The sequence below is a fragment of the Macrotis lagotis genome, chromosome X (genome assembly GCF_037893015.1).
Source record: "Macrotis lagotis isolate mMagLag1 chromosome X, bilby.v1.9.chrom.fasta, whole genome shotgun sequence".
NCBI classification, from domain to species: domain Eukaryota; kingdom Metazoa; phylum Chordata; class Mammalia; order Peramelemorphia; family Peramelidae; genus Macrotis; species Macrotis lagotis.
Genome location: NC_133666.1, coordinates 396,073,837 through 396,218,015, shown reverse-complemented (window position 1 = coordinate 396,218,015; position 144,179 = coordinate 396,073,837). Strand labels below are relative to the sequence as shown.

Below are 144,179 nucleotides of genomic sequence, written 5' to 3'. Positions count from 1 at the left end.
TAGATATACCACTAAAAAAATAGGATACTGATGGAAATTAGTTCTTTGTTTACTGTTTTTGAATGTAGGTTAGTGGCTCTTATTTGGTTTTCCGTGATTTGTGGGAAATTGTTAAGTGCCTTAAATGAGTCATGGTTTTGTTTTTATTTATATTTTGTATTATATAGTTTTATTTTTATTTAAAATGTAACTGAAATTATAATTAGTGTTACTTTATTAATCAATTATTTTGTAATTATTTTTTTCTTTTGCAAGGCATTGGGGTTGAGTGACTTGCAAGGTCACCCACCCAACTAGGTTTTTATTAACTGTCTGAAGCTGGATTTGAACTCAGCTCCTCCTGATTCCAGGCTCAATGTTCTATCCACTTTTGCCACCTAGCTGCCCCAATAATCAACTATTTTTTAAACTTTATTGTAACATTAGCCAAGAAAAAATTGTTAATGAGTACACATTAAATTATTCATGAGAATAATTTTTCATTTTAACCTTTTATAGAATGTCAGATTAAAAAATAAATTATTTAGGACTAAAGTTAGGTTATATGGTCAGATACTATAGTTCTAAGATATAATGAGCAATATTTTTATAGTTAACAGTAGATTGAATAACAAATAATAAAATTTGAGTAACTTAAATGCATAATACATAGTAGATTCTTTTCTGAGAAAGTGAAGACAGCTGTGAAGTAATCCATCAGATTTTTTTAATGTTATTTTTGTGATGATAAAATAATTGTAAATGCATTTTGATTTATCTTTAAGTCAAAATACCGGACTTAAAATATACATTATAGTATCCTATTTTCAATTCCAGAACTTTTATTTTTAAGTTAAGTACTTTTGAAAACTGCTTTTAGCGTTCTCTAGAGTACTTAAAAAAATATCCTAGAGAGCATGGTGTTCTGAAAAGGTTAACTTGTTTCATAGTTCAATTTAATTTCTTTTAAAAATTGGGGTTAGGTTAGTACCTGAAATATGTGACATGGAGAATATAGAAGTCCTTGGTATTTCTATTTTAAAAGATAATCTTAGGTTAATATAAATTGAAGAAAATTATGTTTAGAGAAATCTATTTCCATTTGTATGTAAAAGTGATTTTTCAACATTCATTTTTTTTTGTTTTTTTCTTTATTAAAGATTTTATTTATTTTGTGTTTTACAATTTTCCCCCCAATCTTCCTTCTCTCCTCACATACACAGAAGGCAGTCTGTTATTCTTTACATTGTTTCCATGGTATACATTGATCCAAATTGAGTGTGATGAGAGAGAAATCATATCCTTAAGGAGGAAACAAAGTATAAGAGATAGCAAGATGAGACAATAAGATACCAGTTTTTTTTTCTAAATCCAAATTGAGTGTGATGAGAGAGAAATGATATCCTTAAGGAGGAAACAAAGTATAAGAGATAGCAAGATGAGACAATAAGATACCAGTTTTTTTTTTCTAAATTTAAGGTAATAGTCCCTGGTCTTTGTTCAAATTCCATGGTTCTTTATCTGGATACAGATGGTATTCTCCATTGCAGAAAGTCCCAAATTGTCCCTGATTGTTGCACTGATGGAATGAGCAAGTCCATCAAGGTTGATCATCACTTTGTGTTGCTGTTAGGTTGTACAGTTTTTCTGGTTCTGCTTGTCTCACTCAGCATTAGTTCATGCAAATCCCTCCGGGCTTCCCTGAATTCCCGTCCCTCCTGGTTTCTAATAGAACAATAGTGTTCCATGACATACATATACCACAGTTTGCTAAGCCATTCCCCAATTGGAGGACATTTACTGGATTTCCAATTCTTTGCCATCACAAGCAGGGCCTCTGTGAATATTTTTGTACAAGTGATGTTTTTACCCTTTTTCTTCATCTTTTCAGGGTATAGACCTAGTGGTATTGCTTGATCAAAGGGTATGCACATTTTTGTTGCCCTTTGGGCAAAGTTCCAAATTTCTCTCCAGAAATGTTGTATGATCAACATTCATTTTTGTAGTTCCCTCCCCTTTTATCTTTCCCTACCCCTGGTCAGCAAGCACTACATGTACAATCATGTTACACATATTTTGATATTAGTTACTATGTGAAAGAAGAGTCATGGGAAAAACCATGAGAAAGAAAAAGCAAAAAACAAATTTTAAAAGGTGAAAATATGCTTTAATCTGTATTCAAATTCAGTGTTTCTTTCTTTGGATAGTGGATGGTATTTTCCATTGCAGGTCTTTTAGAATTGTCTTTTCTTGTATTGCTGAGACGAGTTAAGTCTAACATTGTACAGTGTTGCTGTTAAGGTGTACAATGCTCTCCTGGTTCTGTTTACTTCACTCAACATCAGTTAATGTAAGTCTTGCCAGGTTTTTCTGACTGCTCATCATTTTTTATAACACAACAGAATTCCATTATGTTAAATCCACAACTTGTTCAACTGCTCTCCAATGGATGGGCATTTCCTCATTTTCCATTTTTTTTTTGCCACTACAAAAATGCTACTATTAATATTCTTGTACATGGTGATCTTTTTTTAGTTTTGTGATCTCTTTGGAATTTAGATGTAGCAATGGTATTGTTTGATCAGAGTATGCACAGTTTGAATGTTCTTTGGGCATAATTTCAAATTGCTCTCCAGAATGGTTGGACCTGTTCACAACTCCATCAACAATTCAGTGGTGTCCCAGTTTTCCCATGTTACCTCCAATATTTATCATTTCCCTTTTCTGTCACATTAGCCAATCTGATAGTTATGAGGTGATACCTCAGAATTGTTTTAATTTGCTTTTCTCTAATATCGACCCAGAGCGTTTTTTCAAATGACTGGATAATTTAATTTCTTCATCTGAAAACTGCCTGTTAATATTCTTTGACCATTTATCAATTCAGTGAATAACTTATATCCTTATAAATTTGACTCAGTTCTCTCTATATTTTAGAAAAGAGACTTTTATTAGAAACACTGGCTGTAAAAATTGTTTCCCAGCTTTCTAATTTCCTTTTAATTTTCTTTGTGTTGGTTTTATTTGTGCAAAACCTTTTCAATTTAATGTAATTGAAATTATTCATTTTGTATTTCATAATGTTTTTCTTTTCTTTGGTTATAAATTTTTCTCTCCATAGATCTGACAGATAAATGATTCCTTTGCCCTTCTCACTGGCTTCATGATATCATCCTTTATGCCTAAACCTTATACCCACTTTGACCTTACCTTTGTATATTTTAAGATGTTAGTCCATACCTAGTTTCTGCCATACTGTTTTCCAGTTTTCTTAGCAGTTTTTCTCAAATGGTGAGCTCTTAGCCAAGAAGCTGAAGTCTTTGTGTTTAATCAACACTAGAGTAGTGCAGTTATTTACTAAACTTGTCTTGTGAACCTAACCTATTCCACTGAGCCTCCCCTCTTTTTTAGCTATGAAATATGAAATACTTTTGATAGTTGCTGTTTTATAATATAGTTTTAGAGCTGTTATGATTAGGCCACTTTCCTTTGCATTTGTTTTTCATTTGATCTTTTGGTCTTCCAGATAAATTTTATTATTTTATTTTATTTTCTAGCTCTATAAAATAATTTTTTGGGTACTTTGATTTGTATGGCACTGAATAAGTAGATTAATTTAGATAAAATTGTCATTATATTTAATTGCCCTACCATTGAGCAACTGACATTTTTCCTGATTTTTTAGATCTGATTTTATTTGTATGAATAACGTTTTGTAATTATATTTATTCAGTACCTGGATTTGTCTTGGCAGGTAAACTCCTCAGATATTTGATGTTGTCTATAATTGTTTAGTCCTTGATTCTTATGAATTTTTCATATTTGTTCTGAATGATTAAATCACTGTAATTTGATATTATACATTGCAAGGAACATTAACTTATATATAGGGTTTAGAATTTTAAAAAGAGGAAGAAAAGATTTTCACAGAGCTCCATTAATTTAAATACATATTGTCTAACTCTTTAGTAATAAATAAGATTTAGGCATAAATGATTTAATTTGTGAGCTAAGAAAAATTGAAAATTATTCATTGATCTTTTTTCTTTTAGAAAACGGAAGTGTAGTGCAAATTGGGGAATTGTTACCATGTAAAATCTGTGGAAGAACCTTCTTTCCAGTTGCCTTAGTGAGTACATTGATTATTTGTCTCTGCATTTACTAGTCAGCAATGTGTTGTAATCCACATTGTTAAAGGGAATATCTGTGTTGATAAGATCATGAATTCACTGAAGTATTATACCATCTTTATATGGAACTGCCTCCATTGTGTGATTTGATGGGTTGTTGGAAAGGACTACTTAATACCAATTAGCCTTATTTCTTCCATCTTCTATTACGGCTTCATACCTTTTGTGTCTTGAGTAATATTCAGGAGTTCCCTATTAAAGTGAAAATGTTAAGCGATGAATAAATATTTCTTAAAGCAGTTAGTTGAGAACTAGTAGAGACCAAGATTCTATAAGAGCAGTATAGAATTCTAGTGTAAGAAGAATGGAGTGAGCATGGTAGGTAACTTGAGAGAGAAGAAAGGGGAGAAGAGCCTTTTCACGAAAGGGAGAAGAAAATAACAATAAAATTCAACTATTTTACAATGAAATAATTTTTTATTTTCTTAATTTATTCATTTATTTAAGGCAGTGGGGTTTATAGTGATTTGCCAGTTCACTCAGCTAGGCAATTAGAAAGTGTCTGAGGCCGGATTTGAACTCGAGTCCTTCTGACTCCAGGGCTGGTGCTCTATCCACTGTACCACTTAGCTGCCCCCTAATGAAATCATTTTGAGAAAATATTGCTGGTATTGATCAGTTTCATTTCTTTTGAAATCCTTTCTCTGCTCTCTTTGTTTTTTGCAATTACAAAAATTAAGTATTCTGTTTCAGACTTAAATAACTTTGAGAAGTGGTTTTATTATTCTGGCCATCTTTACAAGGATGAAAACAAAAGACCTATTTTATTAAATTATGCCATTTAAAACTCTGAAGTAAGTGTTATCTTAAAGTCCTGTTTTAGGAGCTAATCACTCAGTAAGCTGTCCTATTTAGCATTTTAAATAGTTTCCAAAGTAAAGTGAATTTTGGTAAAACTACTTTAAAAAAACATTCTCTCTTGGACTTGGAAGAAAAACATTAAAATTAGGAGAAATATAAACAAGGACAAATATCTGCCAGAAAACTTTGGTTGTGATGGTCGAGGTAATGTTTATTTTATTTCGTGTAGTTCTTCCCAGGGTTCTCTTTCTCATCCTAAACATTTAATAGAATAGTAAAGATAACTGGAATAGCAGCAGTTTTGAAAAATGGAGGGGGGGGTGATGTTTTCAGCAGTAGTAGATTACTGAAATCGTGGAAGAAGGAGTAGAGTTGAGTATGGCTCTGATAATTTTTCAGTGCAGGTAGTCATCCCTTTAAAGTTGTATTGACACTTAGCCTTTTTCTGCCTTACTTTTTTGAAGCAAGGAAGAACAACAATGAACCTGAGTCATGCAGCTAGTCAGTTGACATTTCGAGCTGAACTACAGATATTTTGCCCTAACAAAAACAAAACCCAAGAGAGGCATGATTACTCACTATCTTAAAATATTTCAAGCTTTCTTATTTGGAAGAGGGGCAACTTGATTTAAATGGAAAGGACACTGAATTTGAAGTCAGACTGAGTTCTTATCTTCTATTTGCTGCCTGTTGAATTTGTCATTTTGGAAAATTCAAGCCATTAAGCTAGCTAATTTCTAAGTTCTTCAAAATCATATGATCCTTTGACTTATTTATTTGATCCCAGAGGGGGGAGACCCAATGAATAGAAATTAGGTTGAACAGGTTTTTCCTAGTAGTGAGAACGATCTAAACATAATGTGGACTTGACCATTTGTCAGTGATTTTGTATATATTCATGCTACAGATAGAGTTTAAAATCTTACCCTGAAATTCTCTAATTCTGAAAAGATTAGAACACTTCATTATTTCAACCCGTTATGTCCAAATTACCATGCTAGACCTTTGATAGCCCTTTTTTGATTATAGACAACTAAACTGGCTAAAAGAAGTCTATACTTTTTCTTTTTGCAGGTCTCAGTAAGAATGTAATAATTATTTTTATTCCGACTTTAATTTTATTCATTGAATATCTTTGAAAACATAGGACTAAGAATTTGAGCAGAAAGAATTACAGTGGAAGGTGTCAAAGCAATTTATATTAGTGGTACATGCAATAGGGTGAATGTAAGGACAAATATCAATTGCAAAAAATACTGTGATCTGTGGGAACTTAATATGTTAAGAACATAGGAGATTAAATGAGAAAAATGCAATGTATTTGTTTTTTATTAGTAGTAATAAGAATGATTAAATAGGGGGTTATATATTAAAATATATTCATGCATTATTGTTCATTACTATCTTATTTTAACACTCTGCTTTCGTGGTTACTATAAATACACTCACTTTGAGATTTTATATTTGAGAGTTTATATTTTTCCCTATTGAAAAGGAAATCAAGCATTGTATTCTTTTCTTTAACAGAAAAAACATGGACCAATTTGTCAGAAAACTGCTACTAAAAAACGAAAGACCTTTGATTCAAGCAGGCAAAGGGCTGAAGGAACTGATATTCCAACAGTAAAACCACTTAAACCTCGGGTAAATATGTAAGGTTTGGAATAATACTTGCACAGAAAGAGTGTACTTCCCAAAGTGTGTATCCAGGACTACACTGGTCATGTAAATTTTTATATGAACATATATGGGATTTCTAAATACAGTGTTTGGTGAATGATTTTTAATGGAAAACCATATTTTAGATTTATCTCTGAAAAGTATACCTATTGTTCTGTCTTGGGAAGAAGTGAAATTTCCTCCAAAACTTTTTACTTTTCTAGTGTAGTTACATTCATTTTATCTTGGGAAGAATTAAATGGCAAATAATGAAACTGCCTTTTTTCTGGGATGTGAAAAATATGCTCTGAGTTTATACTAGATATTTTGAGTTAAGATTACAGAGTGAATAGAAACTGACTAACTCAGTTCCCACATGTACGCCATGAAAAAGATATATGAAGAGTTGACTAGCCTAATAGTAATGAAGAAAAAAAGAAAGATGCTACAGTCAGTGCATTCATCTAACTTAAAGCTGGCAAGAGGAGACATCCAGAATTTTGAAGGCATTAAATATGAGCTCTAACAAAAGGAACAGTGTTGGCACTAATTCAGGTGAAGTGTATGGAGGCTTTCTGACTTCCAAAAACTTTGGAGTGTTCTAGCCAGGAAGCTTCTGCTTCTACACCCTAGACACAAAGATCTCAGTGAGAAGACTTCAGGGTAGGTTAGCTAGCAAAATTGCTATCAAATGGTCAGTAATAAGTTTATATACTCTAGAGTAGTGATGTCCGTCCAACCTTTTATTTCTTATGTGCTGCCTCACCCAACAAAAATCTATCGAGGAATACTCATTCATGTTTAAAATGCAATCCACACCACCAACAAACACTACTGTAGATTCAACAATGCATTATATGCAGCACTATAAAAAATACAGCACCTCAACATACGCGCGTGGAAGTTGTTTGAATTGAAGTGGGTGGGCTGCAGGTTGGATATACCTGCTCTAGAGGCTTGAAAAGTTTGTGGCAAATTGATATGAGTCAGCTCTGATGGCCTTAAAGAGGTCAGTGTTTTGTAGCCAGGTGACAAAGCAAGCATAGGGCCTGCTCTAGTACTTTGTGCACAGTAGACACCAGCAGAAGGGAAGGCCAGTGGCAGGAACCCAGACATTACTGATATTGAGCCTAGTCCCTTTCCAAATATGCAGGAAAAATCATTAAAAAAATCCAAATTTGGAAAGTAAAGCTGTAAATATGAATAAACTAAAGAAGATACTGATGATAAAGGCATTTTGTGGCTACAAGGAAATTCAGCAAGCAAGTCTAGAAGAGAGAAACTCAATAATCTCTATGAACAGAACCTGGAGAAAGGAATGTCATGGCCTGAAGGTCTATTAAAATTTTTCAGAGCTTTTTTAAAAGCTCTGAAGGATATTTAAATGAACTAAGACACTAAAAGAAAGAACTGAAAGGAGGATAAATGGTTAAAATGGACCAAACAGATATCATTGACTCTATCAGATAATTGGAAATATGGGAATGAAATCAAAGAAAATGGGGCAAATCCTCTCAAAAACAACAGACTGAGAAATTAGGTAAAAAAATAATCTAAGAAGCATTGTCTTCAAAGATAACCAACATCTAAAAAAAAAGCCTAGTCACCATATTTTAATAAATCAGAATGAAAATTTCCCAGGCATATTAGAACCAAATAGTAATGTAAAAATGAGAATAATCCACTTATTACGTCCTGAAAGAAACCCATAAAAAAGGGTTTAAGAAAAAAATATTTTAAGAAAGCAGAAAGAACTCAACACACTGAAGATTCACAATCAGGATCACATAACTTGACAGCTACCACTGTAATGAAAAGGATGACTTGGAAAAGAATATTACAAAAGTCTTACCAAAAATTAAATCAGAAAAACTGCTTCAACAAGGGAAGAATGAACAAGAGAAGAATAACATAAGGACTTACAAGAATTTCTGATGAAAAGACCAGAACTGAATATAATCTTTGAGATGTAAAACACAGGAGCAAAAAGAGAAACCTAGTAAGGTAAATATATTCTTGCACCTGGAAGGGACTATATGATGGGTATGTATTACCTTTTAATAGATGGAAACGAAACAAGTTTCCCATCAGAACCCTTATTGATTCAGGAATTATAGAAAGAATAATAGAAACAAAACCTGGGTTGAGTTTGTCCTATTTCTATGATCTTAAATTTAAAAGAATAGATAAGAAAGAAAAGGGAAGATAAAAGGAATATGTGAGTGAGAGAGGATTGGGAAGGAAGTTTGGAACTTAATATTATAAATAATTGAAATACTCCAGAAAACCCATTTAAACTTGGAAGTAAGAATGGGAAAAGTGTACAACACTGAACCCTTTATCTGAAGAGAAGGGTTGAACACACCCAGAAAAGTTTTTGTAGAAAATGCCCATTTCCACTTGGGAAACAGTTGAGAACAGGGAGAAGGGATTTGGTACTTAGGTTGTTGTCCAGTTGTTTCTGAGTCTGTGACAGCACTTCAGTACTGTTCATGGATTTTTCTTGGTAAAGATACTGACTTTGTTGCAATTTCCATCTCCAGTGAATTAAAGCACAGAGGTTAAGTGCTTTACCTAAAGTCACACAGTTAATTTTCTAAAGCTGAATTTGAACTTAGGTTTTCTTGACTCGAGCCTCTGCACTGTCTTTAATGTCTAGCTGCCTCAGTTACTTAAGTGGAGAAATCAGTGACAGGTAAAACAAAGTCTAATTTTGGTTGATTGATTGCAAAGTCAGGATTAAAAAAATGACAAACCTTGTGATTGGTATCTGCTCAAGGAGAAGAGAAAGGGGAAAAGTGCAGTGGTTGAGTATTGGTTATTGTTGAGAATATTCTTATCCCCTTTTTGGTGAAGAATGGAATGAAAGATGATATGTGGAGAGGTTAAAAGTAAGGCAAAATAGAGGGACATAAAACAATTTTAAATTATCATTCTTGATGTCAGTTGACGTGAATCATAAAACCATAAAGAAGAAATAACTCATGGAAAGTAGAATATAGTAATAATATATGGCTAACTGAAAACATTTTAGACATGTTCATGGAAAACTAAAAAGCTGGAGTGGTACAGTGCTTCAATTTAACTCAGGTAGTAATCATTGTTAAAGCATATTAAAAATATTTATGATTAAAAGAAAGAGATAAACAAGGAAACTTATATTTAACATCACCATAAACAAAAAATTAATATCAATACTTAATGCATATCTATTGAATGACAGCATTTAAATAACTAAAGAAAAAGTCTAAAGAGAGTATTACTTAATAAAGTATAAGAATTGGGAACTTCCATATACTTCTTTCAAACTTAGATATAACTTTCATACTAAACAAGAAAGCAGTTGAATAGACCTTTAGAAAAATTACATAGGATAGAAATGTGATTTCTGAATGGGAATAAAATGAAGTATACATGTTTCTTATCTATGAATGGTATCTTTACCAAAATTAATCATAAATTAGGGTATTAAAAATCTTGCTAACAAATGCAGAGAGGCAGATATATTAAATACATTCTTTAATGATCACAATCAAGTTAAGATATTAACAAGCCATATTAAATAAAAGACCTTTTGGTAAAAAAGATTAAAATTGATTTGAATTAAATAATTGAATATTATAAAATTGATGATTCACAGAAGTCATTACAGAAACAAGAGATAATGTCATCAAAGAAATACCCATAATGAGATAGCATAGGGTAAACTTGAGATGTAAGCCTTTTGGAAAATTTATTTTTAAACATTTTTATCATAAAAGGCAAAGAACAGATGAATAGATTAGACATTTAAAAAACTAGAGAATCAATAGTGAAACAGTACAGAAAATTTCAAAATCCAAAGGCATTAGGAAAGATAAAAACAAATGTATTATTGTTTTGGTAAAAGGATTTTGATTAAGAAACACTGATTAAGTAACATTTGATTAAGTAACATTTTTGAAAAGAAGAAAGCCAAATTGTTAGAGTAAAAATAAGTAATTCACTTATTAAAGAAAAATATTCTCAAAAATGATTTATGCTAACAAAATGGACAATGTAGATGAAATGGATGAATGTTAATAAAATTTTTGAAAAAAATACCCAGATGACAACTATGAAAGAGGAATTTCACATAGCCTAATTTCACAAGAAATTTAACAAGCTATGAGCTCTCAAAGAAGAAAATCCTGACTAGATATACTTATTGTTGCATTTTATACAACAGATTGTCCTGAGAGTAAACTATGCAAAAATGAAATTTTAAGATTTTTATGACTCCAAAGAGACCATTATATCTGATATGAAAAGCTTAATTTTGTTCAGTAATGGATAATTACTTGTTTAACTACTTTATCTAGAATTTTCAACACTAGATTGAATACAAATGCTGTAAGAACTATCCTTGGTCTTGTTGGAATAGGGTATCTTAATCTTTTTTTGTATTGTGAATTCTTTTGGCTGTCTGGTGAACCCCATAGTTTCCTTTCAGAAAGTATTTAAATGCATGAAATAAATTGTATAAAATTATAAAGGAAAAAGATTCTATTGAAACAGTTGTCCAAATACTTTACAAATCAAGTTCGTGACCTCATATTAAGAAACCTAGATTTGGAATTTCTCTTTCACAAATAATTCTTGACCTTGACTTTAGATAGATACTATTAACCATATTAAGAAAAAGAGTTATCATTTTTGTGCATTTTAGCCTTTTTAATAGAAATCTTTATAAGTCCATCACAAAAGCTACTTCCATAGTTTTCCACTGTTTCCATTGCTGATCGCAACTCTCTCCATTCATACCTCCCCACTACCATAATACTATATTTTCTTTCTCCTTTCACTCTGTCCCTCTTAAATGTGCTGTCGGGTAGCTGAGTGATGCAGCAGACCAATCAAGGCCCCAAGCCCACATACCTCCCCTTAGGCCCAGCAACCACCTGGACCCGTGGTCATGGACAGGTCATCCAATTCCAGCCCTTTGCAAGAAGTAAAAAAGAAAATGTGTTATATGTAACCACTTTCCCCCATGGTCCACCCTCTCCTCCATCGCTCACATTCCCCCCCTTCTCCGTCCTCCTCTCCTTTTTACTCTAGATGTCTATACCCCATTGAGTACATATGCTGTTTCCTCTGCGAGACACCTCTGATGAGAGTAAAGGTTCCCTCATTCCCCCTCGCCTTCCCCCCCTTTCATATCATTGCAATAGCTCATTGCAATAATAAAAAAATCTTATTATATGAAATATCTTAGCCATTCCACCTCTCCTTTCTCTTACTCCCATTACATTTCCCTTTTAGCCATTGACTCCATTTATACATTATGTCTTCAAATTCAGCTCTCTTCTGTGCATCTACAAAAGCTCCTTCTACCTGCTCTATTAAATGAGAAGGTTCATATGAGTATTATTAGTATCATTTTTTTATACAGGAATACATGCAGTTCATCATCTTTAAGTCCCTCATGTTTTACCCTTCTCCTCCACTCTCTATGCTTCACCGAGTCCTGTATTTGAAGATCAAAACTTTCTGTTCAGCTCTGGTTGTTTTAACAGGAACAATTGAAATTCCCCTGGTTCATTGAAAGTCCATCTTTTCCCCGGAAGAGGATGTTCAGTTTTGCTGGGTAGTTGATTCTCAGTTGCATGCCGAGATCTTTTGCCTTCTGGAATATTATATTCCAGGCCCTATGAGCCCTTATTGTAGTTGCTGATAAGTCCTGTGTGATCCTGACTGTAGCTCCACAATATTTGAATTATGTCCTTCTGGCTGCTTGTAATATTTCCTGTTTGACTTGAGAGTTCTAGAACTTGGCTATAATATTCCTGGGGTTTTTTTTGGATCTCTTTCCAGGGGAGATTGGTGGATTCTCTCCATTTCTATTTTGCCCTCTGCTTCTAGGATATCTGGGCAATTTTCCTGTAGGAACTCTTTAAAAATGAGGTCAAGGCTCTTTTCCTGATCATGACTTTTAGGTATCCCAATAATTTTTAAATTATCTTTCCTGAATTTTTTTTCCAGATCAGTTGTTTTTTCAGTGAGATGTTTCACATTTTCTTCTAATTTTTCATTCTTTTGGTGTTAAAGTATTTTGTCTTGACTTCTTGCAAAGGTCAACAGCTTCCTTTAGCTCCATTCTACATCTGAAGGATTTGTTTTCCTCAGAGAGCTTTCTTATCTCCTTTTCTATCTGGCCAATTCTGCTTTTTTAAAACATTCTTCTCAATAACTTTTAGAACTGTTTTATCCATTTGACTTATACTGGTTTATAACATGTTAGTTTCTTCAGCATTTTTTTGGATCTCCTTGGCTAAACTGCTGACTTCTTTTTCATGTTTTTCCTGCATATCATTTCTTTTCCTAATTTTTCTTCTATCTGCCTTACTTGATTTTCAAAATCTTTTTTGAGCTCTATCATAGCCTTAGCCCTCTTTCTGTTTTTCTTGGGGTCTTTTAGATGCAGGAGTTTTTACTTCTTCATCTTCAGATTGAGTATTTTGATCCTTCTTGGGATCATAGACAATGTATTTCTCAATGGTCTTCCTCTTTTTTTCTCTATTTACTCCTTTCCCCAGTCTGTGCCAGGTTTTGGGGTGCTTCCTGAGCTTAGTATTATTGGGATGCCTCCCCCCCCCCCCCCACACACACACATGGATCTCAGTGTGTGAGGCTCTGTCTTCCTTCCTGGTCTGTGAATGAGCACAAACATACCCCTCTGCTATGGGGCTGAGGTGGGGGAGGCCCTGCTGTTCTATGGGGAGGCCTAGACTGCAATCAGGATCTGAATGTGGTCAGAGCCCCAGACTTCTGTTCCAGGTACAGAGGATAGACCTCAGAAATCTCTCTCCACTCCCTTACTTTTGGTAGGCTGAGCACTCAAGGCTTAGTTGCCTGGGGGCTCCTGCTTACTGGGTCAGCCCGTTTTCTTTTCCTGGATCTGGGCTGCCAGGGCCTCCTCTGCTTGCTGAGTGCCCTGAGGGCTGGGCTTCATGCGCTAGCTCACTCTGGCAGAGGTCCCCCTCTGATGTACAAGTTGTGCCTGGGGCTCCCCAGGGTGTAGGTCAGGAAACTGCCCCCACTACCATGAGCCACGCTCCTAGGCACCCTGGGGCTGTCTGCATGAGGCTGAAATTCCTTCACTTTGGCGGGCTGCCCCTCTAACCCCATGGAGTGGAGCCTTTCTGCTATTTTCCAGGTTACCTTGTCTCACTGGATCCCTCTGTGGGTTCTGTCTCCCGAAAATTTAGAGTAATACTTTTAGGATTTTTGAAATATTATAGCCAAGAGCACCTAAGAGACTCTTCCTGTTGCCATCTTGGTTCTGCCCCATTGTAATTTTCTGTTTTGTTTCTCCCTGATTTAAATATCAAGATCATATTTGTGTCATAGAAGATATCTGTGCCACTTTATCTGCCCCTTGATTAGATCAGATAAACTGAAATGTTGGAGTACTTGATTTATATATGAAAAGTCACATTGATTAGAAGCAAATGAATTTTTTTTTTATTTGGAGTCAGGGGAAGAGTGCATAACCAGACATGAGAAAGAGCATAACAGAGATAAAATGGACAGTTTTGATTATATAAAATTGAGAATGTTTTGCACAAGCACAATGAATGCAGTAAAAATTAGAAGAGAAATAGTTAACTAAGGAAAAATCTTTGTTCAGCTTAGACACTTAATAATTTCCTAGCTGTGTGACTTTGGGCAAGTCATTTAACCCCACTGCCTTGCAAAAGCCAAGAAAAAAAATAAACCACTTATTAAAAAAAACAATATTTCTTAATATTATCCATTATAGTAAAAGAGCAATTCTCAATGGAAGAAAGCATGAGAAGAAAATTAAATCACTAATAATTAGAGAAATGCATATTAATCAACTGACTTACACCATATAGACAGAGAAAATTGACATATTATCAGAGGAGTTATAGGAAGTCAGTTACATTTTTTCAGTTTTGTTGGAGATGTGAAGTGATCCAATCTTTCTCTAAAAATATTTGGATTTTGAACTTGGAAATTACTAAATTGTGCCTGCCTTCTTACTTTGCTATTTTAATACTGGGCATGTATCCATGGAGATCACAGAAAGAGAGAAAAGACCCACGTGTAAAAAAATTAATTAAACCAACTTTATTTGTTGTAGCAGAGAACTCAAAATTAAGAGTGTGTCCATCATTTGTTATATAAATGTAATGGAATACTGTTTTGCCATAAAGAATAATAAAAGGGATAGTTTCAAGCAAATTTGAGGAGTTATATAGACTTACACAGAATGAAGTGAGTAGAATCAAAACTATGTGTACAATAACATTGTAAAGAAAAACAACTTTTTATGAATTAAGAAATCTGATCCGTGCAATAACCAGCCATTATTCCAGAGAACAGATGATAAAGCATGCTTCCCACTTCTGATAGAAGCATGTGTAGGAAGAGGAGTATATAATACCCAGTTTTCTACCACTTTCTAGTTAAACTTTTTCTAAATATTTCTTGATCTGGAGGCAAATTAAAATACCATTAAGTATATAGTCTTCTGTCCAGAAATACTAAGCCAGCAGTTTCACCTTTTAGAGTAAATTGATTCCTTAAAACCCATGAAAGTGAAATACAGTTGCTTATGTACAGGTGCCCTCTTCAACTGAGAAAGCATTAAATGATTCGTTAAAGCAACATCGTTAAATAGTATGGAATGAATTTAGGAGCAGAATGTGACTTGAGCAAAAGTCTATGTTTTAAAAAAAATTTTTATTAGTTTACAAGGTTGTTTATTGAAATGATCCAAACTTTTTCAAAGACCTTGCCTTTTAATTTTGAAAAAAGTTCAAAACCAAATACAATGACATTAGCTGTCTCTCTATGTATATGAATATATATGTTTGTAAAAACACATGTAATATTTTATTCTAGTTATTGAACTTTCAGGGAAATAATATTTTTAACTTTCTCAATTACAGTCTTATTAGATATATAAAATACAGTAATTGTGCCTTATATTCTTTTATGAATGTAGGATTGTATAGAAGGTTACCATAATTTCAGATATATATTCAGAATGTTTCACAAATCTTAACATATTGAGTTTTAAATGATTAGAATGAGCTTAAAACTCTTGAGACTTTTTTGGACGCTTGCTATATAATGCTCTCCTTAAAGTTCCCCCCTCCCCCATAACCTATGAAAACCTTTGAATTAGACAGTGTTTAAAGTAAAATGAAATTACCACCTATTTTCATTTTATTGTGCAAAAATTAATTTTGTTATTATTTTTTGAAAAATTTCTTTCTAGCCAGAACCTCCAAAGAAGCAGTCTAACTGGAGAAGAAAACATGAAGAATTCATTGCCACCATAAGGGCAGCTAAAGGACTTGATCAGGCACTTAAAGAGGGTGGCAAACTTCCACCACCACCTCCACCTTCTTATGATCCTGGTATATAATATCGATGAGATATATGTTAATCTGAGGATGTTATTGAAAGATATCTATATACACATCTTATTGTTATTATATTGTTAATATGATAGTTTTGGACTAATAAATCAGAATTTTTAGTTCAAAGGAAACAACCTGAGTTTATTAGCATAGCACCGATTTAGCATGTAATAGGGAAAAAAATTACAATTTTGTTATTTTTAGCATTTTGATTTTCACTTTTCATATAATCTCATTTTGAAATTGCTTCAAACTTTTAAAGTTAAGAACTTCAGATTCTTTAACTTTGAGTTTGAAATTATTTTATTTAAAATGTGATTTTTTTTATATGTCTATGTCCCCATGTCTATTGAAAGATATCTATATACGTGTTTTATTGTTATTATGTTGTTTAATATGATGTTATGAACTAATAAATCAAAATTTTTAGCTCAAAGGAAACAGCCTGAGTTTATAGCATAGCAGTGATTCAGCATGTAATAGGAAAAAAATTACAATTTTGTAATTTTTAGCATTTTCATTTTCACTTTTCATATAGTAGATCTCATTTTGAAATTGCTTCAGATTTTTAAAGATAACTGCAGATTCTTTAACTGTGGGTTTGAAGTTATTTTATTTAAAATGTGATTTTTTAAAATACATGTTTATGTCCCATTGTTTCAATACTTCCTAATGCAGGAAAAGCATATTTCATATTAATTTTACTTATGAACTTAACATTAGGGAAAAATTACATTTGTGATGAGAATTTATTAGTATAATACTTTAATTTGAAGTATTAATAGCCCACTATTTATTTTCCATAATGAAACAGATGAGTAACTTGTGTTCTTTAATCACATTTCAGGCTATACGGTTTCTTGGCAAAAACTACATGCTAAATGTTGTGATGCTTTACAATTTACAGAAAAATGCCATTAAAGTGAGGTTTCTCTTTTGTTTGCTTGGAGCAGGCATCTTGACACAGCAAGTTTGCCATTGAAGTTTTGACTCATGTCTGCATGGTGCTTTACCTTCTTTCTAATAGCTTTTTTCCTGATAGCTTCTCTTTTCAGAGAATCTAGATTGAAGAAGTTTGCCCACAAAATCATGCTACTCAGTAGCTCTCTGAATTTTGCTGTGTTTTCAGGCTTGTGCTTGCTGTGTGTTCGAATGAGTATGGCTATGTCCATGGTACCCATGAGAATGTTGAACAGGATTTCAGGGTTCCATTTGGGATTAAAAAGTTAAATTACCATAGAAGTCCATCCAAGAGAACAGGAGCAAAGGCCAGGAGGTGTTGCTAGGGAACTCAGCCTAGGGTTTGAAAGCACAGAGCAAAATGCTGGATGTGGGAGCACGAATGTCCAGTGAGTGGTCATTGTTCACTTCATGAACAGTAGTGTTGGTTCTTAAGTGTGTGTGCCACTTCCAACTACTATTTCTCAAATATATGAAAGTTCTGTAGCAGTGGCAACTCTGGTGATGTTAGTGTTCCTTCTATCTAGAGTGTCAGGATTAAGAAATTTTGTGCAGCAGAAGGTATGGTTAGGTTAGGTGGGAAATGTGGTTGAAGTTATTAATTAGTTTTCATTTTATGTTTGATCCACAACCCTCCTAACCCACTAGGTACTGTATCTGCCCAACTTTTGGGAATTAGACTGTAAATTTTTCTTTATCACTTGATAGTGGTAGGTCTATTTTCAGAATTGAGAAAATGTTGACAACCTGTGTCCTTTGGGCCCATGACTCCTTAAGGCCTGAATTGATGATCTTCATGAGGTCAGGAAAGTTTTGGTCAAAAGACTACAAGACTCACTTTTAGAAAGGGTTTATTATTTCTTTGTTTTATTTTCAGTAATGTTATTCAGTGTGAAAGTTGATAGCCATACCTCATCCCTGCCTACATGGGTCTGCAGAGAATTGGAATTATGGTCAGTAATCTAAAAAGTAATGTGATATGGAAAGAGTACTGGGTATGGAGCCAGGATACACTGGGCTCAGAATTCTACCTCTGAAATTAGGTTTCTTATCTTGGGAAGTCACTTAAGCTCTTTGAGCTTCAGTTTCCTCATCTATAAATGGCAATGATACTTGAAATTTTTAACTTATAAGCTTGCACTGGAGCTCAAAAGAGATAATTTACACAAATTTTTCCAAATCTTTAATATGCTTTATAAATGATAGCTATTATTTATTGGCTGTCACTTAGCTTCTTCAGAAACTATTTGGCTATAGGGATAGTGTTGTGCAAAGAATTAAGGAGGGACTCTGTAGTTTGAGATTTATTACATATTTTTGAAAGGAAGCATACATTTAATTATTAAAATACAGTCAACAATAGAAAAAGGTGGATGAGTTTTCTTTGGTGGTTGGCAATCTGGTGTCATTATAGAATGATGTACTCAGTTTGTCCCTCAGGTTGAGGATTGTAGGCTGTAGAAAGCTACAGTTTGACTTACAGGGATAAGGAGGAAAGTGAGGAGAATGGACTCACCAGAAGTTTAAAATGAATGGTTAACTTTGGTCAGAAATACAATGAGAGGGAGATTATGAAATTGAAACCTTTTTTATAAGATGAGCATGATGCTGTCACTTGATAATTGTGAATATAGGAAGGAAGGAAAGGTAAGTACAAGGTTAAGTACATTTTTGTTAGTATCCACCAAGTCTAATTGTGCCCTGACCTTATGTTTATGAAGTTTATGAAGGAGCTCCATTGTATTAAAGTTTTATTTTATTAGCTTTGTTGTATTAACATTATCAGCACATTAGTCTTTCTTACTGGGAATTTCAGCCCTATGTAATGGTAACAAAGTGTGTTGTTGTGTTATACCTAGGTAAAAGTAAAGTTTAGCAATATAGAGGGTCTTCAACACCCTCACATGACCTATGTCTAATCCATCATAACAGAAAGTTTAATGTTATATAATTATACTCTAGTCAGTCCTTTCTACCCTATGGAACATTTTAATATTTAAATGTGGAGGACTACCTACAGAGTTGAAAATTCCTTCTGAAGGAGTCAAATGGGCCTGAGTCAGAAAGATCTAGGAAAATGTGTTCCATTGCTAATTGTGCTGACAAATGAGTTTCATGATTTCTGACTGAAAATCTTACGGAAAAAGGAATTGTCCCTCCCCAAAATCTTTGAACTAGGCTTTTGTAGCAGACCCATCATAAGGTACAACCTCCTCAGAATATGGCAGATTTAGAAGCTGAGTACCCATTAGATTTTTTACTCTTTGAGTTTTATTACTGATGAATTGTTCAAGATCATAGTAATTAGTGTTTTGCTGACTTAGTACTAGGTCCCTTTCAACAGAATAAGAAGGGTTTGCCTAGATTATGAGCAATTTATTTTCCTTGACTTTTTAGTCAAATTTTAGGGGACTCCTCAGTATATGGAATAAAGACAGTCTCTGTGGCTATTTTGGAGAACATCTTTTAGAACCTCATAGAGTCTTCAGAAAACTTTCATTATAATAATTGTGAAGTTAAATGGCAATGACTTCACTTCTGTTATATTAGGTATGCCTGTGGGTGCCATCTCTGACTGGTGGCCTATAACATAACTCCCATTTTATCTAGCACAACTTGAAATTTTTTTCTTATTAGAATATTGATCATGTAGTTGTCATTCACATGTAACATAGTCATAGATGAGCAAGATGAACAGAATAGATGCTTTCTGAAAACCTTGTCAAGGCCTTGAAAATAAAGAAATTATGCATTAAAATAAAGATATGAGATGTTAGGAAAAAATGCCTATTTTTTCAGGATGAGAGTGTTTGATGATAGAAACTTAAATGTAGTTGCTGCCTTTAAGAAATTCTAAAACATGAAGAATGTTGCTTTAGAGATTTTGCTGTTTTAGAGTTGAGAAGTGGCAACATCCCCTTCCTTGAATTTGTCTGAGATAGAATCTACAGACCTTTGTGATCCATCAGTTCTATTATTCCAAGTTTGAACTTGACTTTTGGACTAGAACAATTAGCTCAGGGTCCTTTTAAGATATGAAAAAAACAGGTTTAGAAAAATTTGTTTTCAAATTGCCACAGTCATGTCACCTGTTAGGCACCAGTCTGCATGAACAGGGAATCATAAATTTAGCTTTTACCTAATGAATAGTAACATTGTGGGATTGGATTTTGAGAAATATTCAGATCTGCTTAAAAACAAAACCATCTGTGCTTTCTGGTGAATTTCTTCAGGGGCTCTTCAGGTGAGCTGAATGCTGGGAAAAGTCTTTAAATGATGTTTAAGTCTAGACATTTTGAAGTTTAATAAAATGGCCATACAAGCTGGCATATATCAGGTCAAGCTGAAGCATAGTGTTCAGTTTTTTAACTAGATGTTACATTTTGTGGCATTTTCCCAGGAAGCAGTGAAGACTTCTTTTTTTAACAGTTCATCAATCAGTTCTGTAGGTGTTGTGAACTAGTTTTCCTGTGTTACTGGGAGGTGGGACTTCAGCTTTACTGACCAGACATCCTGAGTTCAGGTGGCAGGGGTTAGCTAAAAGCTAGCTAATGCTATCTATATATTTATCTGGGGGACTGGTAAGAAATAAGGAGGACTGAGAAAGAGATTGTCAGTAAAAGCACTTACTTCCTCAAGCCTGAACCCTAATTAGGAACAAGTGAAAACAGGATGAGGAGAAAAAAAAAAGTAAGGTTCATCTATAGTAAGTGTTTGCTTAAAAGAATTTAATTTGTACATGGATTGTACTTCTGAGAAAGTCACCTGAGATGTTTTGTAGGACTTGGATGGCTCAGAACCATTAGTGTGGCTAGGTGGTGCAGTGGATAGAGCACTGGCCCTGAAGTCAGGAGTACATGAGTTCAAATCCGGCCTCAGTCCCTTAATAATTACCTAGCTGTGTGGCCTTGGGCAAGCCACTTAACCCTATTGCCTTGCAAAAAACAAAAAAACCCTAAAAAAAGTGATTAGAATTGTCAGAAAAAACCTGGGTTCAAATCTTGCTTAGCCAGTGATAAGCAAAGATGACCTCAGACAAGTTCGTTGAATTTACTTCCTCATCTAAAAGATGCATAATAGTAATATTTGAACTTCCACTTTCATAATAGTACCATGAGAATCAAAGGAGATAATATATAGAAAGCACTTTAAAGTTATTACCTGATAAATAGATGTAAAGTATTAATATTTTTATCACCCATACCATGTCAGAGGTAGGGATCTATTTTTATAGGAAGAACTGTCACAACTTGAGAACTGTTGAATCAGGTAGCCTGTTCAGCAGAAGGAAGATACTTTTAGAATATGAATTCTCCTCTTTAAAGGAGGTATTCCATACTACAAAGGAAACTTGCTGTAGTTAACATCTATAGATTTTTGAAACAATAACTGTGCCGATCAATTTCTATGCCAGTTCAGCATCAGGTAACTAATTTAGGTATCATTTCTTTACCCATAAATACCATTTATTTTTGAGGATTTTTGTCCCTTTTTCTATTTATTTCTCTCTATCCCCTTTCCCACTTAGCTGGGGGATGGTCAGCATAGAGTAAAGCTAGAATTCAGCAGCTGTCTGATCCAAGGTCTTCCTTAACATTGCTTTTCTATTGGTTTGTCAGTTAAAAGATAAAATTATGAGGTGGTTGGCAATTTTATAACTTAGCAGATTTCCTACTCACCTCTAGTATCTTATTTACAATTTGTGTGTTTTGAATAAATGATATCTATGTCTGTATAATATGATTGCATATGTTATATATAAAATTGCCACTTAAGACTCATTTCACATATAATTGATTTATTTTTGTATTTTTATCTTTTAGATTACATTCAATGTCCATATTGCCAGAGAAGATTCAATGAAAATGCAGCTGACAGACATATTAATTTCTGTAAGGAACAAGCTGCTCGTATTAGTAACAAAGGCAAATTTTCTTCTGATACCAAAGGAAAGTCAGCCTCTCGAACACAGGTAAAATGATATGTGATAAATCTTTTCTGGGGATAGGTGGGAAAGACTGCATAGAGGTAATTAATAAGTGTCTGAGGTCGGATTTGAACTCAGGTCTTCCTGACTCCAGGGCCAGTGCTCTATCCACTGTGCCACCTAGCTGCCCCGATCTCTTTTTAAAAAAGGAAACTCATAGTTTGATACTTTTAAGAATTCTTAGGCACCCTAAAATCACTGTATTTAGGTAAGGCTATTTATTCATGGGATCTTGGGATTCTGAGATCCATTAACTTTGGAAACAGTATTTATTCAATAAAAGATCATCATGATGGTTCATTGATATACTCTGATTGTATATTAGCTTTTAAAGTACAAGAAGAATCTATTATTGCTTGCCTCTGTTCTGTCTATATAACTTGGTATCTAGATTCTGAAATAATTTACTATTGTATGGGAAAGTTTCTGGTGAAGTCCTCTCAGGGTTAAGAAATCTTTTTGACAAAAAAAAAAAAAACCTTGGTATTCCAAAAGAGACTCAGAGCCACCTGCTTTATGATAAAACTATTTTTGCAAACTGAGAGGATAATCTGACCATAAACATTACTCCATTTTAGTTTGAGATAATTGTGAAGGTCTTAAATTACTTCACTATCTGGTGGGAAAAATATAAAAACGTTTCACCTTTTCTTTGTGTCTTTTCTTGGGGTAAATTTCAGTGGATAGATTTACCCTCAAAACTCTAGCCAATAGACTGAAGGGGAGGAGAATTAGGGAGAAGGGAGGGGGAAACTATATATATTCTTGCTTGACTGTCCTTTTGGGAGTAGCTCTAAGAAAAATTTGTGCTGATTATCACAGAAAGTTTCTAATTTATTTTATTTTCTTTATTTTAGTACAAGCCTCTTGCCCTTAAAAAGACAAATTCTCCAGGAACAATTCCTTCAGCATCCTCACGTTTACCACAGCCAAGTAATGTCAGCAAGTCTGTTGTAGGTATGAAGTACCATAAATTTCACAGGTATTTTCCAAATAAGTTACCAGAATAAGACATGAAGGTAGTATGATTTTACAGTGAAGTAAAATAAGTAAGACATGTTTGACTGAAGAATTGCTGATATTTTTAATTAATTTATTTATTTAGTTTTTGTAAGGCAGTGGGGTTAAGTGGCTTGCCCAAGGCCACACAGCTTGGTAATTATTAAGTGTCTGAGGCCAGACTTGAACTTGGGTACTCCTGGTCCAGAGCCAGTGCTCTATCCACTGCGGCACCTAGCTGCCCCCCAATTACTGAGATTTTAAGAAAAGTAATGTATTTGTTATATTAAGAAAATTTTCAATAATGTTATTTTTCAGGTTTCCCAACCACAATAATTTTTTGTTGTTTTTCTAATTGCTATTTGACTCCTTGACTCAGAGCAAAATTTATAGGAAATTGGTACGTGGGAAATTTGTACAAATATGAATTTGATTTCTATGAGGTCCAGCAAGCAGACATATAAACAAAGCATACACACACACACACACACACACACACAGACAATAAGGTGTTACAGACAGATTTGACCACACAGCCAGCATTACTCCTCTGAGAAGAAGGGAGACATGTATGTATGTTGGTAAAGATCTCAGTGGGCGGGGTTACATACTCAGAATGCAGCCTGAATAGGAAAGTTTTATACCTTGTAAATGAGCTTGGTTGAGACTAGTTGATGCCAAATGTGAGAGGGAATATTCCTAGAGGTAGCATTCCTAATCAAAATCAAATATGATGGGGAAATTCTCTGGAACATTTGACAATACCAGACTTGAGTGAGAGTTTCTTCATTTGGACCAGAAATTTGGTGAGGGTTTGAGTTAGTAATGGGTTCCCTGGAATAGATGTTGGTACCACAGCTGCTATATAGTCCACTCCGAGTCCTATCCAAATGGGAACCCTGATAGTTTATATATTTGATATAGGACCAGAATGAATCAGGACAGTGGAAAGGTATAAGTCTGTTTGTTATTGATTCCATGGTTATGGTCATTAGGACAACTTAACCTCTGTGACTCCATGTTTTAGAGCACTATCATAATGCTTTTTGGCTCTTAATACTGCTGTTATTGATATGTTACCTTTTGTTCAGACCAACAAAAACCACTCCCAACTGTTCCCTGATCTTTTGATTGTGATACTATCTGTAAAGGTCTTCTGTAGCTCAGAGTTTAAGGCACTTAGGTTATCTTGAAAGGACTTTTTCACTATCGTATATAGCTATGTGATAACAATTATATAGTATGTTAATAGGCATTTGTAACTGCTTCTCTCTTTTCAGTTGAATAAAGACTAACAAAAATTGTCATGAGATTGTGGAATTACTATTTTCTTGCAGTTTTTAATTTTCTCTATAAATCGCAGTTGTGCTTTTATTCAGGAATTATTACCCAGACAGTCTTTAAAGAAATGCAAAAGTCTTTCTTACAATGCTAGTAAAGACTAATGTTCATTCTTTTTATTGAAAGCTGCACCTTCAAGTAAAGGGTCTTCTGTCAGTGTCTCTTTTGGAAGCAAACTTCAGAATTTATCTCCCTCTCATAAAGGGGTTGCAGCTCCACATGCAGGGTAAGTTTTTGTTCAGGTTAATTTCATTGCTGCTACATTAGAATTATTTTGTTTAAAATCTTAGGTAAGATTTTAGTTTATAAGATTCCTTATTTTCATTGGGTTTTAGATAAAATGGTGTGGGGTTAAAATTTTTCTTTCATTGCCCTTAATTTATTTTAGAAAGATAAAGTTAATATCATGGAAATTTCATCCATAACTGTAGCTTAGAAAAGCAAATAGGTTTTTTCCCTTCCCTTAAGAAAAAAAAGTTTAGAAAACTTTTAAACATGACCTGTTCTTATGGCCCTTTTTCACATCTCAAAAATTAAGAGTTTGTTATGTGGTACTTTCAAATGATAATTCCTGCCTAGGACTTGTACAAATATTGGATCATCACAATACTCTTTAAGGTTTGCAAAGTCATTTACATTCATTATTACATTTGAGCCTGATATTGGTTAAATTTATAATATGTCAGCAAAAATTTATCAAACTATAAGTGGCAAAAGAGGGGGATTATATTTTATGCCCTACTTCAAAACATGTGTGGAGTTGATATTCTAGAGAGGTACCTTTTATTCAAATATAGAGAATTACTGTCTACAAACTGCATATGTATACATAAATAACTACATATGTTTATATACATAACTACAAGTATACATGCTACATGTATGTATACATATATAACTACATACTGCAGATGTAGTTAGTCAGCAAGTTATTGCTGCTTTCTGAACTATATCTTACCTTCCCTATCTTTGATTTTGTTGCATATTAGCATTGAAATTATTTTCTCATTGAGTACATTGATATATGTTTAAATATAGATGATACACTATATCATTTCTCACTATATTTTAGTGCCATTATAAATTTAATAATAATAATTTTGTGGGGCAAGGCAGTGGGGGGTTAAGTGACTTGCCCAAGGTCACACAGCTAGGCAATTATTAAGTGTCTGAGGTCAGATTTGGATAGCTTCTGAACTAATTTTTAAAAGTAGGTGACAGTAGCATTTGCCTGTTTCTATTAGTTGGTATGTATAGAGTTTATTTTACTGACCATCCCTACTGCAAATTATTTGAAGAATTACTGGTGTACTTGCACTGACATACTCCTCTTTGTGCTTGGAGGATATGAATTAGCTATAGAGAGGTGTTTGCTTTGATGTTTGAAGGATCTGTGAAATTCAGTACTGTGAGAATTGCAGTGGAAAATATTTTCCTCATTACAAAAAATGATTATTTCTAATCCTTATAGTAGGTTGAAATGTAGCACTCTAAAAAATGAACTTAAGCATGGTTTTTAAGAGGAGAAAAATTGCAAACATTTGAATTGGGTAATGTGGTTTGCCTAACTAACTGTATTGTAAGAATCCTAAGATTCCAGGCCTACTTTTCTGTCTACTGCATCACCAGTTGGGCCACAAAAGCACATAGTACTTTTCATGGTGAAACAAATTTCACCTTTCATTTCTTCTGTCATATCTCCTAAGTGTTATGTACTTAAGTCCTTTTTGTATAAATATGAAAAATATTTTTTCAAGATATTTCTTTTTAAACAAAATGAATACTGTATCACTTAGTTTCTGCAATTATAAGAAAGTCAAATATCAAAGATTCTAGTCATTTGTTGTGGGATAGTCATTTATTGTGACATAGAACATTCTACTTGAGTAATTTCAAAAACATTTATTTTTTGTATGATAAAAGAGAAGAAGGTTTCTGTAGACTTTGTTTACATTTTCTGTAAATAGAAAGATACATTTACCAAGCTTTTACATATACATATTTATATATGACAATATAAACCTTTGTGGACCACTTTGGCTTCTTTAGTTAACCTGAAGAATCTCAAAGACTTAGATACTTAGTTATCTAGCTGGGAGGTCAGGTCAGAGACAACTTTTGTACTTGAAAACTGCTGAGTTAGGGCCTAAGCAGCTAATGAATTGAGACCCAGAAGTGGAGATGATATATACAAATCTATAAAGATACAGAGAACCAGAACGAAGACAGCTCTGCTATCTGCAGAGGGAAGGAAAGGGACTATTTATGTAGTGCATCCTGTGAGCCAGACACTGTCCTGAACACTTTACCATTATTTTCTCATCTGATCCTCACAACAACCTTGCAAGATAGATGCTATTATTATCTTCATCACTGTTTTATAGTTGAGAAAACAGACAGAAGTGACTTGCCCAGAGTTTTAGAGCTAGTACATGCCTGAGACCAGATTTGAGTTTAGGTCTTCCCAATTCCAGGCCTACTTTTCTGTCCATTGCACTATATGCTGGGCCACAAAAGGACATAATCCTTTTTATGGTGAAACAAATTTCATCTTTCATTTCTTCTACTAAGTGTTATGTACCTAAAGTCTTTTTTGTATAAATTTAAAAAACAATATTTTTCAGGCTCTTTAGTAAATAAGATTAAATGAATTGTTTTTGCAGGGAGCTAATTTCTCTATCCATGGATTGATTAAAGGCACTAAGAATTCCTATTAGAAATATTTCACCTTGTGAAAAAGTTTTATTGAATCTTTTCCTTATGAATGTTTTGTCAGTCTGAAAAAAAAGAAAAAATCACTTGCTTCTCTTAGATATAGATAGATCTGATTTTAGTAAATACTTGCTAACTTGAATAATAGATAGTAGATGAAATGTAAGTCTGCTATAAAGCATATTTCTATTAAGTGAATCCAATCTTCCTTTTGAATATTATTATTAATGATTTTTAAAAAATCTCTAGTCATGCTGCTTTAAAATGTACTTCTTTAGAGGAATTCTATATTTTGGGGGGGGGGTTGCTAGGCAATGGGGTTAAGTGGCTTGCCCAAGGCCACACAGCTAGGTAATTATTAAGTGTCTGAGACCGGATTTGAACCCAGGTACTCCTGACTCCAGGGCTGGTGCTTTATCCACTGCACCAGCTAGCCACCCCCGAGGAATTCTATATTAATGTTGTTTTTTATATTATTTCCATCTGTATAGTAGCTTCATAGAATAATAATAAAGTAACATTTTAGATAAATTCTCAACATTTGTTGATCCACCAAGTAACATATTTAATATTGTTTTAGTTTCTGGTGCTGTGGGAAGCACAAAGGAAACTATATATATAGATTTTTGTTCTTACGAAATAAAATAAAAATTTTAAAATTAGAGTTTATCATTTTGACTTTCAGAGACAGAAAATTAGTTTTGTGTTTTTATAATTTTGAGCAATTAAATTTCTCTTTATCAGACTTAAAAAAAACTCAGGGACTTAACTGACTTGAAACCTAATGTCCAATATATTGTAAAGGTACTTTCTACTGAGATTGACTTGTAGAGAAGTTGGAAGCTGCTAAAGTGATATTCTTGCAGCTTTGCAATTTTATTGTAAATATTTTTTATTTACATTACATAATCATGTGTTTGTTTTTCCCAATTGGATGTAAACTCCTTGATGTGAGGAAAATTTTATTCCTTCATCTCTGGCACGTAGCACAGTGCCTGTTTCATAGAAGATACTTAACACATGGTTATTGATTAATCACAGAATCACAAAATTTAAGAGAAGGGACCTTAGTAGCTTTCTAGTCTAATCTGTTTTTCCGAAGAAATCATCATTATAGCATACCTTTCAAGAGAATTTCTAGTTTTTGATTGAAGATTTCCAAGGAGGGCAAGTCACTACTTCTTAAGGCAACCTTCACTTTTTGAACAATTCTGATTAAGTTTTTCCTGATATCAAGTCTAAATTTGTCTCTACTTATTTATTATTCTTTGCTCGCTCTTTTGACCCCCTTAGAGTTCCTCTTCTATATGATAGCTATTCATATACTGTTATGTCAAGTCAAAGAGCATTTGTTGTTTATTATATGCCAGGCACTGGGAATACCAAGAAAGGCAAAACAAAAGTCAAAGAACTTATACTATAATGAGGGAAATCAACATGGAAACAAGTCAGTGTATTTAAAATATATATAGAGTAGATGGAAGACATTCTTAGAGGGGAAAGCATTTGGAGCTATGGGAAACCAGGAAAGACCTTTTGGAGTTAATGGGATTTGAGTTAAGTTTTGAAGGAAGTTAGGGAAGTAAAGATGCACAAGTGAGGTTGTAGAATTTTCTAGGACATGAGAGATAATTTCTGCAAAAGCACAGAAATAAGAGAGGGAATATATTGTTAGGAATTCTAATGGCCATGTTGTTGGAATGTAGAAGTTAGTGGAGAAAAATAAAATGTGAGAAGACTGGAAAGGAAGAGACCAGGATATAAAGAGCTTTGAAAATGGCAAGCAAAGAAATCCATACTTCATCCTGGAGTTAATAAGACATTGGAGCATATTGTATAGAAGTAGGAAAGCCTGGGAGTGATATGGTCAGAGCTACATTTTAGAAAAATAATTTAAGTAGCTAAGTGGAGATTAAATCAGAGGAAGGAAAGACAAGAGGTAATGGGGTAATGAATCTGGCAGAGAAGAAACACACACACACAAAGGGTAGAAGTGAAAATATCTGGCAGTGGATTGGATATTTATTGTGAGTGAGAGTAAGAAGTCATCAAGGTTATAAATCAGGGTGAGTTAAGATAGTGGTAAATAATAAAATGTGTAATAAAATTAAATAATGAAATGAAAATAATGCAGATCAGAAGAGGAAAGGTTTTAGGAGGAGAGATAATTGAGTTTTATTTTGTATATGTTGAGTTTGAGATGACTATGAGACTTGAAATTTCAAACTACAAGTAGGTGTTGCAGGAATAAAACTTTGACAGCTAAGGAGAATTGAAATACTGATCTGGAAAATATTTTCATAGAGCTGATGAGATCAACAAGATAGTATAGAGCAGAAACATAGAATAGATCTCTTTAGCAATCTGGGGAAGTCTAGAATACTATTATGAAATGCAAAAAATGAAATACATAGGATTACCAAAAAGAAACCAATTAGATTTGAATAGTCATACAATTTTTTTTTGAAAGAAAATACAGGGGCAGCTATGTGGCACAGTGGATAGAGCACCAGTCCTGGAATCAGGAGGACCCGAGTTCAAATCCTGATCCAGACACTTTAAAATAATTACCTGGCTGTATGACCTTGGGCAAGTTATTTAACCCCACTGCCCTGCAAAAAAACAAACAAAAAAGCTCCCAAAACACCAAACAAAAAAAAGTACAGCAATTCCAGGACAAAAACTAGAATGAAAAGAAAAGAAGACCATGATCTGGATGAAGATCCAGGGAAAAAAGGGATTAAGAAGGAGTGGCCAAAAAGATAGGACTATCAGAGAATAGTCTCAGGAAAACCTAAGTGATGAGAATGTCCAGGAGAAGTTAATCAGTAGTATCAAATGTTAGAGATGCAGAAGAGATCTCTGAACATTCCCATTAAGAATCCTTGTGGTATTGATGCTGAACAAATAGCAGCTTGTTACCTCTCATCATCCCACTAGCAGCCAGATGTTGAGGCGGTTGAAATGTTGGGCCTGGAATCAGAGCTGGCCTCAAACACTTGGTAGCCCTGGAGTTCCTTTATCTTTGTTGGCCCATTTCATCAGCTGTCAAATGGGAATGATGTAGCACTTCCCTCCCAGGGGTCTTGGGAGGATCAAATAATATGATATTTGCAAAGTGCAGTCTCAATGCCTAACACATAGTATGTGCTCAATAAATGTCTACCTCCCTCCTATCATTATCTTACTTGTGTCTTTTCTTCCACTCTGTAAGAATAGGATGATCTGCTTTAGTCAAAAGTTCCAGTTATTTTTCTTCTGTCATTTCCATTGTAAAGATCATTCTCCTTTGAAGAGAAAATGAATTAAATATAGCAATAACTGGATTATAATAGAACTTTTATACTTTATAAGGTTCTTTGCATGTGCTATCTCATTTGATCACAACAATATAGGAAAGTAGGTGCAATTTTCACCCCCAATTTATTAATGAAGAAACTGAGTCACAGAGAAGAATTCTTGACCTCCCCTGTCAGTTATGCCATTTACCTATTTCTCCTTTTGAAACTTGCTTTCCAAAAATCTAGGATGCATGTCACATTTTGTTTAGGTTCCCTTTCCTTTAACACAAACTCTAGGATGAAATAGTTTCTTCTGTTGAGTTTACAGTTAATTTCTGTTCAGCAACATCTTCTCCATTAGTGTGAATTAAGTAAAGAATAGAAATTCTCCTTGTTTTTTTTGAATAATAAAATTGTCATTAAGGAAATTGTGTATTTAATAGCTGCTTTCTTCTTGCCAGAAAGGTCCAGCAAATGTCTGAATAATTGAACTCTCCCATTACTATGCTACCATTCCAGGCTTATGATACTATTTCCTAGACTTTTATTTGGTTGCTTTTTCTGATCCGATGTTCCATAGTGTAGTCTAGAGGCAAAATCATTTCTGTTCTACTCTCTTTCAGAAAAACCTGAGAAGATTTGATGCATATTGAAGAGAATAAAATGGGGAGAACAAGTTATATAATAATTTACATAGCGATATTATAAAGATAGTGAACTTCAAAAAACTTAGTAACTCTGAGCAATGCAGTGATCAAGCACTCAAAATACTTTTCGTCAATATTCCTCATTCAATTTCTTGGATTTTTTTTTTTAGTTTTTTTTGAAAGGCAATGGGGTTAAGTGGCTTGCCCAAGGTCACACAGCCAGGTAATTATTTTAAAGTGTCTAGGGCAGGATTTGAATTCAGGTCTTCCTGACTCCAGGGCTGGTGCTCTATCCACTGTACCACCTAGCCTCCCCTAACTTCTTGGATTTTTTTCATACTTCCTTAATTAATTTTTATCTTCTGCTTTTCTTTCCTTCAGTGAACAAAAATAAGGAGAAATAGTGTTCAGTTGTCTTCAGTTTATTGCTCAAGACTTCATTTTTTAAGTTCCCTCTGGAAATACCATTTTTTCCCCTGTGGATCACCATAAGTTGGCAGCAATTATTCTTGCAAGAACCAGAAGTTTCTTCCTCCTTAGAAAATACAGTTCAACAATCTTAAGACAGAGCCTTAAACTTGCTTTTAAGTAATAATTATTCTGTTCCTCCTCTTTGAAACATGCCTATTCATCATCAACAAATTGATAAGGGTTATGTCCTGTTATTACCCTCAAGACCTTTTATCATTCATTGAACCCAAACTCTTCTATTTCCTTTTAGGAATCTTTCTTTCTAACAGCCTAGAGGATAGAGAAGCATATTTTTAAATTTCTTCATCTCCTCCAAGGGAGATATTAACTTGCATTTAGAACAGAGATACCAATCAGTAGGCTGTGGCAGAAGTAGAAATATGCTTTTGGTTAGTCCTTTGATTGAAGAAAGAATTATAAGAAAAAATTCCTGGTTTTATCCAGATTTTGCATATTCTTATGGTAAGACAAGAAATATACCAAAGAATTTCACAAGATCTTTATAGATATACTGAAGGGCAAGATGATTAGCCTACCACCAAAGTGACTATTTTGTTGAGTACCTTATAAACCATTTTTATTGCCTATAACCTAATTGTTTGAGATTAATTTATATCGGATTCTTGATCCCTATCAGCTTCTGTGACTAGATTGAGGCCTCTTTAAATTGATAGAAAGCTATGAAAACCATTGGTATAGACATGCCCTTAATAAAATGACTTTAAATGTTGCAATTTCACATTTTCAGTAATACCTTTAAAGTTTATAATAGAGATAATTTTACAATTAAAATTTATTTAACTTTCAATAAAAAATAATTTTTTCAAAAATATGAATTCATTAATGCTCATAGTTATTATATAAATATTTTTGCTACTCAGAAAGGGGATGTTATTCATCTATGTTTTATCAGAATTATTATCCAAGATCCCATGGATCTTATTTTAATCAGTAGTATTTCTATAATTTCCTTTTCCTAAGTCACTGATGCTTTTAAGGTAAGGAGTAAAAGAAAGCAATAGAGTTGAAAATATGAATGGATAAGATTGTATAACCTCTCTTAGCAGAAATTATTTATTACTTCAAATATACTAGAGGTTAAAGATACTCTTAAAGATCCTTTTGGATCCTGACTGTCATTTACTATGTTAATTATTCTTCTCAGGTTAGTATGGTTTTTAAAGTTGATGATTGTATCCTCAATAACTTTAAAGCCATTAATGAAAATGTTGAATGCTTCCTGGGCCAAGCACAAATCATGCAGATTTCTACTTCTCATGAAGAATTTGAGTCCTTAATTTGCAATTTAAGTCTGACCATTCAGTCATTTCCAAATCTATCTGATTGTATTGTGTATAATCTGATTACTTCATTAAGGGTAACCTGGCACTCTTATTACTATGTCCTTATTGAGCTTCCTTATCAACTCCTTTGCCATTTTTGTTTCATTGTTTCCTAATGTTATTCTTTTAAATAGCAATAACAAAAGCAGAATAAGACACTGAGCAGTTTTCCTTTCTCTCTTATCAATTGCCATCATCCCCTTCAGGCACAGACTAGGACCCTTTTCCTTCTTAGATTCTCTTTTGTAAGGAGACAAAGGCAAAATGAAAAAAATTCCTTTATAGTCTTGACTCTCCTACCATCCTAAGCTCATAATAAATGCCTGACAGTATTTTGTAGGAAGGATTGTGTTACACTCTTATGATTCATTCATATTTTGTTATCACATTTGGTTTTGTCTTCAGTTCTTATTTTTTTTAAAAATACTCCTTATGAACTTAATCATCACTAAATATGAGCAATATGTTACAAACATTACAATAAAATCAAATATTTCAGTATACAAAGAACAAAGAAGAGGATTGGATGTGAGATCTTGTACTTCTCTTTTAAATTTATTATTTAAATTTAACATGTAATAAAAAGTTTCTCCTGAAAGTCTTTTTTTTGTTTTCTGTGTATTTTAAGGGTTTTGTTGACTTTTCTTCAGACCACTCTCAATTTCTCCTTCTCATAGTAAGTGATTCTCTTGTGTTTTCAGAATTTTAGTCTTAGAAATTTCCTGTCTCATCTGGGTTGAATTGCCTTATACATAATTTTAGAATATGATTTTGAAATTGATTGTTCAAAGTCTGGACAGCATTTCAAATTATCCAGTTTTCCTCTATCTTAGAAGAGGGAGTGATCACTTTCCCACAATAAGCCTATCATTTCTGCCCCAGCAACCATTTTATTATTATTTTTTAAAAAATATTTATTTTCCAGTGACATGCAAGGATAGTTTTCAGTATTGATCATTTTACAGCTTTTGAGTTCCACAGTTTTTGCTGTCCTCCCATTGCCTTCCCCCTCCCCATGGCAGCAAACAATTTGATATAGGTTGTGCATGTACATTTTAAATATATTTCTATATTAGTCATGTTGTAGAAAAAAATTAGAAGTAAGGGGGGGAAAGCCATGAGAAAAAAGAAAAACCATAAAAAGTTTTAAAAAGTGAACATAGTATGCTTTGTTCTGGATTATCTTTAATCAATTGGTGAGGAAAATTACTTCCATCATAATTCTCCACAATGTTGCTGTTAATGTGTATAATGTTCTCTTAGTTCTACTCATTTTAATCAGCATCATTTAGTTAGTGTCTTTAACATTCATATAGCATAACTTGTTCAGCCATTCCCCAATTGAAGGGTATTACAAGGAGTATTTCATAAAATTTCACAACTACATCTGTTAATTAACCTCAGCTTTACAATGCCTGTCCTCTTTGTTTATGCCTTTTAATTAGATCTATTTTTGGTTTTGCTAAGACTACTAATTCTTTATTTCCCACCATCCTGTCTCCCCCTCCTCCTTTTTTCTTCTCTTCTTTTTCCTTATCCCTCCTCACTGATGTTTTGCTTCTAACTGTATTTCTCAATCTACTTTCCTTTTTACCTGTCTCCCTTTCCCTTTTATTTTGCTTTTTTTTAAACGTTTGCTTTAACTTTTTCCTTTGCTTTAACTTTCCCCTTCTCTTTTATCAACCTCACTTTCTCCTTTCCTCCCCCTTCCCCTCCAACTTCCCTGTAGGGTAGGGTATTTTCTAAACCTATATGGTAATGCTTATTATTCCTTCTTGGAATATGAGCACTCAATGCTCATATATTCCTTTCTTTCCCTTTACTATATAGGTCCTTTGTCCTCATTATGTGGTGGTTATCCTCTAATGACTTCTCCCTCTGTAATTCTCTTTTTCTTGTCTTAATTGTTTATACTTATCTTGTAAACTATCTAAGTATACTCCTTTTATCTGTCTTGATAAAGTACAGTTCTCAAGAGTTGATTGATTTATAAGCTTTATCACATTATAGTCCCAATATAAATGCAACCCTCAAGAACTAAGAGTTCAATTTATATCCATACACACTTTTCAAGTACCCTCCCTTCCACCAATCCAATAGGAATGCAACCTTCAAGAGCTAAAAATTTGATCACAAAACTTTTATAAAACAGAAATGGGCAAGCTAATGATTCCTTTCAGGTGAGGTCACTAAATTATTACTTATGCTTAAATGCTTTACTTACAGGAGAACTCACAAAGTAGAAGTAATCATAAACTTAATGTAAAAACAAAATTAGCAATAAAACTTAAAATATGGTAAGCATGGAAAGACTTACATGAATTGATAGAAAATGAAGTAAGTAAAGCCAAGAAAATAATAGACATGACTACATCAGTGTAAAGTTTATACCCCACACCCTCTGTTTAAATAAGCTCCTTGCAGCTGTCCTAAGAGAAATACAGTTATCCAAAGTTAAAACAAATCTTCCATTCAGTTCTGGTCTTTTTATCTGGTAAGTTTGAAAGTCCTCTATTTTGTTGAAAATTCATCTTTTCCCTTGAGAGGACATGCTGAATTTTGCAGATTAGTTGATTCTTAGTTGTAATTCAAACTCCTTTGGCCTCTGTATCCAGGCCCTATGATCCTTTAATGTTGAAGCTGATAAGTCCTGCTTAATCCTGATTGTGGTTCCTGGTATTTAAATTGCTTCTTCATGACAGCTTGCATTATTTTCTTCTTTGGCTTAGAATTTTGAAATTTGGCTACAGTGTTGTTTGGAGTTTTTATTTTGGAATCTCTTTCTGGGGGTGTTCAGATTCTTTCCAGGACTATTTTATCTTTAGAGCACTTTTCCATGATAACTTTCTGCATATGGATATCATCCAGGCTCTTTTTTCTGATTATGACTTTCAGGCAGACCAAAAAAATCATAGACCAATAATATTGTTCTTGGATCTATTTTCCAGGTCGGTTTTTTTTCCTGAGAGATACTTATGTATTGTTTTTGTCAGTCTTTTGGTTTTGTTTAGTGAAATTTTGCTGTCTCACAGAATCATTCCTTTCCATTTTTCCTATTCTAGTTTTTAAGATTTTATTTTCTTTGGCCTTTTTTGTTTCTATTTCCGGTTGGTGAATTTTATTTTCCATTTGGTCCATTTTACTTTATTGTTTTCTTTAGCTAATTTTTCCTAATAATCCTGCATGAAATTTCTTTTCTCCATTTTTCTTTTTCCTCTCTTCTTTGGTTTTTAAAATCTTTTTTGAGCTCTTCCAAGAGGTCTTTTGGAATTGGATGAAACCAATTCATCAACCAACCCCTTAGAGGCTTCTCATGTAGGCATTTTGTCACTGCTTTCCTCTTCTAAGATAGTGTTTTTTCATCCCCTCATAATAGTAGCTGTCAATGGTTAGCACTTTTTTTTTTGTTTGATCATTTTGTCAGTTGAACTCTGTTTCTGTGGTATATATAGTCCCAAGCTTTTCAAATTTTTTTTTTATCTGGGGGCTAGTGTTCTAGGGTTCTGGTCTTTGGCTTCTGCTCTGCCATTTCTGGTATTCTGTTTGCTTCTTGTGCTATAGTCCAACCACTGCATTAGCTTCCTAAGTCTTGAAACCTTACTTCCCAAACTGTAGTTAGAATCCTTACTGCTGGCATTGTTATTCCAGCAGAACCTTAGCTATGCTGTGTCCAAAAGCATCTCACTGGCTTCCCAACTCTCCCACCTACACTGGGCTTTTTATCAAACATTTTCCTGAAATTGCTCCAAGATATCTTGCTGAAAAGTTGTTTCACTGGTTTTGTTTTGGTTGGGTTCTGTCACTTTAGGATCTGTTAAAAAGGCTTTAGTCAAACTTGTTTTGAGAAGCAGCTGTTTTATTCTTGTTGAAATTAGATCCTAATCAACTTGGGTATGATTAACTGAGGAATTTTTCAAAAATAAATTTTTGGGGCAGCTAGGTGGCTAAGTGGATAGAGCACTGGCCTTGGAATCAGGAGCACCTGAGTTCAAATCTGGCTTCAGAAACTTAATTCCCTAGCTGTGTGGCCTTGGGCAAGCCACTTAACCCCATTTGCCTTGCAAACCTAAAAATAACTAACTAAATAAATTTTTACAGTTATCTTTTGTTTTTATATCAACCAAAATTTTCCTCCTGCATCTCTCTCAAAGAGCCGTCCCTTATAACAATTGTTTTCTTACCAAGACTAAGGAAAGAAAGAAAATCAACAAATCAGTCAGTAAATTGAAAAAATAAGGTATATTCAGTATTTTGTACTTGATAATACCTTATCTCTTCTAAGGAATAGAGGGTGGTATCTTCTCAAAGCTCCTCTTTGTGGCCAAGCTTATTCTTTGTAATTTCTCAATGTCCATTTTTAATTATTTTGTTGTTCTTTCCTTTTACATTGCTGTAGTCATGTATATTATTTTCTTGTCTCCTCTTCATTTATATCAGTTCTTGTCTTTCCATTTTTACCATATTTTAAGTTTTTTCTGTTGAACTTTATTTTTACAGTATGCTAATGGTTACTTCATCATGAAAGTTCTCTTGTAACAAAGCATTTAAATAAAACTAATAATATAGTGACCTCATCTGAAAGTATGTATCATTCCCACCTGTTTATTTTTTAAATGAACAGATCTATTTCTTCTCCGCCCTAAAAGAAAATAAATTTCCTGTAGCAGATATGTATAGTATAGTATGTCAGATATGTGTGTATATAGATGTATGTATATGTACATACATATGTATACAAACATTCTATTTATTTTCTTAAATTCATCATCTCTCTGTAATGGAGAACATATTTTATCATTGATAGCCTAGAATCATTCTTACAGCTTTCAGAATTGTTTGTTTTTACAGTGTTACTATTACTGTATAAATTGTTCTATTGATTCTGCTCTTTAATTCTTTTTTTAAATTTTTATTTATTTGTCAGTGGGGTTAAGTGACTTACCCAAGGTCATACATTAGGTGATATTAAGTGTCTGAGGCTGAATTTGAACTCAGGTTCTCCTGACTCCAGAGCTGGTGCTCTATTTACTGCACCACCTAGCTGCTCCCTCATTAATTCTTTGTTAGTTTATATAAGTTCTTAAAATTGTTCATTACTATAATATTGATGTTATCAAATTTATTGTTCTGGTTCTGCTTTGCTTTGTTATCAGTTAGTATGATCTGCATATCTTTTTTGAAATGATCTATTTCCTCATTTCTTAAAGTACAATAGTACTCCATTGCATTTATAATACTGTCACTTGTTCACACATTCTTCAATCGTTGAATATCTCCTTAGTTTCAAGTTTTTTGCACCACAAAATGCTACTATAAATATTTTTGTGCACAGAAGACCTTTTATTCTTTCTTTGACCTCTTTTGAGTATTGGTCAAGCAATGTTATAGTTCCATCAGAGAGTATTATCACAGTTAGTAAAATGTTTGTATATAATCGCAATTGCATTCAAGAATGGTGTACTTACTAATTCACATTTCCACTAACTATGAATTAGAGTGCTTATTTTCCTACAGTCCCTTTAACATTGATTTTCCCACTTTTGTCATCACTGTCTGCTGGCTGTAAACTGAATCTTGAGGGATGTTTTGATTTGCATTTATTTTATTAGTGATTTGGAGCATTCTTTCATTTGATTTTTTTTTTTTTGGCAAGGCAATGGGGTTAAGTGGCTTGCCCAAGGCCATACAGTTAGGTAATGATTAAGTGTCTGAAGCCAGATTTGAACTCAGGTACTCCTGACTCCAGGGTTGGTGCTGTTACCACACTGCACCACCTAGCCACCCCTTTCATTTGATTTTTAATTGTTTGCATTTTAAAAAATAATTATTCATATCTTCTAATCGCTTCTTGATTGAAATGGTTTTTAATCATACATACACATCCACCCACTCTCCATACCCCCATCACATATATATTTACTCATCTGTATATATATATATATCTTGAGTATCAAACCCTCATCTGAGAAATATTATGTGGAGATTTCCCTCCCTCCCATTTGACTTTTCCCTTCTAATCCTAATCCTAATAAAATTAGGAATTTCAAAAGTTTTTTTAATTGTTTCAAACATTCTCTATTTTAAAAAATATTTCTGTGCATATGGCCTCTTACTATTAGATTTTATTAATTCACTTTTTTGGGTTTGGTTCTTGCAAGGCAATGGGGTTAAGTAACCTGCTCATGGTCACACAGCTAAGTAATTATTAAGTGTCTGAGTTTAGATTTAAACTCAGGTCCTCTTGATTTCAGGGCTAGTGCTCTATCTACTGCATCACCTAGCTGTCCCTAAATCACTTACTAAAATGCATAAGGTATTTTGTTTTTTGTCAGCGTCCTCTCATTCCTCAACCATTGAACATTGTAGTTCCTCCATGTTGTAGATTGTTGTTTTGGATTAAACAAAAATTCCATTACCTTTGACTCAACTTTTTCACAAGGAGCCTTTCCAGTCTAGTTCTCAGGTAAAAATTAATAGTCTAATTATAGACTTGTATGAAAAACCTTTGTTGCTTGGTAGGACCTTATGAAAACTTGCATTTTGCTGCCATAGAATTGAAAACTTAGTCATTTCTATACCTTAACAAGATATTGGAAGATGACTTTGCTGGAGGTTTATTCTTCTGAGGAAAACAACTTTTTTGTGTTGTCATGCCCCCAAATATCCTTATAGTATATTTAAATTTAAGTAAAGAATGAAAACTATTCTTGGAATTTTATAATGTATTTATTATGTACTTATGTAATATTACTAAATTTCTCTCATACCTTATTGTGAGTAAAAATTCTGGTAGGTAACAACAAATCAGAAAAGGCTTTGAATACAGTCCCAATGATATGCTCCATTTCTGTCTTCCAAGGATCATTCTAAGTTTGAAAAGAACTTGTCACCAGGATTATTCAAGATGATGAAATCTTTGTACATAGCATCTTCTAAGGCTTGAACTGGATGTAAATTTAGTTGGTGGAGGAATTATTCAATTGAAATATAAAAAATACTACTTGAAAATTAAGTACAAATTAAAGGAAAAAAATTCTTCACCTGCTTCCAGATTTTCTATGTGTAGCTCATCTATTTTTTGTTTCTGTTTGTACTTCATAGTAAAAGTAAATTAATCTCCTTCTTAAAGGCTAACGAATGTGGAGAAATAATAGTTAACAGCCATTTTATCCAAGAGTGAAGGGAAAGAGTCTTTCCCTTATAAATGTGACTCTCTTATGCTTAGTAGCTAGACCTTAATGTCAAGAAACCAGATACTAAGTCATACACCACCTGTACACAGGGAAAGTTAACATCAGATATGCAGACTCTGAGATTGACATTCATCTGACAGGACATAAGATAGATTCTTACTTATCCACATTTTAGGGAAAAATTTTGTGAAAACCCAAAGGAACATTTTAATTTCTGAGAACAATTTTTTATTTCTTATTTCCCAAGTCCCCAGATTTTTCACCTTGCATATTTTGATAATTGGACTTATGGGTCGGTTATATTTTGATAATGGGTGACTTTTCAGATTGGAACTTTATAATATTAATTTCTCATTTTTCTTTATTTCTCATCCTTAGAACTTACTAAAGTATTTATTAAAAATAAATCCTTTTAAGCAGCATTCAGAATTGGCTAAGACTTTATAAATTCATCTTATAAATATCTAAAGATAGTCTCTATGGTATTATTAAACTTTAAAAATTTAAAGTAGCTTTTATAATTTAAGACTTTTTCTTTATAGGTAAATAATTTTTTTTTGTTTTGACAGTGAAAAGATAATGGCAGTTGCTGTTACATGTAATTAAAATGCTTCTGTTGAAAAGAGATGAAAATTACTCTTAAATTGGTGTAGTTTTTTCTGTTATCCTCTGGGTGGTGTCTCTTCATTCGTTTAAAAAAAATTCCATAAAAAAATTCCATAATAAACACTTTAGTTTTTTCAGGTGATTGAAAATTTAATGCACTTGCATGTAGGTCTTTGATTTAGTTTCTTCACTATACATTTAAAGAAACTGATCTTATTCTTAGTCTCTGTTGACTATCAGAATTAAATATTCTTCTCCATTGCCTCATTTTTTTTCCCTCTTTGTAAGAGTAGTTTCCATAAGAGACATTCCACAAGTCCCTGATACTTAAGAGAAATTGTATGGAACCAGAGTCATTTGCATTCTTTCTAGTTAATTACTTAGCTAATAAAGGAGTCAAATTGTAGACCCTCAGTGATAAGGTTTTTGTCTTTATATGCATTTATCAGAAAATACAAATAAATCATTTAACAAGGTGATGAATATTATGATAAAAAAAAGTACTTAGAAAACAGAATGAAAAGTGACCAGAAATTTGACAGTTTATTAGTCCCAGTTTCCACTTAGCTTCACTAATTTGCTTTATGTCTTAAGGCAACTGTTTTTGTCGTCCCCCCCCACTGCTATGTTTATCCTATCTTAATATATTCTTTCAAAGTGATTACAAAGTAGTTTTTGATATGTTTTAAGGATAACATTGTGACCTTGTGCCAGTCTTCTGCATTGTCATGTGGGGAATCTATAGTATTTATGAATCCAATAGTGATTCTTGGGTAAATTCTGTGAATGTCTGCAGTATATACATAAGTGCTTAAATTAATTTATTCCTTGGAAAGCTCTTAGTATAATTAGGACAGTGGGAGAAAAAGAAAAGAAAGAACTATAATGAGAAAGATTACTGTCTAATTTTGTATAATATTGAATTACTAAAATAGCAAACATTAGCAATCTCCTTATGGGTACCCCTTTATATATTTTAGTAGTAAGATGGACAAATTAGGCCCACCACTTCGAACTGGAAGAAATGTGCAAAGGTTGTATGAAAGTGATAGAAAATCAGACAGTGCCATCAAAAGAAATGAGTTATTACCCATGAACAAGTAAGTATTTGTGACTCAGTTTGGTTAATCTCTTTAGGATATTTCCTTAAAGAATTGAAATATTAGGCTACCCTGTAACTTTTTAAATATAGAAAGCATACTTATTTTAAGAAATTATATTTATGACAATTCTAAAAGACTTTTGAAATAACTTCCATATCCAAAGAAAGTATTTTGGATTCTGAATGCAGACAAAAAACATATTATTTTCACTTTTTAAAATTTGTTTTATGTTTTTTTTCCTTTTTGTTCTGATTCTTCTTTCACAATATGACTAATATGGAAATATGTTTATCATAATTGTACATGTATAACCTATATCAGATTACTCACTGTCAAGGGGAGGAGGGAGTGAGAAAAATAGGGAACTCAAAATATTAGAAAATGTAATTGTTGAAAATTATCTTTTATTGGAAATTTAATTGGAAAGTAATAATATTAAAAAAGAAATCATATTTGCTTCTGTTGAAATTTTTAATAGAAAAGTTTCTATTGTATTTTTTCATTATCCCAAATTAAGCTTTTTCAGTTAACATCTTTTAATTTGATAAATTTGATTTTAAAAGCATTTGTAAAAATGAACTTTTTATTTCTCCATATCTTTGATAAAGCCAGTGTGAAAACCAAGCAAAGAAGGTATACCCATGCCAACTCTGCTTCTGGTGATGTTAGGAAAATTTGTTATATCTGGAAGAATTGGAGACGGGGGCAAATTGAACATCTTTCACATAAGCCTCTAGGATCATAGTTTACTGTTTAAAGATCCCAGTATACCCTAAACCAAATATTTTTAACTTAGACATAATAATAATGATAATAATATTCATACTGGATCACATTTATATTGTGCTTTAAGGTTTATAAAATATTCCTCACAAAAACCCTATTGAGGTAGCAGAAATGAAGTAATTTGCAAACCTTAAAGAGCTATGAAAAAGTAAGGACTAGAATGATGATATAGTGGAAAGAGCTTTAGATTGGTAGTTGAATGGCTTTTGTCTGGATTCCAGCCTGATCACTCCTTGCATTAACTCTAGACAAGTTTGGCCCTCAGTTTCCTCATTTTTAAGATTGAGGGTTAGTAAAGTTCCTTCCAGCTTTGCTTTCCAACCTAGAATTTGACCCTTAATATTTTTGTGTCTTTCCATCAGTCTTGTAACTGAACTATGTTGGAATTGTCTACCATAATTAAAATGTTTGTTCTTTGAGGGCTGGGCTTATTTTTTTCCTATTTGTATCCAGTGTTTTTATTATAGCACATGTCACAAAAAAGTTCATAATAAATGCCATTTGATTCATTCATTTTAAACTTAAAGAGTAGATTGTACAAATGTTAACTCCATTTTCAAATGAGAAAGCTGAAGCTTTAAGAGACCAAACCTGAATCTGTGTGACTTGGCCACATAGCTAGTATTTTCAGAGACCTCCTGTGTGTCCTTCTCTAAAAGGAAACAATTAGTTAATTGCAATTCCTGGCAGAGAAATCTATTTGTTTTTCTAATTCTTAATCCAAAGCCTTTTCTGCTACATTATGCAGGTACCACTGATGAAAGTATAATTGTTCATTTAATCAGAGACATAATTAATAAAATTTGAAAAGTTGTCATCTTTTAAAAAATAGCGTAAGATAGCTTACAATAGTTATGTGCATTATGCCACTTTTCTTATAATCACCTCTTATTATTAAGTGGCTGATATCAAGAATGAATGGTTATTATTGAAATGGTAGAATTTTAGCCTCATGAATGAGCCTATCTTCATTCATTTTTTGAGTCTTTCTAAAGCATATTGTAGATGGAGAATAGTGACTGTGACATTGACTAAGAAGAAAAATTTATTTCCAGTGCCATTTTGGGGTCAAGATACTTCGTGTACTAAATCAGAAAAAATTGGAATACATATAAATTTTTCTTTAGTCTGAAAATGTACAACATGTTTATAGACACTTTACTCTCTTATTGAACCTGTGTAACATGTAACTATTATTAATGATTGAACTACAATAATTGACTGTTTGTTCCTAGCCTATAAATGTGATATGAGCAAGTAAAAGGGACTAAGTTTTTACAATGCCTAAGAGGACTTTTGGAAAGACTCCACTGTTCAATGTCGTTGAATTTGTCTTTTTGTGCTTTTTTTTTTTCTATTAGACATCTCTGATATAATTTAGAAGAATAATTTCTAAATAGGGCTTTGCAGTAATTTGGCAGTAGATTTCAAAATATGTCAAATTGAAGTGAGATAGAAGAACGTTAATCTCATGGTTGAACTCTTTCCATTTGTAACTTATTTGGGTGCTGTGGATGGTTTTTAGGGGTGTCTGTGTTACAGTGACAGTTTGAAGCAGATATTGTCATAACCTCTAGATCCAATGATGAACATCTTCATTTCTCTTGTTGGGCTTTAGAAATGACAGTTTGAAAGGGGTATTTTCCCAATGTAATCTCTAATATAAGTCATTGATTTGGCAATTAAAGTCTTTTAAGGGTAGGTTTTTCCCTCTTCCACCTCTGCTATATAATTAATTGTGAAGGAGCCATTAATCTTAATGAATATTTTAACAATAATAATTATCTTAGCTATCCTGATGAATTAAGTATGTATTTATTCTTTTGTTAGACATACATCTATGTAATAGGTAAAACAGTAATCTATAATTAGGTAACCTGGAATGCATGTCTACCTAAACAAAGCAGTGGATAGAAGGACATTCACCAAATTCCCTTAATAGCTATCCTTAGGAACATGAGATTTAATAAATCAAAGGTCTTAACTGGTTTCCAATTTCTTTATTCACAGTGATAATAAAATGAATTATGTTATTATTTTTTGAACCAGACCTGTGTTTCATAGGTAACTCCCAAGTGTGGAAGCTCCTCCCACATATACAGATCAGTACCTTATCTGCATTTAAATCTAAGAGTTGTCTGGGATACTGAAAAAGTTAAGTTGATGTGCTCTTAGTCACAAAGTTAGAATGTTGGGCAGTGTGATATAGTGGAAATAAAATTAATTTAGGAATCAGTGAACCTGCCCCTGAAATTAACTGTGTGACCTTGGGCCTAAGTCACTTAACTTTCTTGGACGTTAGTTTTTCAGTTCTTAAATAAGTATTCAACTTGATGATTGCTGAGGTCTTTGCAGCTGTAAGATCTATAATCATGTATGTCTCAGAGGCATGTCTTGGACCTAGATCTTCTTGACTCTGAGGTCAGCCCTTTACCTACCATACCACACTGCCTCTCTTACATGTAATATATAAGTAAATTATATAGCAAATTACTTTACAAGTATAAGTCAAGTAAATAAGAATTTATGAATAAGCATTTATTAAGCTGTTACTGCATGCCAAATCTTGTACTAAGAGATGGGCATAGAAATAACAAGAAAAAAGAGAGCCCTTTCTCTCGAGCTTTTATTTTAATAAGAGGCACCAACATATGAAAGGAAGATGAAGGAAGAAGAGGGATGAAGATGGAGAGAGAGGTACTAACCAGGGGCATGGTAAAGAAAGAAGTCTGGTGTATCTGGTGTCAAACTTGACTAATCCAGGTCTTTCCTTAAAATGGAAATTTTGGGAGGAATCAGGAAGGGATCAAGGGGGCAGAGGGATCTTTTGTAGTGACAACTGGGGGGAATGGTGACTAAATGTTAGTTTATGCAAGTAAGATTTTTTTTTTATATAGGTGAGTTATTTTCACATTCATGGCTATTAAAGCATTTTACATATAGAGAGGAAGTGCAAATAGTTTTTCCATTCTACAGCTGAGGAAGCAGACCCAGAGTGGTTCAATGAGCCAGAGGCAAACTAATATATTGATGAAACCAGGGTTCAAACTGTGGGCTTATAAATTCAAACATAATGTTTAAAGTTTCTAGGAAAATGAATATATTTTAATTTCACATGAAACATTTTATACATTTTAAAAGATATTGGTGTCTTCAAAATAATTATTGTGAAGTATAGCATTAATTTCAACAGTAATTTCAGCTTCTTTAAGTAGTCTCATGAACATTGTTTTGTTTTTTTGTGACTGAACTTTATTTTACTTAAATTCATAAACATAGTTTTCTTAATAATTATATTTTTACATTTGTAGTCAATCTGCTAATCAGTTTTATCTTTTTTTAATCTATCCAATTCTCCCTTTTAGAGGTAGCACAAAAGCACGGACTTCAACACCACCTAGTTTGGCAAAAAATTCTATACCAGGTGTATTAACAAATAAGAGAAAAACCTATAATGCTGATAGTTACACAAACAGGTATGTTCTATACAGTTCTGTTACTAGAAATTTTAAAATGTATTTTTCAGAATATCATATGGAAGAACATAATTGTTTTTAATAATCAACTTGTTCTTTTTATTGCTAGGTTATTTTATTCAATTTTTTGAATATATAGTAGAATTAGATTTGGCATAAATAGTTTTGCTTTCCATTGCCAGCAGCTGAAAAATTTTAAAATGTAGCTTTCCATGTTATGCAGTTGGTTCCATTGAAATATTTTTGCATTTGAATTTTCTTACAGTATTATGTTCTAAGAACTACAGTTTAATTGCTGCAAATAATGGAATTTCTTAGTCTTAAAATTTAATATATACTTGAAATAAGGAAAATAACAGTCTAGGTAGAAAGAAAACTTTAATCAGGCTTAGTGGATTTTGGCTATAGAACAATGTAGTCCTAGTGTTTTTTTTTTTAATATTCTTTTTTACTTTACTCATTCTAAATGTATTCTTCATCTCAACTATGATCTCCAGTTCCTATACTCTTTAAGACTATATCATTCTAGCTTTTTCCAATCTCAAAATTATAGTTGACTAGTTCAATACTACACTGTCTTATACTTTTGACCACATACTCCTTTGTTCTATTACCACTCAAACTTTATCAGATTCCTACCCTAAAGCACTCCTACCCTCTGCCTCCACTGCTACATACCTGCTGTAAATGGAGGAGGAGAAAATCATTCAACTGTGCTGAGTCTCTTAAAAATTTGTTAACTTATCTCAACTGGACCTTCACTGCATTAAGACAATCTTTTTTTGTCTTCCATAATTAAATTAACTCTATAGTCCTTACCACAGCAGTTTCTACAAATATTTTCTTTTCTCAAGTCTTCCAACATCCTCTCCTCATATTTTTTTCAACTGAAGACTTCATCTTGCCAAGAAAATCTAGACTATTAACCAACTGTGAACCCTTTTTCTCATCTTCATATCTTATAACTCTTGACATTATTTGCCATCCTCTCCTCACTTCCCCTATGTAATCTTCAATCTCTATTTGCTCTTTCTTTTCTGTCTAGAAATTTGCTCAGATCTCCTCCATTCTTCAACAAAAGCCTTTCCTTGACCCTCCTAGATAGCTATCATTATTTAAATCTTCTCATTTCTTAACCAAATTCTTTCACCAAAAAAAGCTTGGTGTACTTACTTGCTTCTGACTTCATTACTCAACTGAAACAGCTCTGCAAAGTTACCAGTGATCTCTTAACAGCCAGATCTGACAACCTTCTCTTAATCTTCATCTTTTTTTTTATTTTTTAATTATATAAGACAATGGGGTTAAGTGACTTGCAACAAGGTCACGCAGTTAGGCAATTATTAAGTGTCTGAGGCTGGATTTGAATTCAGGTCCTCCTGACTCCAGGACTGGTGTTCTATCTACTGTGCCACCTAGTACCCAATCTTCATCTTTCTTGATCTCTCTGATGCCTTGGACACTGTTGATAACCACCCCTCCTCAGTTGCTTTACCCCCCTAGATTTGGGTTTGTCTCAAGATTCTGTCCTAGACACTCTACTCTTTTCTCATTTGTCTCTCTACTCTTTCACTTGGTAAATTCACTAGCTCCCATGTGTTTAATTATTATCTATTCAGCTATATCTATCTATCTATCTATCTATCTATCTATCTATCTATCTATCTATCTATAGGTGACTCCCAGATATATATTTTTAGCTCTATTATGTCTGTTGAGTTAGTCTTATATCACTAATTTCTATTTTTTTAGGGTTTTTTTTTTTTTTGCAAGGCAAATGGGGTTAAGTGGCTTGCCCAAGGCCACACAGGTAGGTAATTATTAAGTGTCTGAGCCCGGATTTGAACCCAGGTACTCCTGACTCCAGGGCCGGTGCGTTATCCACTACACCACTTAGCTGCCCCTATATCACTAAGTTCTTATAGATATCTCAAACTCAACATAAACAAACAGAACTCATTATCTCTAAAGGTGTCCCTCTTCCTTACAGTTCTGTTTCTATTGAGGGTACCATTACTCTTCCCTTCTGAATTCCCAAGTTTGCAACCTCACTCTTCTTCATCATCCTACAAATCCACTAAGTTGCAAGATCATATCATTTATATTTCCTCAGCATCTTACATCCTTCTTTCCCTTCATTCATATAGCTGTCATCACCATAATTCATATCCTAACCACCACATGATACTGGAGTTTTACAGTGTCCTAATTAGTCTTCCTACTCCAAGTCTCTCCTCTTCTCATTGCATCCTCAGTGTATTTGCCAGAGCGATTTTCCTAAAGCACAGGTTTTTCACCCCATATATCCTCTAGATTCATACATTAACTTCTTTGGTTGCATTTAAATTTCTTCACAGCTGGCCCCTTCCTAACCTTTAAGCATTATACTCCTCTGTGTACTCTGTGGTCCAGTCAACCTGACCTTCCCACTGCTCTCATGTGGAATCTGTAACCTCTGTCCATTCTTTTAGATGGGGCTGCCCTCTATGAATGGATTATATGTCTCTGCCTTTTGGAATCCTTGCTTTTTGCCAAGACATTGTGTGAAACATTGCCTGTGCAGGAGACCTTTCCCTAATATCTGTTACTTTGTATCTATTTCATGTACTCTATATGTAAATGTTATCTTTTGTCTTTGTACACCAAGTGCCCAGCACACAAGTGTGTGGCCTTTTGGTAGTTAATAATTCATCTTTGCTACATTGCTACATTGCTGGTCTGTTTCTGAGCTTTTCATCAGTAATTATATATGCACACCTGGACAAATAGAAACTAGCTTAAAGTTTTATGAATGTCAGCTATTATTGTTACTATACAACATCCAACATTGCCTGTAGATCATGTTTGCATTGCATCAGTTCCTAGGATTTAGAACTGGAAAGGGACCTTAGGGAACATCTAATCTTAATAGCCTCTCCACCCACAAATACCCCCCTCCAAAAAAAGCCCTATATAGGAGGGACTAAAGACCTTGGGAGAAAGAATTAGTTTCCAGAGTTAAGCAAGTAATCAGTATCAGAGTTAGTATGCATATTTAGGTCCTCTGACTCCAATCTAGTGTTTTTCCCAGTAGTCGCAAGACCTTTTTTTAGTCATATAGAATGCAGGAAGGAAATCAGAAGTTATAACAAGTTCCTAATTTTATGTATGTGTGTGTATGTACATAAAGATACCATTAAAAGTAAAAGGTATTCCATGAACCATCTTGTTACAACTTTGTTCTCAGTAATAGCCTTTATAACATTTTTTGAAAATGGTCATCTAGCCAACGACTTTTTATTGACTGATGATTCATCACTAGTATCGATATCTGCTAGATGTCTAATTTTTTAAGTAGTTATACTTTAATGGTAAAGCCATGACCATTTTTTAGTTGCAAAGGCAATTGAGTTTAAGTTATAATATGCTTTCAACTCCACTTCATCTGTTTCATGCAACTGATTTCTGTTCCCTTCCAATTTGGTATGTTAAATGTATGTCATGCTAACACATGTTTAGTGACTTGTAGATTGATCTGTGAACATTCTAGGTATTTAATATGTATTCAATTATATTTTCATAGCACAGTGTCTTAAAATTGTATTAATATTTTAATGATAAAAGAGTTAACAGATTTAATTCCTGTTGAATTTGAACTAAATTATATGAACTTAAAAGAAACTTTTGAAAGCCTGAGCAATAGGCTCCATATAATTCATTTTGCTTTTTAATAAAAAGATGCTACTTGAATATTACTGATATAGACTTTGTATTTCTAATGTCCTTCACTTCAGATCTGACGTAGATTATTCATCTATCAATGGAGGAGGCTTTAAAGGCAATGAAGGAAATTCAACTGGACATTTACCAAAATTCTGCCATGAATGTGGAACCAGATATCCAGTAGAATGGGCAAAATTCTGCTGTGAATGTGGCATTCGAAGGATGGTTTTGTGAATATGTACCAAAAAAAGTAAAAGAAAGATCTAAGCCTAAAATTTGGTAGATACTGCTTCTGGAAAACTTCGAGCACTTCCTCCAGTTATTTCATGCTACAAATATGCAAACATAGTAATTTTTTGAGTGCAATCTTTTTTGACTGCATAATTTATATATTTAGATATATAATGTATATATTCTGTGTAAATAATAAACATCAGGTACCCACAAATGTGTCATTTAGGAAAATATTCTTTTATATTTTCAAGTGAACATATGTTAATTTATGGATAGTAATTTTCATTTTGTTTTTTAAAAGCAAATTATCCCAACATAGTCTAAACTTAATTCTGAAATTTTGGAAGTATATTTGAAATACCTCTTTGAGAGGTCATAATATCATAGATTGAGAGCTAGTAGGTACTTCCATAGCCATCAGGTTCAGTTTTTTTATTTTACATATGAAAATCAAGGCCCAGGAATGTTATGACTTGCCTGAAGTAGTGTCAGGTATAGTGGATAGTTTTCCTGTAATTTTGTACTTAAAGAAAATATCTTTGGCTATAATCTTATCAGATCATATTCCTTTTTTGCCATTGTAATTAATTTAATATAATGTATTAAAACAGATGCTTAAAAACCTATGTTGCCCATTTTTCTAAAACATGATTTAAAACATGTTTATGCATTCTTTGAAAATGGAAATGAAATTTCTTTTTGAGATGCTTATTTGCATCTATAAGAATAAATCAAATTGAAAATACAGAATTTTGCAACTCTTTTTAAATTAAGAATTTTAATTCCCTAAGAGTCCATGAAAGTACTTAATGTCATCTTTCTCCTTGATTCCAGTTGTGTCCTCAGTTCGTGTTTGCTTATTCTGCCTTTTTTGTCTTCATTCTTGAGAAGAAATTTTAATTCAAAATTTCATTTTTAAGGGGGATTAGAAAATGTAAATATTTGTAGAATATCCTTTCATTAATAATATAAAATCAAAACTTGTCTTAAATTTCCAGTAAATGTCTGCTATTTTGGTTTTTCATATAAAAACATTTCACAGATTTTACAGGAATCCAGTTTGTCTGATGGTGCATTTCAGAATCTTTCAATCAAGAAGCAGTTAAGGTCTTTGTCAAGAGTTATACTGAGTACTAGTGATTCTGAGAAAATACAAAAACAGGCCCTGTCCCCAAGGAGCTTACATTCTAATAGGAGAAGCAGCATATATAAGTCAGAACATAAGATAAATGAAGAATTGATTTAAAGAATGGATTATAGAAAGCTATGAATTATAACTGGTAGATAGTAATTCAGTCACCCTTATGTATAGTTATCCTTTGTTATATATGTGAAACACACACCCAGTTTTTCCTAATTTTCCTGTGGAGTTCAGGTTTGTAGTACTAATCTACAATGTGAATTAGTAATTAACCATAAAAATTAGGCTATAATTTAATGTATATCTGAGATCTATTATGGAAGTTTTTTTTAACTTGCTATTTTAGTTGTATGTCAGGAATACATATTAGTGATTTAATTGTGCCTTTCCCATAATTTAGCTATCCATAGTTATTGTTTGTAAATCATTTTCACCAATAACATATGGTAGATATTAGGTTTCTAAGATTTATTGTTGAAAGTGGTATAGTTTGTGCTGCCACTTTTAGCATTCTTACAGTATTTTTAAATCATTCAAATTTAGGAAAATTAAGTTATATTTTAAAATAAATAAGGCTACTTATAAACAAAACTTTCGTGTACATGATATTAGATTTTGGCTATTGTAGAATTACTCTATTCTGGGAAATTAAAATGGACATTTATAATGATCTTGGGGTTTGCTATCTCTAAAATGTAGTTATGCTTGACTTGTATGATTTTTGCTCAGCATTAAAGATTTATAAAGGGTGAGGGGGAAGAGGAACTGTCGTTCTATTCACCAATAATCCCTTCCTGATTTTTCTTACCTGTTTTTATTAATGAATAGGGCTACTTGCATATAAATGTTGGCATACATTAAAATGTATTAGAGAACTCTCCTAAAAATGATTATTACCTAGTAATTAAATTAGAATTTAAGATGCACTCTTTAGAATCTAATTTTGATCAGTTTTGTTCTGTTCTTAATAAAGGTGTTTTAATCAAAATTAAGAAAAAACAAGAGGCAGCTTGGTATAGGGAAAGGAAGTACTTGGAATCAGGAAACCTAAGTTCAAATCCCACCTCAGATAATTGGGCAAGTCATTTAACCTCTCTTAGCCTTAGTTTATTAATATGGAAAAATAGAGATTATAAGGCTTGCACTTTCTACCTCACAGGACTGTTGTGAGGAAAGCATCATGCAAACAGTAAAGTGCTATATAAATGTAAGTTATCAAAGTTTGAGCATTATGTTTTTCTTGGTTTCCTTTTATATTGGAACCACAGGATTTTTTTCTATATAAGAAGCAGAGCTAAGTGGGTTAAATCAGATTGGCATATGTGTTTATTAATAATGAATTTTATAGTAACAAATTAATGTCTTAATGTTATGCATGGGGAAATGATTTGATAAGGAATTGTTTGTTTCTGGAGTCCAAAGAGATTATTATGAACTGTGAGGAGATAAAAATATATTTATGAATTATGAAATGTTCCATGGCAGTGTATTTAAATTCATTCTATAATTTCCATAATTGTATACATTATATTACTCTCACTTTGATTTATTGTGCAATACTATACTTCCGTTTTTAAGAAATTATCCTACAGCTATGCACCATTTATTTTACTTTTATTTATTTTTGTAATATATTTCCATGCTGTAGTATAGATATTGAATTTAAAATTAAATTGCAAATGTAAAAATCCTTTGTGTAGTCTTCTAAAATTTATTAGTTTAAGATTAAGATAATTATTGTCTATTGTCCACTATAACTTTTTATAAATAACGTATGATGTGTTTGTTTGACCTCCTACAATAAAGATATGAAAACTATACATAGAATTCTTTTTTTTAAACTTTCATAAATATGTATGCTAGCATAGTGCTTTGCAGAGAAAAATGTTTTTAAGAATGCATTTTTACAAAAAGGTGATATTTTTAGCCAGTTTTTAATCATCATAGACTTTTGAAGTTGAAACTGTATTTTATTATCACAAAGATTGCCACAATTTTAATGAATGGATTGACACATAAAGCACAGCAACATTCTGTGTTTTGGAATATAATAACATGGCAAATGTATGTCTAGATAAAACAATAAACATTGCTTGAATAGGGGAAATTTTTAATTTGTAATAATATTAATCTAGCAAAGACTAAAAATTTTGTCACAACAATCTGAATTCTAGTAGGAGCTGAAAATGTTGGAAAGGGGAAAAAATATAGTAAAGGATGAAAGACTAAGGAACTTAAAAACTGCTTTAGGCAGCAAATTTTTTTTTATGCCTCATCTACTTCTCTTTTACTGTGTTAGTTTCCCCAGCTTAATTAAAACTATACAGTATGATGTAGTGGAAAGGGTGTTGGTCTTGGATTCGTTAGAAACATGGGCTCATATACAGACTAACATGCACAAGGCAACCTTTTTCTATATCCAGTTTTTTCATATGTTAAAAGGGAACCTAATCTCTTTAAGAGTATTTGTATAGATGTATGTCTATGATGCATATAAAGTGCCAATATAATCATATTTTCATTGAAGTCATACTTTTAAGTCCTTACTTCATATGGAGGGGACTCTGATTTCTTTGATAACCATGCTAGGCTGCAAGTTCTGGGTAGTTATATTAAGAAAGTTGGGAGGCAGTACCATTTTCTCTGGTCTGGCCACATTCATTTGTAGGTCATCCAACTTCAACCTGTCATTTGACTTGTATCTATAGCAAACTGTTGATAGGTTGTGATAATTTATTTCTCTTTAATAGAATTGCAACCTTCCTTTTCAATAGTAATTTTTATTTATCTATAATTATGAAAAATTGGCTACATGAAATTTACTGATCAATGGAAAAAAGGAATGAACAAATATATACTTGCAACTTTTTGCCTGTAACCAATGTCAACCTCCTGATAAGCCAAGCAACCTCAAATGCTTAATATTACAATTAAGTCTTTTTCCTGAACCTGAGTTCTTGTACCATTCATTTCACTCCAGATAGACTCAAAGTCTAAGAGAATCTGTCTTAATATTTCTTCTCAAGATTAATCTTCATTTTGTCAATAATTACAGGAATATACAAAATACAATATAATCATTTCCTTATAGAGTCTTCATAGACTTTTTTTATAATTGTTGCAACATAGCCAAGAGTTTCAACAAAGAAGTTTCTCTTCACCTCATTCCTCTATGCATTCTCAATAGTTTCTTCAGAATTTTAAGGATAATCACAGAGTGTACTCCTTGACATCACAGAGAGATTTGAACATCAAGCTATTTTCTTAATTTTGTTTTTAACTGCCAGCACAAACAACTTTTTTTCTCAATATTCTATTGCTTCTTTTTTTCCTCAGAAACATTAATGGTTTCTGTGGCTTCTTTAGGAGATGCTATGTCAAAGTGGCAATACATAGAATTGATTTGTTTGCTCTCTGAGAACCGAGTAATTGCCATATCCTCCCAAGACAAGATAGAGTACATGACTATTGAAGGATGACTGTTGAAGGATAGCTGAGTTTGGAGATAATGATCAAGTGCTGATTTTTTTTTTCTTTAACTCCAGCAACTATAGGAAACCATCTCTATTTGATGTGGAAGAATTGTATGAATAGAAAATTACAGCAATGAAATCCATTGAAAAGAATCCATAAAATTATGCTAAGGCTTAACCATAATTATCAAAAACATTTCAAATAGATTTCAATATGTAAATACAAGTTTTTTCATTGGTCCTAAAACTATTAAAGTTATTCACTTCACTACACCGAGTAACAGTGATTCTGAGTATTAGGAGTGCTTAATATGAAATTTTATTCATTTCTGATAAAGGCCAGTCTTTTAGACCTTGGGATGGACTGTATTTTACAAGGTTAAAGTATTTTTAAAAACCTTTTTAGATGCAATTAAAAAATATATTTGTTTTAAGGATGTCAACAACCCTACTCACCACATAAACTCCAGAAGCTATTTGTCTTATTTGAACATGTGATGGGAATTCTTAGAAGGTGAATTCCTTAAAGGTTGGGATCATATTTTATTAATAGTTGAATTTCCCAAGGGGATCTAACAATGCTTGGATAGGGTAGGTTTCAAATGTACCGAATGAATAAATGAAATGGATAACTGAAAAAATTTCAACAATATTTTAGGACTATTGGTTATTATCCAGATCATGCCTGGAAAAGAGCTCCCTAAAAGTAGAATATTTCAGACAGTTCTAACAATCTTTAATGAAGAGGAATACATGATCTCATTACTTTCATAGCCATTACCACATCATGGTATCAACACATACTGACTTGGCTATTCACTAAAACCCCCAGGTTTTTTTTTTTAAATAAACTGCTATTTACTCGGCCCTACTCCCATCTCAAATATGTTTGTGAAGTAAATTTTTTTAACCTCTATAAGATTATTTATTCCTATTAAATTTCATTTTATTTTCTTCATCCTGATATTCTTGATTGTCAGTGTTTGCATAATACTGAATCTGTCATCTAAACTGTTAGGAGGACTTTCCAATATTTTTCTCCCTACCCCTTCATACTTCCCAAGAGCTGTATTGCTAAGTGGAGATGAAATTTAACTTTGTTAATTTCTTTGTTTTCATAGACTTTAGGCCTAAGTCTGTGAGGAGGCACTTTTAAATGCTGACATGCTTAGGACAGAGAGAGGGAAGAATTTTTCATATGAATATTTATCTATAGTCTCAGCTTTTGTTGACAATGACTGCTTAGCTTTAGGAAGTCAAAAGTCAACAAGAGACCACTGAGGCACTTTTAACAAAATCAACATACAAAGAAACACATCCATATATATATATATGTATATATATATATACATATATATATATAATTATAACTCCTTATTGTAACTCAAAAGATTTCTTGAATAAAATTATTGAAAATTATAATATGGCATATGTGTACTCAAGGTGTATCTTAGTAATACATAAGTACAATGTTTAGGAAAGGTCCTGAATGTTCCTCTAGCTATTTTGTCAGAACTTCATTTCTTTAAGGAGCATTTTATAATTAAATCTGTAATGTGCTTTGATAGATTTTCAAATATTCAGTTTGTAGTTATTTTGAATGGAATATTATTGCCTCTTTAACTTTGATACTATTAGATAGGAATATTACTGAAGTTTACCAGTTTATTTTGTAGTTTGCAACTTTGCAGTTACTATTTGGATTTCTCTGCTGATTCTCTAGGATTTTTTAAGTAAACATCAATAAATAGTAATTGTTTTGTCTTTTTGTTTATCTGTATTTCTCTTGTCATTGTTAGTATCTCTAGAATTTTATCAAATACTAGTGGAGAGAGGGTATATCCTTGTTATACCTATATTTATTAAGGAAACTCCTAGTATATCCTCTTATGCCTGTGTTGCAAAATTGGGGGCATAAACTAATATTTTATTTGTTAAAGGCTTCTATTGAGATAGATTTCTGGTGTTTTTTGATCTGAATAATTTTATCAATTATTTTCCTAGTATTCTCTTGCATTCCTGGTATTTTTTTGGTTTTGTTTTTTGCAAGGCAGTGGGCTTAAGTGATTGCCCAAGATCATGCAGCTAGGTAATTATTAAATGTCTGAGGCTGGATCAGGTCTTCCTGACTCCAGGTTCAGTGCTTTATCCACTGCACCACCTAGCTGCCCCCATTGCATTCCTGAAATGATAACACTGTTTTTGGATAAATTTCTAAAGTCTGTTTGAAAGGATGTTTGTAATATTTGAATAGCTAATATGTCAATGATATTGGTCTAGAGTCCTCCTTTATTATGTTCTCATATCAAGTCAATTAGCATTCATTAAGTGCCTACTCTGCAAAATGAAAAGAAAGGCTAAAAGATTCCTGCCATTAAGGATCTCACATTCTGCTGGGGAGGAATGGAGGTAGATATACACACATACACATATATGTATATACCTGGATAATTTGATATAATCTGAGAGAAAGGCAGTAATATTGAAGGGTTCAAGAAAACTATTTGCAAATGTGAGTTTTTTGAATGACATCAGGAAGCTAGGAGGGAGAGTATGAGGGCAGCCAATGAAAATGCATGGAGTGTCTTGTGGTGGGTGGAGCAAGGTTAAACAATTCTGGAGGGATAGGAACTGGTCAGGGTTTATAGAAGCTTATAGGAGGTCAGAAGTCATAGGTGTGTAAAAACTAAACAAATCTTATATTTGAACCTTTGGGATTTATTGAATAGGTGATGGAGGGGGTTTGTGTGACATGATCATCCTGCTTTCCTTATACTTTGGATTAGGCTGTTTTTAACAGACAAATGAGATTTTTTTTTAACAAAAGCTCAAATAAACAGTGATCCTGAAGTTATTTTTTATTATTTTTTGTTAATTGTTTACAGAGAAAGGGATATTCTGGTTAGGAATAGAAAATTTCATCAAAGTGAAATTATACACATAAATATGTGCATGTATGTATGTATGTATGTATTTCAGGACATAATTAGATTTGTATTTGAGAGGGACAAGAATCCTTTCAGTCCTTTAGGTGATGAGATTGTTTCGATCTTTGAGCCAGAAAGCAAAATTTACTCACCTTTGAGAGCTCTTAAAGCCCTAAAGTCTATGCGGGGAGGGAATGAGAACTTTAAGAGCAGATCTGCAACAATGTGGGACAGCATCCCCACCCAGGACTTATCCAGCAGAGCTGGAATGAATCAAATACAGGAATAAAAGGTAAAAAGAGAAACTGAAATGAGAAATTAAAAAATTGAGCTGTAGCAAAAAGAAGAACTTGAAGAAGACCATCAGCCCCTACAGACATCTCAGAGCAGATGATTGACTTAAACTAATGGTCATACCTACCTCTGGGTGATTCGTGTGTAAATTGGATTTAAGTGAGGCAGAGTTGAATGAAGTCATCTTTGGCTTCACTCTCTTCCAAGGTCATTATTGTCCAGTGACAAGTCAAAACAAATAGTATGACTTTAGATGCAGTGGATGCCTTGGTGTCTTTGATGTCTGATCAAGCTCTAAACACTCCACAAGTTCCTGCTTCAACTGCCTTCATGACTATTGGAATGAATTTTTCTCATCCATCCATTCCACCAGTGGAATGCTTGGGGTAGAAATCCTGCTAATTTATCAATGGGTTTGAGACCCTCTGTTACCCTCAACCTAAGTTTAGCTTGTCTGCTGAAACGATTTATTGGGGTGCGGCTGCTGGGCATGCTACACCTTGGAGCCAATAGTGAAAGTTGTCTCAGTAGGATATCATAGGTGGAAAACAGTCATGAAAAGGACTCGGCAGCCCTCACACCAAAGGTAATAGTCTTCCTTGAAGATAAAAGTGAAATTTAGAGAGATTAAGGATTCTTGGCTCAGTAAGAAGGCAGATAGTAACAATCTAAAGTGCTTTTTGATGCCCTGAATGCTATTTTTAGGCCAAAGACATAGGGTATATCTCAACTACTCAATGGAAGAACATTGATTAATGATAGGGACAAGAACCTAGAGAGAGGGATTGAACACTTCATAGTGTTCTTAACAGATCGTTTACCTCTAGTTGAAGTTAATCCATCCCTAGCTGAAGCTCCAACTGAAGGAAGAAATTTTGAATGGCATTAGGCTCCTTTCATGTGGCAAGGCATCTTGATGTTGATTTTATTTCAGTTGAGATTTATAAGGTGTGGTGGGGGGGCATACCAAAACCAACTGAAATTTTCAGGTAATATTGTATGAAGAGATTATCCCCCTGCAATTCAAGGATGCCTCCATCGTCTATAAAGATAAAGGGAATAGATTGTGACAATCTCAGGGGTATTTCTCATTTAGTAATTGCTGGCAATATTCTTGTCAGTTATCCTCAATAGACTGATCTTTCACCTGGAAGTTGATCACCTACCCAAGAGCCAGTGTGGCTTGCTTCAGAAAGGGTCAAGGACTAGTCAATATGGTGTTTGTTGCCCAACAACTCCAGGAAAAATGCCAAGAGCAGAAGAGAGGTCTGTATACATTTGTAGATCTGACAAAGTCCGTTGATGCTATCAGTCATGAGGGTTTAAGGAAAATTATCATCAAAATTTGATCGCCTGTTCATCAGTTTTGTTAATCAATTTCTTGAAGGCATGCTTGCCCCAGTCTAGATAGTGGATGATACTCGTGATTTTCTAGTCGCCAAAGGAGTGAAACAGATGTGTCCTTGCTCCCATGTTTTTTAGCAAGATGTTTTCAGCCATATTATCAAATGCTTTCACTGAAGATAAACAAGGTCTCAAGGTTAGCTACTGCACTGATGGTAATTCTTCAACTTGAAAAGTCTATAAACTAAGACCAAAGTGAAAGAAGTTTCTGTTTGAAGATGATTGTGTACTCAATGCAACCTCTGAAGCTGAGATGTAACAAAGTTTGGATCAATTCTCTGCTGCTTGTGCTAATTTTGGTCTAACACCAAGAAAACACAGGTGCTCCATCAGCCAACACCACACCATCCATATATGGAACCATCAACTACAGCAAATAAAGAAATTGTAAATCTTGTGGATAAAGTCACTTACCTTGGCAATGTACTTCCAGGGTTGTACACATTGATAATAAGGTTCACACATACATTGTCAGAATTAGCTCAGTGTTTGGGAAACTGAAGGAAAGTGTGGGAGAGAAGAGGTGTTAAATTGGCTACCAAACTGAACTTCTACAGAGCCATTGTGCTGATCTCATTGCTGTAAGTTTGTGAAACCTGGACAGCCTATCAGTCAGTGTCCTTCCAGGAAATGGAATCACTTCCATTTAAATTGTCTTAGGAAGATTCTGAAGATCACCTGGCAGGGGTAGACACCAGATACAGAATCCAAGTATTCAAACATTATTATAGAGAGCAAACTATGATGGGCTGGCCATGTTGTTCAAATGCAAGGCATATGCTTGCCAAAATGATTTTTATGGAGAACTCACACAGGAGTACTCATAGGAGGTCAGAAGAAGTGATGATACAGGGACAACTGAAGGTCTCTCTTAAGAACTTAAGAATTGATTGTGCAGCATGGGAGACATTGGCATGGGACTGCCAACCATGGTGTACCCTCATTAGAGAGGGTGCTATGCTCTTATGAGCAAGGCAGAACTGAAGCAGCTCGAAGGAAATGCGAGATGACTTTAGAGTAACCAGCCCAGGTGAACACATGGATTATTTGTGCCCTATCTGTGGCAGACCACACTGTAACTAATCTTTAACATAGTATGTCATTTTGATCTTCAACTATGAAGGACAAGAATCAACTAACCAACTAACCAACCAACCAACTAACCAACAAATCTACCTACCTACCTATCTCTAAAAGGATGAAAGTAGTTATAAAAGATCAGCTTATTCTCCAAATTCCTCTCCTCCATGTGACTAATTACATACATAGTTACATACTCTGCTTGCAAATTTTACCTAACATTTCTCAAATTCTGAATATTACTTCAAGTATCCAGAGGTCAGATAGACCTCCAGCTGAATGCCAGGAATTTTCTAATTAGAGACTCTGAACTAATAAGATTATATTCTTAGTTTTTCATCTGATATAAACTCTATATCATAGCAGGGGAAAGGCTGAGTGAAGCTGAGTATTTATTATATTGCACCTATATTTTAAAAAAGGAAAGTGAGCTACTTGTAATCTGGTTTGACTAAATAAATCTCCAGAGATGGGGCAGGGTGTGGGGGATGTAGAAAGGAGAATGGTAACAAGTACCCATGTACAAGACATCCATCTGTACTTTCCATAGTAACACTGCTGGTGTCTGTATATAACACCACTGTTGATTTATATACATTTGAATAATGCATGTTGAAATTTCTACTTGCTTACAAATATACTGATTTAGTTCTTTGCAAGAATTAGTAATATTTAGTCTTCCAAATATATTTCAATCATTTTAGAAGGGATGTAGGGAAAATGGAATATTTAAGCACTTCCACCTGGCATTTTCCCACCTCTAAAATGTGGTGCCCAGAATTGAACACAGAACTACAAATATGATCTGCTTTGGGTATTGGACAGCAGTCTTATTGTCTCCATGGTTCTATACATGGTCTCTTTTTATACAGTCTATTATAGTATTACCCTTTTGGCTGTATTTCACACACTGGTGACTCACATTAAGTGTATAGTCTATTAAACCTTCATTATGGGCACTGTCTACAGTGCTATACATATCTATATAAACTATTTCCCCTGGTCTTCAAATCCTTTCATAAACTAGACTCCCCACCTCAACATTCAAATCTCATACTTTTAGGATCCTCCTCCACCACACATTTTTTGATTCACTGACACTGCCATCCTTGTTACTCAAACTAGGCAATCCAATTTTTTACTTCAGGCATTGTTACCTCATGACTGCCTCGTGGCTTCACTGGTTTCCTTCAAATCTTATTTAAAAGCCTACCTTCTACAGTAAGTTTTCCTTAACTCTTCTTAATTCTAGTGCTTTTCCTCTATTATTTCCTATTTATTTTGTATATTGCTTGTTGAGCAGCTAGATACACGATGGGTAGAGTGCCATCCCCGAAGTCAAGAGGACTTGAGTTCAAATCAGGTCTCAGACACATACCAGCTGTGTGACCTTGGAAATATCACTTAATCCTGATAGCCTCACATCCAGGCTATTCTCCAGTCCTCCTGACTCTGGAGGAGAAAATGAGGCTTATGGCTTAGCACAGCACTACCTTACTCAAATCCAATTCACATGCATGTCATAGTTTCATCCTTTTTTTTCACATGCATGTCATAGTATCACCTCGATGTCATGTTCTAATTTGAGAACAAAGGAAAAAGCATCAGTATCATCATATAGCTTGTTAATATATGATAAATAACTTGTTGAAGCAGAATATGGTTTTACCAAATGAATAATTTTTTAAGTCAGAATAAGAATGAGAATCTCATATAGTCCACATCTTTCAGGAAGCTGGGTGATGCCAAATATCCCAAATTATATAATACATAAGAAAATTTATTTTAAAAAATTGAAGATAATAATCTTTGGTCTTTGTTTAAACTCAATAGTTCCTTCTCTGGATACAGATGGTACTCTCTGTCACAGATCCCTCAAAATTGTCCCTGATTATTGCACTGATAGAGTGAGCATGTCCAACAAGGTTGATCATCACCCCATGTTGTTGTTAGGGTATACAGTGTTCTTCTGGTTCTGCACATCTCACTCAGCATCAATTCATGCAGATTTTTCCAGGCTTCTCTGAAGACCCATCCTTCCTGATTTCTAATGGAACAATAGTGTTCCATAACATACATATACCACAATTTGTTCAGTCATTCTCCAATTGATGGACATCCCCTTGATTTCCAAATCTTTACTATAAACAGAGCTGCTATGAATATTTTTGAATGAGTGATGTTTTCACACATTTTATGATCTCTTCAGGATATAGACCCAGCTGTGGTATTGCAGGATCAAAGGGTATGCACATTTTTATTGCCCTTTGGTCATAATTCCAAATTGCTCTCCAGAAAAGTTGGATCAGTTCATAGCTCCACCAAAAATGCATTAGTGTCCCAGATTTCCCACATCCCTTTCAACATCAATCTTGTCTTTTCCTAGTCATACTGGCTAATCTTAAAAGTGTGAGGTGGTACCTTAGAGATGCTTTAATTTGCATTTCTCTAATCAGTAATAATATAGATCAATTTTTTCATATGACTAAAGATAACTTTGATTTCCTTGTCTGAAAATTGCATTTGCATATCCTTTGACCATTTGTCAATTGGGGAATGACTTTTTTTTAAATTAATTTGACTCAGTTTTCTATATATTTTAGAAATGAGTCTTTTGTCAGAAACACTAGTTGTAAAAATTGTTTACCAATTTTACTACATTTCTTCTGATCTCAGAGAGATTTTGCTATAAGGCAAAAGCTTTATAATTTCTCTGTTTTTTCCTTGGTCATAAACTGCTTCTCTTTCCATAGATCTGACAGATAAACTGTTCCTTACTCTCCTAGTTTACTAACATTGTCTTTTATGTCTAAATCATGCACCCATTTTTATCTTATCTTTGGATTTATCAAACAGCAGTTACAGTAATCATTTCCTTCTGTCTCTTTTGCATCTAATCTATCCACTGATCCACCATTCTATTCCTTAGCTAGTATCAGGCAGTTTTGATGACTGATACTTTATAATATAATTTTAGATCTGGTAAGGCTAAGCCACCTTCCTTTGCATTTTTTTTTAAATTAAGTTCCTTGATATTCTTCACTATTAGTTTCTCCGTATGAATTTAGTTACAATTTCTTCTAGTTCACTAAAGTAATTTTTTGGAAGTTTGATTGGTATGGCACTAAATAAGTAGTTTAATTTAGGTAGAATTGTTGTTTTTATTATATTAGCTCGGCCTATCTATGAGTAGTTGATATTTGCCCAGTTATTCAGATATGATTTTATTTGTGTGAAAAGTGTTTTATAGTTCTTCTCATAGAGTTTCTGAGTCTGCCTTGGCAGGTAGACTCCCAAGTATTTTATGTTGTCTAATGTTATTTTAAATGGGATTTTTCTTTCTATCTCCTGGCTGCTGTGTCTTGTTGGTAATATATAGAAATGCTGAGGATTTATGCGGGTTTATTTTATATCCTGTGATTTTGCTAAACTTGCTAATTGTTTTGTAGTGTAGATTTTTTAGGATTTTCTAGGTATACCATTATATCATCTGCAAGGAGAGTTTTGTTTCTTCCTTGTTAATGGTTTCAGATAGATAGTTCTTATTATTTTAAGGAAGAATATATTTATTCCTATGTTCTTGAGTTTTTAGTAGGTGTGGGTGCAGCATTTTTTCAAGGGTTTTTTGACCATCTATTGAGATAAACATTTGATTTCTGGTAGGTTTGTTATTGATTATGCTGACAGTTTTCCAAATATTTAACCATCCCTGCATTCCTGGAATAAATTCTGCTCAGTCATAGTTTATTATTCTAGTGATAACTTGCAGTAATCTCTTTGCGGAGATTTTATTTAAGATTTTTGTATCCATATTCATATATTCATCCATATTGCATCCATATTCATAATTTTCTTTTTCTGTTTTGACTCTTCCTACTTTAGTTATCAGCACAATTTTGATGTCTTAGAAGGAATTAGGCAGAGTTCTGTCTTCAACTATTTTTCATTTAGTTTATGTAGATTTGGAACCAATTGCTCCTTGAATGTTTGATAGAATACACTTGAGAATCCACCTTATCCTGGAAATTTTTCTTAAGGAGTTCATTAATGGTTTGTTGAATTTCTTTTTTCTGAAATATGATTATTTCCTCTATAGTTAACCTAGGCAATTTATATTTTTTGTAAATTTCCAATCATTTAACTTAGATTATTAAATTTATTGGTATATACAAGTTGGGCAAAATAGTTCCAAATTATTACTTTAATCTCCTCCTCTTTGGTGGTGAGTTCACCTTTCTCAGTTTTGATACTAGTATTTTAGTTTTCTTATCTTTTTTAATCAAATCAACCAAAGGTTTATCTATTTTATTGATTTTTTCATAAAAACAAATATTGGTTTTATTTATTACTTCAATTGTTTCCTTGCTTTCAATTTTATTAATTTATCCTTTAATTTTAAGAATTTCTAATTTGGTTTTCAATTGGGGGTTTTAATTTGATCTTTCTCTAACTTTTTAAATTGCATGCTCAGTTCATTGATTTCCATTTTCTCTTTTGCATTCATGTAAGTATTTAGAGATATAATATATCCCCTAAGGACTGCTTTCACTGTATCCCTTAACTTTTGGCATGTTGTCTCTTTATTGCCATTGTCTTGGGTGAAATCACTAATTCTTCCTATAATTTGTTGATTGATTCACTCATTCTTTAAAATGAGGTAATTTAATCTGAAATTACTTGTAAGTTTATCTCTCCATGGCACATTATTGCAACTGATTTTTATTGCATTATGGTCAGAAAAGGATGCATTCACTATTTCTACCTTTCTGCATTTGATTATGAGGTTTTTATGCCTTAGAACATAGTCAGTTTTGCATTCACTATTTCTACCTTTCTGCATTTGATTATGAGGTTTTTATGCCTTAGAACATGGTCAGTTTTTGTGTAGGTGCCATATACTGCAGACAAAAACCAATATATTGCTTAATATCCCTGTTCAATTTTCTCCAAAGGTCTATCATGTCTAAGTTTTCTAACATCCTATTTACCTCCTTAACTTCCTTCTTGCTTATTTTATGGTTAGATTTATTTAATTCTGAGAAAACTCCCACCAGTAGCGTTTTGTTGTCTATGTCTTCCTGTAACTCATTCAGCTTCTCCTCTAAGAATTTGGATGCTATACCACTTGGTGCATACATATTTAGAATTGAAATTGTTTTGTTGTCTATAGTACTTTTTAGAAAGATATAGTTTCCTTCCGTATCTCTTTTAATGAGATCTATTTTTGTAGTTGATTTACCTGAGATATGGATTGCTACCTCTGCCTTTTCCACTTTACATGATAGTCTGCTCAAGCCTTTTATGTTTACTCTGTATGTATCTCTCTACTTCAAATGTGTTTTTTTGCAAGCAGCATATTGTAGGATTCTGATTTTTAATCCACTCTGATATCCGCTTATGTTTAATGGGAGAGTTCATCCCATTCACACTCAAAGTTATAATTACTAACTCCTAATTGCCCTCTATGCTATCTTCCCTCTGTTTGTATTTTTATACTTTTTTCACCTTATCCCTTTTCTACAATATTTTACTTCTGAATGCCACCTCCTTGTTTTCCCTTTTCTATCCAACCCCCTTCCCTTTCTTTCCCCTTTCCCTTTGCCCCTTCTTCCTTCCCTTTCTTCTGTCAGTTCCTCTTTTCCTCCTCCTTCCTTCTTTCCTCTCTTAATATTTGAAAAATAGCTTTCTAAAGTCAACTGAGCATGTGTGTGTGTGTGTGTGTGTGTGTGTGTTAATCCCTCTTTGAGCCAAATCTGATGAGAGTAAGATTTGTGGTTCTCACCTCCTCCCTTCTTCTCCTGTATTAGAATAGGTCCTTTGCACCTCTTCATGTGAGTAATTTAACCCTATTCAATCTCCTCCTTTATCCCATCTCTTTATTGTCCCCCCCAGGAGATATTATTTTTAAATAATTCTATCAGAGTCACGGACAAAGTCATGAGTGTCCTTTACTTCTAAGTACATTTGCTCTAATAGAATTACATTTCTCAAGAGTTATGAGAATCTTTCTCCCAGGTGGGAGATATAGCCAGTTTCATCTTATTGACAGTTTTTCTTTTCCTTTTTTTTGCCTTTTCATGCATCTCTTGAGTCTTCTGTTTGAAGCCATATTTTCTTTTTAGTTCTGGTATTTTCATCAGAAAATGTTGAAAGTCTCCTATCTCATTAAATGTCTGACTTTTCCCCTTGAAGAGCAGGCTAAGTTTTGCTAGATAGTGAATTATTGACTGGATTCCAATCTCCCTTGCTCTTCAGAATATCATACTCCAGATCCTTCAATCCCTTAATATTGATTCAACCAGGTCCTCCATATTCCTGACTGTGGCTCCTTGGTATTTGAATTGTTTCTTTCTGGCTACTTTCAGATTTTTCTCCTTGATTTGATAGTTCTGGAATTTCATCATAATATTCCTTGGTGTTTTCATTTTGGCATACCTTTCAGGAGGGGATCAATGTATTCTTTCAATGACTATTTTACCCTTGGGTTCTAGTATATCAAGGCAATTCTTCTCTTTATCTTGAAGTTCTGGCTTTTTGATTCTTAAATTCTCTGTCCTGGATCAATTTTCCAGATCTGTTGTTTTGTTGATCAGATATTTTACATTTTCCCTCTATTTTTTCATTTTAAAATTTTGTTTAATAGATTCTTGGTGTCTCATGAATTTATCAGTTTCCCTGAAAATAGTTTTCTTCATTGACCTTTTGCAACTCCTTTTCCAACTGGTCAGTTCTATTTTTGAAGTTGTCTTTTCCATTTGCCTAATTGTGTTTTTGAGAGAATTCTTTTCTTTTTTTCACTTGTCCAATTATATTTTCAAAGGATTTGTTTTCTTCTTATCAGAGATTAATTTTCTCTTGCATTTCTATTCCCAGTTTTTCTGTTTGATTTTTAAACTTCTTTTTGATATCTTCTAAGAAGTCTTTCTGGGCTGGAGATCAATTCTTATTCTCCTCTGAGGCTGTAGTCCTCTCTGAGTTAGGATCTTGTCTTCAATGTAAGATTCAATGAACTCTTATCTCCTAAGAGAAACCCAGAAATTGTATGAACACAATTATAAAGCACTCCTCACCCACATAAAGTCATATCTAAATAAATGGGAAAATATCAAATGCTCATGGTTAGGTTGAGCTAATATAGTAAAAATGATAAATTACTTGTTCAGTGCCACACCAATCAAACCACTCATAACTACTTTACCAAGCTAGAAAAAAAGAATAACAAAATTCATCTGGAGCAAAAAAAGTGCAAGAATTAAGGGTACTGATGAAAAAAATTCAAAGGAAGGTGGCCTAGTTCTCTCAGCTCTAAAAATGTACTATAAAGCAGCAGTCATCAAAACTGCCTGGTACTGGTTAAGAAATAGAGTAAGGGATCAGTGGATTAGGATAGGTTCAAAAAAACTGCAGTAAATGACTACAGTAATCTACTATTTGACAAACCCAAAGACATCAGTCTCTGGGATAAGAATTCACTATTTGACAAAAATTTTGGGGAAAACTGGAAAATAGTATTGTACTCGGCATAGATCCAGATCTCACCAAAATAAGGTTTTAGACATAAAGAGTGATACCATAGATAAATTAATAGACCAAAAATATTCTAACTGATCTATGGAAAAGGGATAAATTTATGACTAAACAAGAATTAGAGAACATTAAAATTGCAAAATTAATGATTTTGTCTATATTAAATTAAAAAGGTTTTGCACTAATAAAATCAATGCTGCCAAAATTAGAAGGAAAACAAATCTGGGAAACACTCTTCACAACTAGAAACACTGACAAAGGTCTCATTTCTAAAATATATAGAGAATTGCATCAAGTTTATAAGATTACAAGACCTTCCCCAATTGATAAATGGTCAAAGAATATGAACAGTTTTCAAATGAAGAATATAAAGCTATATTTAATCATATGAAAAAATGCTCAAAATCACTATTTATTAGAGAAATGCAAATTAAAACAACAATGAGGTATCATCTTGCACCTATTAGATTAGCCAAGATGAGAAAAAGGGAAGATGATCAATATTGGAGAGATTGTGAGAGGACTGGGACATTGATGCACTGCTGGTGGAGCTGTGAATCAACAGCAACATTATGAGATGAACAACCTAGAGGAAGCAGCTCCTCTTGGCAGTTGAGAGAGATAAGACAACTCTATTTGAGTGGTTATGGACTATGGTATCCCCAACCAGAGGAAGAAAAGCAAAACAAAATAAAACACACAGGAAAAAAAAAACCGACCCTTCTGAATCTGATGAACACTTTCATAAAAATTATCTTTTATATATCTCTTTCCCTTAATCCTAATTCCTCATGCCAAAAATCACTGATTTGTAACCATGTTTAACAAAATATGTATGTAAATTGCTAGTCTGACTGTTCCCTGCTGAGGGGAGGCAGGGTGGGAAGGGAGGGTGGAGGGAAATTTTGTAACTTGGAAATATGCATGTACATATGGATGAAAATAAATAAATTTTAAAAAATAAAATAAAAAAGTAAAAATAAAAAATCCTGAGGTTATCTATGACAATCAAGGGGGGTGGGGGTGGGGGAATCTTTCTGTAAGTAATTGCTGGCAAGATTGTTGTTAGAGTTCTCCTTAATAGGCTGATCATCTACCTGAGAGCCAGTGTGGCTTTAGAAAGGGTAAAGAAATGGTTAATATAGTGTGTGCTACTTGACACCTCCAGAGAAATGCCAGGAGTAGAACAAAAGATCTGTTCCCAAGATTTGTAGATCTGACCAAAACTTTTGATACCATCAGTTATAAGGGTTTATTGAAAATTATGTCAAAATTTGGTTTCCTGGAGAAGTTCATCTGTGTTGTATATTAATTTCACAATGCATGCTTTCCCGAATTCTGGAGTGGATGATGCTCTCATGATTTCCCAAATACCAATGGAGTGAAACAAGGCTGTAGGCTTGTTCCCATGCTTTTTAGCATAAGTTTTCCATCAATTATGACAAATACCTTTAGAGAAGAAAAACAGCATCAAGGTCAGCTCCTGACCTTGACAACTTCTTCAATGGAAGGAATATTGGTGTATGCTTTTCTGATGGCAGATGATTGTGCACTTAGTGCACTCAGATTGTGCACTGATCGTGCCTCTGAAACTGAGATGCAACAAAGTATGGATCAATTCTCTGCTGCTTATCCTAATTTTGCCTAACAATTAACACCCAAGAAAATACAGGTGCTCTATCAGCCAGCACCACACCATTCACATGTGGAACCATTGGTTACAGCAAATCTAAACATTTTGAATACTATGGATAATCACTTACCTTGGCAGTATAAGTTCCAGGGATGTAGACATTGCCAGAGCTAGCTCAGTGTTCGGGATACTTCGAAGGAAAGTTTGGGGAGAGTAGAGGTACTAGACTATAAACTGAAGGTTTAAAGAGCCCTTGTGCTGGATTCTTTGGATAGTGAATGATGAATGCTTGTGAAAACTGAACAGTATGCCAGCACCATGCAAAGAATCAGAATAGCTTCCATTTAAATTATCTTCATAAGATTCTGAAGATACCAGATGTTGAGGTACTTCCTCAAGCTCAGCTGCCAAGCATTCAAACTCTTTTGTAGAGAGCACACCTCTGATGGGCTAACTACACTGGATGATTGCCAAAAAGACTATTTTATGGAGAACTCACACAAGGTTCACATGTTGGTCAGAAAAAAATGATAATGTGGATACTCTCACGGTCTCTCTTAAAAACTTTGGAATTGGCGTAGCTAGGTGGCGCAGTAGATAGAGCACTAGCCTTGGAATCAGGAGGACTTGAGTTCAAATTCAGCCTCAGACACTTAATAATTGCCTAGCTGTGTGACCTTGGGCAAGTCACTTAACTCCAATGCTTTAAATAAAAAAATTTAAAAAATCCCTTTGGAATTGACTGTATGGCATGGAAGACATTGGTACAGGATCACTCAGCATGTTTTTTTGGGTTTTTTTTTTTGCAAGGCAATGGGGTTAAGTGGTTTGTCCAAGGACATACAGCTAGGTAATTATTAACTGTCTGAGGCCAGATTTGAACTCAGGTACTCCTGACTCCAGGGGCAGTGATCTATCTACTGCACCACCTAGCTGCCCCCAGCATGGTATATTCTCATCAGAGGAGTTCTCTAAGAGCAAAGCTGAAATGAAATAGCTCAAGAGAAATGAGAGATGCACAAATTTAGAGAATCCATCCTGCATGATCATCTGGCCTATTTGGGCCAAACCTGTGGTAAAGCATTCAGAGTTTGTTCTCATCTGCCACAGTCAGATACACTGTAACTTGACTCTTAACATAGCAATAACATTTTGATCCTCTGAGAATGAAGGACAATCAACTAACAAATTAATTCCTTCTTTTAGTTTCCACCATAACTTCAATCTTACGTGATCTTTGAATCTAACCAAATCTCCAATTTCTTTATTCATTAGTCTTTAGAAAGTGTTAAGTGCTACTAAGGTGACTGGGGAATATACATATATTGGTAAATCCAGCTAGGGAAAAAAGAAAACAAACTTTTCATCTTTTGCCATAGGAACCCAGTAGCAGCCAATGAGAACCTTTGGCTGCCTGATAGATAATCCAGAGTCTCTTGATTTCTGTAGTTCTTTGGTTTAAAGTCTAGTAATCTGCACACATTCATACATAGCTTTCCATTCTTCTGTACCACATTGGTGACTCCTTGATATATCATTCTTAGTTCTTTCTTGGAGTGGTTGGGACTTGGACAACTATATTCTATGGGTTGCTCTTGATCATGAATTAAGAATGTATCTATTTGCTTCCTGAATTTCTGCCTCAACCATTATTTTCATTTTTTCTAAACTGTGAAACGACCAAAATCAAATTTCTGTTCTCTATATCTGAGAAGAGCCAAAATTTTGTGATATTTATTCTCACTTTTTGCCTCTTTCCTCTTGTAAACTTTACATAAACTTTATCAAAGCATGCAGTTACAGAGTTCCAGCTTATTGTTTTCTATATTCTGTTAATATCTTGAATGAACTAGAATAAGTTCAAATCAGTATTGCCAATCCATTGATAGATGATAAAACTGCATATATCAGAACCACTATATGTATTCTCTCAATAGCAGAAATTTCTTTGTAAAACTTCAAGCTTCCTTTGTTGTGCTACACTCTTCAAAGCCAAATAATTTAAAAGATTTTATAAAAGCATTGTTTCCAGTGTTTCTTATATAATGATTGGAACATGATTATTGGTGCTCCACTGCCTAAAATGATGGACTTCAAGTTTTATTGCAAATTCTGTGTGGAGTTGTATGAATCCAGGTGGAACAGACCAGTCAGGAACTAATAATATGGTTGAGGTTTTTTTTGTACAAATCTGACTCTCCAGAGTGCATTCTTCAACTTTATATCTTTGATGTACACAAGAGAAGATGTTCTTGAGGTGACTGGGACTGAGGTTTTGCAAAGTGAGCTTTTACAATTTCTAGAACACACATATAGTCTATTAATTTGTTAAAAGTCAAAGTCTTTGATACAACAATCTTTTGTTTTATGAGAATCAATCAATTAATCCAATCCCAAAGTCCTTTGTCTACTGAGATCAATCTGTTCATGCTTATTCTTTCAGTAGATTCAAATTCTCTTCCTAAAAGACTAAGTAGCTATCTACTTATGAAAAGGATTTGAGTAGTAATTCTATGTTGTAAGGAATGGGATCACCAAACTTGGTCATGTGAGCAATTGAACTTTTGCAGGAATTCCTTATGTTATTCAAGGATTCCTTTTCCTTAGAGTCCATAGATATTCATATTAAAGGCCTCCTTAGAAGCCTGTCAATCCTGTAGTAATTATGTTATATACTCAGGATTCTCCAGAAGAGTAAAGATTCTGTCCTGAGAAAATTCCTAATCTTGGATGTAGTTATAAGTGATGTGCCATATGTAGTCCCTGGGGTCTAACCCCTACCCTTTTTCACAGGTAATGTTCCTTTAAATGATTCATGGGAACTAATTCATAAATCCCTTTATCTATGATCTATCTCCTAAGTCAGAGATGGTGCTTTGTCAGAGATGCCTCCAAATAGTCTCCAACTTTCTTGCTATCAGACACTCTTTAAGACCCTTATTTTCTTGATCAACATTTTCTTCTTAGGAGAAAGTAAGTAGATCAGTTCCTAGGTTCTTTCTGCTGTAGTCAACTAATTGATATTTTTTGAATGATCCAATAGTTTAATTTACAGAGTAAACAGAGTGATTTCCATAGCCCTAATTTTTATCTCTTTATTCAATGACTTTATAATTAATCCTTATTTTATTTTGAGTTTATACCTTAACCTAAAAGACATTTATGATCTAATTTAAAAAATATCACAAACTTTTTCAAGTAACATAATTATACTCAACAAATTGACCAAAGTGAAAAAAGTGGAAATGTAATATTATACCAATATTAATTCAAGAAGTAATCCTCTAGGTGATATTTAGAAAATGACAATAAGGCAAACAGCAATGACAGTATTCCATTTTCAGTTTGAGAGATAATTATATGGCATTTAATGTCAATATTGGCATCCCTGAACACAGACATTCACATATAAATTCAATATAAGAATATAATAGCTGGATGCAATGGGAGGAACCTGTACATGGGAAAATTATCAATCAACAATGACTAAAAAAATGACCAAAGCAATTTTTTTCAAAATGAGTTATTTCATTTTAAGAATATTTACTTTTAATATTCTTTTAAAATTTGAGTTCCAACTTCTTTCCTTTCCAAACTTTCCCTAGTCACTGAGAAGGCAAACAATTTTTCAGCTACATATGTGAAATCATGCTAAACATTTCCATATCACAAAGCAAAATAACTGAAAAAAAATGAGAAAATTATACTTCAGTTTGCAATTAGAGTTCATCAGTTCTCTCTCTGGAGATATGCAACATTTTTTAAAAATCATGAATGAGTTTTTACTTCTAAAGTGGTAGTATGCTTTTAGGAACAAGTGTTAAAATGATTTGGCTAAAAACTACCTTCCTAGGTTCAGCATTCTTTTTTCCCCTACCCCTGCCCTCTTAGTTATGATTTTTTTTTATTAAATTACCTTGACCCAGTCCCTGTTGTAATGGAAATCTGTTGTTTTGTTTTTAAACTCAATCAGGATGGAAAAATGGGAAAAGGAAAACCTGCTTGATGGGTTTATCATATATACCAGATATATCCTTCATCAAACTATCTGCCTCATTTTGTATTCAGATCTAGATTAACTTTTACTTTTATGCTTTGAGAAAACTATATTAATATGTATCAGCATAAACCATGAGTCTTGAGGACCAAAGATAAAGCATGTTACCCACTTCCTGTGAGAGAAGTGATAGAACCAAAATGTAAAATGTAATTTGGGGGCCATTTTTGGACATAGTGGAATTTGTCTTACTGTACTATGCATATTCATTATGAAGCTTTCTTTTTTTCTTTTTTAATTCTCATTTTCTTGCTCTCTTTCTCTGTTCCTCCCTCCTGAAGATATCTTTATAAAAGGAAATTGTTCCCCATATTTTGATTCAATTACAAAATTCATGCATAAACACATACACCCAGAGTCTTTTAACAACCTGAATGATAGTCCACAGGAAATCAAATGTAAAAGAATAATAGCAGCATACTAATCTGTCCCAGGAGCATTTCTATCTGTGCACTGTAGAACTAAGATGAGAAGAGAGAGATAATAGTAACAGCAATGTTAAAAGTTGACATTTGAATATTGCTTTAAATTTTCAAAATTGCCTTATATACATTATCTCATTAATCTATTAGGCATTCATTTTGAGTTAATTTACATTTTTTCTGACTCAAGATATCTTAAAAGTGAAATTGTATACTCTGTTCTGTATGAGAAATTATTATAATTTTCAATAATGGAACAGTGATCTCATCAATGCAAGTACTTCTCCACTGGTGTAGATTGTGACCAATCAGTGTCTTTGTATCCTATGCTTAATTATTTTCCCAATCTCTTATTTATAGGTTGTCCATAGGAGGTCAGCTCTATGAAATGGAAAATTCCCCTAGATTTTAAAATGCTAGTTATTTCTTGTGCTTACTATAGGACCGGCCTCCCTTTTTTTGCATTCTTATATACCCTTAAGAGTGTAATTAATGTCGCTTCTTACATATGATATATCTGAGGTGATATTCTGAAGTTGCCAATCTTGCTATTGTACTTTGGCAAGCTGATTCTTATGAAATCATGGTTTGATAGAAGTTATAGTCTTATGAAATCTTCATAATGTTACAAACAGGTGTTTTGTGGAAATCATTGAAAATGCTGCAGAAATCCCCAAGTCCAGCCCAATTTTCTCTCCTCTTCCTTTTTAATTCTAGACTCTTTTCAGTTCAAGTCATTCAGATGCATGTATGCTTACAGTCTGCAGGCTCTGTAATTAGTGCTGGAAATACAAATACAAGAAGGCAGAGCCTGCCCTCCAGGAGCTTAAATTCTAATGGGGGAAAATAACACATAAAAGGAACATAAAGGAAGCTGGTGAGGGTGTGTGTGTGTGTGTGTATGAGAGAGAGAGAGAGAGAGAGAGAGAGAGAGAGAGAGAGAGAGAGAGAGAGAGAGGAGAGAGAAGAGAAAAGAGATAAATGTAAGGAGTACAGGAATGAAAGAAATGAAAACATGGTTGGCCAGAACATCTTTCTTAAAATGGAGTTTTCTGGGAGGAAACATAACAATCAGTGAGAGACTTCAGGAGTCAGAGGGTGCTTCCAGTATGTAAAGTCCAGGGGTGAAGTGAGCTTCCAGGTTTCTGAGGCATGGTAGATAAAGTGCACATAGTCAAGAGAACAGTCTGAAGAAGAATAAAACTCATATTTCAATTCAATAAATATTTACTCTATTGCTAGGCACTGTAAGGGGGAGTACAGAAAGAAATATGACAAAGCATTTGATATTTATGTACATTAAAGGCATGCAAATTCACTATCAAACTGCACAAATTATTACAATCATGTTCTAAGTGGAATATAATAAAATAAAAATATAGGATGCAACTCTAAATGTCAAGAGAGAAGCACGGTGATCAAAAATATTCAGGAAGCAGTTTGACACAGACCTGTTGAGTTCAAGAGGAAACAGAGGGTGATCATTGCAGGGTTAATGTGACTAAAAGCATAACAGCAGAAAGAACTAGGAAGGGACGTTTAAAGATGGAGCAGACCTCAGAAATCATCTAATCTCAGCTCCTTAATCTGATTGATGAAGATACAAAAGTTCAAAGACATTTAGAAATTTAGCCCAGGAAACATAGGTAATAAATAGCAGAGGTAAGATTTGAACTCAGAGTCTTCTGACTGCATATCCAGTGAACTTGCTACTTTGCCACAGTGCCTGCTTGAGTTGGCATGTCCCATTGCTTTGTTATTATGTGATGCAGTGCCATGAAGAGAGGAACTTTATTACAGTAGAGGGTATGAACTGAGAAAGATGGAACATAAGGCTAGATCAATTTTCTTTCCTCTCTTCTAGGAGCAATCAAAGAAAATCAACATAAATGATTATACCATATAATTGCATATACCTTTTATTAAGAAATAAGTAATGTTATTCAAAGCAATAAAGTTATAAGAATGTATCAAAATATATTTATACAAAGATATGTTGTAAAAATTAAATATGTACATATCATTAATAAAATGTCAATATATATTATTCTCTGAAAAAATACTTATCATATCAAGATTAATTAGATAAATTTTGCTATGTACATAAAGTCAAAACTAATTTGTCACTAATGGAAAATTCTTCTGACAGCTTGTACTTCTTTGTCTCCTACCATTGTCTTATATTCCTAGATACACTGCATCTCTTGGGAATGTAAACTCCTACAAGACAGGAACTGTATTTGGTTTTTGTCTTTTCATCCCTGCTTCCTTGAAAAGAAGAGGCTTTCAGCAAATGCTTTTGGAGTTGAATGGAATGGAGATTTTGACATTTTCTTTTCAAGTTGTTCTCTCTCTGTCAACAATTTCTGCTTCATGGAGCTCTTTGGTGTGTGGCTTGTGTGCATCACTGTTCCCTTTAAAAATATGAAAATAAACACCCTTCTCTTCTTCTGGGCATTTATTAAGTGTCCCACTTTCTGATGTGAAGCATGTCTTATGTCCCTGAAGATGCCCTTTCTCACATTCAATACAGTGTAATGAAAGCAGAAAAGTCATTGGAATTGTTTAGTGAAAGAAATGAAATATTAATTTGTAATCCTGCTGTACTTTTCTATATTGCACAAAGTATATTACTATACCAGTTCTTTGTCTAAAGTTTCCAGCTGTACAATAAAAGACCAAAAAAAACCCAAACAAAAACCCTTACAACTTATTTCAACAGAAAAACAGAGTGAGTTAGGTGTTTTGTTGTTCTGCACATCTAATCTGTTCCAAAATAAAGGCAGGTGCAGACATGTCCAGATAGTGACCAAGTAGTTTTTATTGTGAGTTGTCATTTTCTATTTCATTGGTTTGCTTCTGTCTACTGGTGCCTATAGTAGAGCTGAGTAGAATTCTCAGTCAATGCTTATGGTGCCATAACTTTTCCAGGATGAATAGTTTCAGGCAGGGAGACAGATCAGTGTGAGCAGAAGTTCACTTGGAGGATGCTAGTGAAAGTTTATCAAATTGTGGAGCTTCTGTGCCATCACAGTTATTTCAGTGCCCATTGACATCCATGTCCAAAATTTTCCTCCAGCAATTGCTAACATCAGATATCATTTTTTGTATTAAACATAAACATTTATTCTGTTTTCTTCGTTCCTTTGAAGATTTTTCTCCCTATAATGACAAATGAACAATTTTATAGCTCTTGTCTTTACGAGAAACACAATTAAATGATTTATTGTTGTTCAGTCATTTCAATGCTGTCTAACTGTATGTGACCCCATTTCGGATTTTCTTGGCAAAGATACTGTAGAGGTTTGCCATTTTTGTCTCCAGTTTCTTTTACAGATGAGGAAAACAGGCAAACAGGATTAAGTGATTTGCCTAGGGTCATACAGTTAGTAAGTTTCTTAGGCCAGATTTGACCTTAAGAAAATGAGTCTTCCTGGCACTCTATTCACTGAAGCACCTGTATATGATTAAATTATACATACAAATTTTGTCTTAAACATCTTTCCCATCTCTTTAAATTATCACGTAAAGTCCATGTAGTTGGAGTCAGAAGATCTGAGTGCTACTCCTACCTCTGCTATTTAATTTCTGTGTGACCCTGGAGTGAGTCACTTAACTTCTTTTAGCCTCATTTTCTCATTTGTAAAATAGGGTTAATAAGCACTTACCTCTTAGGGTTATTGTGAGGGTCAAATGAGACAACATATAAAAAGTTGGATAAAATTTAAGACACTATAGAAATAATTGCTATTATTTTTGATTTATATCCCTAGAAATAACATCAACAGGTATTTTTATTATTGTAGTGAGCATTTGTGCAGGATTTTAAGGTATTCAAAGACCTAGTAAAATAAGGAAAAGGAACGGGAATAGGGACTAGACTGTGATTTCATTGATATAAATAACACTCAGGTGAGGAAAATCCCCTTTGCTTCGCAACTTAAAGTCATAAATACATGCATACATACAAGCAAATACATATGCACACATACACACATGATTACAAGTAGTCACATATATGTGTGGGTGCATGCATACACTTAGAGAGTAATAAGCATGCATGTATATGTTTATATGTGTGTATGCATGTATTGCACTAATATGTAGAGCAGGCACACAGATAATTAGTCCTAACAAGGTACTAGTAAAAAACTGCTCATTTCCTGGAAAAGTCACATTTCAAGGAGACTGGTCAGCAAGAAATATATAATGAATGGTATTTATATAAAAGCACCACATTAAAATTTATGTATGTATAAATTATATAGGTATGTATGTATATATTTACAAATACATATACAATATTTCTAAATGTTTGCCTCTCTATGTGAAAATACAGATACACACACAGAGACTCACTTATTATAAATAAAAGCTAAATAATTGAAAATTATTATGGAGGAAGGAGACTTCTGGGAAATTGGCAGAGTAGTTCAGAAAACTTTAGGCTCTTCAAATTTCTGCTACAAAAAAATTAGACAGAGTCGTGATTATTGAGAAGTGAATGTAGATCAGCAGAAACAAAAAAAAGTTAAGGTGAGGCAGTTGTCCTAAGACTAGGAGAAAACTCCTGGAAAGACCTTCAGAGATAGAGGTTTGGCCTAAAAGCACAAACACCTTTCTGTCAACTATAGGAAAATCAACAAACAAGTTCTGGGGGCAGCTGGATTGGGAGGTATCCTCAGCTTCAGGAACTTTCACCTCAAGACTCAGAAAATAACAATGAGAAGGCACTGAAGTCTGGGGCATCATTCCCCACAACTTGGGGCAAGAACCTAAATAACAATAATAGGCTTCTGAAAATAAAATAAAACAAAATAAAAATAAAAATGAGTAAGCAAAGGATAAAGGATCCAACCGTAGATAACTACTATGGGAATGAAGATCTAGTTTGATATTCAGAGGAAGAGAGTGGAGCTAAAAAAAACCCACTTCTTTTTCAATAAGAAATGTCAAATAGTCAAAAGCCCCCCCCCCCCCCAAAAAAGAGTTCTGATAGAAGAACTTTACAGGAACTTTAAAAATCAAATGTGGATTATAGAGGAAAAATTAGAGAAAAAATAAGAGTAATCTGAAAAAAAAAATGAAAATTCTGAAAAGAAAATCAATTAGAAAAAAGAGAATCAAAAATGTAAGAAAGAAAATAATTCCTTAAAAACAAAAATTGGGTAGTGGATAGAGTACTGACCCTGGAATTAGGAGGACTTGAGCTCAAATAGGCCTGACACTAGCTGTGTGACCTTGGGCAAATCATTTAACCACATTGCCTTACAAAAATCAAAACCAACCCCCCCAAAAAAACTCATCTAAAATTGGGCAAAGAACATAAGACCCCAAGAGATAATAAAACAAAGTCAAAAGAATGAAAAAAAATAGAAGAAAAATGTGAAATATCTTAGAAAAATAATTGATCTGGAAAACAGATCAAAGTGGGACAAAAATAAGAACTGTGGGACTACCTAAAAGATAATAATCAATAAAAGACATGATATAATATTACAAGAAAGTTTTAAAGTAAATTGTCCTGATACTCTGGAACAAGAAGATCAAGCAGAAATAGAAAACAAAAATCCACCAATCACCATCTAAAAGAGATCCCGAGAGGAAAACTTTCAGGAATATCTTAGGCAAGTTTCAAAATTTCCAAGTAAAGGAGAAAATATTGCAAACAAGAAGATTAAAAACAATTTAAATATTATTGAGTTACAATCAGGATAATATAAAATCTAGCAGTTTCCATATTGAAGATCTTGGAATATTATATTTTGTAGAGCAAAAGAGCTGGGGTCACTTACCCAGAAAAGTTAAGTAGAATCTTGAGTGGAAAAAAATGGCTATTTAACAAACTGAAAGACTTTCAGGTATTTGTGACAAAAAGAGCAGAATTTAATGGAAAGTTTGACATATAATATTCAGGAGAAATATAAGAAAAACATTAAAGACCAATGATAAGGGACTTCATAAGGTAAACTATGCTTCTTAGATGTGAAAACATTAGTAGTACTCATGACTGTCAGCATTATTTGGGATGTTTAAATGAAAGTCTGGGGTTGAGCTATGCATGATGGGGTGATTCTAAAAAAAACTATAGCGAGAAATAAAAAGAAGTGATATCTCGTAAAAATGAGGCATGAAAGGGGGAATTGATTCAGAAGCAGAAAATCTGTGTGGTAGAGGAAGGCTGGTTGTGCTGGAACCTGTCAATGGAAATGGCTTAAAGAGATAACATATACATCTGGAGGGGAATAACTGGGCAAGGTCATTGGATGAGAGAGGGACTTTTAGAAAGATGTGTAGATTAAGAATTAGGAGGATGGGGGAGGGGATAAGGGAGAAATTCAGAGTTTCTTAGAAAGGTAGATTAAGGTCATGAATGGTGGGGAAAGAGTAAGGGAGGGATTCAGAAGGAGATTAGATTAAGGAATTGAAGAGAATAGGTATAAGTAAATTAGATGACCAAGGAGGTAATAAGATAATTAGGGTGAGAAGGATAGTGAGGAAAAATCAGATGCAGAGAAATACAAAACAAGTAATTATAACAGAATGTGAATGAGATGAATTTACTCACAAAATAGAAATGAATAGAATGGATTAAAACAATCCAATAAAGAGTGGGTTGCTTTAGGAAATACAATAAAAATGAGAAATACATATATAGATAAAATAAAAGCCTGATATAAAATGTATTATGTAAAAAAGGAGGGATAATAATATAATCATGATCTCAGTATAAGCTAAAATTCATTTAATTAAAAAAGAAAAAGAGGAAAACTACATTATCGCCAATATTTTTCAATATTGATTTAGATCATTCAAAATAACTAGACAGTATAAAATACCTGAGAGTATAACTTCCAAAAAAGATACAGGAGCTGCATGAACATAAACATAATATATTCTTTTTTTTTTTTTTTTAGTTTTTCTTTTGTGAGGCAATGGGGCTAAGTGGCTTGCCCAAGGCCACACAGCTAGGTAAGTATTAAGTGTCTGAGGCCGGATTTGAACTCAGGTACTCCTGACTCCAGGGTCGGTGCTCTATCCACTGCACCACCTAGCCACCCCCATAAAATATTCTTAATACAAATACAGTCAGATTTATGTAACTGGAGAAATATTCATTGTTTATGGGTAGATAAAGCCAATATAATAATGACTATTTTCTCTAACCTATTTATTCAATGTTATACCAATTAAATTGAAAAAAATTGTCTCGTGTTAGAAAAAATAATAACAAAATTCATTTGGAAGACAAAAGGTCAAGAAATTTTAAAAAACTAAGGAAAAATGTTTAGGAAGGAGATTCAATAGTACTATACCTTAAACTGTATTATAAAGAGAGAACATTTCTTAAAAATAAAATGGATAATTTTGATTATTTTAAATTAAAAGTTTTTTGAATAAATAAAACCAATGTTACCAAGATTAGATGGAAAGCAGAAAATTGAGGTAAAGAACTTTCATAGACAATCTTTCAGATAGAATATGACTAGGTTGGAATATTGCTATTATTTAGGAAATGATGAACTGGTTGATTTAGAAAAACATAGAAAGACTTGGGCCTATGAACAAAAGATACTATTTATCTTCAGAGAAAGAAATGACACAGTAAAATATGCATAGTATGGTATTATAATATATTTATATGTATGTGTATATATGTGTATAATTTTATATATATATCATATATATATATGTATATATGCTTGTAGATATATACATATGCATTAAATTCTAGTCTTCTCTAGTCCAGGGGTAGGATGGAAAAAGGAGGGAGAAAAAAAAAGATAAAATTAAAAAAGTATACAGCAGAGAACAAAAGCCTAGATAGAAGAAAGTAGGAAAACTGATTTTCTTTGAAAACAGTAAGTAGTATTCATTACATATATTTTTGTTTTGCTGTGTACTTGGGATTTTTTTCCTTCTCTTTTGAATTTAAGTTTAAAATTTTTTTTAAGAGAATAGTTATGGAGAAATTATAAAGGGTTGAAAGCTGCCATCCAAGGAGGCCTTAAAGGGAGAGAATTAGGGAGCTCACAGATTTTCTGTGGAAGGAGCAAATAAGGAGGGGGGGGGGGACAGAAGAGACAAATTCCACATTGGACTTATGGGAGGCTACACCTTAGAAGATAAAAAAGCCTGAATGCCATTAGAGGCCACATTAAAGATTCATGCAAGTCAGAGTTGAAGGAGAAAAGTGTGGCTATTTTATGACCACTACCAAATTAGAAAATTTCTCAAAAATAAATATAGAGCTAGGATTTTGGTTTTCTTTGTAATTAGGGGCACTGAGGTAAGTCAAGCTATACTTATTAACCATCACTGCTATCATTTTTTTTCTATGAAACCAAAGATGAATGTTAAAAATATATAAAAAGAAATGAAAAAGAAATTTCCTGTATTTTGGGGAAGATATTCTTTTCTTTTATCTTCCTTCCATATTTTCTTTGTCATTTAAAAGCTTGGCCAGTCCTAAACTTGAAAGCAGTGGATTTGACATACAATGTGGTATTATGGGGATGACAGGGTGAATCTTGAAGGATGTGGTGAGTCTTCAGATGGGCAGACTGTTTCAGACAACTTGAAGGGGGAGCATCCTTGTTTTCTTCCTCTCCAGTCCACTTTTTAAAATTTCAAATTTCAAAATAATGCAGTTCAAAAAGGACTCCTCTTAATGAGGAAGGGTTCTCAGTCCTTTTTTAAAAATCACATATGGAATTCTATAAAAGTCATACACAGAAAAACAAAGTTAAAGAGATACGGACTTCAGTTTCTTTTGAGAAATTAGAGTAAAAATCAGGATATTAATTCTTACATGGATTTTGAAGCATGGTCCTCCTGTCTTTCTCTCTGTTCCATTCACCTAGAGGAGAAAAATGTATCATGATCAAGATGTGATACAGGCTGTAGGAAAATTATATGACAGAAACTGGTATTGTTCCTTTTACTGAGGGTTGTTTTTCAGTTCTTCATGAAAACTACAAGGAATGTTTTATGAATCATATACAGAAAAACAGAATTGAGGTGGAAAATGGACATGGATTTCTTTCCACAGGGAGTATGATATGAGACAAGAGCAAAGGATTTGAAGTCATAGGGCCAGGGTTTAAATCCAATTTTTGTTATTAATGACTTTGATGATCTTGGGAAGGTCATCTGAGCTCTATGGTTCATTTTTTTTCTCATTCAAAGGAGAGGACAGGGGAAAAAGTGTTAAAATATATGGTGTCTGAGGGATTAAATTAAAGGCTGAATAGAGGAAAGAGAATTCAATTCTTACTGAACTCTTGGTGGGAGTGATTGCACTAATAAAATGACTTCTTCCTATCTTTCTGTTTGGTTTTTTTTCTTTCTCCTAAAAACAAAAGAGAGCAAAAAAAAGGTCAAAATGTACCACAGTTAAGACATTGATAATCAAACCTTACTTGTGATGATAAGAATGACATCTAAAATTAGTTTTGTTCATAGTCTGATGACAGAATGCTAACTTTTGTGACCTTAACACCTCTAGTATAAAATCCTGTTTGACACTCAAAGCCCTTAAATAACCTTACCCCCTCTTTCCTTTTCAGTCTTCTTACACCTTATTCCATTGGTCTCCTTGCTTTTCCATGAACAAGATCCTCCACCTCATGACTCCCAAGCATTCTCTGATGCTATCCTTGCCTGGAATGCTCTCCCTCTTTCCCCCTGACTATTAACTTTCCTGAGCTTCTTTTAAGTCCCACCTAAAATTTCACCTTCTACAAGAAGTCTTTTTCAATTGGTTTTTAATTTCATTGCCTTCCCTTCTCTAGCTCCTCTTAATTCCAGTGCCTTCCATCTTTTAATTGTTTACTATATATCCTGTAATATAGTATGTTTTGAACATATTTGTTTGTATTATCTTCCACTGGATAATGCCCTTCCATTATACCCTTGAGGGCAGGGACTGTTTCTTCCCTTTTTTTTGTATACTCAATACTTAGCAAAGTACTGGCACATAGTAGGCTCTTAAAAAACATTTATTGATTTATGTTAGGAAACAGACCAGTGTCCTTAGACATATTCATCCCACCATTATTTAATGACAGTTATCAGTGAATTTGATCCCCCATGATGTGTCCAGCACCATGATAGGTAAAATGAATACTTCCTCTGAGTTATAAAGAAGGATTATTAAATGTGATCTCTTGTTACAAACCAATAAGAGTTCATTTATAGCCACATAAAATAAGAAAACAATTCCAAAATGAATTCTAAGGTACCAAAATCCTTCTAGATAAATTGTGACCTCAATTTTATTTTTTATTTTTTGTAGTTTTTTGAAAAGTGATTTACTTTTCTATTACATCTTCTTGGATTTTGTTATTATTCTATAAAATCAGTTATGGTTTTTGTGGATTTATTTTGTGTCCTGTTACTTTAATGAAGCAATTGCATTAGTGAATCTATTTGCTTCCTTTCTGGGTTTTCTAAGTAAACTATCAAGGCATTTGTAAATATTGACAGTTTTGTCATTCTTTTGCCATACTTTTGATTTTTTGGTTTTTTTATTACTAGCATTTCTAGAACTATGTAAAGTAATTAGGAGAGGGGGGAATCCTTGCTTTACATTATATTTTTAGGAAAGCTTTTTAGCATTTATCCATTGCATATAATAATAATATTTGGTTTTAAATATATACTTTTATTGTATTAAAACTGATCATATTATACCTTTTTGTCATAAATGAGTATTGCATTTTTTTGAAGATTTTTTTCTGCATCTATTGAAATAATGATAAGGTTTATAGTATTTTGGTTTCAATAAAGTTAGTTATGCTAATTATTTTCCTAATGTGAATTAAATTCACATCTCTGGACTATATAAACTTGGGTCACAAAGATTTTTTTCCCCTCTTTTGGTTATATTGCTATAATTTTTAAAGTAGGACTTTATTAAAAAATTTATACCAATATCATTAGTGATATTATTTTATTTAGTTTTATTTCTTTGCTTTATTCTTACCAAGCTAAAAATATTTGTCAATCAATCAATAAACATTTATAAGATGCCACCCCTGTGCTTGGAACTGTTCTAGGAAATGGGGATATAAAGACAAAAAAAGAAACAATTTTAGCAATCAAGGATCTTACATTCTATAAAGGCAGATTTATTAATACATTTTACAGAATAAATATTGCCTGATTAAAGAAAAATAGTCTGGTAGAATTTTTTATTTTTCCATTTCAGTAGAATAGGTATTAATTATTCTTAAATAATTTTTTTGCTTTGATAGAATTTATCCATTAATGCATCTGTTCCAAAGTCTTTTTTAACTCCCATTTTGATAGTTCATTTATGTGTCCTTCAATTTTATTTTGTATGTTTAGTTTAAGATCTTTATTTCATGTTCTGTTAATTTTGAATATTTTATATTTCTATAGCTAATTTTCCCTTTATTTTATATTCTTGTCTTTGGACATACAACTGTATATGTTGATTCTGATAATTTTTTTCTCTGTTGTGATGTAATCTTGTTTTTCATTTTGGTAAATTGATTTTCTTACTTTTTTATTACTATCAGATTTGCAAAAAAATTCTCAACTCTGTTAATCTTTTCAGTGAATTAACTTTAAGTTTCTTCATCTTTACAGTCATTTCTTTTCTATTTGATCTATTTAATTTTCAAAATTTTTCAATTTTGTGTTTCCCTGAATTGATTTTAATATATTTTGAGTTGCCTACTCAGTTTTTTCATTTAGATGTATGTTTTAAAAGATAGATTCCCCCCCTCCAAGAATAGATTTACTTTCATTTCAGAAATTTTAGTAGGTGTTTTACTATTATCATTTTTATAATGGCTGTTATGAGTTTCACTGATTCATTCTTTGACTTACTTATTATAAAGCATTTCCTTATTCAGTTTCCACTTAAGTCTATGTCTTTTGTTTATTTTCTCTCTATTAATTACATTTTTGTTGTATTATTGTACATAAGGATTTAATATTTCTTATATCAACATTCATTTATAATTTTCTATATCTGCATTTCCTTCTCTTTTTAGTCACTAATTTGTCTATTTTTTAAAATTATACAACTTTGATGATTTATTCCCACTGGAGCCTCCCTTATTCCTGTTTCCCTGTCCTATCCCAAGTTCCTTGAAAAAAAGCTTAAATTAGTAATTTCTTTCCTATTTATCAATTCCCCTTCTTTTTTGACCATTTTCAATCACCACCTAGTTTTCTTTTTTCTAATCTCTAATGTTAATCGTTTTACAATACTCTTTTCTTTTAATTTGGACATTCTTAATTATGCCTATATTAGCAAAATATAATATTTTGGGGTACAGCTTAAATGTCTTTGCCTTTTAGAACGTCACTTCATTCTCTCTGATTTCTTATGTCTTAAGTTGTTACAGTTATTCAAACTTATGTGAAGACTTTATTTGTTTTACATCTGAAGGTTTTTTCCATTTGGCTGCATGTAATATTTATTTGCTGTTGAAATTGTGAAATTTAACTACTACATACCTTAGTGTTTCAAACATTTTTTCTTGCAGCAATCTTTGAATTAAATTATATAGTGCTTTGTTTATAATAAAAAAAGGTCTTAACAGCTATCTCGTCTTATTTCCAGAAGCATAGAAATCATTTTTTTAAAATATCATGTTATTCTGGGAGATATGTGATTTCCAAGTTAATCCTCCCTACCCTACCTTAAAAGTTAATTTTTTGCCTTGAAAAGCATTCATATGTTCTTTAACATTGTTGCCTTTTGCTCTTCTTCCACTGAAGTTTTATTCATTTTTGTATTTTTGTGCTCCAAATCTGTTATTCTCTATCAAAAACAATCTACTTTGGTAAAAAGTAGTAGTTACCATGTAGTCAATATTTTTTCTGTCTTTGTAATTTTGAACTTGGCATTGAGAAGGCTGATTCTCAAAATTTGATTTCATTCCTAATTTGTTTCTTTTTTAAAATGCTCTTTCTGGAATTTCTTGCTCTTGTTCCTTTCATTTGTTTTTCTTTATAGTATTTGTTCAATATGCACTGGACATTTTTTTCAGTTTTACTTAGCCTCTTTGTTGGTTTATCTCACTGTGAGATGGTTACTAAGGCATTCTCCTTTAGCCCCCTTGGCTTTTCAAGTCTTTCTCTTTTATTTCTAATGATTCATCTGAGTTTTCTCTTTCCACATCTTTCTGGAGTAATAGGAACTTTCTTCAAATGGCTCCTCTGATACTAACAATTTATATAGTCTTAGTAATTCATTTCATAATCCCTTAGCCTAGTTTTAGCAAGCAGAGGAAGTCAGTTTACAAGAGATAGATGGGATGATGCCCCAGTTAAATGCCTTAGCTTAATCAGCTGTACTTTCCAGATAGACTCTTTTCCTGCTAAGAGTGCATACAAGGTTGATCACTGTCCTGAAGCTGCAGTATGTCTGATTGATGACCATGTTAGTCATGGTCATCACCATGGTCAGTACTATGGCTACTATCATTTTTAGAAACTGATAATTCTTTGGATAGCAATACTTCTGGCTCCAAGGGTATTTTAAAATAAGTTTATAAGAGAATTTTTAAAAAGTAAATTTATGAGAGAGATAATTCTACTGAGGAAGGGTTTTTCAAAGGGATCATTGTAGAAGCATAAAAAACTTTCCAAACATTTTTTTTAAAAAAAGAAACACACAGAATATGAGTTAAAGTAATCAAGAAATTCTAAGCTTTTCTTTTTTAAAGAAGTGACTCACAATAGGACTGGGTCTTCTTGAGTTGAAGGAATTAAATATTGACCACAGACAGAAGACAGAAACTACTCCATTTTTTATTTATTGGAATTTGATACCCAAAATAAGTAAAGAGATAGATTGCAAGAGAGAACTTATTTTCTTTTGATAAATTCAAATCCCCCTTGGCACAGTATGAACTATATTTGTGATGGTGAAAGAACTAGAGGATATAGCTGTTCAGCCACTGTCAATGATATTTGAAAAATATGGAGAAAAGAGGGTTATCAAAGAACTAGCAAAGTCAAATCTTGCTTTATTTTTGAAAAAATAGATAGATAATGGAATCTTTAAACTGTAGGTAGAGTTAAATTTTGATACTAAGAAAATTCTAGGATGTTATTGATGTGATGCTTGGTACTTATAAACATATATTTATACATTTTAAAATTTATTCCCCAATGGATAGGAGGTCAAAGGATATGGACAAATAATTTTTAGAAGAATAGTCATGAGGGCAGAACTAAGATGGCAGAGAGAAGCCAGGAACTTCTGTAAGCTCTTCCAGGCTTCCCACAGGCTCTACATGGATTGGAGAAACAGAACCCAAAAAGAATTGAGTGGAGCATTTTCTAGCTTAAGATATATGGGAGGTCTTCAGGAAACTTCTGTCTAGCTAGGATGGAGGGGAAACATGACTCAGCACAGAGAGGAGAGAAGGAGAAAAGCCAGATGCTCTCAGCCACAGTAGAAATTTGCAAATAAGGCCCCTGGGTTCTGGTTCAGTGGACCAAGAGCATAGCAGGTTAGCTGTGAGGGCTCCAACACAGCTGAAGAAGGCAGATTTGGAGCCCCAGACCTCCTCTGCAGCTGTCACAACTGGGCTGGACAGCCTCAATCCAGTGTGAGCTGTTAGCATTCCCATCCTGAAATGTCTCTAAGTGAACCCCACCCCAACACAAACAGTTTGAAGACAGCACTCCTGTGGCTCAAGAGCAGAACTCAAAATGAGTAAGAAAAGTCAGAGAAAAGTCATGATGATAGAAAACTAATATGAATTTAAAGAAGATCAAAACACCACTTTGGAATATGTTGGCAAAAAAGTACAACATATGTTGATCTCCATCCCAAAAAGATCTATTGGATTTTTTTTAATCATGGAAAAAATTGCTAAGAGAGATACAAGAGAAATTCTTGTAAAAGCACAAAAATTGACTGAAGAGAACAACTTCTTTAAAAATACAACTGAGTAAATGGACAAAAACCCCCAATTACTTTGAAAATAGAATTGGGCAAATGGAAAAAAGCAACTCTTTAAATGATAGAATTGGGCAAATGGAAAAGGAATACTATTTCTTTAAATATAGAATTGACCAAAAGGAAAAGGAGATGCAAAAACTAACTGAAGAAAATAATTCCTTGAAAAACAGAATTGGGCAAGAGGAAGCTAATGATTTAAGACATCAAAAATCAATCATTAAAAATAAAAAAATAAAATAATGCAAAAATACTTCATTGAAAAAAGAATTAGCTTGGTATTGCTTGATGTCAAGGGGTGGGAGAGGGAGGAAAGAGAGGGAAAAATGTGAAACTTAAAATTTTACAAAAATGAATGTTGAAAACTATCTTTGAACATAGTTGGAAATTTGAATAAATTTATAAAAAAATCATAAATAATGAAAAGCATTATGGAAAATTACTCCAAATCACTACCAACAAGAGAAAAAAACAACAAAATAATCCTGTGGGTTTTGCATCTTGCAACAAAGTTAAGATAAGATGGGCATAATCAAATTTACAAGGACTGTGGAAAAATAGGCACAAGTTGGCGGAGCAGTGAATTGATCCAAATCATTCCTGAAAACAATTTAGATTTATATGAAGTAATGACTAACCCTCTAAACCAAAAAGATCCCACTATGCCTATATTTCAAAAAGTCAACTAAAAGAGTCTATATAGCCAGCATAATCATAGCAGCATGTTTCAAATTGGCACAAAATTGGAAACAAAGCAAATGTAAAGTTGGCACAGTGGATACAGCACTGGTCTTGGATTCAGGAGGACAGAAGTTTGAATTCAACCTCAGACACTTGCCACTTATTAACTGTGTGACCTTGGGCAAGTCACTTTAACCTGACTGCCTCATATCTGGGCCTATCTCCAGTCATCCTGATTACTATCTAGCCACTGTACCCTGATGACTGTGGAGGAAAAAATGAGGCTGATGACTTAGCACAGCAACCCTCACTCAAATCCAATTCATGTGTTTGTCATGACATCACCTCCCTGATGTTATGGTGTTCTTTAAAAATGAAGGACAAATAACAAAAACATTGTAATGGGATATTATTACACTTTAAAATGATGAGTATGAAAACTTCAGAGAAGCATGACTAGATATATAAACTAATGCAGACTGAAGGATGTAGATTTAGGAAAATAATATACATGACACCAATGCTAATGTATATGGAAAGAACAGAAGGGAAAAAAACTTTGATGTTGGATCATTGTAATGACTAAGGTTGGTACTAAAGAAGAGATAAGAAAACAATAATCCTTCCCCTCTTTGCAAAGGGATGATAGGCATAGAATATGTAATATATACTGTTAGACTTAGTCTAACAATTAGTTTGTTGAACTGATTTCTTTTTTCTTTCTTTTGCGGGGAGGCTAGGTGGTGTAGTGGATAAAGCACTGGCCCTGGAGTCAGGAGTACCTGAGTTCAAATCCAGTCTCAGACACTTAATAATTACCTAGTTGTGTGGCCTTGGGCAAGCCACTTAACCCTGTTTGCTTTGCAAAAACCTAAAAAATAAAAAGATATTGAGAATGTTTAGAAAAAGGAGTGATCATAAAGAATCATCATTTAAAAAAAAGAATTATCATATTTGAGGACTTCCAGCCAAGATGATGGAAAGAAATTAGGTACTGTTTTAATCTCCTGGATTTCTCACAGAACTGACATGAATCAAGCCTCTTAACAGATTTTGGATTGATAAAACCCAAAGAAGAACAGAGGGGAACATCTCTGAGCATAGTCTATCATGGGATATCATGGGTGTGTCCAGGGAAAAGAGCAGAGACCCAGGACAAGTTCCAGCAGGGAGAGGCTGGGGATTAACCTGAGAATCACAGCAGTGGAAGCCTTTATGGAGAGCTCCAGTGTGGCTGCCCAAGATACCCATCAGCTGACTTAGCTGGTCTGTAAGACATGGGCTATGATCCCCTCCCACTGCTCCCCCCCTTTCCAAATAGTGAAGCCACCAAGTTTCCAGCCAGAATCCCCATTGTTCCTGTGAGAGGATCTGACTTTCTCCAGCACAAACACAGAAACAGAACCAGATACTTGCACCTTGCCCAAGGCCCAAGTGTGGGCAGATCTTCCCCCACAGTGATTATCCAGAAAGAGCCTCTAGCACAAATCCAGGTCTAGAGAATGGGCCACTGACATCTCTAACACAGATAATCCTGACAAAGCTTCTGATCCCTCAGTCAAGGGTTTGCAGAATAACCCTCAGAAGTTCATAGCTCAAGTGAGCAAGGCCTCTAGGGATCTCAACACCAAAAAATCTGCCAATCAGCCCTTCTCCCAACACAAGACCCTTAGGAAAGCTAATATCCCAAAATGAAGAAAGTCCAATGCAAAGCAGGGTCTCCTGAATGTTACCTTGAAGACAAGGACACTAGCTCAGAAAAGGACAGAAAGTATGAAGCTTCAGAGGAGAATATGAATTAGTCTTCAGGCCAGAAAGACTTCTTAGAAGAGATCAGAAAGGACTTTAAAAATCAAATGGAAAGACTGGAAAAAGAAATGCAAAAGAAAATTAACATCTTACAACAAAAATGACAGAAGAAAACAAATTCTTCTCCAGTGGACAAATACAAAGAAGAAAATGATTCCCTTAAAAACACAATTGGGGGGCAGCTAGGTGGCGCAGTGGATAGAACACCAGCCTTGGAGTCAGGAGTACCTGAGATCAAATCTGGCCTCAGACGCTTAATAATTACCCAGCTGTGTGGCCTTGGGCAAGTCACTTAACGCCATTGCAAAAAACCCTAAAAAACAAAACAAAACAAAAAAACACAATTGGGCAAATGGCAAAACCTAACAACTTCAAAAATAGATGACCAATTGGAAAAAGAAATGCAAAAGGCAAATGAAGAAAATTCTCTAAAAAGGATTGCAATCCATGGAAATTATTGACTTCATAAAACATCAAGAATCTGTTAATTTGTTGAACAAAATAAAAAAAAGAAAAAAACGGAAAAAATGGAAAATACCTCATTGGTAAAACAACTGATCTGAAAAATATATCCGGGAGATACATTTTAGGAATCATAGGATTACCTGAAAATATTGAATGAAAAAAAGCCTGAATTTCATACTTCAGGATATAGCGAAAGAGAACTGTCCTAATATTCTGGAACCAAAGTGCAAAATAGCCTTTGAAAGAATATTTCAATCCCTCCTTAAAAAGATCCTCCAAATTAAAACACCAAGGAATATTGTGGTCAAACTCCAGAACTATCAGATCAAGAAGAAAATCCTGCAAGTGGCCAGAAAGAAACAATTCAAATATCAAGGAGCCACAGTCAGAATTACACAGGACCAGGTTGAATCAACGTAAATGGATTGAAGGTCCTGGCATATGCTATTCTAGATAGCAAGGGAGCTTAAATTACAGCTAAGAATCCACTATCCAGCAAAACTGAGACTTCTCTTTCAGGGGAAATGACAGACATTTAATGAAATAGGTGACCTTCAATCTTTCCTGATGAAAGAACCAGAGCTAAACCGAAAATTTAATCTCCTAACAGGAGACTCAAGAGAAACGTGAAAAGGTAAATAAGGGAAAAGGAAAAAAACCTGTTATTCAATAAGATTAAACTGGTTACATTTCCACCTGAGAGGAAGATGCTCATAACTTTTGAGAATTGTAATTCTATTAGAGGTAATATACTGAAGGTATGGACATATATGATATGTCCATGACTTTATTGAAATGATTTAATATATAAATATATTTCATTTACAATATGCATATATATACATATATATGTATATGTATATATATATATATATATATATATATATATATATATATACATACATATATACACATACATATACATATGTTTCAGTAAAGGACCAGGAGGAAGGGGGAGGTTGAATGGAGTAAATTACATTGCATGAAGAAGTGTAAGGGACATATTGCAATAGGGGGAAGAAGGGAGGAGGTCTTATTCTCATCAGATTTGGCTCAAAAGGTGACTAATACATACAATCAGTTGAGGTAAAAACTTATCTTACCCTTCAAGTATTAGGAAGAAAAAGATGGGGGGGGGGGGAAGGAGGGACTGATGGAAGGGAGGAAAAGAAGGGGAAAAGGGAAAGGAAAAAAAGGGAGGGGGTGAATAGAAGGGGTAAACACACTGAAGGAGTAGGTGTGCTCAGAAACAAAATACTGGGGAGGAGGGATAAGGTGAAAGAAGGAGTAAAAATACAAATGGAGGAGATAGCATGGAGGGCAATAAAGAGTTAGTAATTATAACTTTGAATGTGAATGGGATGAATTTTCCCCAAAAAACAGAAGCGCATAGCAGAATGAAATAAAAACCAGAATCCTACAATATGCTGTTTCCAAGAAACACATTTGAATCAGAGAGATACATACAGAGTAAAGGTAAAAGGTTGGAGCAGAATATATTATGCTTCAGCTAAAGTGAAAAAAAGCAGAGGAAGCAATGCTTATCTCAGACAATGCATTTTCAAAATAGATCTCAAAAGAGATAAGGAAGGAAACTATATCCTCTTAATTGGTACCATAGACAATGAAGTAATTTCTAAATACTAAATATGTATGTACTGAGCAGTATTGCATCCAAATTCTTAGAGAAGCTGAATGAGTTATAGGAAGACATAGACTGCAAAAATCTACTGGTGGAGGACCTCAAACTCCCTCTCTCAGAATTAGATAAATCTAACTATAAAATAAACATGAAGGAAATTAAGGAAGTGAATAGAATGCCATAAAACTTAGATATGATAGACCTCTATAGGAAACTGAAAGGGGAAGAAAGGTATATACTTTTTTATGCAGAACATAGCACCTACATAATAATTGACCATGTATTAGGGCATTAAAAACCTCATAATCAAAGGCAGAAATATTGAATGTGCCCTTTTCTGAATGTGATGCAATAAAAATCATGTACAATAAAGGGTCATGGAGAGATAGACCTAGAACTAATTGGAATCTAAATAACCTCATTTTAAAAAATGAGAGGATCAAAAAGCAAATCATAGAAAGAATTGATGATTTCGTTCAAGACAATGACAATAACAAAACAAATGACAATAACAAAACAACATACCAGAACTTTGAGGATATGGCCAAAGTAGTTATTAGGAGATATATTATATCTCTGATTGCTTACATGAATAAAATGGAGAAAGAGGAAATCAATGACCTGAGCATACAACTAAAATGTTAGAGAAAGAACAAATTAAAAATCCTCAATTAAATCTCAAATTAAAAATTCTGAAAATTAAAGGTGAAATTAATAAAATCAAAAGCAAGAAAAACAATGAACTAATGAATAAAACCAAGAGTTGGTTTTATGAAAAATGCAATAAAATAGATAAACCTTTGGTTAATTTGATTTTTTTTAAAAAAGAAGTAAACCAAATTACTAGTATCAAAAATTAAAAAGGTGAATTCACCTCCAATGAGGAGGAAATTAAAGTAATAATTTGGAACTATTTTGCCAAACTGTATGCCAATAAATTAGATAATCTAAGTGAAATAGAAAAATACTTACAAAGATATAAATTACCCAGATTAAAAGAAATTAAATACTTTGAAAAAAGAAATTCAACAAGCCATCAGTGAACTCCCTAAGAAAAACATCTCCATTGTTTCCAATTCTGTGTAAACTATTTGAAAAAAAATAGGTGAAGAAGAAACTCTACCAAGTTCCTTTTATGATACTAATGTGGAGTGTATACCTAAACCAGGAAGAGTCAAAAAAGAGAAAGAAAATTATCGACCAATTTTCCTAATGAATATGGATGCAAAAATTTTAAATAAGATATTATCAAGTGATTACAGCAAATTATCATTAGAATAATGCACTATGATCAAGTGGGATTTATACTAGGAATTCAGGATTGGTTCAATATTGGGAAAACTATCAGCATAATTGACTATATCAATAACAGACCTAATAGAAATTATATGATCATCTCAATAGATGCTGAAAAAGCTTTTGACATAATACAGCATCCATTCTTACTAAGAATACTAGAAAGCATAGGAATAAATGGATTGTTCCTTAAAATGATAAATAGTATCTATCTGAAACTATCAACCAGCATTATATGCAATGGGAATAAAAGCTAGAAGCATTCCCAATAAGATGCCTATTATCATTACTATTTTTTTTAGATTTTTCAAGGCAATGGGGTTAAGTAGCTTGCCCAAGGCCACACGGCTAGGTAATTATTAAGCGTCTGAGGCCAAATTTGAACTCAGGTACTCCTGACTCCAAGGCTGGTGCTCTATCCACTGCGCCACCTAGCTGCCCCATTATCATCACTATTAACCATCTTTACTATATTAGAAATGTTAGCTTTAGCTATAAAAGAAGAAAAAGAAATTGAAGAAACTAAAATCAGTAACTGAAGTCTCACTCTTTGCAGATGATATGATGGTATATCTAGAGAACTTTGAAAAACTTCTAGAAACAATTAACAACTTAGCAAAGTTGCAAGATATAAAATAATCCTACATAAATCCTCAGCATTACTATATATATTACTAGAAAGATAAAGCATCCAAGAGATAGAGAAATTCCATTTAAAATAACTCCAGTTAACAGTCTACCTGCCAATGCAGATTTAGAAATTCTGAAAATAACAAATTGTTGTTTTCACACAAATAAAACCAGATCTAAATAGTTGGGCAAATATCAACTGGTCATGGAAAGGCCAAGCTAATATAATAAAAATGACAATTCTACTTAAATTAAATTACATATTTAATGCCATACCAAACTTCCAAAAACTTCCTTTAATGAGCTAGAAAAAAATAGTACCTAAATTCATAAGGAGAAACAAAAGGTCAAGAATATCAAGGAAATTAATGAAAAAAAAACTGTCTGGTATTGGCTAAGAATTAGAATGATGGATCAGTGGAATAAATTAGGTGCAAAAGAGACAGCAGTAAGTAATTACAGAAGATTCTAGTTTCTGAGATAAAATCTCACTCTTCAACAAAAAAATGTTAGGAAAATTGGATGATAGTGTGGCAGAAACTAGGAACAGACCAACATTTCACATCCTAAAACAAGAGGTCAAAATGGGTGCAAGATTTAGACATAAAATATAATATTATAAATCAATTAGGAGAAGAAGAAATAGTTTATTTGTCAGATCTGTCGAAAGGGGAGCAGTTCATGACCAAACAAGAAATAGAGAACATTATAAAAAAAACAAAATGGATAATGGGTGCAGGATGTAGACATAAAATATAATAATATAAATCAATTGAGAGAACAAAGAATAGTTTATCTGTCAGAAAGGGAAATAGTTTGTTACTAAAGAAAAGATAGAAAACATTCTAAAAATAAAATTTCTAAAAAACAAAATGGATAATAATTCTATAAACGTTTTTGCAGAAAACCATTGCAACCAAGATGAAAAGGAATGATGTAAATTGGGAAACAATTTTTAAAACTAGTGTTTCTGACAAAGAACTCATTTCTAAAACATATAGAGAACTGAGTCAAATTTATAAAGAAAAAATGCTCTCCTCAATTGATAAATGATCAAAAGATATGGAAAGGCAATTCACAGACAAAGAAATAAAAGCTACCTATAGTAATATGAAAAATTGCTCTAAATCATCATGGATCAGAGAAATGAAAATTCAAGCATCTCTGAGATACCACTTCACACCTCTCAGATTGCACAACTTGACTAGAAAAGATAATTTTTGATATTGGAGGGGATGTAGGAATACTGGGACACTAATTCATTGTTGGTAGAGTTATGAACTGGAGCGTAATTTGGAATTATACCCAATGGGTAATAAAAATGTGCATACCTTTTTATTCTACAATACCACTATTGGGTTTATACCTTGAAGAGATCATGAAAAGGGTAAAAACTGCACATGTATAAAACTATTCATAGCAGCTCTTTTCATAGTGGCAAAGAATGTTTATTTTTCCATTATTTGTCATCTGCAAAGAAAGTTAGTTTTGTTTCCTCATTATCTAGTCTAATACTTTTGATTTGTTTTCCCTCTCTTATGCTATATCTAACATTTCTAGTACAATATTAAATAATAAAGGTGGTAACAGGCATGCTCATTTCACCTCTGATTGTAGTGGCAATCAATCATAGATTGCCACAACATTATAGATAATGTTGGCTGATGATTTTAGATAAATATTACTTATCATAATAAGGGAAATTGTATTTTATTCCTATGTTCTCTAGTATTTTTAATAGGAATGGGTACCTACTTTGTCAAATGTTTTTCAAGCATCTATTGAGATAATCATTTGATTTCTGTTGGTTTTGTTATTAATAGGGTCGTTGAAAGGTTCCCTAATATTGAATGAGTCCTGCATTCTGGTATAAATCACACCTTGCATATTATCCTTTTGATATTGCTCTAATCTCTTTGCTAGTATTTTATTTAAATTTTTTGCATCAATATTCACTAGGGAAATTGAACTATATTTTTTTCTATGTTTGGACTTTTTCTGGTTTAGTTTTCACCTTATTTTGGATGTAAAAGGAATTTGGTAGAGCTCTTTCTTTCCTTATTTTTCCAAATAGTTTATATAGTATTTGGATTAATTGCTCTTCAAATGTTTTGTAGAATTCATTTGTGAATCCATTTGGTCCTGGGGATTTTTCCATAGGAAGTTCTTTGATGGTTTGTTCAGTTTTTTTTTTCTAAGTTTAGTTTATAAGTATTTTATTTCTTCTTCTGTTAACCTGAGTAAGTTATATTTTTGCACAGATTCATTCATTTCATTAAATGGCAGAAAATAGCAGTTACTTTTCTTTTCATTTCATTTTTGACACTATTATTTAGGTTTTCTTTTAAAAATCAAATTAACCAGTGGTTTATATGCTTTATTTTTTTTTAATAAAACACCTTTCTTTTTATTTTTTAATTCAATTTTAAAATTCAGTTTTATTCATCTTACCTTTGATCTTCAGTACTTCCAATTTGGTATTGAATTCTAGATATATGATATGTTCTTTCTCTCTTTTTTTGGTTGCATGTCCAATTCAATGTTCTTTTTATGGTTCTATTTTGTTCATAAAATCAATTAGAAATATAAATTTTCTCCTATGTACTGCTTTTGTTTCATCCCACAAATTTTTGTATGTTCTCTCATTGTTGTCATTTTCTTTAATGAAAATTTTAATTATTTCTATGATTTGTTCTCTAACCGATCTACTTTTAAGATTAGATTATTCAATTTTCAATTAAATTTCATTCTCTCTTTCCATTGTCCATTATTGAATGTAATTTTTATAGCATTGTGACCAGAAAGGAAATATTTACTATTTCTTCTTTTCTGCAACTGGTGCAGTTTTGGTGCCATATCCTGTTGAGAAAGTTATATTCCTTTCTATTCTCATTCAATTTTCTCCAGAGACCTATCATATTTAACTTTTTCAGAATTTTATTTACTTCATTAACTTCTTTACTGTTTATTTTGTGATAAGATTTATCTACTGCTTAGAGGAGAAAGTTGAAGTTCCCCACTAGTATAGTTTTGTTATTTATTTCCTTCTATAAATAATTCAACTTCTTCCTCAAAATTTTACCTACCTATACCATTTGATACATACATATTTTGCATTGAAATGAGCTCATTATCTAAAGTATCTTTCAGCAAGAAATAGTTTCCTTTTATATCTCTTCTAATTAGATCTATTTTTCTTTTTGCATTGTCTGAGATCACAAGTGCTACCCATTTTCTTTGCTTCGACTGAAGCATAATAAATTCTGCTCAAGTCACTATCTTTACCCTGAGTGTATCTCTGTGCTTCAAATGTGTTGTAGTATCTAGCTTTTAATCCATTCTGCTTTTTGGTTCTGTTTTATAGGCAAATTCATTCAATTCACATTTATAGCTTTTATGAACTATGTATTTCCCTCCAGTTTATTTTTCCATAGTTTTTTCCTCCTCCCCCTTTCTTTACCCCTACTCTTCCTCCTCACCAGAGTTTTACTTCCTTCCCCAAAATTTCCTCTCTTTTTATCAGGTTCCCTTCCTCTTTCTATTATCTCTGTACCTTTTTATTTCCATATAGGGAAGATAGATTTCTGTATCCAACTGAACGTGTATGTTATTTCCTTTGAGCCAATTTTGATGAGAGTAAGGGTTGGCTTTGCCTATCACCCCCTTTCCCACCATCTTCCCCTTCTTTAGAAAATTTCTTTTATTTCTCTTTTATGTGGGATAATTTATCCTATTCAATAACCTCTATCCCTCTTCCAGTTTGGAGTATAATCCCACTAAAGTCAATTTATATCCACACCTTCTGCCTATATATATTTCTAATATAAGGTCAACATTATTTTTTACCTTATTAAATTTCTTATATTTTCTCATTTTCTTTTTATCTATTTATGTTTTTCTTGAGTCTTGCATTTGGAGTTCAAATTTTTTTAATTCAGTTCTGGTATTTTAATTTAAAAGGATTTAAAAATCCTCTATTTTGTTGAAATTCATTTTTCTTGGGGGGGGTGGCTAAGTGGTACAGTGGATAGACCACCAGCCCTGGAGTCAGGAGTACCTGAGTTCAAATATGACCTCAGACACTTAATAATTACCTAGCTGTGTGGCCTTGGGCAAGTCACTTAACCCCATTGCCTTGCCAAAAAAAAAAAACTAAAAAAAATTCATTTTCCTTCCTGGAAGATTACATTCAGTTTTGCTGTTTAGGTGATTCCTGGTTGCAATCCTAACTCCTTCCAGGATATCATATTCCAAGCCCCTCCCCCCAGTTCCTTAATATAGAAGCTGTCAAATCTTATATAATCCTGAACATAACGACATGATATTTGAATTGTTTCTTTTTGCCTGCTTGTGAAACTTCCTCCTTCCTATTAGCTCTAGAATTTTCCTATGATACTCTTGACAGTTTTCATTTTGACATCCCTTTCAGGTGATGATTTCAATGTGTATTTTGTCCTCTGTCTTTTATTTTTATTCATTCATTCATTCATTCATTCATGTTTGTTTATTTATTTATCATTTAATCATGGCTCTCCAAAGTTTCTTATATTATCTCCCTGGATCTATTTTCTAGATCAATTGCTTTTTTGAATGAGAAATTTCATATTTTCTTCTATTTTTTTTTACTTTTTATTTTGTTTTAGAGTATCCTGATGATCATAGAGTCAGTTTTCACTTAATTCCAATTTTTAAGGAATTATTTTCTTCAAGGAGCTTTTATGTTTCCTTTTTAATTTGGTCAATTGTATTTTTAAGTTGTCTTTAGGTTGTAATATCCTTTCCTATGCTATTAAATCTTTTTTTCAAGGTTCTATTGCATTCTTCTCATTTCTTTTCCTAATTTTTCTTCTACTTCTCTAATTTGTTTCTTAAAATCCTTTTTAAGCTCTTCGAAGAATACTTTTTTTGGGTCTAAGAACAAATTATATTTTTCTTTGAGGCATTCATGTTGCCATTTTGACACTACTATCTTCTTCTATTTTTATACCTTGATCTTTCCTATCATAGTAATTTTCCATAGTCAAGTTCTCTTTTTTTGTTTTTCATTTTTTCTGCCTTTTTGTGACTTTGTGTTTCTCTACTGTTCCAATTTTTTTTTTTTTGCTAGGGCTCAGGATTTTACTCCTGGCTTTCACTGGACTTCAGGGTTTAGCTGCTTGCTTTCACTGGAGGCTAGATTATCTTTCTAGTTTGTTCTGGGGCTTGGAGCCTCTGTGTTGGTCTCCCTTGGGCTTGGGGTTTAACTACTGGCCTGCCCCAGGGCTAGGATCTTTCTGCTAGATTGCTACTGTAACAAAGTCTTTCTGGTGGCAGACCCTGTAGGTGGGAGGTAGACTCTTGATGTTGGTCTACTTCAGGGATGAGTTCCTGCTGCTGAGTTGCTACAGAAACAGGATTTCTAGGCTGGCAGATCATGGGGCAGGAGCTCCCTGTTGGCTATCCCTGGGTGGAGCTTCACTGCTGGTGAGCAATGGGGTCAAGGACTCACTGGTGGCCTGTGCTGGGGATGGGGGTGGGTGGGGGGATTCATGGGGCCTTGGCTACATAGACTGCTTGCCTGACCAGAGGGCTGCAGGTCTGCAGAGGGGAGGGCCTCACTGGAGTATTGCCCCAGACTGGAAGCCCTGTTGCAGGTCCCCTGCTCTGAATTGGCTGCTGCTACTGTTTTTGCATCATGTCTGCCTTCCACCTCAGTAAGATTGACCCTTCTTGCCATGCTGGTAAGCTGTTTCTCTGTTCCTAGATCAATTCTGAGGTGGCTTTCTAGTTGTTTGGAATAGAATTTGGGAGGGCTTCAGAGGGTTTCAATGTCATTCTACCATCTTGACACTGAAGTCAATCTTATACTTTGCTTGTGGAAAGCACGGAGAGGTATGGGTTACATGATATACAGTTAAATGGATGGAACTCTTCAATGGACAGTCATCAATCATTACATATGAACTTATAGGAAACCGTCAGTGTTCAAATTATCTGTATTTAGACCTCTGTTATTTAACACTGTTCTTAGTTGTTTGGATAATATCATAGATATCACTCTTTATCAGATTCGCAGACAAACCAAAGCTAGGAGGATAGTTAGTACTATGTCAGGATTTGAAAGTACCTTAACAAGCTAGAACATGAGAATGAATCAAGTATGATAAAATTTCAAAAGGATAACTATAAAATCTTACATTTATTTTCAAGAAATTGTCTTCATGGAAAATGCAAATTAGTCTGAATAAGATCTGAGGGTTTTAGTGGATTGAAATGAGTCACTGTTGATACTTGGCAGTCAAAAATGCCTATGTGAATTTTGGCTTGATGAATAGAGACAAAGCTTCCAGTTAATAAGGAAGTTGTGGTCAAATTCTACACTACTCTGGTCATAAGATATCTGGTATACTGTATTCTTTTCTTAAAATGTCGTTAATAAAGGATATTCATCAGCTGTAAGTCACTCAGATGAAGGCTTCCAGAATGAAAAGGGCCTTAAATTGATCATATATAAGGATCTGCTGAAGAAAATAAAGGTGAACAAGGGCATGGGGGTGGGGCAGGGTGGGGCATAAGAACTATTTTCAAGATCTTGGGGGAAGGGAGATCAGACTTGCTCTCTTTTGCCATAGAAAGAAGAACTATAAACAAGTGGAAATATGGATTATCCAAAGGGGAGAAAAATGCAAAGAGGAACATTTATAACTGATATCAACAAGAAAATTTCTAACAAATTCTCTGAAGGCATGATGGTCTGCTATTCAAGGTTATCAGTAACTAGAAGTACACAAGAAAAGGCTATTTAATTCACTTGAGTGAGTTGATATTGGTAATTCTTTTTTGATTTTGGGTTGGAATAATGACTGTGGTAACTTCTAGCCCTGATCATTCATGATTCTGTGAATGTGTTATACATTCATATCCCAGGACAACTAGGACAGAACTACAAGGATGAAGAATGTGCCAAACACAAAAAAAAAAAATTCCCAAGATTTTCTATTTACTGTACTGTCCTTTGAACTCAGATAATTCCAGTTAAAATACATTTCACCCACAATAAATATTTTTATGCCATCTTTGTTGGATCCACATCAAAATCTTTACCTAATATAACCTAGTCATATTACAGAGAAGTTTTAGTTTCCTGAAACTTGAAATGTAAAACATTCCTTAAAATGTTCAAAACAATGAGAAAACAGTGTCAAAAGTTGTTGGTGAGTAGTATCAAATAATATGAGAGTAGTGATGAGTAAGGAATAAATGAGAGGAAATTAGGGGGAAAAATTTCACACAGCTTCTGAAGACTTAGGAAAATAAGCATACACATTGTATCCTCCAATTGCCACCTAGATGTGTATTTAAAAGTTTGCTAGATTACTTAATATGTAATTATTAATTTCTAAGCTTTGAGTTGTTATATGAATTGTAGAATCAGTTATAAAGTATTACTGAACATGTTGCAGGGAAAAGCATACTGGACCTGGAATTAGAATGACTTGGGTTCAAATCTTGCACTGCCACTTACTAATTGATTCTACACCAGATTTCTATTTACTACATCATGTTCATTCATCATGTATTTCAGATTAGAGTATGGTAGCATTCTACCACTGGGAGGTGTTTTTTATGGATAAAAATAAATATCACTCAACTTACCTCATCACATTTGCATCCTTTCAGCATCTCTAATGCATGATGTGAATAATCTTCTAAGTAATTGTTAAAATGCTCACTGATATTAGCCTTCACAAGTTGCTTCAACTTACATGTCACATGAACTATAAACATAACTTCCTATTAAAGAGAAAATGGAGAAGTTCTGTCATTTACCTTGGGTCTTCAGAAGTTATTAGCTTCACTAAAGATTCTGAAGTTCAAAACTGCAACAATTAGTGATGGCTTCCTCCTATTTTTGTTCTTTATTCCAATAAGACATTTATTCTCCAAAACTACCTGTCTAGTAGACAGCAGCAGATAGTACTTCCAAATTGATTTAACAATTATATATTACTTAAACAAATATTTCTACTAATAACTTTCCCTAAGTCAAAATATTGTTGAATCAATTTGAGTAACTAAATGACAGTTATTAATTTTTAAAACATTGTAATTAAAAGAAGATTTTGGAAGCAAAGTATTAGAGATGCATTTTTTCTTCCTGCAGGTTGGAATTCTGCTCTTTCTGTCCTCTAGGTAAACACAGTTTCATTCTTCTCCCTCTCTTCTTTTTAACCTCCCTGAGATATAGGTAGTGATCTTCCAACAATGCATTCATGCAAATCTACTGTAAATGAAATTGTTGAAAATTTTAATCAGGTAACTTTGAAATATATACACATATATGTAAATATATATTTGTCTTACATGGAATTTATGAAGTGAATTCAGCAATGGTAATTTGGAAAAAACATCAAAAAAAGACAATTTTAAAAAAACATAGCTATCTAGATATTTAAAAGTATTAATATAACAACTAGAAGAGATAGGTTTTAAAGGTAAAATGCTAAGAGAAAAATTTTCAAAAGCAGCTGAGTTATACTTATGAAATCTAGGCATGCATGTATAGATAGCTGTAATATTATTATTAATAATCATATTAATAACAACAAACTTGAAGGACTACAAAGTACTTTACTATATTATTTTATTTGAACCTCACAACTATCCTGTGAGGTAGGTGTATATTATTCCCATTTTATAGATGAGGACACTGAGATTGAGAGAGGATTAAGTGACTTGCCCAGGATCACACAGCTAATAAGTATAAGAAGCAGTATTTGAACCATATTTTCTTGAATCCAAATTCAGTAAACTTCTATCTGCTATACCATGCTGCTCTCACAAGTATTGTCATGCATAATCTAAAGTAAAAGATGTGTTTCCTTGTTGGTATTTTCAGGTCAAACAATGTATCTTGAGATTCAACCAGCAAAATTTCTACCCAAACAATATAAAGCATTTATAAATTGAGGGATGAAATAAATTTAAACTACATTTAGACAGAATTATAGGAATCATGTATATAAAACCAAAAATTCCATAAGACTCACTAAATATTTGCCTGATAAGGCTATTGTTAACAAAAATTAAGCAAAGGAAGAAGACTCTAGAGAAATAAGTCAGAAGAATATACAAACTACAAAAAAGTTATTTACCTTATTATCATCACATGTGTGATTTTTTAATGTGCTATATTCTTTATTCGAGCAATTGCTAGCAATATTTGTCACTTTCTCCTGTAATAAATCATATAGAAATGGCATTGTTAACATAAAAATCTCTAATTTTTAGTTATAAAGCAATAATTTGTAACTTAAAGTTATAAAATTATAACTTTAAGGAAAATGTTCAGCAAAAACCTAATGTGCAGTTATTTAATTTGGTGAATCAGTTGGATGAAACATGTGATGAGGTTCTTATCTTGGTGGTTATTAGTAAGAAAGATCATAGAGGAATTAAATTTTAGAATCAAATCTGAGAGGACTTTAGGTCCTGTGCCATTAAATTTCAAATTCAAATTAGAATTAAAGAACTTCCTGCCAATAAAAGTTGTGGAGCGAGTTGGTTGACAGATTTGGTGGATAACTTCTCTGGCATCCTTTAAAAAAGGGACAGAATTATTTGTCTGGTACAAAATTATTTGTCTGGGCTGTAGGAGTATACATAAAAATGATTTTGTTAAGTCATATCTTCACTTCTAAAGTGGATGGTTCAAAGAATAAAAAGTTTAAAATAAAAAAGGGATTTATATAATGTCAAATCAAGTCAACAAATCTTTAAGGGTCTACTATTATCCAGGCATTGTGCAAAAAATAGTTCCCCACTCTCAAAGAGCTCTCAGTCCAATGGGGGAGACAACATGCAAAAATTATGAACAAACAAGATTCAGCTAGTTTAAATCAAAGATAATAACTAACAGCACATATCTCATGCCTTAAGTTTATAAAGTCCTTTATATATCAATTCATTTGAGACCCCAAACAACTCATACAGATTAGGAAACTGAGGCTGAGAGGTTACATGAATTGCCCATAGTCACAGATACTTAAATATCTAGACAGAATTTGAACTCAGATCTTCCTGATCTATCTACTATGCTATCTAGCAGCACCGCAGAAGGATGGTACTAAAGGTTAGAGAGATATTAAGTACAGGGTTGTACTCTCTCTGACCAGCAAACTGGATACATTTCCATTGTGACAGATTACTGGACAGAGATTCTAGGGGCAGGGCTTCTGCAGAATTTAATTCAATTTGACAAATATGGTTAAGTGTCTACATGAAACAAGTTTGATGTTAGATACAAGGAACATAAAAGTCAAAAATGAAACATTCCCTGACCTCAAATAGCTTGCTTACTAATGCAGTAGATATAAGGCTTGGAAATGCAGGCAACACATACAAATAAGGGTAAATATAAAATCATTTGTGGAATCAGAGAATCATAAAATCTGAACATTGAAAATGGAGGTCAGAGCCCTTCTGGTAAACAATTTAATGAACATCAGTCAGTCCCTTCTAGGAGTTATGCACCTTTGGCTAAAGATCTCCAAGAAGGGAGAATTCAATAAGTCTATTCCAATTCTGAATAGTTCTAATTTTAAGGAAGTTTTTTCCCTTAGATTGTTCCTGTGGGAAGCAAAAGTACAAATGAATGTGGTTAATGTTGGAGGAGAGTATGATGGAAGGCTTTAATGCATGAGTATTGTCTCTCTGATTATACCCTCCCTTTCTGATCTTTAATCTCTCTTTTTCCAGTGCTTCCTTCTCTATAGCATACAGACTCAGAATTCCCTGATCCTCAAGACAAAAAAAATCAGATGCTTCTCCTTCCCTTTCACCTCCAAACTCCTATAAAATAGATGCTTGTACTTATTACCTATGCTTCCTCACCTCTTTTTTTCATATTGTGACCCTTTTCAATTTAACTTCCAACCAGAAACTGCAATTTCCAAGACTTTTAGTGGCCTTTTCATAATCTTCTTCATCTTTCTTTATCTGAGAAACACTATTACCCATTTACTTCTACCGTGTGGGAGAGGGTGTCTGTGTGTTTGTGTTTGTGTGTGTGTGTGTTTGTGTTTGTGTGTGTGTGTGTGTGTGTGTGTGAGAGAGAGAGAGAGAGAGAGAGAGAGAGAGAGATAGACAGACAGAGAAATCATTCTTATATGAAGTCTAATTATTTTTTCTTTAAAACATCTTCCTATTGCTTTTAGTTCTTTTCTTGGAAGACATGCAGAATGTCCCTCCCTCACACAATGGCTTGATATATTCTTGAAGAGAGTTCTCATTTCCTCTATAAGTCTTCTCTTCTTTAGTTCTTTCAATTAACCTTCATTTTACATGAACTTAGAGCTTTTCAAAATCCTATTCACCCTGTTGCAGAGACCTTTCAGTGTGAGTGACCTCCCTAAAATGTTTGACTCAAAACTGAACTAAGTACTTCAGAAGTAAATTGTACAGGGTACAATAGAACTACTTTTCTACTTCTGGATATTTCTCATAATAGCATTAGCCACTTTGACAGCTCCGTGGCATCATATATTTTGAACTTAAAGTTTACCAAGAAAACTCTTATTTAACTCCACTTCCCCTATTGTTTACTGGTAAGATTTATTTTTGGATTCCAGGAAAAGCTTGTGAGCCACCATTCCTTTTAGCTACAACTTCCATTTGTATTCTGGATAATATAATAATATCGATATTGCTGTGGTTCAATTCTTCAACAGAATTTTCATTTGAGGGTCACTGGGCAAAAAAGTAGAAGATTATCAAATTAATCAATGCTTATAGATGATTCCTAAGCTGTGCAATTTTTTTAGAACCTGCTTATCTTTTTATTTGCTCTTCCACTCCTGTTATTATAGCAACCTATTGGTGATGACCCTCTCTGAATCTAGTCTTGATTATGAACAGTATAGTAGAGCCTGTCAGAGCTTATGCTATGTTGGCATAACCTTTGAGAACACAGGATCATTCTAAAACATGATGAAGCACTGGATTTGTGATTTTATAAAGAATTTGAGATTTTATGTAGGAATACTATTTCCAATTAATCAGTTTTTTTATATACCACTTTACAGGTTAGAAAATGATTTCTCCTAATAACTCTAGGAGGTTGGAAACAAATATCATATATGTATTAAGTGCCTAGTATGGAGGTAGGTACTATGTAAGAAGCTAGGGATATGAAAAAAAAAAAGAAGAGGGTCCTATCCTCAAAGACACCAGATACAACAATACATACACACCTAAGAAAAGGGAAATACACAGAGAAGCAAGGCAATTTTTTCGTCAGAGGCATTAATATTTGAGGAGTTGAGAAAAGGTTTCATGCAGAAAATGGCAGAGATGCACCAAAAAATTGTTATAAGTCATTTTTTCACTTGTGTCCCACTCTTCATGACCCTATTTAGAGTTTGCTTGACAGAGATATTGGAGTGATTTGACATTTCCTTTTCCAGCTTATTTTATAGATGTGGAAACTTAGGCAAACAGGGTTAAGTGACCAGTCCAGGGTCACAGTTAGCAACTGTCTGAGGCCAGATTTGAATTTAGGAGTAGTTTTCCTGACTCCAGGAGTAGCATTTTATCCACCATACCAAAAGATAGAGAATGATCCAGGAGGGTGATTGAGGAGTAGTTACATGATAGGTACACCAAGAAAGAGCAGTGTGACAAAATATTCAGAGGTACAATTATCCAGGAGAGAATGGTCAACAGAATCAACTGCTCAAGGAAGATAAGAACTGAGAAAGCATCATCAGACAGCAATTAACAAATGATTGGTAATTTTGGAGTCATTTAAGTTAAATGATGAAGCTGAAAGTAAGAATGTAAAGAAATGACCTCTAAGATATATTCTAAGTTTCTAAGTATATATATATATATATATATATATATATATATATATATATATATATATATATGTTCTGTTTCAAATTTTATGATTCCATGACAGTGTGGGATTCTTAATGTGAGGTCCATGAGCTTGTTTTGAAAAGTGTTTTGAGAACTTTATTCCAAATATAGTTTCTTTTGTCATCTTATGTAATTTATTTTTTGCATTTAAAAACATTGTTTTGAGGAGTTGATATGGCCAAAAGGACCCATAACACACACAGAATGATGAAGAACACCTGATTCATGCAAAATAGACATTATGTCTGTGGGTGCTAACTTTTTGTAAGCACCTCTCTCAAGATCTATCTTGACTTTTGTCAGCATTGTGGAATATCATAGGAACATAACAATTCATATCAGAACTTATTACATCAAAATCACAGTCAATGGGTTAAATCCTTAACTGTCTTTGGAAGACATTTAAGTTATATAAATTGAAATTGATTTAAATAAGCCCCAAAGAGGTACATTTCTACTCCCTCAATCCCATGACTTTCTTTTCAGATGCTATTTAATGCATTCAAATCACTGAATTCCAGAACTTTACAGCCTGAAGGGTCCTAAGAGATAATGTAATTTAAATTTCTTTCTTTTGTAATCACTGGCATATAACTTTGATGTTCTCTACTGAAAGTTAAAATCCTTTAAACAGGGATTAAATTTATTTATCTTGTATTTCTAATAATACCCAGCTATGTGGCAGAGATGGGATTTGAACTCAAGTCTTTTTGACCCCAGGTCCAGCACCATACTATGCTGCCTTATAAAGCTACAGTCAAGAATTAAATGTGAAAATACATTAAATGATCTGTTGATACAAAGGTGAGACATTCACTTCCTGCTTCAGAGGAGGGTGGAGGCAGACTAGGGATGCCTCATGGAATGCATCCTATTTAAGCTAGGCTTTGAAGTTGAACTGGCTTTCGACAGGTGATCATCTGGGGGTGGGTCGGTTATTCTTTTAATATGCATTTATTAATGTTAAAATATCTATTTAATGAAAGGATACTTAGAAATGAATTGACTTCATGGCCTAGACTATGTTCAGTAATTTTTTTTCTTCCTGCCCTCATTGTACCCCTTTCTATTTTACTCTCTCCCAGATGAAGACTGAAGTATGATTCTTGGGACAATATTTCATCACATTTATTCATATAATTATTTGATGCCATAGTATAGAACAATGCTATCAAACTCAAATAGGAACAGGTTGGAGGAGACCAAACCATATATAAGGATCTCTGCAGCTATAGGTCGACTTAGAAAAGTCATATGTTAACATAAATTATGTTCTTTTACAGTTTTATTTATTTTGTTAGATATTTGCCAATTACACTTTGGCCAGTTGGACACATATTTGGTACCTCTAGTCATAACCCAGCCATACATTCTCATCTTATTCAATTTCTGTTCCCTGTACATCTTCCACCAAAGGTCTACCTAAAGTAGACTGTGGGAGATCTTCTAGGACTTTTAAAACATCTTTCTTTAGTGTGAGACTTATTGTGTCCATTTGCTAAACCTTGCCCTTACTACATAACTGCCCCATTTCCTTTTCTAAGAATACATTTCCTTGTATTGCTACTCTTAGTATTAATCAATCAAGAGGATTTATTAAGTTATAATTATGTTTCAGATACTGTGTTAAACACTGTGGCTATGAAGAGAAAAATAAATCAATGTCTTCTCTCTCGGAACTTAAATTCTAAACCAAGAAATCATTGACCATATGCTGCAGTAGCTACTTGCAATCTTCATACATCTTTTCCTTTGAGTCACATCATCACTAGAAACATCATTAAGAGAATAACAACATGCAATTGGTGGGGGAAAAGAAATTATTCTTTGACCAACTGATTCTGTTACCACTCTTCTCCCCTGCCATAATGGAAGCATTCACAGGAAGCAAAAGGTCAGCTCTCAGAAGTATTGAGGTATGTAACATGATGATACACACTTGTGTCCATGTCATGAAGTGTGAAAATTTTATTGATTTAATTGGAAGGGGTGAAGTTAGGGGACTGGCAGGCTGAAAATTGGCCAGATCCATTGAGATCTTTAAGTAACTAAGGCTGCGAGAGCTGGAGTCATTTAACATATGAGAGTTTAAGAGCATCTAGGATCAAGGCAACTCTGTGGAATGAGTTTTTGTTGAGTTGTTTAAGCCATGTCCAGCTCTTTGTGACCTCATTGGGTTTTTTTTTGGCAAAGATATTGAAGAAGATTTTCATTCATTCTCCAGCTCATTTTACAAATAAGGAAACTAAGATAAACAGATAAAATGATTTTCTCAGGGTCACATAGCCCATAAGTGAGGCCATTTGAACTCAGGAAGATGTCTTCCTACTTCCAGATCTGGCACTCTATCCACTGTGCCACCTTGCTGTCCTTAGAATGAGATCCCTGAATTTATACTAGTTGACATGGGCAGAGGCAGTTTGAGGGATGGGAGATGTCCTCCTGCTGATCTGACATAACATTTAGCAGTGGATTTACTTACACATTTGGTTGGTTGGTTCTTGTACTTTATTATTGAAGATGACCAAAGTGACATCATTATGTTAGAGCCAAATTACAGCATATTTGGTTATGACTGATCAGTAGGAAATATACCATCAACCACTTTGAGAATTTATCATTTTAAGCAATCTCAGGAAGCAAACATCAAATTTACAAGAGATACACATTTTTCAGACAGACACAGACATCAAGAGGTAGGAAATCAAGAAAGGTATTATTTTTGAAGGGTTATGACACTTAGCAGAAGAGAGGAGAACAGGTCATGGATCCAAGAGTGAAATGGAGATTAAGGCTTTAGGGGAAGCAAACCCAGTGAACTTGGCTGACAATCCACTGGCAAAAAAACTGATCTCAATGAAGAGCAGCAAGAAGACATCTTAAAGAGAAAAATGATACTACAGAGCCAACAGCTGCCCTGTCCCAGATTAATGGGAGAATATTTTTCAAGAATATAGATAAATAATTTCAAACAGGCTCATTAATTCAAGGTTATACAATTTTCAATAAAGACATCTCTGGAAGACCATCTACCATATCAAATATGGGAGGGAACATACCATCAAAGTCACAGATTCCTAAACTAATGAAGAAGATGCAGACTTCCCCCTTCTGTTAAATTCTGGACCCAGTTCATTCCCCATTTCAGTGGTAACTAAACAATTAACAGAGAGAGGCTTTATAGTATTCTAAGGCATAATAAAATTAATACCATGTTGTCTAAAAAAATTAAAACACCTTAATAATAATAATAATAATTCAATAAGATCATATTGAGTAAATAAATCCTCAGGAGAATTTATGACAAGATTTGGAAAAGAATTACATAGTCAATCAAACAATTATTCAGTACAAATTTATTAAGTGCCTACTTTGTGCCATCATTGTGCTAAGCACCACAGATAAAAAATGAAATAGTTCCTATTGTCAAGGAACAGAAGGTGAATTTAAATATTTAAAATGTAAATAAATTCTAAGGTACTTTTGAGAGAGAGTACACTAGAGTTTAAGGGTGAGCATTCAAAATTAAAGATAGTTTTCTTTTTTTTAAGCTTTTTTTTTTGCAAGGCAATGGGGTTAAGTGGCTTGCCCAAGGCCACACAGCTAGGTAATTATTAAGTGTCTGAGACTGGATTTGAACCCAGGTAATCCTGACTCCAGGGCCAGTGCTTTATCCATTGTGCCACCTAGCTGCCCCAAAGAGAGTTTTCAAACTCAGGCCTGATTCTGGGAGGAAAAAGAAGGAAGGAAGAATTGATTGCACAGTCATGAGGAGGCAGAGGTTGGAGAAATACTGTGTGTGTAAAAGAGAAAGTATGGGGATATGGCTGAACTGCAGTGTGTGGCAAGAAATATATATATTAAAAATACTAGAAAGATAGGAGGGAAAGAAGTTGGGTAGAAATGTAAATGCCTGTAGAAGTTTATATTTGCTCCTAGACGTGATAGGGAATCAACTAAATTTATTAAAGGGGGGAAAACATGGTACAACCTCACTTTAGGAAAGTCACCTCAGTGGATATAGTGCTAAGATGGATTGAAGTGGGAGGATGCTTGAGATAAGGAGACCAAAGAAAGCTAATACAATAGTCCATGTGAGACATGATGAGAGCTTGAATTACAATTACATTTGTGTAACTGGTGAAGGAGGACATGTATGAGAGAAACTGTGGAGATAGAAAGGATGAGATCTAGCAAATGACTGGATATATGGGATGAGTGAGAATGAAGTGCTGAGAATAACAATGAGGCTACAGATGTAAATGATTTGGCAGGATGGTGGTGCTCTTGTGAATAATACAGAAATTTAAAAGAGTGGCTGGTTTTGGAGAAAAGATTAGTCCTATTTTGGATATATTGAGTTGTTTATGAAATATGTTTGAAATGTCCAACAGGAAGAGGGAGGTACATGACTGGAACTCAGAAGATTGACTAGGACTGGATATCTGGACTGAGGCCATTGGAATAGAGATAGAAATTGAAGCTCCAGGAGCTGTGAAAGAGTAAAGAGAAATAAGAGGAGATGACATAGTGAACCTGGGGGCACAGTCAGAGTTAGTAAGATATTGGATATCGAAGGGATAAAGGAAGATGAAGAATGGTCAGAAAGAAAAGAGTAAAAATTAGTAAAGAGCAGGGCCAAGAAAACCCAAAGAGGAAAGACTATTCTGAAGTAAACATGATCAGCAGAGAGGTCAAGAATTGTTAGTATTTAGGATTTAAGATGGCATGGAAGACTAATGGAATCTAAATGATTGAAAGAAGAGAGTATTCAACCCATTGAGAATATGACTCCATTGAAATTTTGAAGAATAAAATTCATCCAAATTGTCAAAATGTATGAAAGACTCAGCACCATGGGGAGTTTAGCCTTTGTTTTCCTCCTTTGACACTTCTCCTAGATAAATCTACCCAGAAACCATTCAAGTTATTTTATTGCTCACATGGCTTAGATGAGATGGGATTACAAACTCTATTTTATCCAGAGAGATGGAAGACCAGTAGGTCACACAATATGCCTTGTCATTGTTTCCTCTCTCTTCTTTCTTTCTTTTCTTTTTTTTTTTAGGGTTTTTGCAAGGCAATGGGGTTAAGTGACTTGCCCAAGGCCACACAGCTGTCAACTGCACCACCTAGCCGCCCCTAGTTCCACTTTTACATGTGTGTTTCCAGTGCTTAGCAGATAGACATGGATTTTCATTCATCCACCTGTTCACTCAGTCATTTATTCGTTTATGATACAGTGGTATATTATTCAAGCAACATTAAAAATTCAAAAAAGCATAGAATTCATTTATTAAACAAAACTAACATTTATCTGTCTCAAAAGAATTTACTCACTGTTACCAACTTAAGAGGTTTATAGAGTTTTGTAGTTTATAGATGTAGGCTTGAAGCCTGGAACTAGGACCTTGGTCTTCTAACTCTAAATTACTTATCATAACAAAAGAAAGGGATGACTAACAAATAACAAGCATAGATTCCCATGTTATAACTAACAGCAATTCTAATCTGGTCATGTGTATATGTGTGTATGTAGTTCTTGCAAAGGAATATATATATATATATATATATATACATATATATATATATATTTATATCCACAATTTTAATGTCTCAGGACCAATTTAAAAGTTATCAACAAATAAAAATATTAAAAAACAAAACAGCTACATACCAAATTATCAATGTTGACATATAAGACATTCACGTACTCTTGCATTGTTTTATTTTTATCTTCAATCTCACAGTCAGAAGAAGTTACTGGCAATAGTACAAGGATCAGTGAAGGAATTCCAAAGATAGACCTAAAAAAAACTGAATTCAACATCATATAAGAATGTTAAATGTCATAAGTCAATTTCTACATTCTAAAAAGTAAAACACATTATATAATTACATAATTCATGTGAAATTTGTCTATTTGGGATAAATAAAGTCCAAATCAATTCATCATTATGAATAGAACTGCCATAATGGAATGTGGATTCTTTTCATTTCAATGATATTTCACTTCAATCAGATTAGTCTAAATAAGAGTGATAGAGGTAAGGCACATCAATGGTTTTCTTAGAATCAAGTTACTATGTGGAATTGAACCTTAGGGATAGAATATTAGCTAAGTCTTTTTAGATTTTTTTGGTATTATATATATATATATATATTTATATATACATATATACAAATATATAAATACACACACACATATATACAAACGTGTCTATACATACACACACCTATATTTATATACACATGTGCATATTACACATGAATATGTATATATATGTACATCCAATATATCTCTATATACATATGTACATTTATCCTTCCACATTCTGACTTTCCCCCATCAAAGTTTCGATGTATTGTGTGTCAGTGTAAGAAATTAAATAGATATTTTTTGGGAATTTTGTGAAAGTCACATATAACATATGAAGGCCAGCAGATGACAAAGAAAAAGCTTAGAAACATAGAAATGGAATAAAATATCTGTATAGTGTTGTATCATATCAACATATTTTATCTTTTAATATCAAAATAATTCAAACTTCTTCTCTGGTATGAAGGGAGGTCCAAAAAAATTTTACTTGGATTTTCCATATCTTCAGGTTGCCACACTCCTAAATTCCACCATGAAGAAGGAATAGCTACAACTATATCTCAATATCTATATCTTGATTATTTTATGTATGTATTTATGTATGTATGTATGTATGTATGTACACATACACACATCTGTTAGGAGACTTAATAATAGCCAACATTTCTATAATACTTTTTAAGTACCAGCCACTGTACTAAGGGCTTTATAAGTATTATTTCATTTGATTCTCACAAGAATCCTAGAAGGTAAGTGGCTATCATTATTCCCATTTTACAGTTGAGGAACTGAGACAAACAAAGATTAAGTAACTTGTTCAAGGTCACACAGAAAATAAATATCTGGGATTGGATTTGAATTCCAGTCTTCCTAACTCTAACCCTGGTTCTCTATAAATAGAAGTGCCCATCATATTTGTTAAAAATAAAAACAAGTTTTTTAAAAATTTCTGTTAGAATGGGGGAAAAATCAACTTGTCTGATTGCTTTACAATTAACTTGGGGTGACATTGCTTATTGCTGCCTTTCAAGGTATATATGGTTTCCTATTAAAATGTGGGAAGGCACAACTAACCTTATGATCTGGGCTTGTTGAAAATTTAGTCCCCATCATTCATTCTCATCTTTTGAACAGGACAAGATTTAGATTATGACTTTTTTTCATTAGTTTTGAGCCCTGTATATCAGAACTTTGGAAAAATTATGCTGCTGGATCTTGGAGACATTGACTAATATTTAAAAAAAAACTTCCTTAGAAATCATCTAATACAGTTTTTACCCAAAACATGAATTTTATTTACAACAATTCTAGCAAGATTTCATCTACTCTATGTCTAAGTACTCTAGTTAAAGACAGCTCATTATTTCATGTGGTAGCACATTTTAATTTTAGATAACTGTTATCAACTATTCTTTCTATTATGACAACAATATTTATCACTTTTACCTTCTGTGTTTGTGATGAATGTGGTGATTTGTCACTTGTCAGTCCATGCAAGACAATGAGGCTCAAATGCATAATCTCTACCAGTTATGTCTTTCTAGGTATATTTGGCAGTTATTAAATTTTTTTAGCTTGTAATGATATCTTACATAATTTAGATTGATATCTTGCATAATTTTCATCTGTTAATAAGGATAACTTTTAAGGATAACTTTTCTGGGATTTCTGGTGGCAATCACATAATCCTGAATTGCTATTCTGTAAACAACCTCATGTAATTAAGTCATTTTTGATACCTCTTTGTCAACACATCATTGTTTGAGTTTATTTGGATATCATTTTAGAGGGTACTGTGATTTCACTCTTGAATCTTAATTGATTAGTAGATTCTACCCAGAGGTAAAGCCTGTTTTGAGTACAATTAAAAAATTCAGTTTCATATACCTTTTGTCAGTCTTTAATATTTCTTGGTGATTTGATGTCCACTTGCTGAAAATATGTTTCTATAAGCTTTTGGCCTGTATGTTGTGGGCTATGAGAATAGCTATCAATATTCTTCCTCCTTTTGTATGAATAAGTGCTAACCTTTGTATAACTGGCTGACCTGGGTGAGGAGCCCTCTATTAATAAGGCACAGGTTTTTAGTTCAGAACACACAAAACACATTTTTTTTTTCAAATCTGCTATGGTACATTTTATGTTCCAAATGTTTAAATTAATACTGGAATTATATTTTTTTAAAAATGTGTTCTTCCCCTTGAGCTTTGAAATTTATACTTATATCAACCAGAAAGTCTCATTTTTTCCGTTGTCCAACTGTAATCTTTTCATAATAACTTTGTGATTGATATATTTTGGACTGAGAGAGACCAAGGTATTGCTGCCGTATATGCTGCTGGATCTTGGAGATATTAATATTTAAAAGGACTTTCTTAGAAATCATCTAATATAGTTTTTAAGACAAAACATGAATTTTATTTACAACAAGTAAGTTGTAAGTATCACTTATATCCATTGGTTTCCTTTGGCCTCAAAATTTGAGCTTGAAGTCATCAGTTTATCTTTCCTGAACATGTATTTAAAATTTTACACTTATTGAATCCAAATGATATTTTAATTTCATTTAGTGTAGGAGGTCTCTGTATGTATGTATGTGTGTGTGTGTGTGTGTGTGTGTGCGTGTTGCCATAGAGTTTGATGTCTTTGACATCCATGTACATGAAATAATTCATAAGCAATGTTTTGGTTTTAGTCCCTTTTTACTCTGGAAGCCATACTTCATTCTATAAAAGACATGATCATGGAATTTAACTAGGTAGAACCATAATAGGCTCAAACTCCCTGAAAAAAAAAGCCATTTTTGGTACTGATTATTTTTGACATTATTTTATAGGTGGTAATTTCAAATAGAGAATAGGTTTTTTTTAGTTTTTTTAAGTTTTTTTTTTTTTGAAAGGCAATGGGGTTAAGTGGCTTGCCAAAGGCCACACAGCTAGGTAATTATTAAGTGTCTGAGGCCGGATTTGAAATCAGGTACTCCTGACTCCAGGGCCGGTAATTATCCACTGTGCCACCTAGCTGCCCTGAGAATAGTTTTTCATGGAGATATTAAATATTTTCACTGTACTTGAATCTTTTTTTTACATATTTTCAAGATATAAATGAGTCGTGAGTGTGGAACTGAATCAAAGACTTTGTAAATCCAATAAAAGAGATTTGGCTTGTTCAATACGTTTTGTTATTGTTGAGTTGTTTCATTCATGTTCAACTCTCCATGACCCATTTGGGGTTTTCTTGGCAAAGGTGTTAGAGGGTTTTTTCCATTTCCTTCTCCAACTTATTTTACAGAATGAGGAAATTAGTAAAAAAGGGTTAAATAACTTTCCTAGGGTCACACAGATAGTAAATATCTGAGACCAAATTTGAGCTCAGGTCCTCTTACCTCCAAGGGTGATGTTTTTTCCACTGTGCCACTTAAATGTTCTATTTGATAATTAATGATTTTATACTAAGAGCCTGGAAGTTTTTTGATGCTACCTTTTTTCTCCTCCTCTAATATATTATATTCTTAAATGTTTATAGATTTTTAGTGATAAAAATTATGAATGTTTTATATATAGTAAACATATTATTAACTGAAATACTTGGAAAATACATTTTGCTATATCTTTATTCTAATGGTTATTGAATTTTTATCTATTTTTGATAAGACAAGTTGTCAGTATAAGATTATTCTTTTACATATATTTAAAGGTTTCTGGACTATTACAAAAGTAGATAAAATACTTATTATTTGAAGCTTAATATAAAATCTTTATGTAATCCCATTCTCTTGCAGGCTCACTGATCTTGAACTCTGGAGTAAAGTTTCTATATATTGTTTTAAAATATTGCTTATAAATTATGATATAATGACAGTGATAAGGATGATAATTTTGGTAAAGTCTGCCTCTGGACACTTCTAAATCCCCCTTTTCAATGCCTTCTATTTCCATCATGGTACCTTAGACAAAAGGTACCTACTGCCATACTGCTCTTTCTCTATTGGGTTGTCTAAAAGTTTGTGCCTAATTGATTAATTTGTAAAAAAAGGACCTAATAATCTAATTTATTCAGAAGTAGAAATGTGATAATGGCTTTATTATTAACATTTTAATAGGAAGCCTTATTTAAACAAAAGGAATAACAATTGCATAATTTCAAATATGCTTTTGGGAAATTTGGAGAGATAGATTTTTTCTCAAATTCATATCTCATACAATTGGCATTATTTGTAATTAATGTGAAATTCTGAGTGATATTCACTGAAATATATTCCTCAGGCCATTGATCTTGAGTTGAAAAGTACCTTGGAAGTATTTAAAGTACCTTGGAAGTATTTAAGTATTTAATGTAAGAGACATTCCTGAGAAGATGGCAAAGTAGGTCAGAAATTTCTGGCTCTCTGGATTTCTTCCACAGACAGAAAATCACATGAAATGAGTGAAAAGCAGCAAAAATAAAGAGATAAAGAGTTGTTTTCCTACACCAACATTAGAGGACCTCAGAAAAAACTCTAAGTGGTGAGAGATGGCCTGAATGAAGTACAAACATTTCTAGGGCAACAGTGGGCTCTGAGGGAAGCAGACTAGACCTCAATAAATTTCTCCTCAAATTTTACCCCATTTATAGCTCCTAGAAATTTCATCTCAGCAACTATTAACATTGCATCCCTAGGAATTGTCACCTCATGAACTTTTTTTACCTCACAAACTTTCATTCAGGGAATAGCAGAAGACTGAGTGGTGGAAGGATCTTCTTTTACCCAACTCTTTTCCTAGAAGTCAAGCTTGGTGGTGTTGACTAACCCTGGGTTTTAACTATGGTCAGGGAGTAGCAAGCACCACTTAGTAAGTGCCATACAAGGGAAGCAAAAACATTTCTGGGACAGCATGACTAGAGTTTAAGTGTTGTTTAAGGGAAGAAGAAAGGAATCCCTGAGGTTGAGCCCCCAGATAGAATCCAGAAAACAAAAGTAAGGAGGATCAGAAGCTATGATGATATTACCCACAACTAGGGATTAATACTTGATAATAATGATAATAATAATAATTAGCTGTAGGGACAGCTAGGTGGCACAGTGGATTGAATGCTAGCTCTGGAGTCAGGAGGACTTGAGTTCTTATCTGGCCTCAGACATATAATACTTTCTTATTTGTGTTACCTGCAAGTTATTTAAAACCATTGCCTTGCAAAACAAACAACCACCCCAATTATAAGCTGCTAAAAATAAAACAAAATAAAAAATAAAAATGAGTAAACAAAGGAAAAAGAACCCAATCATAGATAGTTTTGTGTTAAAGAAGATATACAGAGGAAGATAGTGAAATGAAAGACCACTCCAATTGCTGAGCATAATGTCTAATCGTCACAGGACCACAAAGAATTATTGAAAGAACTTAGGAATTTAAAAATCAAATAAAAGCAATCAAAAAAATTATGAAAAAAAGTTAACCAAATGGAAAAAGAGACCCAAAATCTTAAGGAAGAAAATAATTACTTAAAACTAGAGTTGAGCAAGTATAATGAAATATTAAAAGAGTAAAACTATAAAATATAGAAGAGAATTTGAAACATCTCAATGAGAAGAGCAACTGATCTGTAGAACCGATCAAAGAGAAACAATGTACGAATTGTTAGTTTACCTGAAAGCAGAAAGATTTTTGTAATATATTGTAATACTTTTAGCTAGTATTTTATTTAGTATTTTTGCATCCATATGCATTAATGAAATTGATCTTTACTGTTTTACTCTTCCTGGTTTAGGTATCAGCATCATATTTTGTTTCATAAAAAGGGATTTAGTAGGATCCCTCCTTTACCTATTATTCCAAATAATAAACTAGGAAAATAACAAATTAAAAACCCCCAATTAGGTACTAACATGGAAATCCTAAAAATTAAAAGTGAGATTAATAAAATTGATAATTAGACAGTCATTGAATTAACAAATTAAACTAGAGATGGTTTTTATAAGAAACAGATAAATGGGTTGATTTGATAAAAACAAAGGGAAGGCAAATCAATGGTATCAATCATGAAAAGGGTGAATATACCACTTATGGAGATGAAAGTAAAGCAATTATAAAGAATTATTTTGCCCAATGATATGTGATAAATTTAACAATTTAAGTGAAATGGAAGAATAACGACAAAAATATAAATTGCCTACTTTAAAGAGCAAGTAAAATATCTAAATAGACCTAGTTTAGAAAAAGAAAACTGAACAGGCCATAAATGTGCTTCCTAAAAGAAAAGTGCAAGAACCAGAAAGATTTACATATGAATTCTGTTAAATATTTAAAGGAAAAACTAATAACAATATTAAATAAATTATTTGGTATAATAGGTAAAGGAGGGATCCTACTAAATTCCTTTTATGGAACAAATAAAATACTGATACCTAAACCATAAAGAGTGAAAACTGTGAAGATAAATTTCATTAATGAATCTGGATGCAAAAATCCTAAATAAAATAGCACTCAAAATTATTACAATATGTTACAAACATCTATTCATATATAATCTAACAGTTTCATTTTACAGATGAATCCCAGACAAGTAAAGTGACTTGTCCAAAATTCTAAGTGACAGAAACTTGGGTCATCTGATTCTAGATCTCTTGCACTATTCTTCCATCTGTGTAGAAACAAGCAAGTCATTCAACCTCTATTCCCCAAGTTCCTCATTTATAAAATAGGGATAATATAATTACATTATGGATCCCTCAGAATTACTAGGAAAAAAATCACTATAAACTTTGTTTCCTCAGTTCTGTTTGACAACTTTTATTCCCTCTCCAACACACCACATCATCTGAAGAAGGTGATACTTCCACCAAAAAGATATATAAAATTGAAAGATATTATCATCTGAAATGCTATATTCAGTGTGCCTAGCATAGGGTGTGATGCTAAAGGGAAGTGGGAAGAAGGAGGAAGAGGAAGAAGAGGAAAATGATCAACAAGAAGAGAAGGAAGACTCTGTAACCTTTCCAAATGAAATCAATGAGCATGAATTCTACCTTGTTCATTTGATAAGTTATTCTTTTCTGATCTGGTGTATGCCAACATTCACTCAATCCTGGGGATTAATTATTAATTAATAACATTATTAGAGGTGCTCTCAGGATAATTTAGTGTCCTGCTACAACAAATTAGAAATTTATATTTTTCTATTATTTTATTCCTTTTCATATATTTTTTATTTTTAGTTTAAGAGCAATTAAGGAAGATGAATGAGTTGGGAACATGGAAGGCTAATCTTTCAAATTCATACCTTGATCTTTATGGAATTCATGTGCTTAAAATCTATCATACTGGTGGTTAGCAAACCACTTGATCCATCATGCAATTCTTTGAAATGTTAAATAACATGTTTTATTTTGTTTTTACAGGAGTGTATCTGTTCATATTATTCTACTTTTTCAAAAACCTGCCAAAAGTTTGGCTCTAATATATATATATATATATATATATATATACATATATATATATGTATATATATATATATATATATAATTAGCCTTATATTATACTATTTTTCCTCAATTTCTTTCCATTCTAGCCAATTTAAACTATTAATCTTTCTAATGTATCAGTTTTATTAGAGTCATTGCAGGTAAATACCATGTCTCATTTATATTTTCTCCCATGGCTTAATGCAAAACACTGAAAAAAAACTAATTTCATTATGTAAATAAATAAATAGCCAGAGCCCCAACCAGTTGTGAGGGTTAGTATGCTTTAGGATCATAAAACCATACATGTAGAGTTGGAAAGGGCCTAAATTTATAGGATTATAGATATAGATCTGGAAGATTCCTTTGTTTTATAGAGATTAAATGACTTACATAGGCTCATACAGTATGTTTCTGAAATGAGGTTTGAATCTTAGGAGCAGAAGATAGATATCTTATCTATCTAGTACAATTCTTTATTTTATAGATGGAAAAAGTGAGATTTATAAGGGATAAGGTCACATAGGAATATATATTAGGGTTAGCAGAGCCAGAAAGTGAAATCAGTTCTCTAACTCCAAAGTTGGTATTGATAGTAAGATTCTACTTGATCAAGTTAAAATACAAACCCTTTGCACTTTTGTTCCAACCTCAGGAGTGACAACTGACAATAAGGACTAATAATATGATCAGAGATTCATAACTAGAAAAGACTTTGAAGAAACAGGTCCTGAGAAGTTACATGATTTGTCCAAATATTAAATGACAAAACTGAGATTTGAGCCCTGGTTCTCTGATACCAAAGTTATCAGCCTTCCATGACATCTTTCAGCTTCTTATTCACACTGTTAATGTATATGGAGCTGTCAGTGAAATTGAAAGAAACTCCTACAGTGCGGGTTGGACAGGTTCTCTGACACCCTGACTCCCAGCAAAAGATGGCAGGGCTATTTCTTCAGGCTGGGCAAATTCCCATAATGGTCTGGCAGACTTTCCAGGCTTGTAAGTTCTTGTTTTCTATAGCTTGATATCCAGTCTCCTCCCCCACCCATCCTTAATAGAGCAAAACATTAATGTTACTAGCAGGAGCTGTTATTTAGTCATTTTTTCAGTCATTTTATGACTCCTTTGGGGTTTTCTTAACAAAGACTAGAATGGTCTGTTATTTTCTTCTCTAGTTCATTTTACAGGAGAGGAAACTGAGGCAAAGAGGATTAAGTGACTTCATAATTATCTTGTTAGTTAAGTGTCTAAAGCTGCATATAGGTCTTCAGGACTTCAGTTCCATTGTCACCCTATTCACTCCATACTGACCTAACTGCTCTCAGGGTAAAATACTATGCAAAAGACACCTCCCTGATGGTCTACTTTGAGATAAACAACAATAATCACTCTACCTTAGACAAAATCCTCTTGAGATTTCTCAGCTACTCCCCAGGAGGTGTACTGAAACACATGAGCAGTCAAGGGAGGGTTAACTGTGCAACTTCTCTAGGAATCAGAAGTTGGTTTTGGCTATGAACCAAATGGATAAAAATGATTCCTGTTCATCTTTCCAATCCTGAAGGATGGATAAGAACTGAATAAGATAATGTGAATTCAGATGTAATGTTTCTTGCAGTTTCCTGAAATAGAAAAGGGGATTCCTAACCGAGATTGGTTTCTATTCCAGGGAGTTTTTGTCATCTTCTGTAAAAGAGAAATTTCACTTAAAAATTATAAATGAATTGTTCATCATTGACTGTCTGTTATCATTGGATTCCCTATGAATGAATGAATCATTATTAGAAGTGTCCTCTCCCTTTCAAATTTTCTTGTATTTCCTTTTATTTGTAAATTTTATATCCCTCAAATAAAATGTGTGTTCCTTGAGGGCACAGGCTATTTTTCATTTTTGTCTTTACACAGTTAGCCCCTTGAACAATGTCTTCTTGAATTAGTCAGAATTGATTGAATTAGTTACTCTCACACACGCACATTATGAAACTTTCAAAAATTTTTTCTGACATTCTGAAAATATGAATATTGAAATCAAACATCAACTTAGCATTTTTCAATTAGTCACTGTGCTTGTTGACATTGCTGAGCTCACTACCACAAGTAGTTCATAGAACTCAATTTGTAATTTGCAAAGTATTGTCCACAGACTAAATCCATCTAGCTCTTTTTGTATGACTAGTGAACTAAGAATGATTTTTCATTCTTTTTAAAAATAAAATTTTATTGCAGTTAAAAGTACAAAACATATTCTCAGCTAGTGGGCTATACAGAAGCAGATGATGGGCCCTTTGGCTCTTAGGCCATAGTCTACCAACCCCTGATATAATGACTGTGATCAATTATGCACAGTCATGTAGCAAGCAAGATATTCTATGGAGATTTGTGGAAATAAACACCCCAAATTGGGCAGGAAACACAGGTATTAGTCCTAATTTTATTAGTTACTGATGTGGACTTGAGTAAATCCTTTTCCTTCTTGAAGCCTCAGTTTTCTCATCTGCATAATTCAAAGAACATAGATTTTGAGTAGGAAGAATCCTTAGAGGGCATTTAATCCAACTTTGTCATTTTAAAAATGAGGAAACTGGGGCAGCTAGATGGTATAGTGGATAGAGTACCAGCCCTAGAATCAGGAGGACATATACAAAGGAGTTCAAATCCAAACTCACATATAATTGCCTCGTTGTGTACTTGGTATTGTGCTGGGAGAAAAGCTGATTTTTTTTTCAGAGGCTAAAAATCTAAGTCCTGTCCTCAAGCAGAAAACTAGCTTGTTATTTTTGGGGGGCCAGCAAACACACATGGAATAAATAAAAGGGAAAAAGACCTGATAGGATCAAGTATTTTATTATATGGTACACATGTTAAATGCTCCAGGAGGCTATTAAAATACTCAGAATTCCTAGATCAAGGTTCCATGGGTCACCAATCTATAGATATCGGGGTATGTGAATTTGGAGGAAAAAATAAATTACATCTTTACTTTTTACTAACTTCTAACCTTTTTGTTGTGTCCATCATTATAAAACTTAGAATTAAAAGGGATCATAGGATTAATGATTTAGAGCAGAAAGGACCTTAGAAGCTATTGAGTTCAACCTCCTCTTTGTACAGATTAGGGGAATTATGGCATAGAGGGGTTAAATGACTTGCCCAGGGTTACATAGCTTCTAAGTGTATTGTGTGAGATGCAATTTGAACACAAACCTTTCAGACTTCAATTCTAGGACCTTATCTACTAAGCCGTGGTGCCCTTTAGAAGTTTTGCTTTTCATCATTATCTAGTGCTGATGATGTTTATTTGCTACTTTTCCCCTAGCATTTCACTAGGAACTCTTCCTTTGTTTCAAAACATATTATGAAACATGTTCTTTATATTCACTCTATCCTTCTTGCAAGGAGAACATTTTTTTGTTTTGTTTTTGGTAGACCAGGGGGCACAACATACCTAGAACTGACCAAACTGAAAACACTTTAGATTTTTGGTTTTGTAATTTGCAATTTTAAATTGGCTACCTTGCTGAACCAATGTATTAGAAGGGCTAATTTCTACTTTTAACATCTTCCTCAATTAAGAGCTTTTTATTCAACTGTCACTCCCCATAAACCCAGAGCAGTGTCCTCTCTTTTCCTTTTCATCTCTAATTGTTTTCATGGCACATCATTTTGAATATATATATATATATATATACATATATATATATATATAATCATAATTATATCAAACAACTTTTTTTCTTTTCCAAGCTTTATTTTTCATGTATGGCATTATTATCCAAAAGCTTCAGATACTGTATTTATTTATAAAACAAAGAAATAAGAATTGGGGCTGTGAGTGGGAAGTCACAGCAACATAGATCTGGTGCTAGAAGTAACCTCAGAGACCATCTAGCCCAATCTTCTTATTTGACTTATTAGGAAACTGAGACCTAGCAAGACCCAACAGGTTCTATCAGAGGTGGTATCTGAACTTGAGGATTCTGACTCTAACATCAGCATTCTTTACCAAAATTCCTGCATGAATGATTCATCTCTCTAAAGGCAAAGTTCATCAAAATAGATTAAGCCATAAATATTTACAGTGTAGTACACTAGTAAGTTTCTACCTAAGGTCTATCTACTCCTCATGAGACAGTTATATGAATCAAGAATTAAATGAAGAGAAGATTGTTCCCAAGTTTGGCTCCATACTCTTCCCTAGTCTCCTTTTTATTTTGCTTGTTATATTTTATTCATCTTTGACATTGATTCAGTTAATTCAACATCAAAATAAAAGGATTTTCAGGGGGGAAGGGTGTGTTGGTAAGTCATTTCAAGTTGGGACTAGTTTAAAGAAGAACTTTTACTTTTAAGTACTTTTGACTGAATGTTGCTCTTACCCATTTTTAAACCTTGATGACAGCACATTTTTCATCTTCAACACAAAAAAGAAAAAGGATAAAGAGAAAACAATTCTCAATAAATTCAAAAAATGTCTCTTTTCCAGTGTGGGGAAGTATGTTCTAGCTAAGCTGCTTATTTCTTATTTCATCTGCTTTCAGAAAATAAAATTTCATAAATATTTTCCAAATAGCATTATTTAGTGCTTTGACAAAAGTCTACAAATATGTGAGTATGGGTACCTTGGAGGGGAGATCCCTCCCAACTGTTCAGTTCTAGGATTCCATGAAATTCTCTTTTTCAGCTTTCTGCCCCAAATAAAAATATCCAATTTACTGGGGGAGATAGTGTGTGGTGTTATGAACAGCTCTATCCTGCCATCCTTTCCAATTTCTTCCCTACATTTTTTTTTGATAACACATTCCCATATCCTCAAGTTACTCCCTCTTCCTGGTCTTTCTCTTTCTACTTCCTATATCAAAAACAGAATCCAGAAATTTTAAATAGCAAACTATTCCCCAATTGATAAGGGCAGGCAAAATCTTATTGAAAATCATTTTTTCTCTTATTATCTCTCTTATTGGCATAGAATATTAACTTTTCTTAACCATTTAAAAATCAATTTATAGTACTGACTACAAAGAGATTTAGCTAGTATGTCAAAACATTATCAATGATAGTGCTTATTTTAATCTTTTCTCCTATTTCACAACAGAATCAAAGCTACAAATGGATTTGGGGGTTAGAAAATTCTGATTGGAGATTTGGAGAAAGGCTGAGAATTGAGGTGATGAATTGAATTGTGATGAATTATTGATCCTAGTTGGGGGGGAACTCTGAGAATTTATATTTCAGATTAATTTCCATCACACACAGAGAGATATGTATGGACACATGCAGACTCACATATACACACACTACACAGAGACACATAGACACACTCACAGACACACATATCACAGACACACACACACACACTACAGACACACAGACACTCAAAGACACACACCTCACCCAGACACTCATGGACACATGACAGACACAGACACACACACATACTACACAGACACACAGAGACACACTCACAGACACACAGAGGTTCACTTCCAGACACACTCAGACACAGTGACAATGACAGACACACTGACAGACACACAAGACACTCAGAGACATACACAGACACTCTCACAGATACTACACACAGACACTCACAGACACTTTATTTTTCCTCACCAAGGAACCTCCTGTCCACAAGCACAGACCTACCTTTTCTCCCGGCACGGGCCGGGGGCCGCCCCCCCAGTCACCGGGCGGGAGCTCGGGGGCCGCCGCGCGGCTCCCCCTGTGATGTGAAGGGCGCGTGAGGAGAGTGGCGGCGGCCGCGCCTCCTCCGGGCCCCTGGGCTCATGTCTCCTTGGGGAGACGGAGCTCACTCGGCCGTTCCCCTGCCCCCCCCCCCCCAACTGCCATAAACCTGCCTGCCCTTTGCGCTGTCCGGGAGCAGTGGACCCGCCTGGGCTGGGGGAGTGGCGGGAGCAGCCTCATTCGGGGCAGCCTCGCTCGGGGCAGCCTGGGCTCGGGGCAGCCTGGTCCCGGAGCAGCCTGGGCTCGGGGCAGCCTGGCCCCGGGGCAGCCTCGCTCGGGGCAGCCTGGTCCCGGAGCAGCCTGGGCTCGGGGCAGCCTGGTCCCGGGGCAGCCTGGTCCCGGGGCAGCCTCGCTCGGGGCAGCCTGGCCCCGGGGCAGCCTGGTCCCGGGGCAGCCTCGCTCGGGGCAGCCTGGCCCCGGGGCAGCCTCGGTCGCGCCTCCTCCGGGAGAACCCCCGGGCGGCGGGGCTCTGCGCGCTGCCTCCTCGGGGGCCTCCCGCCGGGCTCCGGGCGCCGAGCCCAGCACAGCCGTCACCGCGGGAATCTCGGCGCGCGGCGGAGAGCCCGGGGCTTGCCGGCCGGCGCCGGAGCGGGCTTTAAAAGGGCGCCGCGGCCGCGCTCTCCCTGGGGCGGAGGAGCCGTCGGGGCGGCCGGCGCCGCGCGCCCGAGGGAGCGGGCAGGGCCGCGGGGGGCGGGTCCGGCGGGAGCGGGCGGCGGGGGGGGGGGGGCGCGGGGCCGGAGGGCGCGGAGGGCCCGGCGCGGCGGCGGCGCACTGCCTGTCGCGCTTACCGCGGAGCATGGTCTGCGTGCGCTGCAGGAGCCGGCCGCGCTCATGCTGGCGGCAGCAGAGTCTCATGGCCCGCGCGGGCCGCCGCCGCCGCCGCCGAGCTTCACGGGAGTGCGCGCCGCGCCCGCCGGGCCGGACGGCTGACCGGCCCCCGCCGCGCCGCGCCCGCCGCTTCGTCCATCCCGGGGGAGGGCGGTGCGCGCCGCCGGCGGGCCCTGGGCCCCGCCGGGCCGCCCCGCGACTTCCGTGTGCCCGGCCGGAGGTCTACTTTCAGTTTCTACTTCGGGGATCCTCCTGCGGGAGCGGACTTCGGGCTCATCCCCGGGACGCGCGCCTCCCGGCCCGCCGCCCTCGCCGCGGCGCCCGCCCTTCTCGCCTTCACGCCCGCAGCCGCGCTCCTGGAGACTTTCCAAGGGACCAACCCCCAGAAGCCGTGGGCATCGCCAAGCCGTGGCCGCGCTATGAATCAGCCCTCCGGGTCAGTGGCTCCGGATGACCTCTGGCCCAGGAGCCGGCTGCGCTGCAGGAGGGCACCCGCTTGTCCCGTGGGCAAGGAAAGCCTTTGCAGGGGCGTGCGAGGGCGGGCCGGAGTCCACAGACGTCAGGGTGCTAGCCCGCCGCCGATGCTCCGGGAAGCCCCAAACTGCCCCGGGATGAAGGAAAGGGCCAGAGGAGGGGTGCGTGACGGCGGCGGGCTGGGCCGGATCACCTTACGGGCCGAGTCCCGAACGCGAGCAGCTGCTCCGGCTCACCCGAAGCGTGTGGCAGGCAGCAGCTCTGGTCCGAGAATCTCCGTCCAAGAAAAAGTCAACAGAGGCAGCCCCCCCCCCCCCCACACACACACACACATTTATCAGAATCAACTTTGATTGAATCACTGTGATGCTTATTAAATTTTTTCTTAAACTTTGAAGCTTCGTGTGAGTAGGGATTGTTTTATTTTTCACACAACCAGAACTTAGCACAGTCCTGGGCTCATAACAGCCACTTGTCATTTGTGATTGATGTAGGGCAGAATTTCTAAATACTTAGTAATTTTATGCGACTGTAGTGGAAAGAGGACTGGATATGAAGTGGGGCTGTCTTAGAATTCTCTTCTCTTCTCCACCCTTTATACCTGATCACTTTACAGGCTGAGTCCTGTACATGGAACAGCTCCTCTATCTCATCCAAAACATGTGGTATCTTTAATCCAAGAGTCGTAGTCCAAAAATAAGTGAACAGAGGCAGCTCTCCCCAATACACATTTATCTGAATCAACTTTGATTGAATCACAGTGATGCTTATTAAATTTTTTCTTAAACTTTGAAGCTTCGTGTGAGTAGGGAATTGTTTTATTTTTCACATAACCAGAGCTTAGCACAGTCCTGGGCTCATAACAGGCACTTGTCTCATGGGATTGATGTAAGGGCAGAATTTCTAAATACTTAGTAACTTTATGTGACTATAGTGGAAAGAGGACTGGATATGAAGTGGGGCTGTCTTAGAATTCTAGCTACTTACTTCTGTTAAGTTGCAGGATTCAGGAAATTCTCAGTTTCCTCATCTAGCAATTGCATTTAATGTATTTAGATGAACTCAAGAACCAAATTTGATTTCATAGTTATCTCTGCAACTTGGTGACTTTGGAAGTATCTACCTTATTCAAAAGATACAGGATAGGTAAAGCTTAGAGGAAGAAGTTAGTCACACTGTATATTAGGATACATTAGGATTCTTGTGTTAAGACATTGAAGAACTATAAGATCAATTGGGGGGAGGGGAGGGGTGTGATATTTTAATGAGTCTACCTGGACTGAAAGAGGAAAAAAGATGAGGAACTTGGAAAACAGATCCCAAACCTGTCACAGAAGAGTGACACAGTAATGTGGGAATGAGGGGAGAAAAGCTTCAATTACCTGGGTATGAATTCTAGCTCTTTCCCTGTCAAAAGCAGAACAGCTATCTTGAGTTGTCTTAATAGTAACTTCATATTTCAAAGGTAGAGGAACTAATCTGGGTAAATTTTATTTTGGATTTGATATATACTGACTGAGAAACTAATTTCTGGATGGAAATGATGGGAACTTTTGGAGCACAGAAACAATAGAATTTGTGACATAGAAGGAGAAGAAAGCTGAGATGAATCTAAGATTCATCCAACATCTTGGGAATTCAGATTTCAAATAGTTTCAGAGAAAGGTTAGAAACTATGCTGTTGACTGCCATTCTGCTGAACAAGTGAGGTTAATGGGGATGGGAAGCTGGATAGAATGAACTTTGAAAACAAAAAGAGAGACTTCAGTCAGTGAGCAAAGGGGAAGGGATTAGATCAGAAACTCATCAATTTTTTTTAAAGGATATCTTTGTTTTTATGTTACCTATATATCAAATCCAAATATCCTCCATCCTTCCCTGAGTACCATCCTTATAATAAGGAATTAAAGAAAGGTGGATGTTGAGGGGGTGATATAGGAGGGACTACTCAACACAATGAAACAAGTTATCAAAAAAAAATCAATATATTTGATGATCCTCACCCATAGCCAATTTACCTTAAAAATATTTTACAAAATGGAAATAAGAATAAATACAGTAGAGTAGCATGATCCTGTAAAAATAATGTGGGCTCCTAAAACTCAGAATGAGTCAAGGTTAGTATAGAAAACTAAGGGTAACAAAAATAAAATTAAGTTAAATTTGGAATAACAGAATCAGAAAGACTAATACTGCTCCTGATAGTGCATGATTCAATGATATTGCATTGCAGAATAGGCAGAGTTGCTGGATTTGTTTTCTTCAGGTTTCCCTATGAAAGAGAATAATCTTTAAAATGGAAAAAGAGAAGAAAAAAATCCTATTAGAGAGTAAGAAAATGCCTAATTAGATTTAAGTTTCCTTGGGTAAATGACTTAACTAGCAATTATGATTTCTGAAGCACTGAAAAATCATAAAGAACTGAAGAAGTAAAAAAAAAAGCAAAAAAATAGAAAAGGGCAGTTTCCCAGTCTTCAACCTAATAAAGAAAATAAAATTTTGCTAACTCTATAAAAATAAATGATGTAGGTGAGTTTGACTGAGCATTTGGAAAAGGGAGCTAAAGGTAAAGAGTATGGTGAAGGATCTCAGGATCATACTATGTGAGCATATGATGAAGGAACTGAGGATGTTTATTCCAGAGAAGGCAGAGCATACATAATTGTCTTCACATTTATGGAAGAGGGATTGACCTTGATTGTTTTGGATCCAGGGATGCAGAATCAAGAGTAGTAGGCATAATTTGACAGAGAAAGATTTAGATGGTCAGGAATCCCTTCCCCCCATAATTTCCTAATAATTAGAACTATCTCCAGGTGTAATGAACGAGTCCTTAAGAAGTGGTAGATTCTTGTTTCCTGATGTTTATAAACCAATTGGATGACTATATGTTGGGTATGATGTAGAAAAGATTTTGGTTTGGGTCCATGCTGGACTAGATGGTGTTAAGGGGTCCTCTAAATTTGCCTTTTTTGAGTTGCCAGATTTTCCAGAATCATGCAGCAGACCCTGAATGTGTCAAGGATGACCCTTCCCCCTGCCAAATTGATATAATTTGTTGTTTGCATCACAAACTAGACTATCTGTGTGTCCTTGGGAAGAAAGATAAGGGTCAGCCAGTCTGTGCCAGACTGAGAAAATGCTTGTGTACTTGGGGTCTTTTGCAGGTAAGCAGATCCTTATAACTTCATAGTTTAGTGTTCCAATTGAAGTTCTGTCATCACCTTTCCTCTCTCATGTCATGCCCCTTCCTGTTTTCTCCACCTCCTTCTGTTATACTGTCATAAATATGCAAACTTCTGTAAGGATTGTAAACTCTATGGGTTCCCATATACATGTTCATTTCTCTTGTAATAAACCTGGTTTTCACATAAGTCTTGTGACATGATTGCCATTAACAATGGTTAATAATATCTCTTTCAACTCTGAAATTTAGTGATCTATAAGACTGAATGAGCAAAACCACTTTAGTATTCTAAGAAAATGCTTGGCTTATACTTGTGAGCAACATAAGGATGAAGAAATAGGTGTAGAAATATAGAGAAGTAGAATTAATATGGATCTTCCTTGGGAGGGAATAAAAGGGGTTAATTGTGAAAGGAATGATGCATAAGAGTTAATTACATTCAGAAGAGGAAAAGTAAAAATATATGGCAAAAAAAATTCCCTTTTAACTTTAGTAGAATTCTGTCTTTATACATATAAGAACCATAGTAAGAGTGATTCTAAAGCAATGTAAAATGTGAACATATGTGGCAAAGAAGTACCTCCCACTTCTGGCCCTGGAAGTGCTTTTATAGGGAGTGGCATCTTTACTGGACTGGTCATCTGATGTTGAGCTAGGCTATTTTTTCCATTGGGTTGGGCTACTCCACTGCTGCGAGTAATATCCCACTACCTTCTGTTTAAAGAAGGGGAAAATGCTAGCAGTTTTCCTATGATCTCTCCAGACTTTGCAATACAAGCAAGCTATCAAAATTTCTGCCTGGGTTCATCCCATCTCATGCTTGCTGTTTAGTCACCTCCTGAATTCTGTGGCTACTGCTCTTGGCTCAGTTGGACTCTGCTATTGAGTCTCTGGGCTCTTCTGGTTTCCAACTTCAAGGGAGAAGATAAACCATTCCAAAGTTTCTTCAAGTCTCAAAGAGAAAGACTCTGGGAAGAAGCCAACATGTAGAGGATATGGAACTTCAATCATGTGCCTAATATCCAGCCTACTATACCAGAGACTTAGGAGGAACTTCCCCCTGGGTGAAATTTGAGCTTCTCAGTTGAGCTGAGTTATTTTACTTTCAATGGGAGAGTACATTCACCCTATATAATGTGATCTATGTTTATATATATATATATATATATATATATATATATATATATATATATATATATGTATATGTATGTATATATATATATACATACATATATATATATATACTTGATTTAATTTACCATCAACTTGAATAAATGGATTTTTTTCTGCTACTTGTCATGTATGTTCTTTATGGGAACTAGCATTTGGTAAGAAGGAGATCCAAGCCTTGGATAAGTTACCTTAGACCCTTACTTTCCCTTACTTTAAGGATCAGGAAGCAAGTTTAGCTCTTGAACTTCAAAATTACTTTCCATAAACTAACAATATTTAAGGGAGCAGATATAATTCTAGTCTGAAATACCCTTTCTCTAAGGAGAATTGAGTGGACAGTTTCTTCTCTCAACTTTTTGTTTTGCCTTCATCCCCTCTCCCTTGCCAAAGTCTCTTTTGGACAGGGGAGACTAAAGATGTCTATTCTTGTGTCCCTGCAAGCCACATCTAGTTGGAAAGTTGTGAACTCAAGTAACCCATGGCGCAGAAAAGCAGCATTCCCTACATGCTAGCAACCTATTCAAAAAAAAAGGGGCATTTATAGTTCTTACTCTCAAGGAACTCAAAGTCTAATGGGGATTATCCAGTCAAGGTTTCATCTCATAACCAGTGTTTGCAAACAGAGAAAAGACAAGTTTAGTTTGTAACTGTAGAAGATATTTTCATATACATAGGGGGAGTCCTAGGATTTTCTGTCATTGGGTTGGATGCCACATTTTCCTATAAGTTGTGGGCACAGACTAAACCTTTTTTAGAAGAAGTGCAATAATAACTTGATTCTCCAAAAAAAATTGCTTCTGGGAAATTTGCCTTCCTATAGAGTGAAGGTCATAACTTTGCCTGCTGAGGATTCAATTGGGCAGGATTTTGTAGCATGACAAAACATAAGCAATTGAATCTCAGGATATCTCTTCTTGTCCTAGAACCAATACACATTGCTCCTACTTTTTTTGATTGAATTTCTGGTTCCCAGTTTTAGGAATGATTGATCCCATAGATACTCCTGAAGTGAAGCCCTTTATTTTCTATTGGGCCCCACCATCAAAACATAAATCATCTTGTAACAGTGTTAACAAGAAAATAATTTGAAATAATTTGAAATTTTTGATGAAATCTGAGATAAAAACTGGTATAAAATGAATTATGCCATTAGAATTATATCTGAAATTTAGAGACTAATGATATAGGATGCTGTGAAAGAACTATTTTCAGTTATATGGTTACTCCCTGCAAGTTTTTTAGTTTTCACAGGATCATCTGATGTAGTTCCCCACCCCCCCACCCCCGGATTCCATCATCTCTGTCTCTGGAATGGATTGTATTCTTCATTGTAAGTTCATCGGAGTAGTTGCTTCCATATTTTTCCCACAGTTGCTCTTGCTAATTGCATTTTCCTCCATCCATTCTTCCCCACTCCCATTTATTCTATTCTCTCTCTCTCCTTTCACTTTATCCCTTCTCAAAAGTGTGTTTTAAGGCAGCCAAGAGGTGCAGAGAACAGAGCACTAGGCCTAATTCCAAGCCCAAGTCCTGCCCCAGACACCACACAATCACATAGCTGCACAGTTCTGGGTAGGCCACCCAGACTCACTACTTCACAAAAAACAAAAAAAAGTGTATTGTATCTGACTACCCTCTCCCTACAATCTTCCCTCTCATTTATCATCTATACTCCTTTCTTCTCTACCCCTGTCCCCTTTCTCTCATACCCTTCCTCCTTTGTCCTTTAGGATAAGATAGATTTCTATACCCTACTAAGTATGTTTGTTGCTTCCTCTCTGAGCCATTTTGATGAGAATGAAAGTTCACTCATTCCCCCTTACCTTCCCACCTTCCACTCCATTGAAAAAAAGTTTTTCTTAACACTTTTAGGTGAAATATCTTACCCTTTCAGCTCTCCTTTCCCTTTGTCTCAGTACATTCATTTTTCATTCATAGACTCCATCTTTTTAATATATTATACCTTCATATTCAACTCTCTCCTGTGCCTTGTCTAAATATGCTCCTTTTAACTGCTCTGTTAATTGAGGTGGCTCGTATGAGTTGTCAGTGTCATCTTCCCATCCAGGAACACAAGCAATTCAACATCATCAAATCCCTCATAATTTGCCCTTCCTGTCCACCCTCTCTATGCTTTGGCCCATGTCCTGTTCTTGTTGTTTCAACAGGACAGTTTGAAAGTCCCATATTTCATTGAATGTCCATCTTTTCCCCTGGAAGAGGTTGTTCAGTTTTGCTGGATAGTTGATTCTCAGTTGTAATCCAAGCTCTTTTACCTTCTGGAATATCATATTCCAGACCCTAAGAGCCCTTAATGTAGTCACTGCTAAGTCCTGGGCAATCTTGACTATAGTGCTATGATATTTGAATTTTTTTGTTTCTGGCTGATTATAATATTTTCTATTTGACTTGGGAGTTCTGGAATTTGGCTATAATATACTTGGAAATTATTTTTTTGGGAACTCTTTCAGGAGGAGATAAATGGTTTCCCTCAATTTCTATTTTACCCTCTCCTATGATCTTAGGGAAAATTTCCTGTAGAAATTCTTCAAAAATGAAGTCAAGGCTCTTTTTCTGCTCATGAGTTTCAAGTAGCCCAATAATTTTAAAATTGTCTTTTCTGGATCTGTTTTTCCAATGAGATATTTCTTCTAGATTTTCATTTTTTGATTTTGTTTCTTGATTCCTTACAAAGTCATCAACTTCTCTTAGCTCCATTCAACATTTGAAAGAATTGTTTTCTTCAGAGAGCTTTCTAATCTCCTTTTTCATATGGCCAATTTTGCTTTTTTTAAGGCATTCTTCTTCTTGTTAACTTTTTGGACTGCTTTTTCCATTTGACCTAAACTGGTTTTTAGCATGTTATTTTCTTTGGTATTTTTTGTATCAACTTGACTAAGTTACTGATTTATTATGATTTTCCTGTATTGTGCTTATTTCCCTTCCCAATTTTCCTCTACTTCCCTTGTTTGATTTTCAGAATCTTTTTTGAGCTCTTCTATAGCGTAAGAGCAATTTCTATTTTTCTCTAAGGCTTCAGAAACAGAAGCTTGGACTTTGTTATGTTATGAATGTGTGTTTGATCTTCCATGGGATGAAAGTAATTATCTATGGTCAGGTTCTTATTTTTTTTGTTCAAAGAGATGATGGAACGCCTGGACCAAAATGGCAGCACTGTCAGAGGAGAGAAGGGGGTATGTGTGGTCCAGATATGTTGCAAAAAAATAATTGAAATAGATTGAAAATGGGAGTGGGTGGGGTGGAGTGATGGATAGTGAAGAGTTGAGGATGACTCTAAGGTTATGAACCTGAGTAACTGGAGCTGGTGTTGTCCTTATCAATAATTCTGAAGGTAGTGCAGCTAGGTGACAAAATGGATAGAGCACTGACCTTGGAGTCAGGAGGACAGGAATTCCAATCCAACCTTAGACTCTTGCCACTTACTAGTTGTGTGACCTTGGGCAAATCACTTAACCCTGATTACCTCCAATCCAGGGCCATCTCCATTCATCCTGATTCATATCTGGCCACTGGACCTAGATGGCTCTAAAGGAGAAAGTGAGGCTAGTGACTTTGCACAGCACCCTGTCACTCAAATCCAATCCATGTGCTTGACAGGGCATCACATTCCTGATGTCATGGTCTTCTTCAAGAAGGAAGATCAAACATCATCAATACTGAAGGTAAGCGGTGGGAGGATTTTAGAGGGAAAGAATGGATTCACTTTGCACATGTTAAGTTTAAGATGTCTACTGAATATCCAGTTTGAGATGTCTGAAATGTAATTGGGGATTTGAGAAGTACTAGTTTTTTGGGAATGGTAGCTTGGAAAATGCTTGGTGTAATGCTTGGGGAAATCAGGAAGGTTTCATGCAGAAGATGGTATTTGAACTAATTTTTAAAGAAATAAAGGCACTCTAATGAGGCAGATTAAGGAAGGGTGAGTACCAGGCTTACAAGTTGGTCAGTGTAAAAAATGTGGCTGAAAAAAAATGGAAGAAAAGAAAATCAGTTTGACTGATTTCCAGAATTCAGAATTCTCATATAATAATGCCTAGTAATTCTGGAAAGATAGTTTTAGAATCCTGAAAGGTTTTAAAATGTAAAAGTGGAAAAAAAGGAAGATCTTGAAAGTGATTAAATAAGGAAATGATATGGTTAGAGAAGAACTCAAGGAAAATTACTTTGTGCATAGGCTACTCTAGTGTGAAACTTGAGTCAGGGAGGCTAATTGGGAATCTGTTGCCATCATAGAGATGAGAGTTGACAAGAACCTGGGAGTTCTTTGAGTGATGAGAAGAGGTCAGATGAAGAGATGCTATGGACATAGCAAGGTCAGGAGTTGAGCACTATTTGGATCTGTGGGGTGCAGAAGAATGAAAAATAAAGGATAATACTTTAAAAAAAACCCACACAAAACCTTGGAACCTAGAAGGGTGGTGGTGTCAAAAGAAGTATTGATTCTAGGGGACAGATAATGAATTCTGTTTGGGATATTTATTTTAAAATATCTAATAGGTAAATGATGATGTGGAACTGAAGCTGGATGTATGTATATTGAATTGTTTGAGCCTCTAAGTTCTAACTTCCTAGATATGGTGTCTCTGTTTACAAGTAGACAAATATTACATAGGAAAATTCAAAATCTAGTTAAATAATTTCTACTCTTCAGTAGGATTCTAGATGGTTCCATATGGGTTCAGAGTTTATCTGTGAGAAATAATAGATGAAATGAAAAGGTCATTGAATTGAGAGTCAAAGGATTTTCTTGGTCTCATTTTTCATCTCTGCAAAATTAGAAGACTGAACTATAGCTAACCCTTCCACATTGTGGGGTTTAGAGGCAAGTACTTCCATAATCTGGAAAATCTATGTAAGTGTTTTAGGCCCTCTCTTCATATCAGAGAAGTCTGAATTTTTCCTTTCTTTTTCCTCTTTCTTTCCTTTTACCCTTTTTTCCTTTCTCATATTCCCCTCCCTCCTTCCTTTCCTTCCTTCCTTCCTTCCTTCCTTCCTTCCTTCCTTCCTTCCTTCCTTCCTTCCTTCCTTCCTTCCTTCCTTCCTTCCTTCCTCCCTCTCTTTTCTTTCCTTTTTTTTGGTAATGGGGTCTTTACAGTTGAAGTTTTGGAAAATTTGGGTTAAGAATTTGATCATAGCCTTTTTGTTATCTCCTGGTCATTTTTTGGCTTCTTCAAAACTCCCCTTATATCCTCATTTAATTTCTTATGCCAATCTGTGATATATTGAAATCTAATAGGAAAAGTCATGATGTGGAAGTGATGACTGTAGATGATCTCCAAAGTTCCTCCTAATTTGAGTCAATAAATCACCAGTTATTTGGAACAGGATATACCTTACTATTAAAAAACGTAGATCATTTTAATTATTTTGGAGAGCTATATGACAATATAGAATGAACCGCAAAATTGCCTTTTGGCCCAGTGATTTCATTGTTAGGACTTTATCTTAAAATAGCATAAGATCATGTTTTAAAAATATTCCTAGTTATTTTATAGATGACCAAGGCACCTGGGATTAGACTAGAAGACCTTTAAAATTCCTTCCAACTCTAATTCTTGATCCTATCATTCATTTGTAACAATAGAAATAAAGAAAATTTATACCCATGTAATGGACTGTTACACCAAAGAAAAGATAAATACAAAGCATATATGGAAGTACAAAAAGACTTATATGAAGTCATCAAATACAGAATGATATATATGTATATATATATATATATATATATATATATATATATATATATATATATATATATACTGACCACAGCTAGATGTGTAAACACATATGGATTTATGTACATATCTGTATATGTATGTATGTATGTAAGTATATATATATAATATATATATTATAATATATATATATATATATATATATATATATATATATATATATATATATATATATATATGTACATCTAATGAAACCTTTCCAAGATAGCCTTGGAAAGGAACAAAGAACACATACTTTTTTGTTTTTGTTTTTGTTTATTGTCTATTAATTTGGTTTTACTTAGTCAAATGATGAAGTTTGATGTTAGATTCTATTCCTTATTTAGTGCTATATTATATCTGTTTGTAGTTGATATTTATTGAGTTTCTTTTGGCAGTACTAAAATATGATTCTCTGAATATCATTCACTACCATGTATTTATAGCTTATTTTCTGATGTTCACAATTTAGCATATCTTGCTGCTGCAGTTCAATCATATTTGTCTGTGACCCTTTTGGGGTTTTCTCTGCAAAGACACTGAAATAATTTGCTATTTTCTTCTCCAACTCATTTTACAGTTGAGGAAAACAGGATCACAGTAATCTGAGACCAAGTTTGAACACATAAAAATGAGTCTTTCTGAATCTAGGTTTAGCACTCGATCCACTGTACCACCTAGCCATCCTAAACATGTCATTCAGTAATGATTTTAATTCCATTTTCTTGATTAAAAATAGCAAGAATTTATTCACATACTAAGACAGGTTTTTCAATCCTAACTTTTTTGTTTGATATTTTCCATTTGGCTTTGTCACTGATAAAATTTTGTTTTCAAAATTCCCCTCCCTATGCTCCCCACTGAAACCTGAATAAGGAGCTCTAATTCAATCACTAATTTGTCTTAGAACATGTTATGGCAATTTTTGAAGGAAATATGTAACCAAAAATCCCCTAAAACTGAATTCTAAAAAGAAATGATCTGTGAAGCTTTTAGCTACTATAGTGATAAATGCTACATTAATTTAGCTACCCCAAGATGAGTATCATCTTGCCATAATGTTACTGAAATGTGTTTGCCTGAGGAGAGATTCTGGAATCAGTGAATGGCATAAGCCTAGAAGGGAAGTGGAAAGTTATATAGATTGTGAAAGTTCATGGACAAATATCATAAAAATAAAGCAGACAGTAAGGGGTAATAGAGTTGAATGCCAAAGAGGAAGCCATAAAATCAGAGGTCCCTGAAATAATGGATTGAATCTATTTGTAGCTGCTCCGTAAAACATTCCATAAATGGAATGTCTGAAAGGCAATATGGTGTCCTAGAAATTCTAGTGTTCAGTGATCAATGAGGTTTACCTAATCTTTATTTCTGGATTTTCTCCCATTGACAAATGACCTCCCTACACAGAAGACTTCTTTTATAACTTTCTACTATACTAATCTTATAATATGTAGTCTAGTTATCCATAATCACAATATATCTCCCATTAGACTGTTAGCTCTTTGCAAGCAAGGATTGTATAAATACACAAGTCTTGCTCTATACATGGTAGGCACTTACGTTTTTAATTGAAAGACAAGTATTTCCTGGTACAAACATAGGTGCCATAAGGATTCATAAATAGCTGGCATTCACTAGGCACTGCTTTGCTTCACACGGAAGTTAGAAGTAAGTTAAACAAAGGCCTTGAGCAATGGAGCTTTCCCTGAACCAAGATACACTGATACCCTATATTTCTGAAGCAATAATTAGAATATATTCTTTTAAAATATACAGGGGAAAATCCTTTATCTATTTATCCCAGTGTTTATTTTATGAAGAAATTTCATCTTAAGACATATTCTGAGAACTGTCTGAACATACAAGCTTTGACTTGTGCTTGCACAAAAATTCTGCTGCTATAGAGATATTAGTGCTGCCAAGCATTAGTTAGTATGGAGCAATGTGAGATCTGTCTCAAGTATGTCCAATGTGACAGATATTTTAAATTCTCTTTATTTGTGTCAAGGTGTCCTTACTGAACCATAAGTGGCTCTCACATTTCAATTTCAACTGTCTTCTCAGAAAGGAATGGAGAACAATGTGCAATTCTACTAAGAATGAAAGCATGAATGAAAAATCACTCATTAAGCACTTATTACATTCAAAGCACTGAAATGCAAACAGACTAAGAGAGGACTGTCCCTGGTCTCAGGTTGCTCCTAGTTTGCTAAGTTTGGTGTTAGTCAGACAAAAGGCCTACAACTCTTAGTTTGAAATCCAATAATCCACTAAATATTTATAAAGCACCTGTTTTGTGTCAGTCCATCTAAGCACTCAGGATATAGTTAGTAAAAATAAGAGTCACTGCTCTCAATAAGCTTACAAAATAAAAGGGGAAACAATAGACAATAAGAAGCAGAAAAGCAGAGGCAGAGGAAGGGATAGAGAAGGACACCAGAGAGTCCCTGATAGGGAGTTATCTTGCCCCATAGCGTTGAAATCAGCCAGGGCAGGAGATGCAAAGTAGAAAGAGTTGAGTCCAGTTTCTGCCCTCTGTAAAGAAAGGCATTGGGAGAAGCTTGGTACCCAGCTCTCTAGCACTCAAATCATAGGGGAGAGGAGCTGAGAGGGGTATTAGTTAGGGCTTCACTTAGCAGCAATAGTGGTGACTTTAAAAATGATGAAATTAGCTTGGGAGATGCATTTTGTTCTGTGTAGTTGAAACCAGGCATGGCAGCAGATACAAAGTAGATAAATACAAATTTGTAACAATGACAATTAGATAGCTGTATATCTTTTTTTAGGTTTTTGCAAGGCAAATGGGGTTAAGTGGCTTGTCCAAGGCCACACAGGTAGGTAATTATTAAGTGTGTGAGACCGGATTTGAATCCAGGTACTCCTGACTCCAGGGCCAGTGCTTTATCCACTACGCCACCTAGCTTCTCCTGTATATCTTCTTTAAAGTCGTTCCCATTAATAAAACTATATTGATTTGTGATGTAGATTTAGACTGTGCTGAGGACTTGGGGATAAGATTTTTTTTGCTGCATCTTTTGTATCTATGGTTACTGAGGAAGGGGTATTTGTAGAAACTGGGAAGGCAGCTGCCAGGTCTCTTTTCCAAGGGTGGCTCCCTTGGATGGTGGCTATGGAGACTAGAAAAAGAATTAGTGATCTAATATCTGATAGCTATTTTCAAGGCTCTGAATCCTAACCTATCTCCATTTAAATCTGTGAAGAGATTGGTGTTGAGATGTTGGTAACAAGTGACTCCTCTGGAATACTGTCTTTTATCTTCATTTCACAATACCTTGCTTCTTCCGTTAGGCTAGTTTGACTATTATCTTATCCTTCATTAACTATTCCCTCCTTCAGTATACTTTTGCCTTTCTTAGCTTCAACAACATACCTTGTCTGCATGCTCATTATGAAGCATTAATTATTAATTTCAACCTGGATCATTCCTCTACTATGCCTCTGTTATAGATATCTTTATTCTATTCCTGACTGTGCTCCTGACTTTCTGGACTTCAACACCTCACCTTGGCTGTGGTCTCACTCTGGAGTATTCTTCATCTCTTTGTAGCCCTCTCATTCTGATTCATCCCTCTGTTGGGTTAGCCCCCTTCTCCCCATGGTGAGTTCCCCCTGGAGCTCTTCATTATATATCTTCATTCCTTTCCTGACTATGCTTCTGACTTTCTGAACTTCAATACCTTCCCAGATCCATTCTTTCTGTGTTTCCTACCCTCCAACTTCCTTTCTCCTCATTAGATCAATTAGATGGTAAACTTCCCAAGGATTTGAACTGCCTTTTTTTGTATCCTCTGTGCTTAGCAGAATGTCTGATACACAATATAGACTTAATAAATATGTTTCTTTATGAATAATAAACCTTTGTTTATTTGCTACAGTGACTGTATCCTTGCCAAAACAATATGTTAAGCCTTCAGCCACTGAGGGCCAACAACAATCCTAGATCAAACTTCATTTGATCATTGTTTGGATTTTGATAGCACAGAGTGAGTGTAAATTGCAATTGTTTCTATTTTGGACAGAAACCCTGGCCTCTTTACCTCCCAGATCAATTTTTTTTTGACTAGGCAAAAGAGGTCATTCTTTGCCTCGTTTTTTACCTAGGCTTAATCACTGAATGAATGTTTGCCTCAGAAAAACTGAGATCTGGGAAAGATCGTAGCTTTAAAAGGTCTTGGTCTCCCTCTGCAATTAGGCCATCTTGATCTGTATCTTGATATTGGACCCAGATGGTTTTGGAAGAGAGTCAGGCTGGTGACTTTGTATAGGACAGTCTCACAAACACAATTCACTCTCAAGTCATATTTCTGATGTTACAGTCCTTTTCTAGAACAAAGGACCACCACCATCACCATGAGCAAAAATAGCAACAATTCAGAGGCTACTGCAATAATCTTGTCACTATATAATGCAATAGAATGTAATGCAATAGAAAGAACCTTGAAAGGATTGTTTATTTATTGCCAAAGGAACATGATAAACAGTATCCTAGAAGCATGAAGGAATTAGTGACACATTTTCGAGTGACACCCTCTGCTTATTGTGACCAACTTCTGCTACTTCATTCTGTGGGATTGTTGTCAAGTCATTTAATCTTCTGAGTTTGATTTTATTTGAGAAACTAACCAAGATAGTGAGTTGGTCAAGATAATCAAAGAACCTGATTCTATAACTTAGTCAACAAGGAGAACAGAGCCTCAAAGCTTTGTGACTTTTCCAGAGACCAGAAAATTGAGTTATTTACTTTCATATTCCAGAGGGGAAAATGCTCTCAGACAGTGTGTGTGGGGGGATTCAGTTGAATATTTATCAATAGCTTGTATTCGTCCTGACACTCTAAAATATGTTATGCAGAAAAGATTTTATTACCATTTTCTTGTTTAAAAATATTACTATTCCACTCTTCCAAAAAGGCTGTAGAACTGTGCACATACCCTTTGGTCCAGTAGTTTACTATTGGGTCTCTGAAGACCTCACAAAAAAAGGAAAGAACCTACATACACAAGAATGCTTATAGCAGCTCTTTTTCATGATGCAAAGAACTGGAAATTTAAAGGATATCTGTCAACTGGGGAATGACTAGGCAGATTATGACTATATATGAATGTAATAGAATATTATTATTATATAGGAAATGATGAGCAGGTGGATTTCAGAAAAAAAGCTAGAAAGATGTGCATGAATTGATGCCCAATGAGGTGAACAGAATCAGGAGAGCACTGTACGTAGTAACAGCATCATTGTCATGATCAACTGTG

At 34.2% G+C, this 144,179-nt stretch overlaps 2 protein-coding genes across 3 annotated transcripts in view; one reads left to right on the top strand and one right to left on the bottom strand.

Annotated features, from left to right (window-relative positions):
- Nucleotides 1–53,728, top strand: part of ZC2HC1A (zinc finger C2HC-type containing 1A) — a 60,968-nt gene extending 7,240 nt beyond the window's left edge. Inside the window, exons 2-10 of one of the 2 annotated variants that reach the window (XM_074207322.1) lie at nt 4,032–4,108; nt 6,498–6,614; nt 15,898–16,039; nt 21,826–21,974; nt 22,847–22,946; nt 24,456–24,555; nt 41,563–41,682; nt 45,837–45,947; nt 49,721–53,728. In XM_074207322.1, coding sequence (XP_074063423.1) covers nt 4,032–4,108; nt 6,498–6,614; nt 15,898–16,039; nt 21,826–21,974; nt 22,847–22,946; nt 24,456–24,555; nt 41,563–41,682; nt 45,837–45,947; nt 49,721–49,883 — 1,079 coding nt within the window. In that variant the 3' untranslated portion in view covers nt 49,884–53,728. The remainder of the gene's footprint in view (nt 1–4,031; nt 4,109–6,497; nt 6,615–15,897; nt 16,040–21,825; nt 21,975–22,846; nt 22,947–24,455; nt 24,556–41,562; nt 41,683–45,836; nt 45,948–49,720) is intronic. The other variant, XM_074207323.1, reaches the window with a different exon arrangement.
- Nucleotides 53,729–73,226: 19,498 nt separating this feature from the next.
- Nucleotides 73,227–128,367, bottom strand: IL7 (interleukin 7). The gene is made up of 7 exons (XM_074199906.1): nt 128,292–128,367; nt 113,895–114,034; nt 104,452–104,532; nt 102,953–103,090; nt 83,119–83,193; nt 82,654–82,701; nt 73,227–77,003 (listed from the first exon to the last, which is right to left on the bottom strand). Exons 1-7 carry the CDS (start codon nt 128,356–128,358, stop codon nt 76,881–76,883), a joined length of 672 nt encoding a protein of 223 aa, XP_074056007.1. The 5' UTR covers nt 128,359–128,367; the 3' UTR covers nt 73,227–76,880.
- Between the last annotated feature and the right edge of the window lie 15,812 nt (nt 128,368–144,179).

Excerpts from the sequence above, each read along its gene's own strand:
- IL7 (XM_074199906.1), bottom strand. The coding sequence starts at position 128,358 with ATGAGACTCTGCTGCCGCCAGCATGAGCGCGGCCGGCTCCTGCAGCGC. Across the intron at positions 104,533-113,894 it reads ATGTCAACATTGATAATTTG|GAGAAAGTGACAAATATTGC; the intron begins GTATGTAGCTGT and ends GATTTATTACAG. Across the intron at positions 77,004-82,653 it reads GACCATGCTTCAAAATCCAT|GGAGAAAAATCTTCAAAGGA; the intron begins GTAAGAATTAAT and ends TTGTCATTATAG.